Here is a 143,826-nt window from a genome sequence, read left to right as displayed (position 1 = left end):
TTGCATTTTCAGCATTGCAATTTCGCTTCGGGGATGAATGAAGTCTCCATCGATCACTCAAGTGCAATTCCTCAAGTTAAATACATCAAAATAAACGTTTTAAAGTGGGCGCACTGAACCCGAACGGATCAATAAATGAAAATCGATCGATTCCCGCGCTTGAGCCACGCACGCACAGGGGCTGTCAAACCAATAATCGCTATTAACAAACAGATCTTTACCTTTTTTTTTTCCAGAGGGTTCATTTCATGCCACTATAATAATAAATGTGACCGCTCTCACTGTGAATAAAACAAACAGGTTTCCCGCATCCAGATAACGCGGTGTTTTAAGAGAAGGCGCTTCACTTTTGCGAATATGAACGCTGCCCATACAGCTGTGTTGACGTGTGGGGAGCTAGCTTAGCGGTAGCCGGCTAGCTAGTCCTTTTCCCAGCATACAGCTTGTACACATGTTCAGTATGACCACCCACGCTGTGAAAAAGCAAACACAACGGACAACCTCGCACAAAAAAAAACCCAACCCCAAAGCAAAACAAACAACAACAACAATATAAAATAAATAAAAGCTTTTAAAAACTCACGTCTCTGTCGCCCGCCCCACCGCGTCAACACGTGTTTTCCGGGACCGGACCAGAGAGCCTTGGCGCGCCGAGAGAGAGAGCGGCGAGTCTCGGGAACTAGTGACGGGGGTCGCGCAAGGGATCACGGGAGAGGCGGCGGTGACGGAGCGGTCTCGTCGTTCACGGCTCCGCGTATCTCCCGGTTTGCTCACATTTCTGTACGTTGTCCTTCGCGAAATATACACGTCACGCGAATAAATATTACGCCCGAGCGCGTGGGAGTAACGTCACAAAAACACACAGACAAACCCCCCCCCCCTCCCCCCACACACAACAAAGTAATCCAACGTGCTCTTTTCTCATTGTTTTTGATCGCTCCGTACCTGACGCTGATGCGGATGCGGTCTCGTAGTTAATTATTTGGTTCCAACAAAATCGATTTCGGCAAAAGAATTTCACATTCACAAAAAAAAAACACAAAAAAAAAAAACAGGTGAAATTATTTTATTTTTATCAATGACATTAATTTTATACAAATGTATTACGTAATAAAATGATTGCGACTACCCATGGTTACTACTACATGCGTCTGGCATTCTGACATTGTTGTTTACTTTTTTTCTTTTTTTAATTAAAGATGAATCCTAATGCTATGAAATGTGTAGGTAAAGGAAGTAATATTAGTAATATTAAGTAATATTAAAGTAAAGTCATATAGTAATATATATAATAATAGTAAAGTAAAGTAATATTAATGGTTATTTATTTTAAATTCCGAAACGCATAGAATGAAGTAAAATACACAACTTGAGCTTGAAATGTATCCAAAATATTTATTGTGATCACAAGAAGATTTATTCGCACATTTTCCTAAAACTGTTACTGGGCAGCATTATGTTCAATATAATAACTCATTAGACATATGCTGGTTTCCTTTTCTTTATCATTTTCTTGTCTTGTTCCTTCCCACATTTGCAAACACACACACACACACACACACACACACACACACACACACACACACACACACACACACACGCACGCACGCACACACACACGCACGCACGCACGCACGCACGCACGCACACACACACACACACACACAGACCAAAAATAAAAAGCCGAAATTATTCACCAATTCCATTTACCAATGTGATTAAAGAAGAAATTTGTTTTTATTGTTTGATGTCTTTCTTTATGAAAACTATCAACATTTACATGCAGAAGACACTGGCACTACATCAATGCAGCGACCCATAGCAAGTGAGAAAAAATTTGAGTTTAAACATATGATAAAAAAAAATCTCAAGCTGGATAATTTGTTTTTAGAAATATCCGATTTTAACGTACTTGGCAAGTAACGGAATTTCAATGATTGTCAATGCAGATTTTGGCATACGTTTGATTTGGTCTGGAAAACGCATTCTTATCATTATAAGTTACTTAATTCAATTATTACTTCATCTTCATTTGTTTTATTCTTCGGCCCTGTCTCCACGGCACAGACCTGGCAGAACTTGATCGAGATAGCAGAATTTTAATTTAACCTACTATAGCTATTACCTCTTTGTGTCAAGTGCTTAGTGTGTCCAGACACGGGCTAAATTAAGCCGCAATTCTTAAGCCAGCTTCACACCGCAAACGACAAACGATTAATATTTTGCGAGGCGAAACTCGGACGCAGTGCACAGACGCAGGCCCGTCTGACCGTCTGACGGTCGGATACGATTACACATTCGACGTGAAGCAGGCTTTGGTGTTCTAATAGGTGCTGTAGGACGATGGCCCCCCGGTGCGCACTTCGCCGAGGTGTTGATTCCTCGGCCGTGTAATCGGTGATGTTCTCCAGTCTCGTTGATAGCGACCTATCTGCATTTCTTGACGGCCTTCGACTCTTTGAATAACTTCATCTCTTGAACGCAAGTGTTTCTCTTCTGTCACTAAAACGCTGAGAAATGTTCCGAGGTAGGACTAAGCACAAGCGTGCATCACTTTAAATGTTGTGTGCTGCAAATAAAAATATGCAGACCTGCCTGAATTAAAATACATGGAGGATATTTGATCCGACTAAATAATAGGCAAGAGGCCTGTGTAAATAAAGAGTATCGAAGGTAAATGTGCACTTCTGTAATGAAGATGTTTTATTTGTTCAGGCCATTGATGTTGTCAGGGATCAGGCCTTCCATGACGGCACGCTTTGACCCCAGGATCTGCAGGACAAAAAATAAAAGTTGATGAAATTATTATTTGTTTTGAGCTGAAAATGTGTATGCTACAGAATATTAGCTTAATTTTCAAACCAAATCCTTGAATAATAATAATAATAATAATAATAATAATAATAATTATTATTATTATTAATTATTATTATTGTGCAGCGTGAATTAAATGGTAACAACATTTATCGCACTGCATGACATTTCAATATTAAGTCAAGATGTTTGATGTTTGATGAATGATGTTTTATGTCGTCCGATGTTTCTGTCACTATTGCACAAACAAAACTGTGTTTCCTGACTCACCTGGAAGTTAGCGCTAAGTCCAACGATGCTTTGCGCGTTTGTGCTGAAGTAACCCAAAACATACTGTCCTCCCAGGAGAGGAATCTCATCCTTGTCTAAAGATATCTGCACGCACGCACGCACACACACACACACATACACACACACACACACACACACACACACACACACACACACACAAAAAACGTTATCATAATTTATTGAGACTCATTCACTCACTCAAATACTAAAAAAATAAATAAAATAAATAAATAAACGAATAAATAATAGTAATATATATGTAATAACACTGTACATACTGTAACAACTTAGAAAATACATTTATAATGATCATTTATACCCTATATACCCATACCAATAACGTATCCTGTGCATAGAATCACATTTATATATTCTGTATATTTTTATATATTTATATATTCCGCTATTTGTGTATATTTGGCAATTTCAAATGCTTTTTATTTTACTGATTATTATTATTATTATTTTTATTTTTTAATTTTTATTTATATTTTATTTTTTTCAGACTGTCAAGCTTTTTTAAAAATGCAAATCGTCTGTAGAAATGCACCAATCCTCTCCATGACAAATTCCTTGTACATGTAAATGTACAAAAATAAAAATTCCTTCAAAATGACACATCTTTCGTACCTGTATGACCTCATTGATTTCGGGAAGGTCGCCCTCTCGGACCCAGACGAAGGCCACGTAATCCGATGCGCGCTTAAATCCCACCTGCGACATGGAAAGAAACGCATATTAGGCGCTGTCGGCGGGAACGCTTGTTTATTTATTAAAGAAATAAATAAATTGGGACCGTCCTCACAACGTCACCTTGTAAAGGCCGATCCAGTCCCACGTGGAGGACATGAAGTCCTCCTGGACAGTGTAGCTGAGTGCTGCGTCCTGATCCGCGCTCCAAACACCTTCAGGAGAGACATGCACCAGTGGGGCGTCGAACACCTTCCTCAGCTGCAGGGCGGTGGGCAAGAGGTGAGCAGAAAGACCCCACAGTTACAGTGTGAGACGGATCGGTAAAACCCCAATTCACATCATGTATTAGGGCCGGGCGATAAGGCCAAAATCATCTCATCATCTCTCCATACTGATGTACAGTATATCACAATATAGCACGTTTTCTATACATTTCATTGATAAATTGTTAATATTAAAAAAAAAAAAAATGGTAATGCATATTTGTGGTGCGGCATGATACTCTCAAGTTCACAGGAGAGACAAACTGAGCGAAGAAATAGAGCGAAATACATATCAAAATCTGACTTTTGACATATTTACAAAATTGAAAATGGAAACTTTCATTCACTGAAACGTTGAACGAAAGGTGAGCGGTAAACATGTTAAAATGCTCATCAAGGAGGTACTCGGGGCTCGGTAGTCGCCGTCATGAATGGTGCCATCGTGCAATTTGAGATCTTATCCAACACAAGTTGATGTTCAGCGACAAAACGCGACTGTTTTTCATCAACACGCAATATATATTCGATAGTAAATTTTCTATCGTCTTACGATATATATACAGTATATATCCTCATATCAGTAGCCCTAGCTGTCCCGCCGCCTCCCCCTGTAGGTGTCTCCAGTGTGTTGGGGGGCCGCTTCCACGAACCATCCTGGTGTGTCGACTTCAACAGGCGCTCAGCAGAGCGGGTCGGCAAGGGGGTCTGGCGGCGGCTCACGCGCTCTCACCTCCAGACTGAAAGTGGCCACGACGGGCTTGTGGTCGCTAACTCCGTAGCTCATGTCGCAGCCGTAGCTGTCCTGGTTGACTTGGATCGGGTACTCCTCCCGGCCCCCGTCGTCCGTGAGGGTCGAGGCCCTGTCGCCGTCGCCGTCGCCGTCGCCGTCGTCGTCGTCGTCGTCCTCCTCCGCGGGCGGGCTTTTGGGTTTTACGCGCCACAGGATGCGATCGGTCCAGGCGGGTTTCCTCTTCTTCCCGCTGTGCAGGGGGGATACAAGGCGTAGGGATATTACCACAGTGGACACACTCATTCGATTTTGGTCTCCGTCATGCTCCCGTTCCTGGTTGAATGAAATGGACGTGAAGATGTTGTTATCTTTGGTTGCATGTATGGCAAGCCATTTTAAACATTTAATCCATGGGACAAACTAGTCACTTTTTAAAAGGTACTAGTACTTATATCTTAGTTACCAAATGCTACTGTATTCCAGTTGTTACCAGTAACTATTGCAATGTTACTAGTAACAATTTGCACAATTTTGTCATTGAATCCTATGGGGCTCCACGTTTGAGATATTTGCAGCCGACCGGTATTTATTGTGATTGTTATGAGTATCTATTCTGATTGTTATAAGTATCTTTTCTGAATGTTATTAGTATCTTTTCTGATTGTTATTAGTATCTATTCTGATTGTTATTAGTATCTTTTCTGAATGTGATTAGTATCTTTTCTGATTGTTATTAGTATCTATTCTGATTGTTACGAGTATCTAATCTGATTGTTATTAGTATCTTTTCTGATCGTTATCAGTATCTATTCTGAAAATGTTACTGCTAACAGCAAGAAAAGGACCCAGTCACTATTGAATAAGTACTAGTACTCAATTAATAGTGACTAGTAAAATTGGGAAAAGATAATAATAACAATCAGAATAGATACTAATAACAATTAGAATATATACTTATAACAATAAAAATATATACTAATAACAATTAGAATATATACTTATAACAATAAAAATATATACTAATAACAATTAGAATATATACTTATAACAATCCGAATAGATACTTATAACAATCAGAATATATTTACTGATAATAATCAGAATAGATACTAATAGCAATCAGAGTAGATACTAGTCGGAGGCAAATATTTGAAATCTCAAACACGGACCTCCATAGGATTCAATGACAAAATTGTCCAAATTGTTACTCGTAACATTGCAATAGTTAGTAGTAACTGTTGGAATAGCAACTAGTAACTGAAACACAAGTACTAGTGACTTTTAAAAAGTGACTAGTTTGTTTTATGGATTCAATGTTAAAGTGGCTTGCTATAAGTCTCTCCATGTATAAAGTACAGCCAAGACAGATAGCGCAGTCTGGATACACCCCTAGGGTCCTAACGGTGGTTTCTCGTGGGCATGCCCACCTCGGGGGGTCTAGCTCCCTGTACCAGGCCCCCCACCAGACAGAGAGTAAGCCCCAGGTAAGGGTGGTGAGCAGGAAGAGGAGGGCGGTGCTGCAGCGCTGCACCGGCCTGGGCCCGTACATGGTTAGGGGCAGTGCCGGAGCGCTCTTTCTAGTAGGGACACATGTACAGTATATGGAGCGTGCGTTACAGTCATAGTTCACAGTGTGAGCTGCTCCGCAACACGCCCTAAAAAAGGAACCAGATTCGAATAAGAAACAATCCCCGAATATGTAACGACAGGTCAAACTCTCCACTGGAGGAGGGGCCGTGGCTTGATCACACATGTGCAACCTCCCATACTTCGCGTGTAAATACACCGCATCACTTATGGAGTTACGGAGCATTTTTCACAAGATGCGAATAAACAACGTGGTTTAATGTGACACAGGAATATGTGATATGACAAAAGTCCATCTTACTTATAACGAGACCACGTCTTTGGAGAGCTATGGAAAAAGAGAGGCCGACACCGAAATACGTTTGGGAAAAGTGTACCCTATACGGCTGTACAGACGCTGGAGTACTGACCATATTGCGTTTTTCACCGATGCAATACTGTGCCTGTAACATCTAGAGAGGAGCAATCACAGCTGTCACCCCTTTCAGCAGTTAAATGGGCTCGATACTTAAGCTCTGACGGGTAAATTCCCTCATGAAAAATGATTTGCAGTGAGCCGTCTTCCCCAAACAAAAGCGCTGCAACATAAATCTGAAGTTTGAAGTGTCGCGGCTCCGCGACGACGTCGTATGTCTTGAAAAGCCGTTGTTCTTTTCGCCCGCTCACTACAGCCCATAACAACCTCAAAAAAGGAAGACGTCACTGATTTGTCTAAAGCCCCACTTCACACCGAATCCTTAATCGCATCCAACAGCCAGATCCTCCTCCTAGTGGCCCGTCAGATGAATCGCGTCTAAATTTCGGCGTCTTGAATCTGCAGGAATGGATGAACTTCCGGTTTGTCGTTGTCGTTTGTCGGATTCGGCGTGAAGCGGGCATTAGTGTGCGGCTGGTCTTGCTGTGGCGGTGGCCGCTACCTGGTGTCGTAGCTGTCCGAATTACGGTCAAACTTGTAGGTGGGCTTGAAGCTGAGCGGTCCCTCCTCAAACTCCTGGAGGAAAGCTTCCTTCTTCTTCATCATAGTCAGCTGAAGGAGCACACAGGGAATGAATGCGGGTCTGTCTGGGCGCGTGTGTGTGTGTGTGTGTGTGTGTGTGTGTGTGTGTACCTGATCTTTCTGCCACAGCAGATTGAAGCGGCCGCTGTTGATGGACGAGCGGAGGAAGTGCAGGCCGTGGTCGGCGATACGGAAGTTCAGATCACCCAACCAAAACACCACCCTGGGAGAAGGAGAGAAACACCCCTAATAATACAGCAATCTGTGTGTGTGTGTGTGTGTGTGTGTGTGTGTGTGTGTGCGTGTGCGGGTGTGTGTGTGTGCGTCGGCCTGCCCGTGAGCGTGGACTCACTTGTGGTCCAGAACGTGCGGCGTGTTGTCGAAGTCAAAGTCCTGGGCGTCCAGGATGTACTCGAACTCGTCGACGCGCTGCAGAGCGTAGTCCATGTGCGCTGCCAGGTGGCAGTTGAGGAAGCACACCATGTGGCCGTAGAAGGAGAAACGCACCGACACCGCTCCCTTGTTACCCTGATGCCCGTGATACATCTTTATTTAACTTTGCTGACGTTACTCACACACACACACACACACACTCACACACACACACACACACGCCTCCTCAGGACGTCTGTACAAAACAGCCTTGTGTTATGAAGGTATTTAACATTGTGGCTGTCATTTTACTCCAACGGTTGAAACAAAGTGTTTTTATGATTCAGAATTATTAATATTTTATTATATTATTATTTATATTCCCTTTTTGGTGGGTCACTTCTCTTTTTAATCATCTATTTCTCTGTTGTTGTTTTTTTTTGGTTATATTGTGTTGTTTATCATTCGGTTATTGTATATTGTCATACTTTATCGTGTACAGTTAACAGTTCATTGTAAGGTTGAGCTTTCATCACACTTTTCGATATACCGATATTTTCTTTTTAACCCCTAAATGACAATATTTCATTATTATTATTGCCTATCTATCTATCTATCTATTTATCTATCTATCTATCTATCTATCTATCTATCTATCTATCTATCTATCTATCTATCTATCTATCTATCTATCTATCTATCTATCTATCTATCTATCTATCTATCTATCTACAAAACCAACGGCATGCGGCATGTAGCTTCATGCATAACCCAAATGTTTGCAGTTGCGTTGAGAATTACAATTTGCTAAATCACGACAGAGCGGTTGCACACCTCCCTGAACAAACACAAAAGGCTTTTCATGGCGTGTTAATCCCCCTCGACGGGGAGATCTAATCCCGTCAGAGTTTCTCCGTGGGGTAAAAGCATTGTTTCTGGTCGCAACGACTGGCAGCGAGCGTCCCGTGCCGATCCCGCGTCGTTACCCAGTATCCGAAGACGCCCGTCCTGGTGTACGTGGTCTGGATGTCTCTGATGAACGGAACGTGGTGCTGCTTCGCAAACACCAACAGCAGCAAACCCTGCATCCTCACCGATGTGACCTGGGATAAAACAGAGGCCCCCTGTGACACATCTGTCGTTTGTGAAACACACACGCACACACGCACACACACACGCACACACACACGCACACGCACCCACACATGTGCTTAGAGCCCCAGTCCGAGGCCGCTCTTCTTCTTGGATGGTGTCTCACCTTGACGTAGCCTCTGGGTCCCAGGGTGTCCATGAGGAGGTGGCTCCAGGAATCCTCCATCAACAGGTCGGAGATGAATCTCAGAGGGGTGGCGTTGACCTCCTGCAGACTTACACACACATATAGAAAGAAGTAACAAATAACCTATTCTATCATGTTTCAAATAATGAATGTAATGAAAAAGAAAAATTGTTTTTTTTATTATTATAACAATACTACTACTACTACTACTACTACTACTAATAATAATAATAATAATGTAATAATAATAATAATGTAATAATGATTCTAGTGATCTCACCCAATCACATAGAGGTCGGTAGGGGGCTGAACATCCAGCTGCAGCAGAGAGTTGAGCGCTGATGGAGGCTCTGCTGTCGCTACGTTCCATGTCACCATGTGCAACCTGACAGAGTCATGTCTATGTAGGTGTGTGCGTGCGTGCGTGCGCGTGCGTGCGTGTGGTAGTAAATATGAAGAGATACAGAGAGAAAGGAAAATCATCAATATAAAATCGAACCCTATAATAATAATAATAATCAATGATGAAAGATGACATATCTTTGACATTTTCAGAACTATGTGCATAATATATGCATATACATATTTTTTGGAAAATAACGTGAAGAAATCGTTTACAGAACAAAAAACAAAAATTGACACCGGATAATCCTCTTGGGAATTACCTCACTTTTTATAAAGCTTACCCCTGTCAGACAAATCAAAAATGAAACCCTGATTAAGACAATGACCCCTTTTCAATTTTAAACACGTTTAATCACTCAATTTGAATTACATATTTGCACTCTATTTCCATTCTGGAGGCCAGAAATGTCACAGAAGGAACCAGTAAATTGATGGAAACATTCCCTGGTTTCCCTTTGAGGGGACCCAGCTTGTTTATGTGTGTGTGTGTGTGTGTGTGTGTGTGCGCGCGTGTGTGGTGGCGGTGGGGGTGGGCGCCCGCGCGAGCCCCTCGGTGCGTGTCAACCTGAACGCGTCTCCGGGAGCGAAGCGCCCGCAGAGCTGGAACGCCTCGTCCAGAGTGCGGGACACCTCCTCGCCGGCCTCGTCGTCCGAGCTCAGGTCCTCCACGCAGGTGAGCAGCTGGGTCAGCCGCTGCCGCAGGAGCAGCCTGGTCCGGGAGCCCTGGGACGCCGTGCTGGCCGTGCTGTCCGAGCGCACTCGACGATAGGCGCCCGCTAACGTATCCATCCCTGGGATTTGGAGTTAGGGGATAAACGGGAAAAAAAAAAAAAAAAACCTCGGAGGTCCCCAGTAGGTGCGGTTCGGTCTTTGCGTTCGTAACCCGCTTTGGCTTCCAGGCTGGTTTTCGTCCTGACCTCCACGGACCTTTTTTTTTTTACCCGGCGGTGCAGGGGTGTAGCGGTGTCTCCGGACCAGACGACGGACCCCCCTCGCTCTCGGGGTCGGGAGGAAATGAAATGAACCTATTCCTTATTAGACAAATGTCTCTCTCGGCGCGCTCCGGCCAGCCTGTGTGCCGTCGCTGGGGCGACCGCGGAGGCGACTGGGCGACGCGGGAGGGACAGGGTGGCAGGGTTGACTTGGGAATGCGGAAAAGACCGGACCAGATTTGGATTATAATCAGAGGAGGCAGGGGTCGGGGTTTAAAGGTGAGACGTGGAGAACCGCCTTGATCCACCACGGCATTGTTCGGGGAACTTCGGCAACTCTTTGGTGGCGTCACGCTCCTAAGAGGGTTACCACTGGCAGTACACCCTCGAAAAGCTAAGTATACTTAACAATACATGCCATCCAGCAACGGGATCCATACATTGGAGAGGGGAGCTCGCTGCACAGGAGAATGGGTGCATTCTCTCCTCATATGGGTGAAAGGTTATGCGTGGGGGTTCAGGGTGCTCCGGGTGAATTCATGTGTTTTCTCACGCACGAGGCCTCGTGTTTACACCGCATTCCTGATATTTTATTCTTCATTTCAAAAAACGATGATCCGGGGTCTTTGAATAACCGAGGGATATTGAAGAAGCCGCTGCTGTCGTGGGAATGACATCATCGATTTTGTAGCAAAAATGTCGACGGAGAATGTTTTAACCGAGATTGACGTTCAGACAAAAGGACCCTTTGACTTATAAAAGGGGTTTATTTTGAATGACAAAATATAACAATCATAATATTATTTTAAAAAAAAAGCATTTATCCGACATAAAACTAACACAATGTAAAAAAAAATAATAATAATAATTGTTTTTGCCGTGATTTTAAGAAAGTCGTGGAACAAACAGGAAAAAGGCGGAAAAAAGGTTGAGGAGACGAAAGGGAAAAAAGACACGTTGGGAAATGAAACCAGACTGACCCAATTCCATCGGCCCCCTTCATGCAACAGCATCACATGTGCGGACTATTATGGAACCCTCTTAAGCCAACCGTGGGTGTTAAGTGGATAAGCAAAAGGTTTTTGCGAGTCTGCTGATAAACTATGAGTTGAGTCGCGTTGAGTATGTCTCAGACACGCCGAAAAAGACCCTGGGAGTCTGGTCAGCCTTATTCAGGAGAGCTCGATTCACTCCCTAAGCTTCTTTTTAAAGAGGTTGGGCAATTCCGAGGCTCGACCAAGAAAATGCTCAGCTCGCTCAAGAGCCCTTTGAAACCCTTGAAGGACGGGTTCGCCATTTTTCCTCCGAAAACCTCGGCGCCCCGGAGCAACAACGCCGCCGATCGCCGTGCTGTTTGCGAAACCTACCGCTCTGCTGCGGCTCCTCACCGAGCTTGGATGCAGTGCGACGGGGGCAAACGTTCAAGCCTGTAAAAAGGGTTTTCGCCTCTTTTTTTGAAAACAGTTGGGGAACTCCCAATGGTGCCTTTGTGCCCAAAGAAACGCTCGCAAACCGTGCATTTCATCGGGTTTTCAAAGGTTCACTGACTCTTTGGCACTTCCGCGAAAATCGCCGCCCTTGCCTCCGTCCACGCTAATGTGAGAGGCTAGAAACAGGAAGTTGCGCCACTTCCCTGCTTTCCACCTCTCCGAGCCAACCTTACGCTCGGGATCTACGACTACAAAAAGTAGGAATTATAATATGATCTCACGGTTATTCAGTGGTGAACAGTTTTGGCGAGGTCGTGCTAATGAACAGTTTTAAATGATGGGACCCAACATTCTATTAATGTTGGGGTTGAAAAATAATGAACGTATCGCCGCAAATCCACTACCTTCCTTCCGCTTTTCGTTTCACCGTTTCTTACCCTCGAAGTGGTCATTCATCATTTCTTTGTCTCCCGTTTCTCCGGATTGCCGAAAAGATGAACCGCCTGACAGGAGGAATATGATGAAATCGTGTCCTTACCTGCGCTTGTCTCTCCCGCCACGGCTTGAACTTTCTGCAATCATGTTGTCCTCTGCTGCGGTCCACATGCACGCGCGCACACACAGGCACACGCACACGCACACGCACACACACACACACACACACACACACACACACACACACACACACACATGCAAGTCATGCATTAACATTAACAATATTTTATAATGATTATTCAACTCAAAGCTTGACCAAATGGTTACCTTTCCAGCCCAGTGAGAAGGCACCAGGGGTATAAATCAGAGCGCTGCCTCAATCTCATCCGTGGAATCGCTCCGTAGTCAAGCACCAATCACGGTTACCGGCGTTGGAGTTTTATCCTCATTAATGCTGCAGCGCCTCCAAGGTCACATGTGGTGACACAACGTGAAACCACGATCAAAACCAATAAACTATGAGTAGAATGGCAAAGCCGTCGGGTGCGACACGTTCATGGAAAGCTCACCTGTATAACAAGTGTCGTACGTCTCGTTATAACATTTGTTCCTGCTGCACGCTGTCCTTTGCTAAGACAGGACACGAATTGCGTTTGCAAATTTGAATTCAATGTAAAGCAATAGCAAAGGTTAGAAATGTTGGCGTTTGCAGTACTGTATATCCTGCGATATGATAACATCTCGGAAAGAACAGAAGTCGCAGTCATAATTTCCCTTCATGATTTTATTATCAACATTATTTTGATAGAAATCGCATTCGGATTAATTCTATATATTATTGTGGGATATTAGAATTTGTCTATTACTGCTCTATTACTTTCAATTTTAGGAGACATCCAAGAAACGGGAATTTTCCACAGAAATATTTTTTATATTTTTTTTATATTTTTATATTTTTTTATATTTTTTTCTGCCTGAAGGAACTAATTCCATTGAAATTGTGTCTTTATAAAATTCCTGCAGCAATCCGAATCCGGACATTTTGTTTTTAGAAGGACATTAACCAATGCATCTCTCCATAGAAGTCCTGACTCATTTGGGCAAAAGTGGTGAGGTTCCTTATACTTGACATCTGAGGTTTTTAAATTTTTTTTTTATGAAATTCGGTTTCGACCAGTTTGTTTGCGCCAATCTTATGTAGGCGTGTTTTGTACACATTCATCCTGACATGACACTTGCAGAGCAGCCTTTCAAAATGCAATTTCCTTTTGGCGTGGAACTGGCTTGTGCACCTGGTCGCCTTACAGAACGACACTTAAACCTCCGTTCCGACATGCACCAACGTTCTCCGTGGAGCGAGAGCTTGGGCAAAATGTGTACGTTTCTAAATATCTGTATCGAAAACGCGCGTTCCCACGTGTCATAAAACATGGGAACTGGAAGGAGTGCCCCACTCAACATCTGCTTCTGCTCCAACAGGCTTGAACGGAGGATTTCAGAGACCCGTGGGGCATTTTGAGTTTCTCTCGTCTTGCGCTTTTTATAGAAGCAACGGCAAAGAAAGCCCAAAAGAGGAAACGCGAGTTCACCGCGCAGTGAGTCCGTCACTCTGCCGACTCTACCTGTCGCTCCGGTGAGTCTCTCCCGAGGGGTCCCGAAGAAGCGGCACACTCCCTGCGCACAGATCACGGGAACCTCCAGCTGGGAGTCCCGGCAACGGAGCCGCTTTCCCGCAGTGAGTCCCGTCGCAGCCGAGCGCTCTCTTTTCCCGTTCCGTCCCCTCGTTCTCGGCCCTTTCCCCTCAGTGCCGAGGTCCTGGCTCCTGCTCGGAACTTAAAACGTGGCGTCGGATCAAGCTATTATCCCAGGTCGGTGGCGAGCGAGGGAGAAGGTATTATCTCATTCATGAATGGACGTGTGTTTGAAGGCTGTTTGTTTAATATCACCGTGACGCGTGACGTTTGGTGCATTAAAGCCCCCTTTGTATGCGCAGGAAATAATCCTTCGCTTTCCCAACGCTTTGGAATGCTCGGGGTCCGCTTGTGCTTCGAAGTTTGACATCCTGTAAAAATAGTAACAGCGCCAGTTCAAAGCAGCCACCGGCTCCATGGTGGGGGCACAATCATTTAATGCGAAACTCATGTGGTTCATGACAAGAGCAGTACAACAAAGAGCACCGCCAACATTTTGCCAAAATTTTGCCAACATTTTGCCAACATTTCCAAATCAGGGAATTAAGAAAGACGAAAGAAATGAACAAAGATTCATAAAATACACTTGAATCATCGAAACACTTTTTACGCAACTTGTGCTCTTTTTCAACATTTCGGACGGACGGCTCTTAAAATCACTTTAAAATTATCTTTATTTATTTTACATTGTTTGGGCGTCTGGTGTAGAGTAAACACAGACATACTTAGTGAGCTGGAAATATAGGAGCTCAATCCCCAATGTGGTAGAAGAGTAGACAGGTGGACAGGGGAGGTGGAGGGAGCGCTGCAACACAGCAAAGCAGGTAGAGCAGGAGGGATTGGCTGCTTAAATAGGCCGGCCAAATAAGGGTGTGGAAGCGTGTGGCGCTGTCAAGTTGTCTGACAGAACTAGCTCCGCTTCAGTTGTCCATTGTGTCACTTCTACAAACAAAATAAAAATGAACAGTTGGCAGGGAAAGGCTGACAATTGGGACATATGACAGCCAGAGTCTAATACAGTCTAATTAAATGATAATTCCCATGATTCCTAGATTCACAGATTGGTTGCTTCAATCTAGATCATCTACCAGCAGGGGTTTCAAGTTTAGTAGTTCTCTATTTCTCTACAATTTTCTGTGCAATGTAAGATGTGTTACTGGGATCTCTTCATTAATTCATTCTACTAAGTATTATTAACACAATATGAATGAAGTGTTTTAATGTTGCCCATGGAGAAAATAACCTTAAATATGTCCATCTGTCACATATTTGCGCCAGAACTCACACAATTTGATCCAATTCAACCAATATAAGCATACAGTAGTAACATAGTCTGTGAAAACAATTCAATTTACATGAATTCTGCTCTAAAGATACCTGGAGTTAAGATAAAAATGAAAATGCAACTGTTGCCTCAATTTTATTGAGATGAACCTTTTCCAGTCTACATCCACAATTCTCGCTAAATTTCTCTATATACAAACAGAGAATATGATCGATCTAGAGAATAGAATAATAAGAAGACTCAGGGACCCTCGGTGAGAGGAGCCTCGTAGCAGATTAGAATGTGGGAATAACTGCCGAAGCCGGTGCAATGTTGCTTTACTTATTTTTTATTCATTTCTTTACTTCTCCAATGTACAGTGGTGTTATCGGAAGATGACGAAAAGGCACAAATTCACAATAAAAGAAAGAAAAAACAGGAGACAAGTAATTGGGAGATAAAGGGGTGAGAGAGAGAGCGAGAGAGAGAGAGAGAGAGAGAGAGAGAGAGAGAGAGAGAGAGAGACTACTTAAAAGCAGGTTTGGGCTTCTGGAACCATTTGGTATTAAACTCTGATTATTATAATAAATTGAGTAATCTACCAATGAGATATCAACGTCATCGTCTCTTTTAAACTATGATCTCTCAGGAGTTCGTGAAGGTTTCAGGCTTTTCTTTTTTTTTTTTAAACTGACCTATTGGCTGTATCTTTTCAAGGAGCCATGTCACTGCCCTCATGTTTCCGTCTTCCTTAATACTTGAAAAAAAAACAGACGAAGCCCAAAGCACCAGGCGTGAGTCGCCCCCGAGAGCAGAGAAATATCCCCGACGGCGTCCGAGATGAAGGACCTTGCGCCGCGTGGGAGAAAATCCAACTTTCACTTCATCGTGGATCAATGGACTGATGCGAGCTGCCATTTTTGTCCCTTTTTACTGTTTCAGGAGAAGTTTGTAGTTCCGAGACTGACGACAACGAGAGGTACGACAACATTCAGCAACAAAAAAATATATCTATACACTGTCCTGCCAATGACACGTGGCCCCCGTGGACCAAGGGACAGAGGAAAGAGGGGAAAATGTGGAAATTCTTTTTTCTTTTTTTGTTGTTTTTGCTCATCCAAAAACTGTTTTCTCTAGAATCTCAGCTCGCTGTCACTGTTTTTTATTGTTTTTTTGTTGTTTTTTTTGGGGTTTTTTTTTTCTACCACTGCTTTGATGTCACACACCCAGAATTGGGTAACGGGGTAACGTAAACGAGGCATTAACCTCAGGGATAAAAATTCCCCTTCAAAGAGTTCATATTCAACCAAACGGCACTCAGTCCTTCACACTGGCAACCTTTCTCAATCCAGAAAACCCGTTGTGATGTCTAATTATGTTCTGAGCGGCGCGCAGGCTCGTACAGTGGCTTTTTGGCAGGACAGTCGGACATATGTGATCATCTACATTAATTTATATACTATTTACAATATCAATACATACAGTACATCCACAAAATTTCCATACTTCAATCGGTCAATCGCCCGTGTTCCAGTTCTTAGTCCGTTACGGACGCTAAGTGACATTTCCCAATGGCCTCAACTCGGATGAAGAGCAGAACAGAGTGGACGAGGGGTGAAGGGAAGCCAGCGGCGCTTTAAAGAGACAGCAGCATGAAACGCCTGGTACATATGGTGTCGACCTAATTCACCTAATTAGAGCTTGCACACTCAGCCTCGTGGTCCCTTGGCCCCTGACGAAGAGACTACTTGTTACCAGTTCACCAAAAAATAACATTGCCACCACATTAGTGATGGCATGCGGTAAAGAATACAACTCTACACAGTTTATCTTTTACCAGTATACCCATTACCAAATGGTTGGGCCCAAATCCTGTGCAATATGCACAAAATGCTGCCCGGGGACTCTTAGAGCAACCCCGACAACCAAGAATAAGTAAAAAAAAAAAAGAAACAAATGATTCCATCCATAGTACGCATACGTTTCCTTTACTTTTGATGGGTGGGTGAGATTTTCTCCGATAATCATTTCAGACTAGAAAAGCGACACAACCCCTGGCTATCGTCAGGAAGTGGCTTTTGTGTTCATTTTAAAGTCAAGAATGAGCTGTCGCTTTCTCTTTAAAGCAACCACTGTGATGGGTAAGGAAATAATAGAACATCAAATAATGGAAATTGTGGGGAAAAAAACAAACAAAAAAACCCCAAAAAAACAAAGGGAGAGCAAATGTACAAACAACGACTCAAATACAATTGTGAGCATCGTTGGACCATCGGATCGCTGGTCATACGGCGGAACCGCACAGCAATCACACTCCCCTTCTCTCTTCCATCCCATCCTCTCTGCCTTTTCCCAGACAGAATCAGATCACTTCACAGACACCCCACGACACACGGGTACATTCATGCATATATGGAACACACCACGCAAGTTACAAAACCCCAAATTTGAATCTCTTCACAAGAGAAAAAACAAACAAAAAAAAACCCAGTCCGACAAGTCCCATCCCAGAGCCAAAATAGATCAGCCAACGGTGACGGTGTCGATTATAAATTGAGTAATCCATCAACGTTCTCTACGCTTGACTCTCCGTTTTGAGTTTTTGCTGTTCATTTACATGATATCATTTACTATTCATATCAAACAGGGAAGTTGCAACACTAAAGAATAAAGTGTCATGGTAGTTATTGCTATCGCTGGATAAAGCTGTTTATCCATCAGAGGTGGGAGAACAAAGGGGGCAAAGACCGATGAGGACCATTTCAAAATAGAAAATTTGAGTGAGCGCGACACTAAATATATATTTATCACATGACGCTCGTCCTAAAGCCCGCTCCACACTGAATACGACAAGCGGACAAGGACAAACCCGGAGCCCGTTCCATTTCGCACGTGGAATTCCACGTCCGATCCAGGCTCCGGAACGAGTTCGGAATGTTCGACTCTTGCGGCAAGTTTGGGTCGGCCGCTACGACGGGAAGTGGCGTCGGCCAGGTTTGTTTATCGGAACTGGGCTTAAAACTAAGTGAATAACCTGCGCATATAAAATAATGACGTTACCAACGTTAACTGCAGAGCATTTTTTTTCCGCACTTTGCAAACGCTTTATGGAGGAAGTCTCCATAAAGCGTGATTACTGTGTTCATAGAACACAGTAAATGTCCAGTTGAGCAAACTTACTGTCGTACTGGGAGAAAAAACATCTTATTTTACGAGAACGGACATATTTTGGGATGCGAAACTCATCTGACGGCCGCTGCGGGGGGAGGGGATCTGACTGACCGATCTGACTCTGACCGGATGCGATGACGCATTCGGTGTGAAGTGGGCTCTAAGCTCCTGAAGAGCCTGGATTTAAGCCGCGTCCTTTTCCGGGTGGCATCGTTCAGGTCGCGGTTGTGAATGTGCTTAAACGGTCGGAAGCAAGGCTCACACGCGCTCTCGGCTGAAATGCTATTTCCACTCTCTACCCGATAAGCTCACATCTTTATTTTTGAACACTCTACGCACCGCGAGTGTGGAGTTTTCAAATTTCGGAAAAAAACGGTCTAATCGCATGCAAAAGCTGTCCTGGGGGGTGGGGGGTGGGATCTGTAGTACAGCTCAAAATAACACACCAATCGCACACACACACACACACACACTTGCAAACCACAGTCGAACAAAAACCGACGACAACAAAAGGGAGACTAGAAAACATGACTTTGTTTTTTACTTTTAATGTTTTCTTGGGGGTTACGACTGTTTAGTCCACTGTCTCACAGCCTTTCTGCGCCCGGTCACAATTGGCTCTGCATTTCAGGGCGCCCGGTCCTTAACGCTGTCTTCCTATCATGATCTGATGAGTTGGCACCGTTTGGTCACATTCCTCGCAGTTGTACTCGGGTCAAATTCGAACCATTCTAATTGCGATATTATCCACAGTCCGAGAGGATACTATGTGTGTTTGGTCGTCGGTGTGGGTACAACTGCAGTTTGGGGATCAATTTGAGCGGGGGAAAAAAACAACAACATTTAAATACAAAAAATGAAACAAAAAACAGAAATGAAAAGAAAATGCCACGTAAAGCATGTGGAGGAGGGGAGGCGCGAGATACGAATACATGGTCATCAAGCTGAATCCAATAAAGCAAACAAACGACAAAGAAAATCGAACGAGCCCCAAAACGGAACGGTCACAAAGATCCAAATGCAACACTGAGCCAATCCAGCTTGGTCTGGAACAAAAAAAAAAGAGAAAAGAAAAAAGAAAAGAAAAACATCCACAGACAAAACTTACAGACAAAATCCTTTTTTTTTAAAAACCCTGTTGTTTATATATCTCGATACAATTACTCAGCTCCCCCAATATATATATATATATACTATATATGTACACACCTGGGTGGGATATCCTAAATAGAAATAAGTCCTAACTTTCAGAGATAAAGTTCACCATTCTCTGTCGTTTAGAATGGTTTGGGAGAGAGAGGGAGAAGATAGAACGACGAGGGGAGGGAGATTGGGAGAGAGAGAGAGAGAGAGAGAGAGAGAGAGAGAGAGAGAGAGAGAGAGAGAGAGAGAGAGAGAGAGAGGGGAGGACTGACTGACATCTTACAGGATCTATTCTGTTGCTACTGGAGGCTTCAGAGCAGTCGATGATATGGCAGGTGTGTGTGTGTGTGTGTGTGTGTGTGTGTGTGTGTGTGTGTGTGTGTGTGTGTGTGTGTGTGTGTGTGTGGGAGGTGGGGTGTGTCTCGGGGGGGGACAGTGGGGAGCAGAAACACATCAGCCGAGCGCTGGGCCCTGCTCACTGAAATCCAGACTGTATCGGGGCGGGGGCAGGGGGTCGGGGGGTCAGTCAGGGCAGGAGGAAGGTGTGAACCCGCTGGTGTCTGGATAAACTGGTCTGATCTGGAAAGAGAGAGAGAGAGAGAGAGAGAGAGAGAGAACAGAGAGAGAGCGAGAGAGAGAGAACAGAGAAAGAGAGTTAGGACTTAAGATGACACTGAATCCCTGGAGGGACATTCATTCTATCCATCCATCTATCAATCCATCCATCTATCCATCCATCCATCCATCCATCCATCCATCCATCCATCCATCCATCCATCTATCTATCTGTCCATCTATCTATCTACACAAGGTTAACATTAGGTAGTGCTATATCAACTCGTAGCACTGTGGTAAGATAAGATGAGATAACATTTCATTAATCCCGGGAGGGAAATAAAGAGACACAGTACAAATGAACAAAGACACAAATCTGTGCATTTCATGCACAAGGGCAATTCAACGTGCTTCACATTCGACGTGAATGATTTATATTGCGAGGATTAACAGCATAAAAGCGGCGCGTGTCAACGGAGCCTTTTCTACCTGGCAAGATGTGAAGTCAACCTCGTCCTGTACGTAGAGCATGTACATTTTTGTCTGACAACGTCTTGTTATTTCCCTACGTTTACTCCGAGCACTGGATATGTAAACTTTGATTACTACCTCCCCCATTCCCAGCCCTACCTGGTGAACAGCAGCATTCACGCTCCAGCGCAAGCTCAGTCCTCTAGAGCCACCATCCCTTTCACCGGGTCCTTCACCCTCATCTGAGACACACGTGGCGCCGAAAAATGAATTGCATATACACGCAAACACACATGAAGTGAGAGACATTTGTTCAAATCATACATCTTTAATAGATCATCGGTTCTCACCGTGGGGCCTTCAAGAGGTTCCAGGCGGGTCCCCCAGCCATAACGACTAAGTTAAAATTCACCTTAATTTCATTTACAAGCACCGCTGTGACTGTGTTGATGATAGAGACAAGAACTTATCAAATGGGGTCCGTGGGGCCGAAATTGAGGGTTCTTCAAAGGGAAAATTCACCCTTGTTCATCACCGAGCTATACCACGTGAGCGTGCATCTCTCACCTCATCTAGCTCCTTGCGTGTCTCCTCCTCCATGCGGCGGATATCTTCCATGTTCAACTCAATCCACTTGTCGATCCAGCAGAACAGCTGGCGGTGGAAATTGGTGAACAGACGCTTCTCTTGCTGAAAATAAGAGGACGTGATAAAGAAAAATGTTTTCACCCTGTACTACCCAATAATACCACCAGGGGCGCATGGTCGGCCATATTGCAGCCTGCAAGTACTTGTGTGTAGAGTATAGTAGGATAATGGAAAATAAACCTTAATTGAAAAACACATTACTATTATTACAATACTATTATTATTATTACTGTTGTTATAATAATAATAATAATAATAATAATAATAATAATAATAATAATAATTTATTATTATTATTATTATTATTATTATTATTATTATTATTATTATTATTATTATTATTGTCTGGAAAACAACAATGGGGAACCCTGAATGACAGTGGTTCAAGTTTGATCCCTATCCACCTGCATTTGGAGCAGGAATTTGTGAAAAACGGATGAAAATGTATCGAAAGTAGCAGAATGTTTGCGCATCGCCGATACGGCAACGTTCTAAAACTTGTCGGGACCCGGGACATCATCCTCCAATTGGTTTTATTTGTGGCTCTGGGCGCACGTTCACATGTGCGAGGTGTGTGGTGTACACTCCATCGGTTCGTAGTGGTTGCAAACTGTGCGCGCGCACGCGCGCGCGTGTGTGTGTGTGTGTATGCATGCGTGTGTGTATGCGTGCGTGTGTGCGTGTGTGTGTGTGTGCATCTTACTACTTGACGTTGGTGGGGCTTTTCTTTTGATATTTTATCTCTTTTACCGTTTTTGTAAATATTTGTAAAACACATTCTGTTCACATCTACCCCGGTGCCGTGTCCCTCCATGTTGGGCTGCATTGGAGCGAGTCGTAACATACAAAGTGTAGGAGCGGAAAACAGTCCAAAACATATTCCGTGTTGTGTCCTCAGACCTGGGATTCACTCGCAGCTCCAGAGCAACGGGTCCGAATTGTGTCTATTTTAGTCCCAAAAGTTTAAAAAGTTGATGAAATGTCTTCGAGGGACATGCAGTTTTTAACCCATTTGAATGGAACAGTGTTTTTGGGAACTTCCACACGGAGTGACTTCCTTCCACAGAGACACCGTGAGGCAGGACTCTGTGGACTACAGGAAGTAGACAGCTACGTTTGGATTTTTAGGATGAAGTAATAACATGCAACAAGTGTATCAGCTTGTATTAGTAATTCTGGATGTCACCAGGACAGCACAAACTGTCTGACATTGATTATTGTCTGACAACTGTTTATGACATTTTACTTCATATATGTATGAACGTATGTATATGTATGTGAAAAATAAACCTCTTGAATCTCATGAATCTTGAATCTTGAAACTGATGTTATTTTCCATGGGAACTCAAAAATTTGTAATTTGTGTCGATACAAAGGGATGGTGCGTTTTATGGGAACTCGGAAAACTGTAATTTGTATCCAACACGACTAAACTGGACCCTGTGTATTGTTGCCTGCACCTATATTTATTATAATTATTATTATTATTATTATTATTATTAATTTAAGAAATCGGGTTGTGTTTTAACCTGGATGAAGATGGAGATACAATGACTCATAAAGTCCATAAAAAAGTTGTTTTTTTAAACCAAATACAAACTTTTTGGATGAAGTTCTCCACTTTATTCTGCAGGCCCCACCACTTGAATTTGACGGTGACCAGCTTGTAGGCACACATGTGTGGGCAGTCAGTCTTTTTCGGAAGCTCCTTCTGCAAAGGACAGAAACGCCATTCACCTCGAGGAATGGCCACGGTCAATCTACTATCCGACGATGGAAAAGGATGTGATGGGTTTTTTTTTTCCAATCACGTCAACAAAACAAACGTAAACGGCCTAAATTATATTATAATGATCGGACAGAAAGTGGAACGCGCACCTTCCAGTCGGGCCCCAGGGGGCCTCGGCTTGTCTTCGTCGACTTGTACTTGGAGGGGTCCTCCTCGGGCTTGTAGTCCTTCGGAGGAAAAACACAAGGCGACGAAAATATTTTACGATCGCGCCCGTGACGGGTCACATGACACAGAGATCGGAATTGGGACGGAAGGGCGTGAGCCGACGTGGGATCACCTTGGGCTCCACTTGGGTCCTGTCGGCGATGTCGATATAGACTACATCCACCTTTTTCCAGGTCTCCGCGTCGAGACCGTGTACCTGTAAGGATCCGACACACCCCGTCAGGAACGCTCACACACACGCACGCACACGCACACACACGCACACACACACACACACACACACACACACACACACACACACACACACACACAAACACACACACACACACACACACACCCGTGGTTTCATGATGCCGACTCACATTTTCTTGGTGTCCCATGTCAGGTTTGTGCCATGTCTCGATCTTGATCAGGAAGTTGTCCTTCATGTACTCGTTCTGCGAAGGGAATACGGCCGGTCCTCTTAAGCAGCGGTATTCAAATCATTTTGGGGATTTGAAGGACTTGATCCTTCCCCCCAAATAATGGTACACATATAAAATGTGTCACGTGCAAACTAACGTAGTTTATCGTAAACCAGGCCGAGTGGTCACGTTCATTTGTGGCTTTCATTGCCTACTCACACAGGCTGACGACGATGAAAACAATGAAAATAAATCACGTTAAAATATTAGCATATTAAATAAAAAATATTATTACCACTATTATCCTATCGTAGAAACTTTAAATAAATATATTTCATGAAATGTAAATAGTCATGTCAAATTAAACACACGATATAAAAAAAATATATTAAAGGCCGACTTTTCTTGCGCCCCCAACCCCTGCAATTCCTCCTCCTCCTGCAATGTTTTTTTTGTACTGTTTCATGATAATTGCGTTACGGTGAGTTACTTGGTGCCTCCCGCCGCTAATAAACATGCAAATGCTGTGTGAAACATTCTCCAATTGCAAGCGCACAGACACACACACACGCGTGCGCTCTGTCAGCAGCTGTCTGCCGCTCGCATTTCACTGGAGCAGATTGAGTTACTTTCTCAGCTTTCAGGTGCGGTGGAGAGAGGGATCCCTCGCATTCTGAAGCCCCGTAGGTACGAGACGTGAACGGGGGAACAGAAAAGGTACTTACAGTGATAACTGCGCCGCGGCAATGTAGGGGAATCACCAAGAGCGCGAGGGCAGAGAGGAGAAAAACAACATTTTGATATGACACACAGTAGTTTATGTTACAGACACATTTAAATGCAAGTATTGCATTTAAGCGGACCGGTGAGGACTGGTCTTCGAATTTACTATTTTGTGGTTTAGAAGGGCACCAGAAACATGGGTCCTCACTTACTAGGTGTATTTACTCTGACCTCACTTTGATACCAGTACAAGAATGTGTGTGTATGTGTGTGTGTGTGTGTGCGCGCGCGCGTGCGTGTGTGTGTGTGTGTGAGTTTGTTGAAAGATGATTGTCCTGCCTGTGTGTGTGTGTGTGCGCGTGTGTGTGTGCGTGCGTGCGCTGTGTGTGTGTGTGTGTAATCTCAGCTGGTGGGGCTCCAGTGACTGCACTCCTCCCTGGACACACAATCAATTATTCAACTACTTCTTCAAGGTGAGAGAGAGGGAGACAGAGAGATAATAAGAAGAAGTGAGGGATGCTGGGAAAAAGAAGAGAACCTGTGGTAGCGGCATCAAAGTCACCCTTCAATATGTCGTTGTATTTACGATATTTTTTAGAATTGTTGTATTGAAGTGACTCATTACTTTTTTTTATCCTGAACATTGGATTTATTATTTTAATAATAGTTATAATTATTATTATTATTATTATTATTATTATTATTATTATTAGGGGTCCAGCCTCTTGTTTTTATTATTCTTCTGCCATTATCACCGGTCAAAGAGCCTGGCGTTCAGAAACCGTGGAACCCGAATGACACAATGAATTAGATTTGTATTTGTATATGGTATATTGAGTCCACACGCGCTGTGGTCCGCGTTTGTTCCACATCGGACTACATCCGCAGGGGTAGTTAGTTTGAAAAACGTGTTTCCGTCACCTCCGTCGGCGATACCAAAAGGTCACGCGGAGACCGCCGACTGGTCACAGAGACAGACATCTTGAGCCGACTCGCAGTCAGTCATCAATCACGCCGCTCACACACTGGATGCGGAGAGAAAGCAAGTCAAGAACTCCCGAAAATACAAGCAGTTCACGAGCCGTCCGAGCGGCGGGGGAGCACGCGCGATCGCGGTCTGGATGAATACGCGGACGCCGTGCAACTCCGGCCAAGAGACATTGCTATGATGATTATTTTCGTTATCATACTGGGACAATGACTAGTGATTATGGGGGGAGGTTATCAGTCCTTAGATATTAAGCCAAATTCCAAATGAATGGTAAGTCTACAATAAACGTTATATTTCATATTCAAAGTCAGATTTGTTGCCATTATACCATAAGGGTGTATTCCATTACTAACAATGAATTTGTCTGTAATGGAATACATTACAGACAAATTAAAATGAACCTTAATCCATTCTTCAGTATTGCGAATATTATATATATAAACTGTATATTCCTCCTACAGATTTGCTCCAACATTCACCAAACTTAGACCACAGCATGTCTGGACTGCCCCGAAACACAGTATATTCAATGGACGTTTGTGACGCCCCATAGATTGGCCACAATTCATTTTCAAAGTTACTTTTTCAAGTAACTGATCCATGCGTTGTGCTATCATCATCCAATTTGGGAGACACGTGCAGAATATGACTCTTGGGCAGTGTGAAATTCGGCGTACTTTGGCCAACAGGTGGCGCTATGGCAATGGGATAACTTTCAATGGCGATATCTCATCCCATCTGCCTCATGATTTTTCTGCCTGTTTTGAATTTAGTACGGAGCGGTTTTTTTTTGTAACTCCTCCCAGAAATTTGGTCCAAATAAACAAAATGGCCGCTGTCAGCCAATCGAATTGAAAGACACCATTGAAAACTCGCTACGACGGACGCTTCCATTTAGTGAACCACTGAATGACTCAACTCACTCCTCAAACAAAGTCATTTGTTTGCACAGTGTTCAAGGACTCATGCCTCATGCAGAAGGCATTAAAAATGAGCCACGGCTTATGGAATCAGACATACTTTGTCACAGAAACATGGTTAACAGCTGAGCACTCCCCAAAACACATTCGTCACTGTCATTCCCATTCATCATCCGTGTGTGTGTGCGCACACCGGGGGGCCCCCCTTGGCCCCCCTGTGCGCTGCCATGCCTTTGTTTTTTTGCAACTTTGTTTTTTTGTCTGCAGCTCTCTGTAATAATTTCACTCTAAATGCACGTGGCAATTACCGCCGGTGTTTGTGAATTGGATGTTTTTTGCAACAAGGCTCATTTGCAAAGGCCAATTTTGCACCAAATGAACAAATAATACATAATTTTTGCAACGCGTGATTAATACCCCCTCTCTGCAGGCGGTAATAATTTCCCTCCAAATGCATGTGGCTATGAGCGCCGGTGTTTGTGATTCCGACATTTTTTGCAAAGAGGCTCATTTGCAAAGGCCAATTTTGCACCAAATGTACAAATAATGCATAATTAAATCAGGTACTGTATAAATAACACTGGCGCACTGAGACTCTGTTTGCATGGCAGCCTGGTTAGGGGTGCATTTCACCGTTTGCGGGTGCTTTGTGAATGAGACACTTGGGCTGCACGGTTATGGCTCAAATGAAACTCTTGATTATTTCGCTCAATATTGTGATCACGATTATTTATCACGATTATTCATCCATTTTGGGGAACACAATTGTTTTATGGCACCTTGTAAATAAACAGAAAACTGCTTTCAAAATAATATGTTTGCAATAATAATAATAAACTTTATGACCATGTTTGCGCTGTGATAAAATTTGCATTATTGAAAAACGAAAATCGTCCCCGTCCACGATCAATAATTGTGGAGGCCAATATCAACATCACGATTAATACACGATGAATTGTGCAGCCCGATTACACGCTTACTTTTTTTGTTTTTTTGCGGCGGGTTTAGTGGTCGCAAAAAGCCACGCAATGGTTTTGTGAGTTTCGCCCCTTCGTGTCTTTTTAATACCTTGACCTATTAACGGTGAATTAATCACAAACTCCATGTTGAAGTTTATAAGATCTGACTGTGTTTGAATATCTGACATCCATGTTTATGTTAACACGTTTATACAGAATGTTTAGAATCACTGGATTGTCTGTAATGGAGAGGAGTACGTGAATGTTGCGCATAAAATACCAAATGAAGTAATTCAACAAAGTTAGAAAAGCAGATTTCTATTACAAAAGGATACGCGGCGGAAGTTGGTTTAAAAGGACGTGCCCCTTAGATATCGCTAATAAAACAGAAGTCTTTGGCTTCTACGCTCTGCGGGACCCGTGAATACGCGCCACGGTTCCTCTTTGTTATTTTGTGGTTTTTCATGAGTTTAGTTATAAAAACTTTAGCAGAGTTGCTATGCGAGGTCCAGCTCTGACGGACACCTCCCAGGACACCGACCAACTGTTATCTGCAACCAAGAAGCAGTTATGGCCGCGGTGCCCTCCTGGAAAGAAAACACCGCTGTCGGAAGTCACACCTGCAAAACCTCACCCGAGGGCAACACGACAAGAGCAGGCAAAAGTAATTCCCCTGCTGATGAGGGTTAGGGCTTGATGTCAGATAGTGCTTTTAATTCTTAGATCGGTCCCCCGTTCATTCATTTATCCTATCACAGATCACATACTCCTTCTAAAATTGCCAAACCAGACGATTTGTTTATTTGTCAGTTAAGAAATGCATTTCTTTCATCTATTTGATTATGGTTTTCTGTTACCTGCAGTCTTTGTTTACCATTCCTTAGCTGACCCTTTTGTTGCCACACATTTGAGCTCAAAATATATGTCATTTATTGCCAAAGTTGCTGTCTGTGAGTATTTTACTTCAAGCAGAGAATAGAGCTCCATGTTTGGAGGAATTTCTGCCTAGGTTGCTGAACCTCTTAATTTGCATAATTGGATTTCATTCATTTCCTACTTCTGGGGAAGTGGTGCCCCCTTTTAATGAGTGCAATTTTTAATTTTCCAAAGTAGTTATTTAGGCTAAATGCCTAATGTTTAGTGTAGCATCTCCGAAAGCAGCTGTGGCGGCCTGTATAGAAACTATACAAACTAACTAACTATAGAAACTATAGGGCACTAACTATAGAAACCTTCATACAAACTTGATTACCTGGAAACATTTTCTGGAGGTAAAATAATCATGGGAGATTTAAATGGAAATCGATTTAATGCATGTTGTGCTCACAATGTTCTGCAGCAATGTGGATATTCTCAATTGGTAAAAAAATCAATGACAGAAAATGCCACATTAATCGATCACGTACGTGTCAAATATTTGACCAGGGCATGTTGTCCTTTGTGATGTTGCCCTTTGTGAGGAATATGCAAAGCCTGAAAATAAATTAATACGCGCCAGGACACTTGGAAACACGAGTCAGGCTAAATGGCTAGTCTGGCCAACAAATATTGCGAGGATGATACTGTTGGAGGCTTTTTGCACGGCGTCACTGGCATCAGAATTTCCAAGAGGGACCTTATTTAAATATTCGCCTGCAAAGTTCCCGTGAAGAATTCCACAACGGCGTCGTCTTTTCGCCTGAGAACTATGCAGCGTTTTTGCAAGCAGTCAGCAAGAAATCACTGTTGAAGCTGTGAAATGTTCACAAGAGTTTGAGTAAGTTAACATATTATTTGCGGTTATTGTGGGGGTTTCCAGTTTGCATTGTGTAGTAGTACGTAAGTGTGGTGTGGAGGGGGCGGTGTGGTTGAGGCAGTGTTCTTTGTTTGGTCTAGGTAATTGGGCCTGGGATCAGGGGTGGCTGTACGCCTGTTGCTCATCAGAGCAATCAACGAGCAACAGGTTAATCACCCATCCCCACACACATGAGGAGAGCATCTGTCATGACATGTGTCCATCTGCTCCCTCTGCTTGTGTGGCGTGTGGCCGGGAAACGGTAAGTTCTCGTTTAGCTCCGTTTTTTGGCTTGTTTTCACATTGGTGCAATTGCTGCGACTAACCTGGACCCTGTGCATTGCTGCCTGCAGCTATATTTATAATTAGTGGTCCAGCCCGGAAGGAGATCAGAGAGCGGAGATTTCTTTTTTTTTTTTAAGAAAGGTTAAAAATACGGCACATTTAAAATAGACGGGCGACGGGAGGAGAGGGTAGAATACGGGAGAATCCCGTGGAAAATGAGAGGATTGACAGGTATGTGATCGACATTGATTAGGTGCTGGTCCCAATCTGGGAAGTCCTGCTCCAGCAGGATCCGGCGCAAATTAAGCCCTGGTTATATGTCATCTTGAATTGTAGCTGGTTGTAACATTAACCATAATAAATTCTCCAGTATCGCGAATAGGGCTTGTACATTGTTTTGTCACACATGTCACACCGACCAACCTGGACCCCATGCATTGCTGCCTGCAGCTATATTTGTTATTATTATTTTCATTCATATCATCATTATTATATATTCTATAGATATATTCTATAATTGAATTGTTAATAATATATTATATCAACATCATAATTTTATATTATAAAATTATAACTGCTAGAAGAAAATTTGCTAGTTTCTCCTATACACCTGTGAAACGCAATAAGATACCATCAGAATACTTTTTATTAAATATAGTGGAAATTCCAGATGCTGTGTGTGAGCAGAGTGCTGCTGTGTGTGTGTGTGTGTGTGTGTGTGTGTGTGTGTGTGTGTGTGTGTGTGTGTGTGTGTGTGTGTGTGTGCACTGGGTGGTGCACTACCTGTGCGACAGTAGGGGTATGCGTTCCAGGCCTTCTCGTGGATGTTGAGAGCCGATGCCGGGGCCAGCATTTTGACAAATGACGGTACTTTACTGCAGGCAAAGAGGATGAAAAAAATAAAACATCTCTGGATTTATTTGCCCTCTTTGACAAAGAGTGATATAACGCGGCTCGAGAGCAGCAGAATTTGTACGTGCATTCGGGGAAGCCGGTTACCTCTGCAAATGGTAGATTTTGTGTGTGTACTGTCCCTTTTCGCCGTCTTTCTCGTAGGGCTCGTTCTTTAGCACCTCCACCCCCTCGCCTCCACCCGTCTCATTCTTACTGGCCTCCGCCACGGAATACAACTGGCCCACTTGGTACTGAAGGAGAAAGAAGGTAGGAAATAGAAAAAGAGGTGAGGTAAATAGGTAGACAGGGAAGTGGTATAAAAAGTATTAAAACCCCGGCAACACCAGCCGGGGTGTTCAACACCAGCTACACTTAGACACATCTTTACTGGGTGTTAAGTGAGCCTCTCCCACAGGAGAAACACCTGGAGACACAATCAAGTGCTCAAGTGCCTGGCAGCGACTCTGGAAAGCAGGAGAACAACAACAATGCCTCGCCGCCCAGAACAACCAACCCGCTCTGCCAATCGCCTTTGTTTGGGAAGGGGGAACAAAGACGACGGGAAGATTCCGCCAAGGACCAGGCTTGGACAGCTGCAGGCAGCCCGGGACTGGCAGATGTTACAGATCTTACAGTTCCATCAGAGAGAGCCATCGCCAACATGAGGCCTAATCTTGCCCCGTGGTCCAACTCTCAGCGCGTGGTGTACTTCGCGGGGCTCACTGTGCCCTAGGAGGGTGCTGTGCGGGAAGCCTCCGGAAGAAAGAAACTGCGATAAACAGAGCTTGCAGCGGAGGCAGAACAGCGGGGGGGTGGAGAGCAAAGATCTGCCCAATGGAAGTTGGATGTCGGGGCTTCGTGGCAACATCGACTGTAAGACTGTTGAGGGACCTGGGGATCAGCGGACAAGCGCTACGCCAGGACATCGAGGAATATCAGGGGCGGCAGAGCCGAGTAGCCAGTGGCTCCGGCTGAAGAGGAAAGACCCCAGCTGGTCTCCCAAATAAGCCGGCTCGGCTGATGCAGACGGGGGTGGTTCTGGGACCACTGAGCCTTCTGGAGACGCCGTGGGCCCAATCACGAAACCTTGGTGAAAGTCGGAGCCCACTTGACAACCTCAATGACGTGTCTGCCCAGCCTTCCTTAACATGGGGGTAGCATAGGTCAGTGTTTAAGCCTTCCATCACCACCTGGAGCGCTGGAGAATAAGAGGTGGCACTTTGTATTTTTTCCACACCCTGTGTATTTGAAAACAAAGCACTGTATACAACTCAACTAACTACTCAGTAACGGTTCTGATAGATTGATAAGTCTATCAAAACTGATGGACTTCTCCCTTATTTCTTAGATTTAGTTTTAAGTGAGTTTCGGTGTCTCTACTGCTCATCACTCCTGGTGAGGTGTACAGCAAACATGGTCATACTTAGTGAGCTAGAAATAAATCAGTGACGAGCTTGAATCCCTCCATTGGATAGAAGAGTAGAACCCAACAGGTAGATGCAGGGGTGGTGGAGGGAGCGCAGCAAAGCAAGCAGCAAAGCAAGCAGCAAAGCAGGCAGCAAAGCAGACAGCAAAGCAGGTAGGACAGGGTGCTTAAATTGGACGGCCAAATAAGGCCATGGAAGCAAGTGGCGCCGTCAAGTTGTCTGACAGAACTAGCTCTGCAAGCTACACATCAAGTTCAAGTTCAAGAGATTATTTGTCACATACATACACATACGTACATATATGCAGTGAAATGTCATGACACCCGGTGATTATGCACAAGCTCTATAAGCTCGAAAAATACTCAAATGTGTGTAATCGACACGCGGTGCTCCACAATCGCGATTCTGGGTTCTATAATTATATAATAGGATTAATTGTCTGTGTTGTATTAAATATACATCTAAATCCTCCTAAATGAAACTTTACCATAACTTACCTCCAGTACTCACCTCACAGAGTAGAAATCCTAACAACACAGGGAAATTAAAATTTTCAGACAAGTGAAACCGGATCCTCGTCTTAATATTATATACAAACTAGAAATTGGCGCTCACTAGAGCGCAGACCTCCACCAAATAAGCAATCATTCGTCTGCATTGTCATTTTTTTATTATTAGTTTGATTCATTCCATATTTTTACGACCCGACTGTGACCGCTGCTGAACAAGTCACGGTCAACGGTTGGATTGCTACTCTTCTCTCAACCGTACAAATCACCATCGATATTTCCCTTTTACGATTTTGCATGCATATCCCCTCATCACGTTCTAATCTCGTATCAATCAGCGTGCCACCCGTGGATTACAGATCTCCTCCTTCTCCATCTCCTGATCCCTGAGCCGATCACCATCTTTCCTTCTTTTGACCTCCTGGTAATCTTTCTTTTTCCTCCTCCCAGCCCCGCAAACCGAGATCCGGCTCTGTGTCACAATTAAAGAATTATATTAAAGAATTATTCTACCATAATATGTTTCCAACAAAATTCAAGGGGGGGTGGGGTTGATGTCAATTTGAATGTTTTGTTTTTTTTAAACGCTAAATCAAATGGGAAGGGTTTCCCGGTGATGAACAAGACTGAAGATATCGACTGAAGATATCGTCCGACCACCGGATGGCACTGTTCCTACCATAGCAGCCCTGCTGGAGTGCAGCAGCCTGTTAGTAATAGCACTAGTAGTTGAAATTTGTTTTTTAATTTGGTTAAATGTGAAATTGTCATGTAACTTTTGCGAGGGATGTCACTGTCCACTGTCCTTCGGTGGGATTCGTCTCGTAATCATTTTCCTGTGAGAGTACAATATTTCTATTTCAAACGAGAACATTGATTATCCAATATAACATTCTCATTTGGAATGGTCCCAAATTGCCTAATTCAGTGGACTTGATAAAGCCGCCACCTTATTGATTCCTCTCGTCAATGTCGATCAATAAGATCATTAAGGTCAAATTGCTACGGCACACACAAAATAAAACACCATCAGATTATGTAGGCTGGTTAAAAAAAAAAGTATATAACACTGTCCAATGAAACCTAACTACGCAGAGTCACAAGCACGCAAAACAGGACAAGAGGAGGTAAACCGCAGAGGACAACAGGTTTATGTTTAAACTGACTAGAGGCATTAATGGCAATATATGGGGAATTCTAAATTTCAAGGATGAGCTTTGGTTGTCTCGAAGGTCTGAATTGGCGGATTAATACTAATTGGAAATCACATTTCTCATTTAATTTCATGTTTGGTTACAGAGGGGGTCCATGTGACTCACACATGAACTGAAAATAAGGGACAGTGACATTTAAGACGTCAGAATTTGAAATTTCGCCTCAGACAGTGGCGGTGATGATGTCCGTTAAACTAACGACCACGGCACTTATTTGAATGTCACTTTAGACGGAAGTGTGAAAGCAGGTAAATGGTTGTTCCAGCACATTTCATTAAATTTCAAAAATGACCAGAGAAATTTACACGAAAGAATGGTGTCACTTGTGGTACGCGCCATTCATGGAAGCGCTCGCTGTTTCTAATCCCAGACGCACGCGTTTCATCTTTCATTCATGGGGCATTTCAGTGGGGCTGTTTTCCCTCCATATACAAACAGGAAAAAAAAAATGACAACGGCGTAGTGTTGAAGCTCAAATAATACATGATGTTTGTTACTCCCATGCACACATCGGTTCATTAAAACGCTCCCCAATGGCAGCTAAAGACTCAGTTACTGGGAGATTGCCCAGGGAGAGACAGCGAGAGCAAGTGCAAAACGGAGACGTGGCAGGTCAAAGTTACACCTGAGTCGATTGCAGTACCTATAAATTCCATATATATATCTCATATCCCAAAAGTGACTACACACGGTGATGTCGACCGGAACAAAAGGCCTTCAAAAGAGTCGAAAATTCATTACATAAAAAACAGCATAATGAATGGCAAACGGCAAAAATCCCAATAAGGTGGCGACTGTTTGTTATACTGCACTGAACTTGATGACACAACTTACCACCAGAGATCGAACCCTACGTGCGTCGGTGAGTCAACCGTCTGTCTCTTTAACTCTTACCGGTGATTTTGACCGCAATCTTTCGCACCCTAGACGGAGGGAACAACATTCCTCTGCAGGCTATCTGGCCCTCAATTCTTCCTCAAAACCAGCACACCAGAGAGCTGGCGAAAAGCCGACGCAGCAAACCAGGCGCTCAAACCAAAGGCGATCGCTCTAGTCACGAAATAAGAAACCGTCTAATTAGAGACCTAAGGGGTGAGAGAAGTGGGGAAAACTCAAAACAACACGGAAGGAATCGGAAAATAAAGAAAGTGCGACAAAGCGTGATCGACCTTTCAAAGAACTGCGTCTGTTTCCTGTCGCGGAGAAAGGCTGCAAAACAATGTTCTCGCGAGTGGACAGTGCGTAAGCCAGGATCCTAAGATTTTATGACACTCCCACTACGGGGGCTTAGGACCATATAATGTGCCAACATCTATTTATTCCAGGAGGGCTTTGACGCAGACTCCCATTTTTTTAGGCCACGGGGAACATTCTGAAGGGGTCGAGACACAATGTTAGAGATTTTTCAAGGACAATTGCTCATTTTGAACTGCAGCTGACTGTGTTAGTGACAATGGTTGAGGATGACTCAAACGCACAGAGAACAGAGCTCCTGTGAAATGAGGGAAATACACCTCCCAGCATCTGAAAAGCTGAGTTAACTTTGAGATTAATCTTGCGTCATTATGACGGGTAAAAAAAAAACGTTTTAATCAGACGACAAAAATGGGAATGCCTGTAGTCAGCGACTGGCTTGTTGTCATATCTGTCAGCATCACTTCCTTTAGACAGTCTGTAAAATGTCACGTGTGAAATAAAAATGTGTCCCCATCCCCACACACACACAGGAGAGAAGCCCTTGTCATGACATGCTGTCCATCTGCTCCGGGCTTGTTCCATCTAGCCCACCAGCTACAATAAACTGGAGTCTTGTCTACTCTTTTGTCTGTGTCTCTGTGTCGGAGGGTCCTGAAAACGCCACTCGGGTGGCGTGTTGCAGGCAAAACTGCCACAATACCATATATAGTTTTAGGCGACAAATTGAGAATACGGAATGGCACAGCAGGATGAAATGGGTGTGTGCAATGACAAAGGGAGAGAGTCAAAGAGTTTATTTATCAAATGCACAGTATAACTCATCAAGAGCAGTGAAATTCTTATGACAAGGCAAGCGACAACTACATAGAAGGCACTGAAAGAAGATATTTATCAGTTAAAAAGAGTCAGCAAATGAGGGCAAAACTAGCAGAAATATGGAAAGAATAGCAAAAAAATATACGTAGTAAAAAAATGTATAATAATAATAATAAAACACTAGCAGCAGTTCCAGGGAATGTAAAAATGGGGAATATAGCATATGGATAGTTGTAGACAGAGGGAGAGTATGACTGGCCAATAGGAATACAAATATTAAATATTATAATATAAAGTAGAGGAGTGCCGATGAATATGTGCATTAAACTGGACAATTTACTGTGCATGTACAAGTGACCAGATCATATGTAAGATTGTTCATTTGTCATCAATACGATCAGCAGCCGATGGTGCTCTCCACTGTCTTCACCACCCTCTGGAGGGCCTTGGCCGTACCAGGGAGTAATGCAGCCAGAGGAGGCTCTCAATGGTGCATCTGTAGAAGCTGGTGAGAGTTTTGGCAAACTTCTTGAGTCTTCTCAGGAAGTATAGGCGCGTTTGCGCAGTTTTTACCACAGGTCACCTTGCCTGCACCAGATGACCCAGGATGGTGGTGTCGTCTGCAAACTTGAGGACGACTTTGGAGCTGGGTGTGGCCGCACAGCAATACCTGAACAGGTCCTACAAGAGGGGACTGATTACGCAGCCCTGAGGGGCTCCGGTGTTCACGGATCATGCAGAGAAGGTAAGGTTACCCGTTCCCACCCCAATGGGTCTGCCTGCCAGGAAGCCCAGGATCCAGCCACAAAAGGAGATCCTGAGCTTGGGAACGAGCTTAGCGGGCACAATAACGTTGAACGCTGAGTGGTTATCTACAAACAGCATCCTCACATATGTGTTTCCCTTATCCAGGTGGGAGAGGGCGGTGTGCACCGTCAGGGTGACGGCGCCGTCTGTAGATCTGTTGGGGCGGTATGCAAATTTAAGGTTTCTTTGGTACAGGGACAATGGTGGCCTGTTTGAAGCAGGTGGGGACTGCAGACTGGTTCAGGGAGAGTTGTGAATATAGAGGTGAATACCTCCGCTAGCTTGTCGGTGCATCCTTTGAGGACTCTCTTTTGAAAGCTCTCCTCACGTCAGCCGTAGATGGGGACAGAGTGCACTCGTTCTGGCCCTCGGCTAGCCTCCAAGTAGGAATGGTGTTGCTTGCCTCAAACCGTGCATAGAAGGTGTTGGATTCATCGGGGAGGGCCGCAGTCCGCACCACATGCGTCTGGGGTCAAACTGTGGTAGTTTGACTCCCAATTTGTCCCTGACGTCTCTTTTGGTATCTCTGATGGCTTTCCGTAGGTCATATCTGAACTTCCTCGGGGCCTCCATGTCCCCAGAGCTATAGGCAGAGGACCGTGCTCTGAGCTTGGCATGGACATCCCCATTCACCCAGGGCTTTTGGTTGGGGAAAGTCCGAACATTAACTTTCGGGACGACATCATCGATGCACTTGGAGATGCCCCCAATGTCCCCATCAGCTGCAACACAGAACATCTGCCAGTCTGTGCTTTCAAAACAGTTCTGGAGAGTGGCAATGGATTTCTCACTCCAGCGTTGAACTGCCCGAAGAACCGATTTTTCCTGCTGTAGGCGTTGTCTTTGGGATGGGGGGAGCAGAATGGAGGTGTGATCCACCATTACCAAAGGCAGGGTGGTGGAGAGGTTTGTAGCTGTTCCTCAGTAAAGGTCCTCCAACGCACATGTTAGGTGCGGGGGTATGTAGACTGCTGTGAATATAGCAGCGCTGGATTCCCGAGGGAGGTAGAAGGGATGGACTTTTACAGTTAAAAGCTCCAGGTCTGGTGAGCAGTGTGTTGAAAGTACCACCACATCCGAACCCCAATTAACCATAATGAGGAAATAGTAATCCATGCGCGTAGTTCGTTCATTTTATTGTCCAGGGATTGAACATTTGCGAGTAAATTTCTCGCTGAAGGCAGATTACAGTAGCTCGGCATAGGAAAGAGGCAAACATGCCGGTAGCCTGTTTGCCTCTTTCCTTTCTTCGGCGGGTTGGTAAACACAGCGGCGGCAGGACAAAGGAATCACAGCACGTACTCCGGGAATTTGAGAAAAGTGTATTCAGCGATGAGCGAATATCCAAAAGTGCTTGTCCATCATACTGTACGAGCAACAGTGCAGTAAAAATACAAACAATATAAACAATAATAAACAAAAAACTATGAGTTGTGCGCGGAGCCATTTGTCAGTGCAACCTTTCTACAGCCCATCGGAAGCGGAGGAGGGCAAGGACTTTTCAATGACTGGTCAGCCCTAATGGCACACTGTTTCTAATGCTTATTCATTAGAAACGCTTTTATCTCAGGGGCATATTTTTCCCTCTGCACACATATGACACGTTCACAGATTTACATATACACATGCACATGCACATCCAAAGGAAAACCCCTAAAAGGCACGCACACTAAAGCTTGCTTCACACTGAATCCGACAAACGACAAGAACAAACCTGAAGTCAATTCCTTGACAGATTTTGTATTTTGTGGTGCGAAACTCATACTCAGTTGAGTTTCGCACCACGGCCGTCGTTCCGACGGCCACTAGGGGGAGGATGCGATTACGGATTCAGTGTGAAACTAGCTTTACACCCTGCAATGTGGCAGACTGAAACTTACCTCTTCCACAGAGATGGGAAGGATGACTCGACTGCGGAAAGAAATAGAAATACAGGAGTTACGGGACGATAAAATGTCAAATAAAATTGAAATCCCTGCATTTTGGAGTGCTGTCATTTCTTTTGATTTAAATTACTTTTCAGTCTTTAAATACTCAGTTCTTCCAATGATCTGCCAAACTGTGTAAAAATCTTATCACACAGTAAAATGAAGTGGTAACATTGTCTCCTGCTTTCATAAATTTGCATACAGGATGTGTAAGCACTCGAACCAAAATCCCAACATCATGTGGTGCAAGGAACCAAAATAAGCTCAACCTCACATTTCTCATTATATGAGATTTGAAATATTTGATAAATATTAAAAATATTAAAATATTTTATTTAAAAGCTATTGTTAAAACACACCACCAAAATGTTACATACCATACCATCCCATTGGGGAAAAAAAAACATTAAATAAATAAATAAATAAATAAAACAAACAAATATATATACATACATACATACATACATACATACATACATACATACATATTGCCCAGGCCCGAGAGAGAGGTTTCTTTTCCTACACCAGTTGCTTCTTTTGAGAAGTGAATGTTAAAAAAACGAGTTACAGCGTATTTAATTCGCTCGCATTTCGTGTGCACATGTCCACCAAGTGGCACCGGCTCGATAAAGAGTATTCTTCTGGGCACGGTGAGTCACTGGGGGACGAGGAGCTATGGAGGATAAGTTGATGCGTCATTTCTACGCTTGTGCCCAGGCTGACGTAGGAGAAACGGAATGGTGAAATATACCAAGGGGAAAGATAAATAGGAAAAATATAGAAACGAGGAAGGTGGAGAACTTTTTCTTCAACACCTCCGTTTCTGCAGGAATAACTGACTTATTGAAATATAGTTATTTTGTAGTGCTGTGTTGTTTTTTTTATATTATTTTACTTCCCTTTTCACACAGCACTGTACGCACTGTTACACATTTGAAAAGAAAAATTCACCGATCAGCAGCAACATTAAAACCACCTGCCTAATACTATGTAGATCCCCCAAAGCAGCCCTGACCCGTGGAGGCATGGACTCCACAAGACCTCTGGAGGTGTCCTGTGGTATCTGGCACCAAGACGTCAGCAGCAGATCCTTTAAGTCCTGGAAGTTGTGAGGTGGGGCCCCCATGGATCGAGCTTGTTGTTCCAGCACATCCCACAGACGCTCCTTTGGATTGAAATCTGAAGAATTTGGAGGCCAAGTCAACACCTTGAACTCTTTGTCATGTTCCTCTAACCATTCCTGAACAATTTATTCAGTGTGGCAGGATGCATTATCCTGCTGAAAGAGGACACTGCCATCAGGGAATACTGTTGCCATGAAGGGTGCAGTTGGTCTGCAACAATATTTAGGCAGGCGGTACGTGTCAAAGTAACATCCACATGAATGCCAGGACCCAAGGTTTCAGAGCAGAACATTGTCCAGACCATCATACTGCCTCCACCGGCTTGCCTTCTTCCTATAGTGCATCCTGGTGCCATCTCTTCCCCAAAGAAACAACGCACACGCACCTGACGGGCCACATGATGTAAAAGAAAACGTGATTCATCAGACCAGGCCACCTTCTTCCATTGCTCCATGGTCCAGTTCTGATGCTCACGTGTCCATTGTAGGAGCTTTCAGTGGTGGACAGGGGTCAGCATGGACACTCTGACTGGTCTGCAGCTACTCAGCCCCATACGCAGCAAGCTGTGATGCACTGTGTGTTCTGACACCTTTCTATCATAGCAGCATTAACGTTTTCACCAATTTGTGCTACAGTAGCTCTTCTGTGGGATCGGACCAGACGGACCAGACTTCACTCCCCACGTGCGTCAATGAGCCCATGGGCACCCGTGAACCTGTCGCCGGTTCACCGGTTGTCCTTCCTCGGACCACCTTTGGTAGGTACTAACCATTGCATACCAGGAACACCCCACAAGACCTGCTGTTTTGGAGATCACAATTTGGTCAAAGTGGCTCAGATCCTTACGCTTGACCATTTTTCCTGCTTCCAACACATCAGCTTCAACAACTGACTGTTCACCTGCTGCCTAATATATCCCACCCCTTGACTGGTGCCATTGGACGAGATCATCAATGTTATTCACTTCACCTGTCAGTGGTTTTGATGTTGTGGCTGATCGGTGTATGTTCTCCAATAATAATCAGTCAATTTTATACTTCATAAGTCATTTCATACTTGTGGCCCAGAGGTTACATAGCGGTGAAATCTAGAATCGTATTCCATTTTCATTCTTTGAACACAAATTTGATTGTTGAGTTCAGATTTGACTTCGATTTGTGTACGATATTTGTAAAAACAAATAACCTAAACCTAACCATAACCCTGTATACCCTGTGTAAGATACTGTATATAAATCCAACTTAAAAACTAGTGTGTTCTTATGTGACATGCGTAATTACCCCATGGCTTTCATACTTCTTTATTTATTTATTATTATTAATTTGGTATTTGCACATGTGTACATGTTTACTTTTTGTGTTGTCGTTGCATGTGAAGCATTTATGAAACGTGTTGCACAAATAAAATCCACATTCATAGTATGAAATGATTTTGAGTTGTTTAATCGCTATAATATCCCATACATTTAGCCACTGAATAATACCAATACATTGATAGTTAAGCTATTCTATAATGGAAAATATATTCTCATTATTTTGGAGCTCGCTCTGGTGTATTTTAACTTGACATCGGCTTCGAATAATACGCATATAAGCAACTTTGTGGTCGCATAGGAATTAATGTCACCTTCCTACTCTTTCCTTCGTTCTCGCTATCGCTCTCCCCCTGTACCACAAATCTCCTTGGTCTAGAGGTCTGGATGGGAAGATCGGATGTCTTATTGCTCTTCCTGAGACTGTTCCCTTGTCTTGTGTTTCTTTGCTCTCGACAGTCTGCATCATATTAGAACCGGGCGATGTAACGCTATAATGTTGATATATATCATGATACGGGACTAGATATCTTCTGGGATGTTGGTTATCGTAATATAATAACAGTAAGGTCATGCAAAAAATGTTGAACTTCATGGACATTAGTAATGACGAAAATGATTCTCGAGTATTTCTTGTGCGCGAATATCTGATGAAATTATCCACGTCGAGGTTTTTATCATTGGGATATGAGATTTTGTCAATTTTCGGCCAGACCTACCCTAAATACAAGGTCTAACTGTTTAGCCAGTTTCTATCGGACTCGTACCTTTTATAGCTACAATAACCCATTTTCTTTTTAGTTTCTCACTGTGGTTTAAGAAGAAAGAGGTCATTCCTTTCATGATTCAAAGAAATTGCTGCTTTGCCTTGATCTCCGCTATCAAGAACGTCAGTTGAGCGTTGCAGGAGGATAATTATGGGAAGATTTGCTACCCGGATACAATGTACACAGTATATGACCAAGATGTTATCGATATCACAATATTTTTTTCAAAATAATCATAGGTTAAATGCCCCTTATTTGGCCTGTCGTAGAGTAATGTAATGTCCAGCAGACAATGTGTCAGGGACACATTGTCTGCTGGACATGCGGGATGGGTCAGGGGTCCAGGACGGTGGACCCCCTAACGTTGGTTCACACTGCAGCTGCAGAACTAAGGGACTGGTGTAAACATCTGTTCTTGTACCAGGACATAGATCAATATTAACGGTCCCAGCGTGACCACAACTATAGTAGGCGTGTGCGTGTGTGCGTGTGTGCGTGCGCGCACGCGTCGGCGCGCGCGCACACGGCCGCGCGTGCCGACGGCAAGTGCGCGGAGCTCAGCGTTTTAATCGTGACCGATGTAATTAATTTGCAGACTGTCCCTCATCACCGCGCCCGCCGCTCGGATCCCGACGGTCCAGCGCGGACTGGGCAGCCTTCAGGCGCAACACCGGCGTCGAAGCCGAAGCCGAAGCCGAAGCCGAAGCCGAGGCCCATCGGGCAGCAATTGTTAAAGAAAAAAATAATAACAACAACAAAAAAAATAAATAAAGTATAAAACCGGTGATTGTTGCGTGGAAAAAAAAAAAAGCTCCACATCGTGCGCCTCCTTCCTTTTATTTATCCCCCCCCCCCGACAAAAACCTGTGTGAGCCCCCGGCATGCAGTTCGGTGCGTGTGACACCACCTCTCCATCCCTCCATCTCCGTCCCTCCACACCGGAGCCGGGTGCGTACCGGAGCGCTCCATCGGCCGTTTCACCTTCACGTCGCATCAATAACACCCGCGGCGGCTCAGGGACGGGTGGATGCACGCGCGCACGGGGCCCCGCGGCGCGGGTCTCTCTCCACGTCGCGCTACGCCCGCGGGTCTGTCGTTTCTAACGGCGGAGGATGTATTTTATTTTTGATTATCAGGGGGGGGGGGGGAAACAAAGGCCCCCGTCGCCCCGTTTCAACACTTGGCGAAGACCAAAACGTGAAGGGCACAACCGCACCAACTCAAATGAAACCTCACCCCATAACAAGAAGGAGAACGAGAATAAGAATAAGCGGCGTTCATCTCGAATGGGACGCCATCGTTCCACAACGAGCGCAAGCGCGTCCCTCGGAGAATGGATCAATAAAAAAAAAAAAGAGTGTGCAGATTATGTCATTCCAGTCCCACAATGTCAGTGTGGAGGCGAAACCCGGGAGACAAACGCGCGCACGCACACGCACATCGACTTACAATTCCTTGATGAGCATGTCTGCGGTGCGGCGGGGCGGCGAGGATCCGGGCTGCGGGTACAAATCCCTCCGTGCGTCTTCTTTTTCCTTCTCTCTTGTTCCCACCTCCCCGCTCTCTCTATGTCATCCTCTGCTCTGTTTTCGCCTCGCGTCCACTTCCTGCTCGGAGCCGCGGTGGCGCGCCGCGCCCCCTGCGTCACCGCACCGGCCGTGACGTCACGCCGGGGGGTCCGGCGCCGAATCGCGACCGCCCGAAGGAGGGCCGCGTCACGGTGACGTGGCGACGGCGCGCGGGGCGAGGGGGGTCCGCCGCGACTCTAATCCACGGATCCACGGAGAACAGGCCGTGCGTGTGTGTGTGCGTGTTTGTGTGTGTGTGTGTGTGTGCGTGCGTGCGTGCGTGTCCCTCCACTGGTCCCGCATCACCGAGATCTCAGTCCGTGTGTGTGTGTGTGTGTGTGTGTGCGTGTGTATTTGTGTGTGTGTGTCCACTGGTCCCGCATCACCGAGATCTCAGTCCATGTGTGTGTGTGTGTGTGTGTGTGTGTGTGTATGTCCACTGGTCCCGCATCACGGAGATCACCAGGTCTGTGTTGCGCGCGTGCGTGAAAATTATGTAACGTCGCACTGTTGCCGTATTTATAGCGACATCCGCTTATCATTCTTCTGTCTCCTCTTCCCAAAGCTCCTTCCACATGTGGAGGCTGTGACATCTACTGTGTCGTACACGTTAATATCCAAGCGAGACAGTGTCTTATTATAGGCATATAATAATTCGACAAACCTTACTGGTCATTTGGACATGAGAGTTGTAAATCCATGAGATTTGTCCCCTCCAGGTTCACCATTTTTTTTAATTTTTATTTTATTTTATTTTTTTAACCGACGCACAACTGGCGACGCTTCTTTATCTTCTGATTTTGGCGTTCGTGCCGTAGAAAGGTGGAGCCCGCCGCCGACAATGCCGGCAAGCCTAACGAGGAGCACCCGCCGAACACAAATATACCCATCGAATGGGTGTCCTCGAGTGCCAGCGATATGGGATCATCATCAAATATGGGATTTTGTAAACAAAATAACCATGTTAACTGCAACATAAAGACGAGACGCCCAATTAATGTATTTAGGAACTACTAGTACAAGCTCCAAAGTAGGGTTGGGAGGCTTGTCGTTTGGGAATCCAAATCCTATCACATACCATCTAAAATACAGTTGAATAAAGGCAACCATTTCATCAAATCAGTGAAACTTTATTTAATCTTGTGTGAATTCATTTGACTTAACGACAACAACAACAACAACAACAACAACAACAAAATCTCTACACTCCCCGCCGTGACATAGGGAGAAACATGCAGACAGGATAGAATGTGGAGTTACCGGCGGGAGAGCGAGCTAAAAGCCTGAAACACCGTGGCGGGATTTGGAATGGGAAAGGACTTAACAAAAAATAAACAGCAAGACCCTTTTATAAAAAGAAATGGCGGCCGGGCGTCACATTTACAGCACAACTGTAATCCAAACAGGAACTCAGGAGTAAAGTGCCGAAAGTACGTAGCTGAATCATGAAGAGATTTCAAGGGATGGGCAGAATTAAAGTGCTGAGCTTCTCTTAACAGGTGGTTTTAGAGGCGGACCCCCGCATTCGAGTCAACGCGTACAAATTAAACTCGTTCATATTTAAAAAGGTTCCTCTTGGCATATAGAAACGGGACGTTACTCCGCAAGCAGCACAGGCGGCAATCTTCATTTATATACAATATTAGACACAAGCTAGTTGACGGGATAGTGACGTTATGGTCGTAAGGCACATCAGGCTTCGCATATGCGTGGTAAAAAAAAAATAGATTTAGACGAATGAGGCGAACAAAAATAAATATCGGATTTTGTCAATTTGGAAAAACTGGATTTTGTCAATTTTCCCGTCTCCTGCAGTAGCGGCCGGTCGAGGTTCTGCAAAAACCCTTCGGGCGAATACAAAAGTGAACTGGGTGCGACGTGTCAGATTCGTGACGCAAACGTGAATTAAATACCATGGAAAAAAAAACATAACCCCAACCCCGTCCCGTAGTTGTGATTCTGAATGCTACCCCGACGTATCGCCTAAAACAAAGAAACAATCTACACTCGGCTACAGTCGGTCATTGGGAGCGACTCTCATCCCGTTTGAGATCGGTTCAATAGCACCGTGTCAAAGGTTAAAACCCGCTACACACCGAATCCAAAAAAACGACAAGAACAAACCGGAAGCCCATTCATTCCTATGGAGAATCGGCCATATTCGCTATCAATACATCTCCGTTTATCGCATTTTTTTTTTTTCATTCTTGTTTGCGCCTTTCAAACACTATATAACGGACGTCTGAAACTCTCATTCATGGAACGTGGCACAAATAAATGTTCGGCTGAGCAAACTACTCTTATACTGCTACTGCTTTTCCTCAAAATAGTCTGTGACGCAGCTCACCCGACGGCCACCGGGGGGGGGGGGAATCTCACTGTTGGTGCGATTACGCATTCGATGTGAAGCGGGCTTAAGATTCTTTACAATCGCGTCTCGCAACTAACTTCAAACAAAACGCGTAGGGGCTCGAGACGCGGCAGTCGGGCGTGGATCGAGGGGTGGTACACAAACTTGTGCTTCTTTCCTCTCTCAGTCTTTCCTCTCATTCTCCTTTTTGTCTTTGTCCCCCATCCTGTCCTGCATCCTTAGCTTACCGGTTTCCCCCGGCGACGGAAACGGCAACTCCCCCCCCCCCAGCACCTCAGACTTCTTTTGATAAGTCCAGATATATATATATATTTTTTCCCGATTGTTTTCTTTTGCTCACGGAGGAGGCGGGGGCGGTGTCTGAAAGCGTTTCTAGACGAAGGCCTCGGGCATCTCGGAGCCGTTGATCTTCAGGTAGATCTTGGAGTTGTTCTCCTTCTCCCGCCGCTGCCTGCGGAGCATGTTCCTGAAGCAGATCAGGTAGAGCGGCAGCAGGAAGCCCAGCATGCTGACGCCCAGCAGACCTATGTTGACCTGGACATAGACCAAGGGTTAAGTGTTTGCTGGGGGGTTTCATTTAACATAAGGTAAAGTAAGATAGCAGCTTATTAGATAGGGTGAGGGTTAGATAGATAGATTTTGCTATCATAGCAACTCACATCAAAAATAGGCAATAATAATAATAATAATAACAACAATAATAATAATAATGATAATAATAATAATAATAATAATAATAATAACAACAATAATAATAATAATAATAATAATAATAATAATAATAATAATAATAATAACAATAATGATAATAAATGACTTTAAAAAATATAAAAATGATATCAATAAATAAAACAAAATAGAATAAAAATAGAAGAAATGGTAAGACACAATAAACTTGTCGATAAACATTAAATATCAACCTAAAAGTAGCAAAAACAGTAATAAATGACCTACAATATTAATGAATTGGAATTGGCAGTGTACTTAAACAGCCCGAAGGGGCAGGGGCCATTTTGTTTTTGTTAATGAAAAATTGACGTCGGTGGTGTGTGGATGTGATGGATCCGACACACTCACAGACAAGATGAATAAAATGTGTATTTGGGGCAGTTCTGACGTGCTGCCATCCAGGTTTGATCCAGATTGGTCCATTATTGTGGAATAATTTAGTAAAAAACGATTTGTATCGTCGCCGCACGTGATAGCATTGCAGTCTAGTGATTAGTCAACAATCGAAACCGCACTGTGGTGTGGGGGTGGTATGGTTAAAGCAGCCACACCTGTCCTGGGTCTAGGTAATTGGGCCCCATCACAATGTTCCATCTGCTCCCAGCTTCTCCATCTTGCCGACTCCATACAATAAACTGGTGTGTGTGTGTGCAACATCTCTGCCTGTGTCTCTGTGCTGGAGGGCCCTGAAAACGCCACTCGGCTGGCATGTGGCAGGCGGCACTGCCACGTACCTTATTTTATTTATTTCTAGGTTTATAAAATACATAATTATTGCGAAGGCAGTTTTCTGTTGATTTACAAAGTGCCCCAAAATAATTCTGTTCCCCAAAATGGATATAATAATCGTGCTAAATAATCGTGATCACAATATTGACAAAAATAAGCGTGATTATAATTTTAGCCGTTATCATGCAGCCCTACTTCAGAGTGATAACCGCTGTTAGTTACGGCGTGGGAAACCCACCCAGAGCCAAAAACACCGCCAGATCATCGAATTCCACTGTAACCAGGCCAGAACAAATAAACTCCTGCGGTCACAAAACACACCGGAACAGAGAGCCTGAGCACAGCCGTCCACTGAGCTTTAACGAAGGGCAGACTACCCTGGACCCCGCGTATTGCTGCCTGCAGCTGTATTTATTATTATTGTTGTATATGTGGGTGTCCATCAAGGGCGCCAGTGTCCGCCCTCAGGAACAGCTTTTAACTCTAAGTGAGTGAATGTCCATTTCATATACAGTCGATGGTTTCCATGTTTATGGTTCTGTGTTTTGGTTTTTTTTGTCCCGGTTTCTATGAGTATATGTGGAAGGTGTGGACTGGTGTGGATTCATACCCAGAGCGGGTCTCCTTGCAGAGGTCCCATCATGGCCATGAACAGTGGCTGCTGCAGCAGAGCGAACAGTGCGCTGACCAGAGACTGCATTCCTGTCAGACTGCCAAACTGAGCCGAGGGGTACCTGCAGAGAGTGGGGAATTCAACTTCCTGCTATGAAAAGACAATGTGATTCATCGTTGATGCGATTTAGTGTCTGCGCTATAATTAGGGTGGTCAGAGTGAAGCTAGGGTCAAAACAGTCGCTAGTGTGCGCTCTCTAATGGTGCTTACGTCGGGTAAATAATATTTATGGTGAAGTTTAACTATTAATCACTTTGCCGGGGACCCCATGGAACCTCTTGGAGGAGCCCCGAAGGGGCCCCCGACGCCACATTGATGACCTTCACTCTAGGGTGCATGCAGGTAGTTGCGGTCTATATTGACAATAACCATACTTACACTGCGGCGTAGAGGCCACCGACAGCAGAGTGAATGAACCCTCTGACCACGGTGTGCAGCACAAATGACACAATCTGGGGAAAAACAGAAGGAGGGAAAAATCCATATAAACAAAGTAAATATTTGATCATTATGTCAGGCATGGCCCCATTGAAAAATAGCCCTAAATCTATTTCACTTACAGTGACTAGTTTTAGTTAAACATTGATCCAAAATGTACTGACGATATGGAAATAATGATAATAATGATAGTAATAATAATAATAATAATCACATGCAAAATGTTACGTGTATTCTATATTTCTGAATGATAATGTTTACTATTTATATATTTCATGTACTGTATGAATGCTCCCTGCATTTCTGTTGCTGGTGGTGGGGAGGAACCACTTACCTGCAGTTGAAGATTTGGCACGAGACAGGTGACGCCGAATCCCACCAATAGGAGGTTGGTGAGGATGAACGCGCGCAGGGCATTGGTCACCTTCTGGATCTTTCTGTCTCTCCGCTTTTTCTTTGGGTCCCCCCTAGGGTAGAATTAAACAGAACAAAACAAAACGGAACAAAAAAACAACACAGGGAGGGTGTTAAAATTGCCGCAACGTTCTATTTACGAGTGCATCCAAAATATCAAACGGTTTCTTGCTCCCGGGCCCCTTTCACAGCAGACAGGCCCACAACTATGACTTCAGCTGCGTTCCCCCTTCCATGGCACACGTTCAATTCACCAACTCAAAGTTCGAGAGGAAAAAAAAAAGGTGTGCCGCCGAAACAGGCAAACGAGCGGAGGTCGCTTTCGGATCGGGTTCCCCCCCCCCCCCGACGTCCGAAGGACTGGAGTCACTCACTTGCTGCAGGACTCGTCTTCCTCGTCGCAGTCCTTCAGCTTCCAGTCCATGATCTGACCGATGACCGGGGTGGTCATGAGGCACAGCAGCTGCAGCATGCCGAAGATGGAGGAGTACAGACTCACTGAGGGGGGGTAAAGAATGGGATGATTAGGGGATGATGGAAACATTGGGTGGGATTATTTTTGCAGCACAGAACATACTCAATACAACACTGGTTGTATAGACTTCTTTCGGTGAGACTCAAGAAGCCCAGTCTATTACTAGTCCTCGTGAATAGCACAACACAAACATAGGTCATAGGAACTACAGGGTTACAGGAACGAAACCTTCAAACTGAAAATTTGAAAGTTTTGAATAAAATGTCAGTTGAAAGTCAATGATGACATTCATGGAATGAGTTCATAGTGGCAATGACAATGAGTGACGTCATGGTTAGTGTTAGGATTAGGTTTTTATGTTTTGTTTCAGTTATTGATAGTCACGTGACTCTGGGTGCACTGGCACACTATATATTACTACTCTCTTACATTTTTTATTTTCTCTTATTTTTCAGGTTTTTGATTGATTTACTGTGTCAAATACAGGGGGTTCCCAAGGACCTCGAACAGGGAATCTGCGAGAGAGCTCCACGCGACGACAAGGTAAGTAGAACACGCATTCGATTCCGCAGGTATGAAAACACACACGCGCACACACACCCCGTATATATGTATAGAGAGGCTATGAGATCACGAGGGGACATTGGGGGAAATTCCACGCAGCACACAACGAATAAATAAATGTAAAAGTGCTCAAAAAAATTGGGGTATTAAAATCATAATTCAAATAATTTATGTGCATGCAAATGTAAATCATGCAAGGGGCGGGGAGAGACGATTAAAACCAAAATAATAAATAAGAAAAAGGGCTATAAATCATGTGCGGATTTTGACCCTCCCTACATAATTCCATGTCCCGTCCATATATTATACTGTACATTCTTCCATCTCTCACAGCCAGCATGGAAAACACACCGGCCCCGCCAGCAGGGAGCGCCCGGCGTCAAAATATAAACAAGTCAATGAATAAATAATTAAATATATCCCTAGAAATAAAACAAATAACATGCAAAAAAGTTCCAAGAGGGAGTCTGAATTAAAAAAAACAAAAAAAAAACACGTCAAATTAGATTAAAATAAGTGCAAGAATTTAAAATATACAATTTCACACACGGGCGGAGAAATTCCCCAAAGCCATGCATCCGACAAAACATAAGTGCTCGGTTGAAAAATAATTAAAACAAACCATGCATTAAAGGTATGATTTCAAATGAATGTAATCATGCAAATATTAACAGTAATACAATTATTCGTAATAAAAAGAAAAACAGTCATGTATACTAAGTCGCTTATGTCCCGGTTTTTGGCGTGGAGTCTCTCCCAGATGCCGACTCCGGGGGGAGGTCTCAGTCCCTGATGTTTAGGCCCAGGGGGTAAGAGTTTTACATTTTTTTGATCCATCTGGATTCTCATGCTCTCCTCTGTCTCTACGACCGGCCTGTCCCCATCTACGGCCCTGTGATGCTGAATGAGGTGACCGGCTGGACTTGGAAGTGTTTGACCAGCAGGGTGTCCAGGGTTCCCTTCCGGGTGGAATATAGTTGTTTGAGTCTAGTGAGGATGGAATGTTTGGTCTCCCCGACATAAATGTTGTGACATTCAGTGCGGTGATTGCGTAAGTCATTTATCTGTCAGGGTCAGGGTTAGGGTGAGGGTTAGGGTTAGGGATGTACGTGTTCAACACATTGGGTTTGAATGCTGAATTTGCTTCCTACGTTAGTGTGAACTTGTTTTCTATTTGTTAAACTAATCTACTGAGATATTCTTAAAGCCATGTCCTCTTACCAAGTTCCATTCTCTCCACTGAAAAGGCAATTACAGGAACCAATCAAGTGAGTCAATTTGTTCTGTTAAGTCACCAGCCTCATCGAACGCATGTTGATACACTCCACTGCATTTTAAATCCATAATATCGAATAGTGATATTGCATGTACAATAAAAAATGCAAAATATAAGAAAATAATCTAAATGTGGTTAGTAGGTAATGAGAAAAATAAAATGTGTATAGTATATCTATTTATTTAGGCCACCAAATATTATGAAAAATATATATTTTAGTTAAACGCCGACATAGTGATGGGTGCATACGCCCACTCACACATATACTGTACATACACATAGGCACTCACAAAATACATAAACATAGTGTAGTGTAATGCAATGCAATGTAATGCAATATAATGTAATGCAATGCCGTGTAATGCAATGTGATGTAATGTAGTGTAGTGTAATGTTATGCTGTGCAATGTAATCTGGTGTAATGTAATGTAATGTAATGCAATGCAGTGTAATGTAATGCAATGCAATGTAATGTGGTGTAATTTAATGCACTGTAGCGCAATGCAGTGTAATGCAATGTAATGCAATGTAATGTAATGCAATTGTATGTAATGTAGTGTAATGAAATGTTATGCTGTGCAATGTAATCTGGTGTAATGTAATGTAATGTAATGCAATGCAGTGTAATGCAATATAATGTAAAGCAATGTAATGTGGTGTAATTTAATGCACTGTAGTGCAATGCAAAGTAATGTAATGTGATGCAATGTGAAGTAATGTAGTGTAATGTAATGTAGTGTGATGTATTTAATGTAGTGTAATGTAATATAATGCACACCTGTGTTGAGGTCTCCATCGCTGAGGGACTCCACGATGTTGTTCATGGCTCCCATGTAGAAGATGAGACGCAGCTGTGTGATAGACATGGTCACCAGACTCAGCAGGAAGATTGGGCTGATGATGCTCTTCAGGAACGACTGAGCTGAAAAAAAAGACCAAAAAATATGTCATTTTGTGTGTGTGAGAATGTATTAATAATAATAATCATAATAATCATCATAAAATACGACACATGTTAAAGGACCACACCACTGTAAAACTGAATTTTACCTGTTTTCTTTTTGTTGCTTATTTTCCTGATCATAGCTCACATTTTTAGATTTTATCACAATCATTTTTTCTCAATTTTGGGCTTTTGGAAAATCTGAATGATATGGGGAGAAACATTAGATTTATCTCATGGTACTGCTGCCAACTACATTTTTGCGTCCTAATTTTGCAGTGTTTAATTTTCAAAATTTTCCACCAATTGCATGTTAAAACACATAGAAATACAGCAAAATTAAGTAAGTAAAAAACTGAAAATTCGAACAAGTGTGAGCCATCACGAGGAAAATCGTCAGGCGCCATAGAAACCTTGCGTGTTGACGGGCGTAGAACTCAGGCAAATTTGACACCTGAATGTTCCTTTAAGGGTTTTTTTCGCCCCAATCTTTCATTCATGCTTCATAACACTACTCATAATGTGTTTTCACCAAATTATCATTATGGCCCTGCAAACCTCCCTCAATCCTCGAGCATCGAGCATTGAGCATCGAGCAAACGTCCTTACATTCTTCCTTGGGCTTGCACTCCACCTCCAGGTCCATGGTGGACAGGCAGAGCTTGTGGCCCTCCTTGGTGGCCAGCTCCTTCTGCCTCAGACTGTTGCCCACGCTGAGGCGTCGACCCACCGTGGTCACCTGGTTGTAGAACTGCTTTCCCGTTATCTTGTGGTCGAAGCCCAGCCAGCTGAATTTGATCTTCACACTAAGAGAGAGAGAGAGAGAGAGAGAGAGAGAGAGGAGGGAAAGCGAGGCCAGAAAGAAAATGGGAGAGGATGTAGATAATATGGTGTGAATAAGTATATAATAAGTGAATATGGAAACCGAAAGTCCATTTTTTTGATCAAGAAAAAGTTTGATGTTCGATGGAATCCCTGTGAGCCGTCAGTAGCCGTCTCTAGTACTCCAGTATCTAGAATCTTATAGAAACCACCTTTAAAGGGGACCTACTATGTTCCATTTTTACACAAGTAAATATAGGTCTCTGAGGTCCCCGAAAACCTCTGACAAAAGATTAGAATTTTTTTTTGCTGATAAGACCACTCAGATGATGCATTCTAGCCATTCTAACATGCCTCTAAACCGTCCTGTTCCAAAACGCACTGTTTCTGTGCGTATAGCTTATAGGGTTTGAGCTTTACTCCGGATTCCGTTGTATTTCTCTGTAGAGTTTCAGTGATTTCACCTCATCAGTCCACAAAAATCTGTTTCTGAACAAATTTAAGGGGAGAAAAATGCGATCCAGTTGCTGAATCTTCACTCATATTAGATCTACAAGGCCTCATTAAAAAGTTTGTTTGTTCAAAGTTTTTTCCGTTTGTTCCGCACCGGGTATTTTTTGTTTCATGTAAACATCGGAAAATAAAATAAAATAAAATAAAATAAATACATCTACAATAAAAACACACTGTTTTATCGGTTTTGTTTGGAGAAACACACTTGTGTGCTGCAGCCTGTAGTCTATCTCCTGCATACTTTTTTTTTTTTTTTTTGTTTTTTAAGAAAAGAAACACACAGCAGAATTATTTTTGAAATACTTAATACGATATCCATCGTCTGCAGTTTTTTCGCGGACAGTTAATTCTTCTTTCTTTTAAAAGACTTGTGCTAGTCTTCCCAGTGGCGCTTGTTTTTCTCCACGTTATTTCTCCAGCGGTGGGTGGAGTTGCTCTGAGATGGAGGGCGGTTCAGGTTCTACTGTGGGCCCCCGTGACGTACGAAGGGTACAAAAATGGCTGAAACGGCTCGTTTCAGGACATGTCTTCTGAAACAGGCAGCTCACAACAAACTGACTGGGTTGTCTTATTTCACAGTTTGTGCGTTAGCAGTTCCATCAGAGACCCAAATGTACGTGCACAAGCGCTGAAAAGGTGATTTTTTATTTTATTTTTTTTCATAATTGGTCTCCTTTAAAGCTAGTTAAAAACACATTCCTCAAAGGACAAGTATCTCCTCCGGGTAATGCGTGAATAAGAACTTATGGCCAAAGCCAGGACCAGAGCGGTCGATGGGAACAGCGACAGCCAAACAGCGGTTCACGAGTGTCCACATATGCGACCCTTACGTGTAGTCCATGTCCTCGGGTCCTGGGAAAGGTTCCAGGGGCCAGTTGAAGAAGCAGTTGAAGAAGACCAGGCCGGCGCACGCTGCCCACACCACCAGGATGGTGATGAAGGGTATGCCACAGTCATAGATGACCTGAGCGCGACGGAGAGAAAAAATTAACGAAAGGGAAAGAAATCTGACATTCCACAAGCGACCACTGCCAAGCACTTGTGTGAATGGACGAGCGGTCCATTAGAGGTGGCATGCAGGCGTGTGTGTGTGTGTGTGTGTGTGTGTGTGTGTGTGTGTGTGTGTGTGTCTGTGTGTGTCTGTGTGGGTGAGTGTGGGGGAGAGATTTGTGTTTTCTACCTTAACACCGGGGAAGGTGACGGCTGAAGAAGCGTAGGAACCGATCATCAGGGCAATGAAAGTTGAGCGGAGGTTTCCAAACATGTTTGGTAGCTAGAGAGAGTAATAATCATATCAATGTTATTTATTAACATTAAAATTATTATCAAAATACTAATATTAATAAAACGTTATTTAATAATGAATAATTGCATTATTATAGTCAATAATAATAATAATAACATTAATAGTATTTATTTGTAAAGCACCAGCAGAACTTCATACACGGCATGCAACTCGAAGTGCTTTACATTAATAGTAAATTGTAAAAAAAGCAATAAAAACGCAAACATGCAAAATGCGACAGATTTGGGTTTCATCAATTTAGACCTTGAATAATGACGATCATTCCCCTGAAAATTATTCCACTTGAATAATTGGCCATGAAAAGTATTATCAGTGCATTATCTAATAGTAGAATAGTCTAGAATGAAAGTCATTTACTTTTCTGCTGTTTCTACCATTGAATCAAGACGTGTTTTTCTTTCTATGCATGTGAATGGTAAAAGTATGCCCAGCGCACTTTTATTTTAGCCAGACCATGTTGGAATTGAAGCAACACTATTTAACTCCACACCTTAAAATAACAGCTTCAGAATCATTTTGATGGGACACTGACTTGCAATATGGAGGATGGCACCTCTTTCGTTCTCTTTCATAGTGCAAGAACAGCCTGGGGGGGCCCAGCCTGTTGTTGCACTCTGTAACTTTGGTGTTCGGGTACGAAACCGTGGGGAAAGTGCGTTACGCTTTATGGCACTACGTCACTTCATTGGTATTTCGCTGCAGTAATTACCGTTTTTTGCCTGGAAAAATGTATAAAAAAAAACCAAAACATAGCCCCTTCACCTCCCCTCCCCACCTTCACCCTCTGACTCTCGCGTGTGCGAGCCGATCTGCCGGGCCGAGCACATCTGGTACCCACACCGGTAGCAGGGGGCCCCCCGTCCCTCCCCGTGCCCACGGCTCCGGGAAGCGGCGAGGTCCGCGTGAGGGGCGCTGTAACCTAGGTGCACATTTTATCTGCTTTTGCAACATAGACTGCTATCGAAACGTGACCGATAAGGTTCAAATTTGTCCGGTTAAATAAATTCTTTTCGGACGCCCGACAGTGGCGTAAAAGAGCAGTTCCGCTCAGAAACTGTAGGGGCGCCAAATCCCAAATACCAAAAGTTACATAGTGCTGCTTTAACAGCGTTTGTGTGGGGTTTCAGTGCCAGTCTCAGAACGGTACCGAGTGACACCGAGGTGCAAAAGGAGTGTGGAAAGGGTTGCGCTAACAGCACACGAGACACAAGGGATAGCACGGAAGTCCAAACGTGATGACGGATTACCTTTCCGCCGTTTTAGAAAAGAGGCGTGCAGAGGGACATTGGGCGAGAGGGACGGGGAGAGCAGAAGAAAAGGGGGCGTCTCAGATCTGCCAATTAGGGGACTTATCACAAGCTGCTCTGTTTTCAAGCGGGTTAAACAACAACCAAATTACATAACAGAGAGAGAGAGAGAGAGAGAGAGAGAGAGAGAGAGAGAGAGCGAGAGAGAGAAAGAGAGAAAGATATGTGCACACGTCGAGCATCCTGAATTTGCAGAGCACAACGATCCGTCCATCACGACTTGATAGCAATGCAAATGCCTGCGACCCCCGGGTCCATTTGGGGAAATGAGCTGGAAGCCATTTCCCCCCCCACACCGGGGTGTGTTCAGCGTGGGAAGGTGACCCGTTCCTACACCGGCAGCAATTTGTGACCACTGATCATTAACTAAGAAATACCTTCCTGATAAAGGTCGTACGTAGTAGCCCTGAAGCAGAATGCTGATAAATATGAGTGTTTCCGGGGAAAAGTGGTGTAAAGTTCAACCTAAGAGTGGGGTTTGGAGAAAGCTGGGCACGTCGTCGAGAAGAGTAGAACAGGCGAAGAGGGAAATGTGAGGGAATGACCTCGGAGGGAATGACATGTCGGCGCTCACGCCTGAGGAACGGCGTTTCCCGCTCCGACCGTCACGCCTCACAGCTTGGTGACATTCGGCCGCGCTGCGGGATTTTCCGTGTCCGGTCGGGGCTCGGGGCGTGGCGTCGCGATGTGCGTTCGGTGTGACGTGGACTTAAGCGATTTTGTTTTCTGGGTCGGTCGGTTTTGTTACATGACTACCGCAGCGTATCCCATAGCGTGACTGCCTGTGTTACGGCAGCGTCACAATGGGACAGTTTACGAGGAGATTTACTGGTGGCGTCGCCCCTCTCCAGTGAAGAGCATCTCCATGGCACAGCCCTGGACCGCGGCGCGGGTCATGACTCGGTAGGGAAGGGAGGAGCCAGGAGAATGAAGGAAAGAGTAAAGCATGCACGGGAAACGCAATGGTGTGTGTGTGTGTGTGTGTGTGTGTGCGTGTATGTGTGTGTGTTTTTTTTCTATCCTCAGAGTGTCCGTTTATCTACTCTGGTTCGAGATCAGTGATGTTATATTCATTTAACTTTTTAATATTTGACTTTTTCAAACCGTCATTTTTTTTTGGTATTTCTAGTCTCACGGGGTGCAGGGCTTCGCTTCGCAGTATTCACTATTTAGGCCTTGCTTTTTACCAAACCGAAGAAATTCTCAACGGAATGTGAGCCTATTGATTATTGGTCCCACTGAGCAATTACTGAGAATAATCAATGAGTGGGAAATTGTTAACAGTGCAACTGGGGTTCTACTTTTACGCGTTCGTCACAAAAACAACAGTGTTTGTGAAGCATTAAGGAGTGACGTGTGTGTGTACGTGTGCGCACGTGTGTGTGTGTGTGTGTGTGTGTGTGTGCGCGCGCGTGCACGTGTGTGTGCGTTAAACAAAGAAACAAACATAAAAAACATCCGAGGGAGACAGATTTATCCTATCTTTCTCAAACCATGCTGGAGGTGCAGAGAGAGAGAGAGAGAGAGAGAGAGAAAGAGAGAGAGAGAGTGAGCGAGAGAAGAAGAAGAAGAAACACAGGGGTGTGTGAAAGACAGCAGGCGCGCTAATGGACCGTCTCATCACCAGCCTCTTCCCCGTTTTCAGCGGGAGCCGAAAACACATCACGTTGTGCACGGGAACACGGAGTCCGGCACAGCCAAACAAAAACCGAAACCAGAACAGAAGACCGGGCGGATGGCAGGAAACAGGGGGGGGCAGAGAGGTGCTAAAAGCAACTAGAAGGGGAAATGCAGGCCTGTTCCAGATTTGCTTTATTTTCGAGATTTATTGCAAGGGAGAAGAAAAACATAGTCACGCAATCCACCTGAAAAAAAACCCCACCAAAAATCAATATAGACATTATAGACATAGACACGAGTACCATAGGCACGCACTTACCGTGAGAGAGGTGAAGGTCATGCACATGCCCCCAAAGCCGTTGAACGTCAGTGCAATAAAGATAAGGACGGAGAGTTCTGCAAAACGACAGATAACCGGAACTCATGAGGAAATACTTTCGAGAAACAACCTCCGGGTCAACGACGGAACCCTGGGTTAACTCTGTGAACCTCCCCCGCCCCATCGACTTCCACTCACCGTCAGGTCTGTAGGCTCCGTAGGCGATGAGTAAACAGGAGAACCCGAAACAGGTGCTGAGCAAAGACAGAAACATTGATAAGTCACCTTCCCAAGCGATCCCATCCCTCGGTTCAACACCAGCTCTCTGGCGCCCCCCCGACCCCGCCCACGCCCCGCCAACCTGCCGAGCAGTCGTAGCTTGCGCGGCCCGTATTTGTCCATGACGATCCCCAGCGGCAGTGTGATGGCCGACAGCAGGAAGGAGCCCACGGTGAAGGCCAGGTTCAGGATCTCGTCCTGCTCCTTGCAGATCAGCCAGCCGTTCATCCGCAGCTGCCCGTCCTGAGGCACCATGGGCCGGGCCTCCACCCCGTCGCCCAGCCCTGTCGCCTCGCCCTCCGCCTCCGAGGCGTAGTAGTCGGCGTAGTCGTCGACCTCGGCCGCGGGGGTCGCCGGCGGCAGCGACGTGTTGAAGGCCGAGCTATTCCCTGGGGGGGCGAGACGAAGGAGGGAAGGGCAGAAAAAAATGTTTCTGGTTTTCCTCAGCTGTTCGATTCCCAAGTTTGTCCTCTATGGCAGCGATTCTCCACCTTTTTCTTTTTTTATATCAAAGAACTTCCGCATTGATGCGGATTAGGCCACTAACTTGCCGGGGGACCCCTTGGTACCTCTGGGGGACCCCTGGCAGTGCCCCAGACCCCACATTGAGATCCACTGAGGGAGCATAACCCGGGAGATGATGTTCGGACGGCGCCACCTGTCGCTCAGGAAGCCCCCCGGAGTTTGCCGCAACGAGACAACTGCACCCGACGACTCCTTAACCCCAACCGCCCGCCCGGTAAACGTTTTACGGGCCGTCGCGATTCGCGAGGGGCGCGGCCCACGGCTGACGCCTTTGAGCACGAGGCCGAGTTTGACCTTGAACAACCCGAGGACCCGAGAACGACCCTTGGAACGAAGGGTGACGACGGCGCTGACCCCGAACGACACCGCACGGAGCGGCGGCCGCCAGCCACACGCGCCCTGAACACCCGCACAGCCCGTGGGAAGGCACCCCACCCTCCCCAAGACCTAACCGGTCATGCGAAATTCCAAACGCCACGTCAGAGGTCCGTGGATGACTGCTAAAGCTGATGTAGCACAAAAACCGTATCACACCCTAACCTTGTACCCAAGAACAAGTGGCGGGGGGAGTCATGGAAGTAATCTCGTCGGAAACTGCTGCCTTGGCATTGTTCATCGCAAACACAGCACAATAAGCAAGGGGCAAAGTCAGTCTAACTTCCACTCAGATACGGGGGCCGTGGAATCAGATAACAATTGAGCGGCGGAGGCGCTGCTGCCAAATATACACGTGCGCGCGGGGCTGAGAGTGTGACACACAAACGCCACAGAACCCGACAGTGTCGCGTTAAAAACAGCACATTGGCATTGCCGTAGAACTCCGTCACGCCGAGCCGGCGGGAGAGGCACGCAGGGGGGGGGGGGGGGGGGCGCGCGCGGGAACGCAGATACATTGTAATGGCTGTTTCTTCTTCTCATAAGTCAAATCAAATATGGGCTTTTTTGGGGGGGGGGTTTTCTCGCAAAAGAATCACACGGATTACCACTCTAAAGTTCGTACTTCAATTATACGCAAATGTTATCGACTCCCTGTTTGAAGCTGGGTGACACAAGTCATCCCCACAAGAAATGTGTCCCGTCTATGGCCCCCTGCCAGGACACCTGATTTAAAAAGAAAAACAGCAGCTTAGCATCAAAGTGACACTATCAGCAACTCTCTGACCAGATTGCAGACGTGGGGTGTGTGTGTTTTACATGTGGTTTTTTTTTAGTTGTTTTTTTTATAATAACTTCTCTGATAGCGTGTCCCTTACCAACATTCTTTGAATGCGCTCAAACATATCCCCCCTCTAATTTTGATGGGAACACGTGATTGTGGAATCCACAAAAAGATTGTGGCCATCATACAATAATTGTCGCTTAACTAAATCAAGGTTTATCACTTTATTATCTGTCCGCTACTTCTTTATACGCGTCCGTCTCTTGTGCACTCTGTATTGCATTCCCCCTCTCTCTCTTTCTCTCTCTCTCTCTCTCTGCACCTCCAGCATGGTTTGAGAAAGATAGGATAAATCTGTCTCTCTCCGGATGTTTTTTATGTTTGTTTCTTTGTTTAACGCACACATACACACACAAGCACGCACACACACACACGCACACGTACACACACACACACACACACACACACGTCACTCCTTAATGCTTCACAAACACTGTTGTTTTTGTGACGAAAGCGTAAAAGTAGAACCACAGTTGCATTCCCCCTCTCTCTCTTTCTCTCTCTCTCTCTCTCTCTCCCAGGTAGCAATGGGCTATCGGCGGACTTTCAACCTCCATATCACCCGCTATAAAATCCTCCCTGGAACCCTCCAGTCTCTAAAACTCATCCCGAAGGAGGTGAGACGTGTCATGAATTGTCATGTAGACGACCGGTAATTCAATTCCGGTGAGACCGAACGCCCACCGCAGGGGGCCTCGTGAAAAGGGAAGGGGGTTCGCCGGCCCCGCGAGGATATGTAGATTGGGATGGGGATTGAGAAAAAAGACAAAAAACGAAAGCGAAAAAAAACCCCCAAAAAAACCCTGCTCATCCGACTAGCGGCCGGTTAGATAAACCGGGGGGCGAAATGGGACAAAAAGTTCGAACGGCAACTGATGACCCATCGCCGTCAGCCGGAGGGGCCGTCTCACGGGTCGAGTATGCAGTCGGTCCGATCGTTTCCCATTCCTCTCGACCAACTAAGTTTTTCTAGTACAAGTTACTATAATGTAACGACAAATCGCCTAAAGGAGGGAACAGTGGGGTGGGGCGGGGGTTGGGGGTGGTATACAATGCAGTCCGGTCCCTTGATACAATAGGCTCTTGCTAATATACAATGGGTTTCCCCGCTCCTACTTTGATTTAAGCGCACTCGCTTACCCTCCTGGAGGGGCTCCCTCCTTTTTTTTTTTGTTGTTTGTTCCCGGGACAGGAACAGGCGTGAAGAAAGGCGGCGGCCTCGAGTTACGTCGAGCTCAATGGGTTCCCGCCAATTGAATGACAATGCTTTTTTAGACGACTCTGGAAGGCGGCATTCTTGGCGCCCCGTGGACTCTAAAGACTATGCTAAAACACAGCCCCAAACCCCCACCCCCAAACCCCACCAGCCCGAAACCCCCAGCCCGACTGTACTGTCTGAGAGGATGACTTTCGCATTGAATTACAACGGAATGACCGCGGACTTTTGCAATCGATCGCAGAACATGAACATGGAAGCGGCGACCTCCTCAGAGCCCAGTTAAACGATGATGTCATCGGCGGCCCCGGGGGGTCACAGGCCCTCCGCCCCATCCACTCACCTTCCCCGTTGCACAGGTAGGAGTAGAAGCCCTCCGACTTGAGCATGATGAGCAGCGACCCCCATCCCAGCAGCACGGCGGAGAAAAGCAGGTTCTCGATGACGGCGGTCACCGCCATCCACCAGCGCCGGGCGAACGCCGTGGCCAGGTTCGGAGCCATAATCGTGGTGGTCGTCGTCGTCGTCTCCCCACACACACACGCACACACACGCGCACACACCCCTCCTTCGTACCCCCCTTCCTTTTCACCGGCCCCGCGCAGAGAAGCCGCAACCGAGAGGGTGAGGAAGGGTGAAGGAACCGGAGGGCAAAGGTGGAGACGGGGCTGCCAAGGGAGACGAGGCTGCGGGAGCAGGAGCAGGAGGGAGGAGGGCGGCGGCGGCGGCGGCGCAGGGGAGAGCGGCGACCGGGAGGAAGTGATTTGTTGTTCCCTCCAAGGGAGCCCAGGGAGAAGGATCACTGGATTCCAATCTGCGGAGAGAAAGGCAAAGGCAGCGGGGGAAAGGGGGAGGACTTTAGGTCAGCCTACTGCGAAAAAACTCACGCAGGCCGGCGGCCGGGGCGTTTTCCCAACGCTGCTGAGATCACAAGATTACACCACTGACCTTTGATCTCCGCCCCTGGCTCCGAGCGGGGAGCAAATAAAGCCGGTGCCTATAATCGTGACCGACGCAACGTCAAACAGGATGTTTTTGCCTTTCGGTGTCAATAGTTGGTCGGGTTCACAGATTTAACGTGACAATAAGAGCCCAACGTCCAGTGAGATTAAAAAAACAAAACACCCCAAAAAAACAACAACTGCTGAGCCGTCTCAGGATCGCATAATGAAGGAGAAGCCGCAACCGGGAGTAAAACATTAACAAAGAATAATTGCCGCCGGGATGATAAGACGGAGATCATTACACCACATTAGCCACGTGCGGCGTAAGTACAGGAGCTGTGGCACAGTGAGAGTTTTGTCGAAAAAAACGAAACTGGTCAAAACTGGACTCCGCATGACAAATGGGACTCCCCACCCACCCCGCGGCGCCTCCACCCCCCTCCCCTCCCCCCTTCTTACCTCCACCACCCCCACCCACTGCTAAATGTCCTCACAGGCCCGCCGGACGCAACTATTCTCTGCAATTACTGTGCCGCATCGAAATCATGAAAGAACTGGCAGAGGGACAAGCAATAAACAAACTAGCACACACACACATGTTCTCCCTTGTTCTAGCCCTCCGGCGCACGCAGGCACGCACACCCACACACACACACACACACACACACACACACACACACACAGGGACACGTGTGTGTGTGTGTGTGTGAACAAACCAATTTGCTTTGCACTAAATTGGGTCGCACTCATTTACAAGAATAATCCAAAGTGTGTGAGTGTGTGTGTGTGTGTGTGTGTGTGTGTGGGTGTGTGTGTGTGCGTGTGTGTGTGTGTGTGTGTGTGTGTTGGTTTGTTTTGCACCAACCAGCTCTACACCCCTTTCAAAGAATAATTCAAGGTTAAACAGATAAAAATCGTTTTTTTTTTCTTTAATTTGCACTGTACTAAATTTACATTGTAATTAAATAATAAGTGAGTTAATCTTTATTTGCATGGCACTTAAAAATATACTGTTGCAAAGTGCTTTATAAAATAGTAAATAAAATAGTGAAAATAAAATAAATAAAACTAAACAAAACAAAACAAAACAAAAAGGGTTTTCAGGCGCTGCTTAACACAATCAACAGACTGGGCCGACCTTTCAAGACAAAAATAGCAGCACGTACCTTTCCGATTTCAGCACGCTTCATGCTTCTCCTCTCTGCAGTGAGACGCTCAGTGGAACTTGGCAGAGACAAGCAGGTCAACTTTATGCCGCCCTGTGACGCACGGAGCTCATCTCACCGTGTCCCCTGGCCTCTCCAGGGGCCCCGGAGGGCCCTGGAGAGGCCTTGTCGGCCAATCAGCAGCCGCTGACCGAGCCATCCATCTAACCATCACAACCCTTTAAATAAGACAAAAGAGGCGATTGATTCTACTCTGTGAATCTGTCTCTCCGTAGGACTTTGCCTTGAACTTTTTGTGGGTAATGGTGAATAAGAGCAAATTTGTGACACATCATGTTGTTCTAGCGTCTGTGTTTTGATACGTTACGAGTCGAGTAAAGAATCTACGCAAGGAAAGCCCTCGTGCTGCTGTTTCTCAACTTGAAATACACTTTGAGGGGGGGGTTCACCCACCACATTTAACGCCGGGTGGGGTTCCATAACCCACCTCGTCACCCATTCATCATTCATCATTTGCGTCTCTCTTAACGTTCCTCCGAACCAAACATTTATCCTTTAAAATTCTTCTTTTTTTTTTACCCCCTCTCTAATTTTTTTTTTTTTTACTAATTTATTAGATTCTTTTCTTTTCTTTTCGTCCTAATCTGTTTAATATATCTACGTTTTCCAACTCTCTTAATGCCTTCATTGTGTTATATGTGGACCCGATGTGGTGTGGGAAGTGGGAGGAAAAAAATAGTAAAAAAAAAAAAAAAGTGCTGTTATCAGTTATTGTATTTGGAGGATTCCTCCTGCTGAATAATTGACAAAAAAAAGAAGAATTTATTCCCTTGATCCTATCACAGCTAACTGAATCGACACTGCCTTTATTGAGTGATAAGATACTGAACTGAGGAATGCATTGATCAGTTTTCCGAGGATGATTGGTGACGATCAGCCCTGCCTGTCGCTGCCTTTCAGACACTAATCAATAGGTGAGATTAGTGATGGGGAGGAAGAGAACACTCAGTGCCCCATGATTGGTCTGGATGTTTCAGAAACATTCGATGTTTCTTCGTGTTGATAAGGTTGAACTGAAAAACTCATTAAATGTGGACCCGCCGATAACTGGAAAATATTAATCAATAAAGTTAAATCAAAATTAAAGTAATATGTATATATATATATATATTTTTTTTTTTTACGAATCAAACAGACCGGAATGGATTTACTCAAATGCATTCATTCATTTGAGGGACACGGCGAATCAGGAGTAAGGGACCGTCTCAAAGAAGACGTTGAGGGTTTTTTTTTTTAACAAAACAAAGAAACAAAAACACTAATTACCTTTTCAAAGACAAAGGAAAGAAAGCTGAATTAAATACAAATATGTGTGTGACATGATCACTCATAATAAATAGATAAAAACACACAAAAAATACACAAATAAACAAACAGATAAATAAATAGATAAATAAATAGATGAATATACCGAGCCTATATATTTTTCTTTTTGCTCCTCTCTCAACATCTCTAAATGAGATCATATTGCAACTTAATTACAAGTAAAATAATGTTCATCATTATCACTGTGCACACAAATTAAAAAATGAATAGCTACCACTACTTTTTTTCCGCCCACACTCATGGCCTAAAATACACGCACACAACTCACATTATTGTAAAGTGTAGAGCGTAATGTGCTCGACTAATTTAAATTGGGTAATCTTAAATAGTCTTTGTCCTCCACCTATCTTGCAAACTCGCCCATCCCTTTGATACGTCCTCAAACGGTGCCAAACCCCGTGGTGATAACCACTGAGGCACTAATTGTTACTGATGACTAAGCAAACACACGCACAATGCCAAGGCGCCGCGGTTTATCACATCTGACATTTGCACTTTCCACCCCCCCTTTCTTAGCTGACCCCTATCACGAAAGACAGTAATCACCACGTATACAATCCAAATCCTAAAGTCATTTCCTCTCTGGTAGATCTGATGTATTACATTTCACTGCATATATGTATGGAAGTATGTATATGTATGTGACAAATAAAAATCTTGAATCTTGTTTTAAGTCGGTGTAGTGAACTGTCGTTCCTCCGGTCAGACGTCAACAACGCTGAATACACTGTATACTCCGAGCGAGTATCTCATGTTAAAAAAGTAGAGTAAGGCGCGGACACGTCACGTTTCTCTGCGCCCGACCCCTTCAGCGGCGCTCAACTAGCACCACTAAGTGGCAGGATGAGGTGACAAATGCAAGCAGGCGAGAAATCATGATCACTCCACATCATCACGTTGTGATCGATTCGTTTGGCGTAAATGACTTTATTGCACATTCAAACAACGAAACGCATACATTTGGTAATAGTAGTTCTTTGCCGTTACAGCGAAAACAAAAGCCTAAAGACACAAAGGTGCAGACGACAGGGGTATGCTAGAGCCGACCCGCATCTAGAACGCGGCTCAAACGGCGACAAGACGCGGCAGCAAAGAGAGCGGGTTCATCCGTTCCATTCCACATATTGAAATCATAAAAAAAATGTCCCCCAAACAAAGTGATTACAGACCCATTGTTTTTTCTTTTTCTTTTTTTTTTAGTGCAGTCATCGTAAAAAAAACAATTTTTTTTAAATAAAACGTTCCAGTGACAGAGTCCATTCCCCGGTGCGGGTCACGCACAAGTGGAAAGCCCCAGTGCGAGAGAAAGCAGCAGCGCGGGCACGGAGCCCTCCGTCCCTGGGGGTGGGTGGGAAAAAAAAACGTGAACGCAGGAGGGATGTGGAAGGACACGGTAAAAATTTGGAACAATAAATCAAATAATATATATGCCTATTTGAAAAAAAATGAAGACTATGCAACTTACCGCGTGAGGAACCTTCTGGAGGGTCTTGACGTTCTAAAGAAAGTTAACACACAACATGGGGAATTATTTCGCGGCCCATCATACATCACGTTTACCGCATACAAATGATGAACATACAGAGGTGGATGTTTACTGTTAATTGAGGTTCATTGACAACTTTTTCTGGTTCATTTTCTGGTTATTTTATAGTTCTTTTGTCAATGTATAGGTTTATATTTAAGTGTACATCGCCGCATTTCAACTGTTCATTATTTCCCTTTAGTACATTTCTTTCTTTCTTCCATTGCCTTATTATTCTTATTGCCTTTTCGTTTTGATGCGAGCTGCTATGACACTATCGATCTATCTATCCGTCCGCCTGTCCGTCCGTCCGTCTATCTGTCTGTCTTATTGTCTGTCTGTCTGTCTAACTATCCAATTGCCCGTCTGTCTTACGATCTAACTATGCCCGCCTGTCCGTCTGCCTCTCTCTCTACCTGAGATTCAGAGAGCCTCATCGTTCCCCAGGAGCGCAATTCATTTGCGGCTGACCCCGTCCATACGCACAAACCCCCAAAACCTCCCAGGCGAAGGTGCATCGGAGGCAACAGATCAACACCCACGGCTGGATAAACGAGCGGCCGTCAATAAAATAAAAAAACATTCGTCATAGTTCACCTCGTAACCGAGCTAGACGCGGCGGAGGGAACGAAAGGAACCGGAGCGGCGGTTTGCCCCCCCCGCCGGGGGAGCGTCACCAGGCCGCCCTGGGGGCGGCACAGAACGCGTTCGGGCACGGCCGACGATTCTCTTTTGCTTTCTGGGCCTCGTGTTCCCCCCAGAGGGGGCAGCGCAAGGCCCTGCGCCGGTTCTCCCATTATCTCGGGACGTTTGGGCTATCTTTGTCCTTCGCGGACAACCAGTTAAACCATTGCACTGGTGCCTCACAGCAAGAAGGTCCTGGGTTCGATTCCCGCCTGGGGCGCTGTTGGCACCGTGCTCCGGGCGGGTTATCTCCCAAATAGGAGCCTTTCTGTGTGGAGTTTGCATGTTTTCCCCGTGCTCACATGGGGTTTCCTCCACCTCACGTCAGTAAGGACCCCCCCCCAAAAAAAACATGCACACATCATCGTCTGACCAGCGATGGACACTCGTCACCAGGTCCCCGGGCGCGTCCACGAATGCTGCCCACTGCTCCTGGCTGCGGCCCCCAGGAGGAAGGACAAGCCAGGATGGGTTAAACGCAGAGGCCTCATTTCACCGTCCACCATCCAAAGCGTGTGCGTGTGTGCATATGTTGTAGTGTGATAAGATTCTTGTTCTTAAAAAAAAACATCAAATCGTACCGCAGCCACGAAAAGAGTTAAGCTTCCGCATGAAGTGAGTTCTCGCCCTTTGTAATAATAGCTTTGGGTTTGTCATTGTTCCGCCTGAAATCAGCGATTAATTCCCTCGTCTCCGATCCGTTAAGGTCAAGGAGGCGATTGGAACTCCGGTTCACAAAACCGTCACCCGACGACGGGGCGGGGTCATCGGAGAATTTCCCGAGGTATCCGCCCCCCTCGAGAGGGGTTCCTGCAGCTGTCTGTTGACGTCATTTTAAGAAGGGGGGACATGTCTGTCCCTTTAAAAAAAATAAATTAAAAATTGGAAAAATAACATCAAAAAGTGGAGCGGGTCATTTCAAATAGCATTGTAGCTTGAATGTTATTCTCCCTTGTAAGTCGCTTTGGATAAAAGCGTCTGCTAAATGACTAAATGTAAATGTAAATGTAAATGTAAATAAGGAGCGAGTCGCTCAGACCAAATATGAGGCTGCATCTCGAAAATCAGAAAGAAAAAAAAATCTCCCAGGGTGCACTCTGTCGAGGATGACGATCTTTGCGTCCTCCACCCCTTCTTCATGAGCAGAACCGCAAGCGCTCTGATTTGCCATCCATGAGGGAGACAGCCCTATCTTTTAAAAATCTTCTCAAGAGTTTGAGGGCACCGGGTCTGAAGTCATTATGCTCTATCTATCTATCTATCTATCTATCTATCTATCTATCTATCTATCTATCTATCTATCTATCCATCTATCTGTCTGTCTGACTATCGATCTATCTATCTATCTATCTATCTATCTATCTATCTATCTATCTATCTATCTATCTATCTATCTATCTATCTATCTATCTGTCTGTCTGTCTGTCTGTCTGTCTGTCTGTCTGTCTATCTGTCTGTCATCTATCTATCTTTCGATCTATCTATCTATCTATCTGTCTGTCTGTCTGTCTGTCTGTCTGTCTGTTTCTCTGTCTCTCTGTCTGTCTCTCTGTCTCTCTGTCTGTCATCTATCTATCTATCTATCTGTCTATCTGTCTGTCTGTCTGTCATCTATCTATCTATCTATCTATCTATCTGTCTGTCTATCTATCTATCTGTTTATCCGTCTAGCCGTCAATCTGTCTGTCTGTCTGTCTGTCTATCTGTCTGACATCTATCTATCTATCTATCTATCTATCTATCTATCTATCTATCTATCTATCTATCTATCTATCTATCTATCTATCTATCCATCTATCTGACTATCGATCTAACTATCTATCTCTTATCTATCTATCTGTCTGTCTGTCTGTCTGTCTATCTGTCTGTCATCTATCTATCTATCTATCTATCTATCTATCTATCTATCTATCTATCTATTTATCTATCTGTCTGTCTGTCATATATCTATCCATCTATCCATCTATCCATCTATCCATCTATCTATCTATCTATCTATCTATCTATCTATCTATGTCTGTCTGTCTGTCTGTCTGTCTGTCTATCTATGCTCACCCCCCACCCACACACACACACACACACCTTTGATGGTGAAGGTTGTCTCCATGCCGGCGTGAATGTGGTCGGTGACATGACAGTGCAGCAACCAGGTCCCCGGGTTGCCGACGACCATCTCCACCGTTTGGAACGTCCCCGGGAAGAGGTCGAACACGTCGGCCCGGTGCACGCGGTCCGTCTGATGGCGCCGCAGGGGTCAGATACCGTGCGCGGGGTGTGACAGCGGACCGGGAGCGGGGGGAACCCCAAAGAGGAAGCAGAGATCGGATGTTAGAGGAACCGCGAGTGAGTCTTGCTGACATGTACAGTCTTTGTCAACTTGGGGAAGTATGTTCTCTGAAAGGAAGACTCGATGGAAGGTGCACATTAGCATTAAGTATATTCTGTGTATTTTTATATATCCGAATATTTAGTGTGTTGTATTTTTTGCTATTTGTATATGTTTGGCAATTTGGCATGTTTTATTTTTTACTTCACTTTTTATTCAATTTGATCTTATTATTATTATTATTATTTTTATTATTATTATTTTATAATAATATAATATAAAGTATTTGATCTAATTGTGTTTTATTTATTATACATTTATTTCCTTAATTTTTTTTTTGTTCGTTATGTTTATCGTCTGCATGGTGAAACGCACCAAAGTTGACAAGTACAAATTTCCAGCGTCTGTAAATGTACCCGGCGGAATAAACTAAAGTAAAATTATAGATTCTGATGCCAATCTATTCTTCCAAAGTCAAAAAACCGAAACATTCATTGGTCTCACGAGAGTCATCGTGCAAATGTTTTTTCATCGAGAATAGTGACGTCGGGGGCGGGTGACCATTTGCGCCGCGGGGATGAGAAGTTCACGGCGATATCTCGATTAAGGATGACCGCAGAATATCGCGGAAAATGCCCGGCCGGTCCGGCAAATATGAGGGGCCATGGCGGTGACGATGAAGATGGTGACGATGGTGTAAGTACCCTGTAGGTGAAGGTCTCGGCGTGGAAGTGGACGGTGTGCATGTCCACCTCGTTGCCCATTCCCAGTAGATACCAGTCCACCCTTTGGCCCTGCGTCATCACCAGCCCGTGGAGGTTACCGTACAACTTGCCGTTGATCCCTTTAGTGTATACACACCCACACACACACACACACACACACAAAACAAATACACACAAATACAACTCACGAAGGCTGCGCAGGAGGGGGCGATGAGGCGGATTTCAACGACATCTCGCTCTAGCTCTCCCTCTCCCTCTCTTCTTCCTCTCTCACTCACCGTGCATCATGTTGCTCTCCTGGAAGTCCTCGTCCGCCGCCAGGGCCTCCGGGTCAGCGTCGAGGTACGTTCGGATGTTGTCGTCCAAGTACCAGGACTGGTTCTCGTCAAACACCATGAAGAGCAGCGCAAACTCCTTCTCCACATCCACCCTCTTTCTGTCCGGGCCCAAAGTGCCACGCCTGCAGACGACCAGGGGCCCGAGGAGGCCGCTGTACAGGTCCTGTGCGGGGGGGGGGAGCGGGGGACAACAGCGACAACGCGCCGTGTAAAAGACTGGTGGTTTCGGTGAAGCCGAAAATTTGCATCAAAATTGGAACTTTCGGTCGGTACCCGGATGAAGTCCACGCCGGAGTGGTAGGCGTAGGTGATGCAGTTGGGGTCGGAGTCCCCCGGACCGGAGCTGTCGGTGATGTCCCACCTGTACTCCGTTACGAACCCTGACACCCAGATGAAGCCAAGGTAAACAGCTGAGGCATGCTTTCTTCTAGGGTTCATTCTGCCATAACAAACTGAAATTCAAGGACTTTCAAGTCCTTTTTTTTTCTCAGGGCTATTTCTTTTTCATTTTCAAGGACTTTTTACTGCGTAAAACAAATACAATACTCTGTAAATGTGATCGTTATTAATTAAACTTGAATATAATCGATAATTGATAATTATTGATTTTATATTCTTTATATTAGTATACCTATTATATATATATATATATAATTAATCTCATTGTCATCTACCAAGTCACTGTTTTTTTTCAATGACTTTTTCAAGCACTTAAGCACAAAAGGGGCTTTTTCCAAGGTATTCCTAAATTTCTGAGGATGAAATCGAAGCACTTCAAGCCCCTCAATACTTTCTAGTTTGTTCTCTTCGTCGAGAAATCGACGCTCCCGTCCAGCTCACCGGGCTGGACGGGAGCGTGCGCGTTGCTCGCCACGACTCCGTGCGCGTGAATGGAGTAGTTGCGGCTGGCCTTGTTTTTGAAGGTGATCAGGATCTGTTCGCCCACCTCCGCCTGGACCATGGGACCTGCGGAGGAGAAGGACCAAGAGGGAGAGGAGTCGCGTCTCACGAATGCCACGGCTAAGCTGCGCCGCGCTAGGCTACGCCACGGGGGAGTGATTACGCGCCGGACCCAGGATTCCGAAGTGCTGCTGGTCCGCCTGTCGTTCCGCGGGCGTCCTGAAGGTCTCGTCGGTGTACTCCCGGTACACCGCCTTCTTGTAGCGCGAGCCGATCCGGTTGTTTCCCCGTTCCACAAACACGCTGCCAGGGCTGGGAGACACGCACAAATTTGTCCGCGTTACCACCCTAAGGCCATAAGTAATGGCTTGACCAACGTGCAATTACACTTAAAAGCAAGGTGCGATGGAAGAGGAGTCGTGTGTTATTACACACACACACACACACACACACACACACACACCTGTCCTCCCCCATGGGTTGATGATTCTCCCGCTCCCATTCTCTGCTGGGTGAGTAGTCCCACTCTGTTTCTTCGGCGCTGATGAAGTACTTCAGCACTCTGGACGGCTGGCGGTGTGTGAGGGCGACGGTGTGCCCCGAACAGTCCTTCACTTTGTAGAGCTGCCTCATCCCGGCCGAGTAATGGTCCGTTACCCGGCAGCTCACCTCATGCACACCTGAGAGGTTGTTTTGTTTTTTTTTTGGACAAGGAAATAAGGTCAATGTTTCCGAACGCTTTCAAATCACGGCGAAAGGTTATTTTTTTTTGTTGTTTTTTTTTGCTCTTGCGCTGCAAGACCAAAACTGCAAGGCTGCGTTCATTCGTTGGTTCCGGTCGGGATACCGGTTCTGATCACACTGAAAGATTCATTCAAGATTCACACTGAAAATGAAAGGTATTCATAGGGATGAAGGTTTGACTCTTTTTTGGAGATTCGGTTCTCTGGGATCGGGTTCGATTTTCCGACTCTGTTATATGGCTCTGTTATTGTGTGCACGGTGGCACAGTGCGTTGCACTGCTGGGTTAGGGTTCTTAAATGTAGTGAACTGTAACAAAACTGTTTCATATCATCACTAATGTCGCAGGACGACATTTCCGGAACCTTGAGAACCCTCGAGCTCCTTCACGAGCGTTACGTCGGAGATGTTAATGAAAACCTGGGAATCGCAGTGTTTATGGGATGACGGGGGTCATGGGAGAAAGCACAGCGGAAACGAGGAGATTGGCCGCCCTGCGGGTACGGGGAGGAGGGGGAGGGAGGGAGGCGGGGTGGAGGAGGCTGCTGACCCGGCGCGCGCGGCCGCATGGTGAGCGTGGCGGTGGTGTGCGGGAACAGGTTCACCGTGTCCCGGGTGGTGCTCTGCCTCTGGAAGGTGTTGCCCGCGAAGTAAACGCCGTGGATGTCCATCTCCGAGCCCAGGCCCAGGGTGTACCACACGATCTCCTCGCCGGCGCACAGCTCCAGACCCGGGAGGTTGCCGTACATGAGCCCGTTCACCGCTGAAACGAGAGGGGAAGACGGTCAACGTTCGCTGGGGGGGGAAGGCGATCATACCGGACGAGACGAGTGGCGGCCTTCTGATCACCGTGCATCTTGTTGCTCTCCAGGAAGTCCTCGTCGTCGCGGTCTACTGCGGCGCTGCCGTACATGTTGATATTGTCCTCCAAATACCAGCTGTTGTTCTCATCGATGACGGCAAATAGCAGGAACAACTCCCTGTCCACGTTCTTCTGTTAGATAGCACACGTACTATTAGGACCGATGTGAGGCAGGGATGTCGGTTATCAAGGGTTACCAATCAACCAACCAATCATGCCAAATTGGAAAGAGTTGCGTTGGGTGCCCGGGGCAGGCAAGCGAGGCGCTTGCGCCGGACGTCACCGCAACAACCCCTGACTCTCAAAGATAAGTCGAGGATCCGAGTGGCATTTTTAAGAAGAAAAAGAACACAATTTGAGAACACCTGTCACCGAGACCAGACGTCTCTCAGTTTCGAGTCTTTTTCTAGTCTCTGCAGCCGGGCGCCACGGTTCGGACTTGCCCCTTCCCACCCCAATGTTTGTTTTTTCTTCCCGAAATTTTTTTTTTTATAAAAACCCACTTTGTGCTTTGCCGATTTTCGGATTCGGCTCCAACGCTGCTTTACGTGTTTGTCCCGGCAATGTTACTGCTTCCGTTCGCACGCACGTCTATTCGCAGCCGTACCGGCCTTTTTCCCGGAAATGATACTCGGTCGATCGGAGGAGATTTACGGAAGAACTTTTATGGGACATCGAAACCGGCTCCTTTTCGGCAGGGGATTTAGGGCTTTCATCCCATGTGGGAAAGGGGGCTTAAGAGTCATGAATCTAACCCAGGTCTGTGGTGGTGCCGTTGGGTAGTGCTATCCTCCTCTCCCAACGAGGAGATTTTCAAATAATCCTTCAGTCGCAGACACTTTGCAAAAGATGAAGCTCGTCGAAGAAAAACGGGAAAACTAATAATATCATCATCGGTAATCCACCTGCATGAAGTAAATTGTCTGTCTGTTAAAATACGATGAAAAACGTGGCATTTCGGACATGCGCCGGGAAATCGAGAGGGTTCACGAGAAGGGTCACGACGGATCGCCAAAGGGGAGAAACAAAGAAGAGAGGGAGCAGAACACGCTACCTGGATTCCGTCCTCCCCCAGTGATCCTTTCTTGCACACCAGCAGGGGTCCCACTAACCCAGAGTTGGAGTCCTGGACGGGCGCGCTGCCCGAATAGTACAGATAAGGAATGCAGGCCGGGTCTGACGGGGAGGGACCCTCCAGCACCAGCCACTCGTAGACGAAGGTGTGTCCTGGAGCGACGTGGGAACCAGGCTTATACACACCTGCCGCACACACACACACACACACACACACACACACACACACACACACACACACACACACACACACAAACACACACACACACACAGCACAAGTAGAGGACACCATTTCCATAAATCCAGCCATTTATTTATAAAAATAGATAGATATACTGACAGTAGATTCAGAGAGATAGATAGACAGATAGATAGATAGATAGATAGATAGATAGACAGACAGACAGACAGACAGACAGACAGACAGACAGATAGACAGAGAGACAGATAGATAGATAGATAGATAGATAGATAGATAGATAGATAGATAGATAGATAGATAGATAGATAGATAGATAGATAGATAGATGTCAGACAGACAGGTAGGTAGGCAGACAGACAGACAGATAGACAGACAGACACACAGACAGACAGAGAGATAGATAGATAGATAGATAGATAGATAGATAGATAGATAGATAGATAGATAGATAGATAGATAGATGTCAGACAGACAGGTAGGTAGGCAGACAGACAGACAGACAGACAGACAGACAGACAGACAGACAGACAGACAGACAGACAGACAGATAGATAGGTGGGTAGGTAAGTTTGATGCAAGTGTGATTTAAGATCTTAATCCAACATACAATGTAAAAAAAAAAAAAAGAAAAATTTTGAACAACTACCAGAATGTTGAATGATTTGGGGAAATAATCACAATTCAATCCAAATCAATCACAGCAGAATATCGAATCATGGATTTAACTTCAAGCCCTGTCATTTTTTGAATCTGAAAATGAACGTTCGATAAAAACATGCAGTGTTTCAGCAGCAATGGATTCTTTTTTATAACAATGCTGCGCGCGCACGTCCACGTACACGGAGCGCCGCTCCGTGTGCTCGGGGGCAGCTCTGAGCTCATTCAATTGAAAAACAAACAGACGCATTATGTCTAGGAGGCCGCCTGTCTGGCCTATGGGAGGAGCCCACCCTGGACAGCCCGACTGGTTAGAATAAAACATTTAAAATAAAATACTATTTGAAATCGCATGTTATGCTACGTTGGTTTGAATTCTATTAATCGTTCAGCACTACTATCATATGTCTGTCTGACTATCTATCTATCTGTCTATCTATCTGTCTATCTATCTGTCTGTCTGTCTGTCTGTCTGTCTGTCTGTCTGTCTGTCTGTCATCGATCTATCTATCTATCTATCTATCTATCTATCTATCGATCTATCTATCTATCTATCTATCTATCTGTCTGTCTGTCTTTCTGTCTGTCTATGTGTCTGACATCCATCTATCTATCTATTTATCTATCTATCTATCTAGATATCTAGATATCTATCTATCGATCTATCTGTCTGTCTTTCTGTCTGTCTATGTGTCTGACATCCATCTATCTATCTATTTATCTATCTATCTATCTATCTAGATATCTATCTATCTATCTATCTGTCTGTCTTTCTGTCTGTCTATGTGTCTGACATCCATCTATCTATCCATCTGTCTGTCTGTCTGTCTGTCTGTCTGTCTGTCTATGTGTCTGACATCCATCTATCTATCTATCTATCTATCTATCTATCTGATTGTTTGACATCTATCTATCTATCTATCTATCTATCTATCTATCTATCTGTCTGTCTGTCTGTCTGTCATCGATCTATCTATCTATCTATCTATCTATCTCTCTATCTATCTCTCTATCTCTCTATATATCTATCTATCTATCTGTCTGTCTGTCTGTCTGTCTGATTGTTTGACATCTATCTATCTATCTATCCATCTGTCTGTCTGTCTGTCTGTCATCGATCTATCTATCTATCTATCTATATTTCTATCTATCTATCTATCTCTCTATCTCTCTATATATCTATCTATCTATCTATCTGTCTGTCTGTCTGTCTGTCTGTCTGTCTATGTGTCTGACATCCATCTATCTATCTATCTATCTATCTATCTATCTATCTATCTATCTATCTATCTATCTATCTATCTATCTATCTATCTATCTATCTATCTATCTATCTATCTATCTATCTATCTGTCTGTCTATCTGTCTGTCTGTCTGTCTGTCTGTCTGTCTGTCTGTCTGCCTGCCTGTCTGTCTGTCTCTCTGTGTCTGTCCGTCTATCTATCTCGACCATCACACCTCCAGGGACGTAACATTAGTGTGCAAGGCTTTTCCTCCTTTCCTACACATAGATACAGGAGGCTCACCGTCCTCGTAGGCGGTTCCCTGGAAGCGCTTGTCGTAGTGCAGGCCATGAGGCTGCACGCTGTACTTCCTGCTCGCATTGTTCATGAACATCACCCTGAGCGTGTCTCCTTCCTCCGCTCGGAGGACCGGACCTGGACACAAAGGCACAAAAGAGTATTACATGACTCTTTTATGTTCCAAATGCGAGAGAATAAAAGGGGGCGACGTAGAAAAAATAAAAATAAAAGCGGGCCCTTACCAAGGATTCCTAGGTGCTGTGATTCGGGAGACTGCGTTTTGGTGGTGAAGGTATGATCTGTGTAGGCCGTGTACACCGCCTTCAAGTAGCGGCCCCCGATCCTGCCCGAACCTCTGCCAAAAAACACGTCCGACGAACTGTGCGAGTGTGTGTGTGTGTGTGTGTGTGTGTGTGTGTGTGTGTGTGTGAATACAGTAAGCATTTGTTTGCATATGTTTTTTGCGAAATGTGGGAGGGTGGGAGGTAGAGGGTACGGTATGTGAGGAGGGATCAGGAGGCCATGGGGGGAAAAAAACAACACATAAACACAGTTGAGTAGGGAGGACGAAATAAGTGAAGTATGTGTATGTGAGTCATTCCAGGAAAGGAGCGTCACTTGGGTCCACAACATTTACCTATTTATCATCTGCCCGACATGTTTGCCAGGCTAAAAAGCATTCATTTCAAGTTAATTATAAAGCATAAAGCAAATAAAATGATTTGTTAAAGAACTTTTTCAAAAGGTGCCAGGTTTTTTTCCCATGTCCGTAATATAGTCATGGAAGTTGCATTACAAATATTACAAAACATGTATTACATTACAATTTTGTTATTTTCAGAAGTAAATCGGTTTCCCCATCCATACAGCACATAGCGATGAAATATAAAAATATTATTTTTAATTTATTGATCGTTTATTTGTGTCCCTCAGTTTTGCTTCCGCCCCCCGCCACGCCAACTCATTTTCCCTCCAAAACGAACGAACGGATGCTTCAAGTGACATCGTAGCGAGGAAGTGACATCATTAAAGACTTCACAGGGCATTTCATTCAAAACCTGGTAAATGATGATATTATTTATGACCGACAATTTGATGTTCTTTAATGTTTGACGGTCTGTCGAGTATAACCGATCCACCCTGTTACTGATAGTAGATAGAGAAATGAATGTTAAATAAAATCTTTGCGATATTTATGAAACAATAAAGTCATTCACTGTTGTTTCTTCGCTAATGAATTGAACACTGAGTATATTTTTCGGATGAAACGTTCCACCCCGTCACATTCCCCCTCACGTCACAGGTAATGCATGTGTAACGGATGACAAAAACAAGGCTTTTGTGCCGGCGGTGGGAAAATGTGTTTTCTGGGAAGTTTAACATCTATATTAAACGATGAAATGTCCGGAAAATGTATTCTTTGTTTTTGACAAATTCAGAAAATGGCACCCATCGAACGGAATGAAGTTTGTTTGGCCTTGGGAATTCAGCGCGTGTGTGAGTGTGTGTGAGCGTCTGTGTGTGTGTGTAATAATTAATCCTGCGCACAGTATCGCATCAAGTGTATTTTGATATATCTAACTACTTCTGTTTTGTATTTTGTTTGTTTTTTGGCTATTTATGTATCATTGAAAATGCTTACTTCTATTTTCTATTTTATTTTCACTTCACTCTTCATTCTGCTGCATCACTTGTTTTACAGTATACTCAGTTTTTTTCCAGCATTTTTGCATTTGGAGTCTGTTTATGAACGCAGCGGGATTAGCTTGTGAGGTGAGCGTTCATTGTTTATATTTGAACCATTGCGGATATTCATACAGTACGGGCACTAGGACCCCAGAGACGTATCTGAGCTGCCCGAACCAGGTGCCTGAGGAAAACAACGCCAACGCAACTGGAAGACAAAGGGGGGAATCCAGAACAACCTCCCGGGTATGAAGTCAAATCTAAAGTCTATTCCTGGGCGTGATATTTGTTTTTCCTGCAGGAATGATAATATTCTATTTACAAAAGTGAGGTTTGTTCATTTGTTGTGGTGAAAAAGTAATCCACGTTACGACGGCACATCATTCACTAAATACATCTTTCGCTTTCACGACGCTGGCGCTTCTGCTTGGTGTGACCCTCCGTATTGATTAACACGACGGATCGCGCGTATCTGAAGCGACTTCTGCCGCCGCCCAGGGGTTAGGGTGGCGGTTTATGTTTTCCCCGCTGGTTTGAAATCCACATGTCAGCCCACCTGCCGCTGTCGGTGAGGGATATGTTATTGATCAGATCCATCCCTGACGGGGCGTAGCTCCACTGGATCTCCTCCGCCGCCAGGTAGTAATTCCTCACCACGCCCCTCGGCGTGGGAGAGCTGGCCGGGCCATCGCACGTCTTCACCTCGTAGAAGGCCTGCATCCCAGCTGCAACGCAACACACGCACGGATTAAGCTGACTTTAAGACCAAGTTAAAAAAACAAAAACGGTCTGATTTTATTCCATTGAGAATGTAAATGGTCTTGGAATCCACACTTGGCACCCCACTGCCATGGCAGGGTTGGACCTTTTTTTTTTTTTTTAACTTTGTCGTAGAGCAAAACCAAACACATTTTTGGAAAGGTCTCTCATCTTTTAGGTTAACATACGTCAGTTTGAGAGATTTCAGTGGACCCTAAACTGAGATAGTGACCTTTGAACCCTGACCAGAGATCACCTTTGAAGCCATATACAGTATCTCATTAATTAAACGAGCTACCAAAATACTGTTTTGGACAGCTCTGGACATGTGTGTTTGGAGGGGTGGTAGTATCATTAGGGGGCGCCACTTAACATATAATTCAGGGCTTTGCAAATTACATATATCAATTCTGACAATACAGGTATATTCCCCTAGTACTTTACCCATGAGACAATCGCATCAAGATGCATAACAAAATGGCACGGAATTGTAGTTTTTATAGGTCTTTAGGGTTGAAGGCTTGAAATGTTTATCAATAACTGGGTGCGGTGTGGGGATGGTGGGGTTTGAACAGCCACACCCGTCCTGGGTCTAGGTTATTTGGGGCCCAGGATCAGTGTGGCTGTACGCCTGTTGCTCGTTGATTGGTCTTTCAAGCAACAGGTAAAACCCCCATCCCCACACTCACTCAAGAGAGTAGCCCTTGTCATGACATGCTGTCCATCTGCTCTGGGGCTTGTTCTGTCAAGCCCCCTCTCGACAATAAACGGGTGTTTTCTCAACCCCGACATCTGTGTCTCTGTGCCGGAGGGCCCTGAATATGCAGCTCGGGCAGTGTGTGGCAGGCTAAACTGCCAGATCGTGCTTTGCAAATTACATATGTGAATTCTGACAATGCAGGTATATTCCCTGACCAAATGAACCCCCTCGTAACACATGCATCTCGTTTTTCACCCACACCTGTGGCGGTTTATAATAATATTCCTTCTTAACCCGGGGAGGGAATCGCGTCAAGATGCATTACAAAATAGTTTTTAGAGTTAAGTTTTAGCATTAGGGTTTGACATGTTTATATAACAATTTGTTTTTGCTCCTGTCGAAGCCACAAGTTCAGATAATATCAACCATGTTTTAAGAACACATGTTTTATTTGCGATGGCATGGCGACCACACTCCCCATTATCTGAAGTTTAACAGCAACGTTTTTGATTGGTGGAGCTCGCTGTTACCATGGAGATGTTTACTGCACTGGCTGATGGGTACACAGGTGGGCAATAGCTGATATTTATATCCAGTTAAGTTGTATCTATGAATGAAATTCATACTGAGGGTATGACCCTATATCCATATTCTCGCTCAAACCTTGAATTTAATAAACCATTCAATAGAAAAAGAGCAAAACCAGTGTCCCGCATTTATTTAGTGATACATCCATGCTCCCCCACCCGCGATGGCGTTCTTTCATCAGGTTAGTTTTGGTTTTGTTGTACTTATCTGCGCCCCCCTCCTTCCCCATGCCCCCCCGCTTCTAAAGTCGAAGAAAACCTCCCCATTCAAATGAACTGATTTAAATATTGTTAGATGTAGCATGAAAAAAGTCAGAAAATCGTGCTCCGGGACACAACTCAATAGATCAGCTATTCCTAAACTGGGGTACGGGTAGTGACGTAGGGGACGTTGAATAGTCAGATATACAGAATTGTTTATTTTTCTATTTTAAACTTCCCCCTTTTACGGATATCAGTTAAAGAAACTGATTAAAAAGTTCAAATGAGTTTTGCGGGGCGGAACAACAAAAACCAACCAAATAAAAAAAAAAGCACAAGAATTCTGCCTCATCCTGTGGTACGCAGCTGAACAAAGTTATCAAACTCTTGAGTGAAAGAGAAAAACAGGAAATTCCTGTGTGATGCAAGGAGCGGGGTGCATTACACATCAGTTGGAGTCATAATCTGCATGAATTGCTCTTCGTATGAAGCAATAGATAGACTTTGGACGAGGGTTGTTTATATAGCACTCCTGGAAATAGAAAAATGCTAAAAATGGCCAGGGCGTCTTCCACCACAAGGAGAGCCACTTATTGTCGCTATTGTTGTGTTTTTTCAGGGACACAAAACAAAATGACAGAGTCCACTATCCAGGCACTGCTGTAAAAAGGTGGCGAACTTTAACCCCTTTACCTCGGCCTGAAACAGTCCCTGGTGGTATTTAGCAACAATGCATACCTCCCCTGTCAGCAACTCTCCTTATCCGGTCAGAGCAATGAGGTCAAAGATGACCCAGAAGTGAAAAGTCAGGTGCCCTACCCTGTAAGTGGTCATTAACCTGGCAGCTCAACATCCACTTTCCCGTCGACATGGGAACCATCTTGGCTGTGGCGAACGTCGCCGGGAAGAGGCTGAGGACGTCGGTGCGGTGGCCGCGGTCGAGCAGCGTGTTGCCATGGAAAAAGGCGGAGTGAATGTCCACCTCGTTGCCCATGCCGAACAAATGCCAGGCTACCGGCCGGTGCTGGCAGAGTTCGATCACGGGCAAGTTGCCAAACACAAACCCGTTGATAGCTGTGGAACAGAGAAACAAATGTGAAGGTTCAAGAAACGGACCAAGGGAAGAGTCTTTTTAACTTTAAACAAACTGATTCCTCATTGCATTGCTCATCGAGCAGCATGCTTATGGTCTACCAACACAAACAACAGAGCCTAATTCTATCTAGCAGATGTAAAAGACTCTTTCTTTCCCACCGTGCATCAGGTTTGACTCCTCAAAGTCGGGGTCATTTTGATCGACTCCGTCTGGATCGGAGCAGAAGTTCTGGATGTTCTCCTCCAGGTACCAGCTCTGGCCTTCATTCACCACATTAAACATCAGGAAGACATCCTGGTCCACGTCCTCGCGTCGGGACTCCGGCCTGGGCTCCGGCGTGTTCCGGATCTGGTCTGGACCGGCCCGTCCATGGGCTGGCACAGCAGTCTCCTTCAGGACACCTACGTTATTTACCAAGCACCACAAGGTTGGAGGAGGACAGCGATTGTAAAGGCTTTAAGTCTTGTCGAGGCATTGGGGTTCACGGTCACGCATCTCGTCACCTCTTTTGCAGGTCAGCAGGGCCCCTATGAGTCCAGAGGCAATGTCCCGAGGTGCTTGAACGTGGGAATGGTAGACCCAGGTCAGACAACTAGCGTCCGCTTCTGTGGGGGCGTATTCTGGCCGGACCTCCCAGCGGTAGGTGTAGCTGCCCTCCGGAGGAACGACGTCGTCCTGTTTCTGCCTGCCCGCGGTCTTGTCCGGATAGAGGGCCCCTGGGCAATAAGGAACATTCTAAATTGCTAAAGGCACTTGGGTTTGTTTGTTTTGGGGGCAAATTCATCCAGAATTTATAAAATGCCTCTCTGAGATGTTGCTTGATTTCAGGTGAATGAGTTCGAGACTAGGAAGTCCTAGACTAAGGTGATGAAGGAGAAGTAAGCTCCCCCTGTCTGGTCGAATCCATTTCCTCTATTGTCAAGGTGGACCTGGAGGCCCCACGCCCATTAATCCAAAAATAAACCTGCCTCTGGTCGGGTTTCATTTAAACCTTCAGACCTACAGTAGATAAGCTCTAATCTTCTTTTTTTTTAAACCGAGACTAGCTCTAAGTCAGAGACTATTTCAAACCAACCGTGACTGAGAAAGGCCGTTTCAGTTAGTCCGGATTAAAAATGTGATTTAGTCCAAAATTAGGCCCAAATCTGTGTCCGCGAGACCGGCCCTCTGTGTCAAGTTGGCTGAGCATTGAGACATTTTTTAATGTCAAGCATAAGTTACTGCAGCTGGCAAATGAGGCGTCCATTTAAAAGCATGCTTCCTCAACTGTACATACTGTACATCTTTCCTCAGGGGGTTTTTGTTTTTTTTTAAATGGAAGGAAGCAATCCGTCACGCTTTATCTGCGTTGAGCTTTAACCGACACGCGAGCACAGGGGTACGTGCCATTAACGCATAAATAACGGCACAAAGCACGGACACATCCCGACATACAAATGAACTTTGAGTTCTCTCCCACTGATCTGGCTTAAGCGGTGTTTGGCCCAAAAAGGATGTTTATACTTCACAAACAGTACAACGACGGAGGACATCCTCTGTCCATGACACTTGTTGCTTATGCCTCCTGAAACACTGCTTTTAGTTTTTCTGGGATGCATTATCTACGATGATGTAACTGGCTTTTTTTACTCGTGTGAATCGGACACTTGGGCGGCAGAGTAAAAGCAAAGGATTATCCAAGAAACCAAATCCTCTCACTCCCTTTTCCCAATTGACTCCTAAATTAAGAAACATCGCTGGCAAGTATAACGCAAGATAATTTGAGTCCAAAGGTGTGTATGAATAATTACGAACATGCAAAGTAACCGGTCAAAAGTGAAAAATAGTTTATAAAGCAAAGGAGTATTCAAAATTCAGATAGTATTATGGAAGTACTGTGGAGAATTATGTAATAAAAATAAACAAGCCACTTGAAACCTGCATGCATTAAATTATTTCATAGTTGCATAAAGCCCGGCATAGTTTATATTATTATAATATAATATATATTATTATATTTTATATAAAAAAAAGAATAATAAAAGCAATGTTCATTTCATCAGGTTTACATTTGTTGAGAAAGACATTTTTAAACCTCTCGCCATGTAATGTATGTGCATGTTACGTGACTGTGAATGTAAAAGAATCACAATTTGATTCTGATCCTTTCATAAATTGTTCCCATTTTATGTAACTTTTGAAAAATAACATTTTCAAAGAACTATGAATAAATAATAATAAAAAAAAAAAATAATAATAAATAAATAATATTAATAATAATAACCTTCATTTGTATAGTACCTTTCATACACGACATGCAATTCAAAGTGCTTTGCATTAATAGACTATATACTTCTACTGCTTTTGAAACTGTGTGCAATGTGTGTGTGTGTGTGTGTGTGTGTGTGTGTGTGTGTGTGTGTCTGTGTGTCTGTGTGTATTCAGGCACAAGCATCGGCGTGTATACCCTCAGCATCCTTCTCGTAGAAGACGCCGTGGGGGTGCATGGAGTAATTCCTGGAGGCAAGGTTCTTCAGGTGGACCACTATGACGTCATCCACTTCGGCCCTGATCACGGGGCCCAGGAAGCCCAGCCAGATGGGCCGCGGGGCCTGGACTCTGTATGTGGCGTCCGTGTACCGCCGGAACATCGCCTTCTTGTAGCGACGGCCGATACGGTGGGGCCCGTTTTCCAGGAACACCGACGCATGTCTAAGGCAAGACAAGGCAGAAAGAGATGAAGAGAGAGAGAGAGAGAAAGAGAGAGAGAGCGGTAGAGAGCCCAGTCTGGCCGTGGAAAAGGGCCGCCACTGTCAGACCTGGCAACCCAGAGAGGCCAGGCTGTGCTCCCGCTGCAGCCGAGGAGACAGAGTTGCACTTCCTAACAAGCTGCCACAAAAATCAGGACATCAGAGATGATAACAACACTAAATCTAATACGGTTAAGAAAATACACTCAATTTAAACATGAGCCAAGCAAACTTTTTAGGAGAAAAGGCAGAACGTGAGGGGACACTGAGTGACAACTCACCTACACACCTTTATGTGCACTGTTCTTCACCTTTTATTTTTTTGTCTCGTCAATGTTTGTCGATTTTAATTATTGTCTATTTCACTTATTATTGCTATTTCTATTGTTATTTTTTATTCGTTAATTTAATTTATTAATGTCATTATTGTCTTCATGTCTTTTCCCATAAGTTGGGTAACGTAATAATTGTTATGTCGTGAGAGAGAGAGAGAGAGAGAGAGAAAGAGAGAAAGTTAAGGTGACAGGAGTAATTACGAACATGGAATAAATAGAGCGCATAATACGAGAGCTCCAGGGAGAGGAGGTAGACACTCAAAGAGAAACTAAGGATTTACTCCCATTCTTTTGGGAATTTAAATGGTCCCGCTCCTCCCTCTAGGTGCGTTTTTCTTTTATTTGAGCGGCGCACAAATATAAAGGTTTTGTTTTTTTTCCATCAATGACTGTTATTTTTCTCTCTTAAGGGATTATGCCTTTCAGTAGTTGGACGTCTCAGGTTTTCGTCTTGGAAACCACCAAACCTGGGTTGATGATAACTGAACGGCTGTTCTAATCGCATTTGAACCAAATCGTGTGGGATGGCGCCTGATTCCACGTTGCATAATAGTCGGTCGGTAACTCTTTCAGCTGGTGCAAACCTTTACCGGCTGAGGAAAATTCCAAAGCACAGGGGGATCAAAAAGCAGGACAACAGAAGTGGATTGCTTTAAGGGTGGCTGATAAAATTAACAAAAAACAAAACAAAACCCCGATGAATTCTAAACTTGTCGGCCAAAATGTCCGGTAACAATGCTCATACAAAACGTAGCCGCGCCACCTCCCCGATGGCCCGGGCAAGACAGCGAGTGGCGCACCCGGCACCCCCGGCCCGGCCGGGGCGTGCCAACCCTCACTTTCATTGCGCAACAGGGTTTGTTCCACCCTCCGGGGCTCGTGCGCGAGACGATCTGCCGGGCCGAGCACGTCTGGTACCCAACGCCGGTAGCAGGGGCCCCCACGGCTCCAGGAAAGCGGCGAGGTCCGTGCGAGGGGCGCTGTAAGCTAGGTTGTACATTATATCCGCTTTTGAAACATAGATTGTTATTGAAACGTGACCGAAAAGGCTCAAACCTGTCCGGCAACATGGAATATTTTCCGACACCGGACCGAGTTTTACGACAGCGGTGTGAAAGTGCAACTGCGCTCAGAAACTGTAGGGGCGCCAAATACCAAAAGGTTACATAGTTCTGCTTTAAGTGCGTCTGGCACATCTGTGACGCTGGCTGCGGCACCACAGCCTCGTTCAACCATTCACTGTTTGTTTGCAGCCAATTGCATTAAAGGGGACTTTTTAATGTCAAGTTTTGGATTTACATCTGGAAATCTCTAAATCTCTAACTTTTACCACACCCCATTTCAAAGCAAAGCCAAAGCCATTTCAACCCCACTTACTTAATATATCGGCCTTGTAGATTGTAAACAGGATATGGACGAGCAGCGGTATATAAGGTCCACCATGACACTGGATATGACAAGCTCTTTTGCTGTTTTGTTTTACTTTTGAGGTCTTTAAGTGGATTTCAGGGGAGTTCTGCCGATGTGGAAACGTCTTCACTTCAGCAAAAAGTGCTTCTTCTTTTAAGAGATTTCCCAAGGACATATTGTGTGTAATCACCTGGTGCGTTGCGTCACATTTCGCTGCATATATGTATGAAAGTATGTATATGTATGTGACGAATTAACCCCTTGAATCTTGACTCTTGAATCTTTCGCCGCCACTGATGAGTGACAACTGAGGGGAGGCCGGAAAGTATCCCGGGTGTCGTGCCAAAAAGTGATCGTCCGCCAAAAAGTGATTGAGAAAAGTGATCGCAAAGTGACCTCGTCGCCGAAACCTTATTTATGCTTCAAAAATGACTTTATTTCATTCATGAGGGTTATATTATCCGTTATACTCACCTTATTATATAAGATTATGGCCCACTCAGTCCTTTTTTTACTTTGAAATACATTTAAAGGACCAATACAACTCATAAAATGCAGTTTTGCCCATGCCAAAGAGTGGGAGCGGCTCCAGCCTTGCGACTGGAAGGTTGTTTACCACTCAAAATGACGCGGCTTCATTCACGAGTTTTGGTATTTTTAAAGATCGTAATCAACCCAGCGGACGGCCATCGCTTTTCCTTTTTATTTATTTTTTTTTTGTTGGCGGAGGATCGCTTTTCAGCCACAAATCCCGTCCCGTTACATCTCCTCCTCCCTCCCCGCGGAAGAGAGCGACGGCAACGAAAACAAAAGCAAAAAGTTGGGAGTCGCACGCACTTACTCGTCGTCGGAGATGTCCTGGCGGGTGACTCGGTTCGTGCCGCTCGGCGCGTAGTCCCAGACCTCCTCCACGATCCCCACGTAGTACACCCGTTCGCGGCTCGCCTGACAGCAGACACACATAAACAGACCGACGAGCAGCTTCCCCAGCCCAGCCATTTTGGTCAGGCTGCGCTTCAGCCAGAGACGAGCGGTGGTGGTGGTGGTTGGTGGTGGCGTGGAACCGCCAAATCCAGCATCGGAGCGTGATTGGTGAGGTGTGATTTGTCCGCGGTGGAAGCAAACAGGAACCGTCGCTCCACTCAGGGTGACCGCCCACTGAGAGGCTGCAGGGACCTCTCCTCATCCCTGGAATATACTGGATACTCACTTAGTAACACACACACACACACACACACACACACACACACACACACACACACACATTGCACACAGTTTCAAAAGCAGTAGAAGTAGTAGCAGTGAAAGGATAATCAGTATATCAATATAGTCTATTAATGCAAAGCACTTTGAATTGCATGTCGTGTATGAAAGGTACTATACAAATGAAGGTTATTATTATTAATATTATTTATTTATTATTATTTATTTTTTTTATTATTATTTATTGATAGTTCTTTGAAAATGTTATTTTTCAAAAGTTACATAAAATGGGAACAATTTATGAAAGGATCAGAATCAAATTGTGATTCTTTTACATTCACAGTCACGTAACATGCACATACATTACATGGCGAGAGGTTTAAAAATGTCTTTCTCAACAAATGTAAACCTGATGAAATGAACATTGCTTTTATTATTCTTTTTTTTATATAAAATATATAATAATATATATTATATTATAATAATATAAACTATGCCGGGCTTTATGCAACTATGAAATAATTTAATGCATGCAGGTTTCAAGTGGCTTGTTTATTTTTATTACATAATTCTCCACAGTACTTCCATAATACTATCTGAATTTTGAATACTCCTTTGCTTTATAAACTATTTTTCACTTTTGACCGGTTACTTTGCATGTTCGTAATTATTCATACACACCTTTGGACTCAAATTATCTTGCGTTATACTTGCCAGCGATGTTTCTTAATTTAGGAGTCAATTGGGAAAAGGGAGTGAGAGGATTTGGTTTCTTGGATAATCCTTTGCTTTTACTCTGCCGCCCAAGTGTCCGATTCACACGAGTAAAAAAAGCCAGTTACATCATCGTAGATAATGCATCCCAGAAAAACTAAAAGCAGTGTTTCAGGAGGCATAAGCAACAAGTGTCATGGACAGAGGATGTCCTCCGTCGTTGTACTGTTTGTGAAGTATAAACATCCTTTTTGGGCCAAACACCGCTTAAGCCAGATCAGTGGGAGAGAACTCAAAGTTCATTTGTATGTCGGGATGTGTCCGTGCTTTGTGCCGTTATTTATGCGTTAATGGCACGTACCCCTGTGCACGCGTGTCGGTTAAAGCTCAACGCAGATAAAGCGTGACACACACACACACACACACACACACCATATATATATATATATATATATATATATATATATATATATATATATATATATATATATATATATATATATATATATATATAACAACACATACATATTTACTTTTATAAATATATTTATTTTTTAAGTTTAGGTCAATTTTCCCCAGGGAAGAATAAAGCGTTGATCTATCTATCTATCTATCTATCTATCTATCTATCTATCTATCTATCTATCTATCTATCTATCTGTCTGTCTGTCTGTCTGTCCGTCCCCGTCCGTCCATCCGTCTGTCCGTCTTTCTGTCTGTCTGTCTATCTAACTAAGTATCTAGGTCATTAAGTAAAGCTTTATGTTGCACTTTCTAACGTGGTAATCTGAGAGATTGTTTTGTTTAAAGATCCCGTATTTTGAATGCTTTAAAAAGATATATATTCAATGTATTGACGTTTGGTGTGTGCTCCTCTATATGCTGTCTCCATTGTTGGTGGCGGGGTCCGCCTTTCCCGGCAAGAATGCAAGAATCGGGGCACGTGCAGGAAGTGAAAGGCAGCCGCAGTGAATTTGTCGTTGTCTCACATTATGTACGAACATTCACAAAAAAAATGGACAACGCCCTGTAATGATAAAAAAAAAAAAAACCCGACCGCCTCAACATAGAGCAATGATCAGAGGAAGGCAAGCGCTTGAGAAGAGAAAGCGAGCAAAGACGAGAGTAACAGATGTTGAAAGAAGGACATTTGCAGTTTCGAATGGAATCCACCCAACACAGACAATATTATGGATTTCCACTTGAGAAACGATCATGGGCGGATGGACTGACGCTTGGGCTACAAAGACAAGTGGCAAATTAGTATAGCCTTGCAATTTTGATCTTGCGACACAAGAGCCAATTTCCACAAATTATTATTATTTTTTTTAATGTGGAATTTGAAACGATTTCACGGCGGACCTAGAGATCTCTCGTGGTTGCGGGACACTTCAAATGCGAGACATTCCGTCCGGTTTTCGGGATAGTTGGATGAAGATGCAGGGCCGTCCCGCAGAAATCGGGGCGTTTGGTCACCCGAAAACACAAACGTAGAATGAACAAGACAATTTTTGAGTGATACGGACGATGATGGGTGGAATGCACATGAAATATAATGTTAAATATATTAAAGCCCATAGCGGAAAAATGATAATCCTTACGGCACAAATTGGCACAAACGCAGCACGAAAGGCTATCTTTTTATTCAAATTCTAATCACATGCGGTGCCAGTGCTGCGGAGGATTGTACTTGTACCGGTTGCACCGGGCCCCGGGAGCCCCCAGGGGCCCATCCCATCGGCGCGCAAGAGCTGTGGCACACTCGATCGAGACTCGAGGAGCAAATGCCGGAGGCCAGAATAATAAATGGCCACCAAAACAAATGAAACAATGCGGCCCTCTAGTGGTATGCTATTTTCTCCTCACCCCAAATGTATTTCAATATGTAAAACAATAAAATAGAAAGTAGATAATACTACTGCTGCTGCTACTACTACTACCACCACCACCACCACCACCAAAAAATAAACAAACAAACAAACAAACAAATAAATTAAGAAGAAGAAGAAGAACTACTAGCAATGCACGCGGCCCAGTTTAGTCGCAGCAATTCCTTCTCCTGACAGTATAACCAAATGAATTGTCATTAATGGAATACACAATTATGTTATAACGGCAACCTATCTGGCTTTGATGTGCCATGTCGGGCAGTGACGACTCTCTTTGACCAATGACAGTTTTCCGGGTTCTGTGAAACGCAGCATTACTCCTAACAGGGGTTACAATTCTCGCAAATCCTGCACAAAGCAGAAAAATGGAAAAATATTGATACATCTGGAAATTTACAACCAACCGTAAATTGGTGTGAATCAGAATTGATCACTATTTATTTTTTCCACATTCGTCTTTTTTATTCATGTTTTTATTTATTATCGCATATATTTGGTCATTTATTTCCAAATATATTTGATAAAGTGTCGCTCGTTACTCACGGTTACGCACGGTATTTTTTTTTGGTTTCATTCAATTACAATAAATACAGTACATCTACAATAAAACACACTGTTATTATTGGTGTAGTTTGTCTTTGTCGGGCACAATTGTTCATTAAAATATTTGAATTCGATATTTCTTTTTTTCTTAGTTTATATTTAAATGGTGCGTGTATGCGTTTATATAATCATTATTATTATCATTATTATTACTACAGGTACTCCTCACTTAACAACCTACCTGTTTAACGACCGTTCGGACCTACGACCAGCTCTCTGACCAGTCTGTATTGTACGCTGCGTACAATACTGCGCCGTGTCAATGTCAATCATCTCATCGCACATCACCCTTTATATACTATTTACACTATATATACACTATATATATTATATAAACTAGATACAATACACACTATATATACTATGTACACTATATATACTATATACAATATACTGTACACTATATATACTATATACACTATTTAAACTACTATATACACTATATATACTATATACACTGCATACATCTCATCACCGTTCTCAGTCTCAGTCTCGTTCCTGCAGTCTGTCAGTATTCACTACACTAGCAATCACAATTTTTAGTGAACTAGATCAAAAGATTTGTGTCCCTGAAAGGAATGGTAACGCCCACCACTAACAACCATCCACGGAGAGCGCGGTGTCCTGGCTATCTCCTCTGGTATATTATATGAGAGCAGATTTGTAACGGCCTGGTAGACTGCAGTGCTATCCCGTGATCAGTGTACTCTTTCAACATTGCCATCTTGGTGAGGTGGCAATTGTTGATCGCAAACTTCTGCCGCGATACTGAACCGATCCGGATCAGACGTGCCTGACGCCATGTTGGAACTGACCCGAAAACACATCTTACTCATTTCGTCGGTGGGTTCGTTGGATCCATGACGTCCGCAAAGTTCTGACGTCAATTACATCGGCACGTGCCGCCATCCTGACCAAGGTCATCCTTAACCAATCGCATGCGAGCACAATGCGGCAATAATAAAAACACATTTTTATTTTACTAAAGTGTTCCACAATTATGAACCGGTCTGGATCAAACTTGGACGACGGCATGTCGAAACGGCCCCAAATACACATTTTACTCAACTTGTCTGTGAGGGCGGTAGATTGAGGACACCCATAGATTACTGATCCGTTTTTCATTAAAAAAACAAAACAAAACAATAGTAATAACAGTAATAATACTACTACTACTACTACTACTAATAATAATAATAATAATAACTTGAACTTGAATCGCGGACCCCTGCGGGCAGGCGGGCGAGGTGCGCGCTCCCGTGCTCGGGAACGCGCGGCGGTCGTGCGCCCAGTCGGTCCCCGCGGCAGGCGCTAGACATGGCCGCCCTCAGCAAGATCCCGCACAGCTGCTACGAGATAGGACACACCTGGAACCCGTCGTGTGCCTTGTCCGCGCTGGAGGTGACGCGCGGTGCCATGGAGGTGTCCTTCAAGATTTACGCGCCCCTTTATTTGGTAGGTCTGCGGGCGGCGGAAGAGAAGTCGACGCGGGCGCCCGTCCCACGGCAGTTGGACGCCAAAGCTAAAGCTAGCTAACGGGGTCCGGGTCGCGGTTACTCGTTGGCGCCGTGGTCAACGGGCTTCAAACAAAGAAAGGCTTTTTGCTTCCCCTCACCTTTTTGGTTAACCTTTCGTTAACCTTTGGTTGACCAATTCCCCAGCCCGCCGGTGTGGCGGCGGGCTGGGGAATTGCCTTGTGACCGCTTCGAGTTCATGTCGAGGGCGAGTAATTGAGCGGAGCTCTAACCGACGTTTTCTGCGTTGCCCGCTCTCCGCTTCGGTTTGCGTTGACGTCGGAAAGTCGGAAATGTGTAGATTCAGTGATATGTTGGTGACCGAGGTCAGAGTCGGATGTGGCGCTGACACCACATACATTACATTGGCACACACGAGGGGGGACAGAATATTAGAAGCACCGCTGATTATGATGCAGCTCAGTACACCACCACCACCACCACCAACTATGGCCTCGATGCTAGAATACATCATTGAACACCTCTGCTATGACAGCGTTTAAAACAGTGCACATTATCGGCAACAGAACGCAAAACGTATGGCTGAGCTGGTGTACGTGTAAAGTGCACACTGTATGTATCTCAATCTGCAGCATGGTGTGTGTTGGACCTTGCGTCATTGCACATTACTTGTCGTCTGTGAATAACAACTGTGCACAGTAGGGTTGCCGCGGTTACCGCTGTTACACGGTGTTTGGGCGTGCGCCAATTACGTTACTTGCCCACCGCCCCCACCGCTGTTTTCCTTTTCTTTAATAGAAATAAACGCATTTTGTTAATCTTTGTGTATCAGCGCCAACGCTTATCACCCCCCCCCCCCACACCAAAAAATAAATAAAAAAACAACTAATTTTCCAGGCCTAATCTGTTGTCATGAGTTTATTAACCGGTAGGAAAGACCCCTCACCGTGGCATCCCTCGTACATAGTGTTCCCTGTCGGACACTGTACATACATATGTGCGGATTTTCTTCCGACTTTTCATTTCATTGCATCCTGCTTGTATGATCCATGGCACAACTACAAATATCTTGAATCTCGACAGGTGTAGGAGGTTGGCCTTGTAGTGCAGCTGTTTAAAAATGGGTAGGAAAAAAAAAAAAAGCCCCTTTAATTGACTGACGTGGTGCGGTGGCGTCCTACTTCATCTTTAAGTCTGATGTCTCTGTATTTTCCGGCTGTAACACGCTGTGACACATTGCAGATTGCGGCAATCCTCCGAAGAAGGAAGAAGGAGTACTATAAGAAAAGGCTGCTTCCAGAAATCTTGCTGTCCATGTCTTTCCTCGCAGCTAATGGAGGACTTTACATTGTTTTCTTCTGCATCCTCAGGTTGGTCCCTTCAGCGTGTATCTATCATTTACATACATAATACCCTGATTAAGACCAATAGTCAGCTTAAGGTATTACTGTAATCTGTTTACATGCGCATACAAACAGAGAATAAATGCCATAGAACCTTCTTTTATTATCTAGTTTGACAGTCAGTCATAACTGAAAATTAAGAAATAAATCTGGGTAACAAATAACAATTCCTTTAAAAACTGTTGAAGTGCAGCCACAATTTAGTAAAATGAGACATTTAAATAGTACAGTGACAGTATGAAACAGTAGTGCAACATCAATGTTAACCCTAACCTGTGAAATCATCATATGACAAATGATGTGATATTGGATCGGTGCATAGACTCACATACTCCCAATACCTGGTCCAGCATTTTAAGCTGTATTGGAACAACTCTACCCACAAATATTTGTGTAACAAATGGCTAGTGTTGGCTGAGACTTTAACTAGCAATTACTCTCCTCAGGAAACTATTCGGAGGCTTCTACTCTTGGTCGGCCGGTTTTGGAGCGGCGCTGCCGGCCTCCTACATCGCCATTCTAATAGAGCGCAAGAGCAGGTTGGACCTCTTCATTACACTCTCTATTCGTTGCATCGTTTAAAAAGACATGGGTCGACAGCACTAGGTGGAATCAACATTTCCCTCCTTCGACTATGATCGTGTTGTGTATGTTACTGTATCTGCAGCATCACCGTGTTTGGTTTTAAAACTTTGTTTATCAGACTAATCATGGTTGACTCCCACACTCTGTCCCCCCCCAGGAGAGGACTGCTTACAATTTACATGACAAACCTGGTGAGTAGTGTTTTTATTTAGAGAAATGTGTAAACGTGGGGGTGTGTGGGTTTGGGGGGGATAGCCCCCTTTTGTGCTGAAGTGCCTGAAAAGTCCATAAAAAAAAAACATGAATCGTTGAAAACCTGTGACATTTTTTACGACAACCTTACAACTTTTATGACATAGATGGTGCCAGGAAAATGTACATTAAATCCAGCATGGCCAAGGGCTGATGTTAACATTGTTTTATAAATGTAATATATATATAATATTCCCCCGTCCGTCGCATTTCGGGCTCAGGGTGACCACCAGCTTTACAGCGCCCCCAGCAAGTTTTTTCACAAGCGATAAGCTAGGCGATGGAGCAGCAGCGGCAAACAGGACTAAATTAAATACATCTACAATAAATCAATCAATATCTACAGCCCTACCGGTCACCATATTTTCATTATTATTAATTTATATTAAATGAAATACACACACGCTACAGTTAAATGGGAAAAGCCCCATGAAACATAAAAACAAAACAAAACAAAAGAATTTAGCGGTCGCGGATGGCTTCACAATATTGCCATAGTGTAACATTGCGGTAACTATGGCAGCCCTAGTCAGGGAGCTCTGCGTTGGAGAGTGTAATGTAACAGACTTCATGCAAAAATGCTGTATTGGGATAGGCCTTGCATATCCAAACACTGCATGTGTACAGAGGCTCCTGAAATATCAATTTGACGGTAGATCGGCAAGAGAGAAAATAATACCGTCTCACTACATTTGTACACCGAAGCAGTCTTAAAGCACTATTATCCACACAATTGACTGGTGTTTTAGTTTCTTTACTGAAAACCAAACGTAATGTTTGTCATCAGTTGATGCAACCGAGAGAGAAATTAGGGCTTTTGGCGAAAATTATGTCCTCAATGCACGCGCGGCAGAATAGTCACGTAAGACTGAGGCCTCATCCACCTTTTTATGGGTATTTAATAAATAAATAAATAAAAAATTGCCCTTGCAAGCCAGGCCAGTGGGGGAGGCAATAAAACAACACCACAGTTATTTTCTGTCAAACATCACAGAAGAATGTCGGGAGCACGCGCATTGATGGACTTCTTCTTGAGTGGGATATACAACAACAACACAAACCTGCCAAACTTAAAAATACAGGATATTTACGGGAAAATAATCCACATAAAACGTAGCAGTACTAGCCACATGTAAACACACTGGTAATCCGCCATTGTTTGTTGGTTTCTGGCGCATTCTCAATGTGTGAAAGAACAATTGCGCATGTGTGGGCGGGGTCTGAGTTTGCATACAGGCATAAATCAAGATTGTGATTATGATACGGTAACATAAATACCAGATTACCATATATAATACCAGGGCTGAATGATTCATCCAATTCAAACAGACATCGCAATGTAAGCAAAGGCAATTTTCAAATCACAAAGGCTGTGATTATTAAAATAACTAAATAATTAAATTGTTACACAATCTAACCAAGAGGGCTGTCAACATTGGCCAAAAGTTACATTCTAATATTCCTTCTGAAAAAACCCCCACAAAAGTTTAAATGTATTATATCTATTACAATCTCAACAATTTCCAGGCTGTGTCCTCCAGAGGGGGAGGAGGACACAGCTTGGAAACACTGCCTCTTTTCCAAATACCTTTTTTGTTTTATTTAATAGCATGAAGCTGTCACTGCACTTGCAGGGACAAAAAAATATAGTGCAGGGAGCGGCGCTCGGATAAAGCTCATTAATCTGTGCAGACAAAGAGGATCTATGTGGACGTATGCGCGCAACATTTTTATAAAAAATAATACATTTCTGCTGGAACACCGCATCATTTTTAGAATGTTAATTTTCAAATTCTTAACAATTACAAGGCTTGAAGTTAAATCAATCAATATTCCGGGGGATGGTGGCTCAGGCGGTAGAGCTGGTGTTCTAGGGATCTAAAGGTTGCTGGTTCGATCCCAGGCTCCTCCTGCTAGCATGCTGTAGTGTCCTTGAGCAAGACACTTAACCCCTAATTGCTCCTGATGGCTGCGTCCGTCGGTGTTTGAACAATTGTAAGTCGCTTTGGATAAAAGTGTCTGCTAAATGACTAAATGAAATGTAATGTAATGTATTCCGCTGTGATTGAAGGTTTTTCTATTTATAATTCAGTAGTTGAATAAAGATGTTATTCATATCAATTCATGCATCAATTCATCTCATTTCATTATAACACGTAGGCCTGGTCTACAGGAAAGAGCAGTTTATCTGTTGACTGTATCCATTTTAGTGTTGGTCATGATTTGCTGCTTGTGTTAAGTGAATAAAACAGAAGATAAGGAACTTAAAAATAAATTGCATAGCAAATCGCAATATCCAAAAATCACAATTAGGTTATTCTCAAATCGTTCGGCCCTATACCAGATCTGTGTCTCTGTGATCATGTTTTTTTTCCCCTGCCATTTTTGCAATTGTGTCGTCAGGCCACAGAGACGCTGTTCCGCATGGCGGTGACGCGAGGCATCATCAGCCCCCTCAAACATGGAGAGGTAGTGTGTGTGTGTGTGTGTGTGTGTGTGTGTGTGTGTGTGTGTGTGTGTGTGTGTGTGTGTGTGTGTGTGTGTGTGTGTGTGTGTGTGTGTGTGTGTGTGTGTGTGTGTGTGTGTGTGTGTGTGTCAGAATCAAATATCAATATTTGTTTTGATGGATCTTGATTTGTAGGGATGACTGTTGGTGCTTTCATAACATTTACACACACAAAATTTTCACAAGTCATAAGTAATGTAGACAGGGTTCTTACCAGGTCCTTGAAGTGCTTGAATTTTGTACCTGTTAGGTACTAGAATACCTTGAAAAGAGCCCCTTTTGTGCCGAAGTGCTTGAAAAGTCCTTGGAAAAAAACGTCATAATTGAACACCTGTGATATTCCCCCCTGGCTTTGTTATTCAAATCGTAATGTAATAGAACATTTTCCAGAATCACTTTTACGACATATTATTCCAGGTGTATGTAAATTGAATCCAGCATGGTTGGAAATACACTTATATTAGTAGATGACAATGAGATTAATGATATATAGAATAGATATACCAATATAAATAGACAATGGGACCAACATTATATTATAGTTAAATTAATAAAGATCCCATTGAAAATGTATTATATTTGTTTTGCGTGAAGTCTGTGAAAATGAAAAAAGTGTTTCAAAAAAGTACTTGAAAGTCCTTGGATTTAATTTTGTAACGCCAGAATGAATCCTGGTTAGAGCAGTCATTATATTACTTTAGTAACTGTAATATAATGACGACGATATAATGACAGCATTTAGTTATATCACAGAGACCAAAATCCCAGACCATATCTAGTCTCATACCACAACATTGATCTATCGCCTCGCCCCAAGTGTCTATGTTGCTGTACATCTAATGTCAGAGAAGTATTAGAAAAGTCATAGCACAAGAGTAAGTTGGTGTGGAGGTGTGTTCCGGCTCAGGGCCAGGGAATGAGGAAGACGAGGCAGGCGGAGGCAAAACAGCGCCAGTCGGCATGTATTTATTTATTTATAGTTCAACCAAAAAGGTGGCTCCTGGGCCAAAAGGACAACGTATATGCCCGCAGGCAAATAATAAAATCATCAAGTCGAGCACTCCTCGTTGCCCGGTCAGCACCATGTCCCGCAAGCGTGCCGTCCCGCAAGTGTGGCGACAACAAACTCTGTATTACTTGCTGGTCTGGGATCGGACGAATCCGGAGCCCCTCCGTCGATTCTCCCGATCCGCATCAGCCGAGCGGCCCCGGCATGGGAGCCCGCACCGCCTTGTCTGCAGTGGCGGCTTGACCACGCCCCCTTGGCTCGCCGCAGTTGGGTATAACGCAGAGTACCTTGCACGCCTTAATTGTCTCATTCTGCTCCTCATCAGGTTCTCTTGTTCTGCATAACCGCGTCTCTCTACATGTTCTTCTTCAGGTCAGTATGCGTCGGAGTGCCCTTCGCTTCCGTCGTTCTGATTCCAGCTGTTTTTTTGATTTGTGGTTTGTGCTAAACATGCTGTTTCCCCGGTTATAGGTCGAAAGATGGTCTCAACGGCTTTGCATTCTCCGCACTGAAGTGAGTTTGCTCACGTTACCGATGGCGGCCGGCAAGGCGCTCTACCGGTGCTGCTGTGGTAGAGATTAGAGTGCCATCGTGTTTTCTTTTTCAAGGTTCATCGTGGGAAAGGAAGAGATTCCCACTCACGCGGCAGCAGAGCTGGGCCCCCACAGGCCCCAAGAAAGGGCTGAGGAGGCCCCGGCGCAGCCTGGCCGCAGTAGGAATACGCTGCTCGCCTTTACCAGAAGGCTGCTGGACTTGGTGTAAGTAAATGGAAACGTATTTTCTCATGCAGTGCCACTCACACATGCATACAATGTGCTAAGTAATGGCTTTTTTTTTTATATCCTCTAGGTGCAAGCATGGTCCCAGGCATAAATGTTGTAAACATTACCAAGACAACTGTATTTCTTACTGCGTCAAAGTAAGTATTTGAGTAAGTTAAGTGTGTGTGAAGTGCTCTTGAGCAAAGAGACAAACATGGATGGATTGCCCAGGGACCCGAGGGCTCGGGCGGCCCCTCCGCCAGAGCCTGATGCATGATGATGCACTAATGTGATGTCACCAACTTTATTTATTGCCCCTAAAGTGCTGTGTTATAGTCTAAGGCGTCTAATGTGAAGTCATTTTCAGCCTAAACGGTTGTTTTCCACTCCTGATCTGTCTGAATAGGGCCCCCTGAGTCATATAGCACGGGCCTCCCTCCAGATCAGCAGCTGTGTGGCCATACAGCTGATTTTGACAGTGTAGGCCATTACAGTTCGCGAGAATGCCGGCTCTAGAAGCATTTAGCACTTTAAAATATATGTTTATGTAGGGCAAATGAACCTTGCTTACGAAGCAAAATGGGCCCTGTAGAGGAAAGATTGTTTGGATTTGAGATTATCACTGGTATTACCTACCTACCTACCTACCTACCTACCTACCTACCTACCTACCTACCTACCTACCTACCTACCTACCTACCTACCTACCTACCTACCTACCTACCTACCTACCTACCTACCTACCTACCTTCCTTCCTTCCTTCCTTCCTTCCTTCTCCCTAAAGGGAGAGCTTGGCTGTGATGTCTCAATAGTGCAAGAGCTGGGATAAAACTTGGCAAATTGCCATGCCCTATGACAGTGCCAGTAATATGTCTGTAAAATACAAGGAATTTCAAGCTCATCTAAAGAAAAGGAAGTTATATCGAGCTTAATGCTGTGGTTAGGGCACTCAAATCCCCATGTGATTTTTGTGGCTGCGCAGAGAGACCTTTTTGACAGCTTTGACACGGAAGCGTTCACTATATGTGGCACGGTGGCGCAGTGCTTGCACTGCTGCCTCACAGCAAGAGGGTCCTGGGTTGGATTCAAGCCTGGGCCGCTGTTGGCACCGTGCGCAGATGGGTTAGGTGGGCCTTTCTGTGTGGAGTTTGCCCACATGTTCTCCCTGTGCTCACATGAGTCTCGTCCAACACAAAAAAATGGAGCCCAATTAATAACATGCAGCATACTTTACTGTCCTGTCCACGATATGGATCCACACCTGGAATTGTTCCCCGGGCGCCAAACAAAGTGAGGGCTGCTCCTGGAGGAAGGACAGCTAGAATGGGAGAAATGCAGAGGGCAAACTTTGTGTGTGTGTGCGCATCGCACCTGTGAGATCAATAAATTATGATTCTTCTATACCTAGGGTTAGCCAGATTTACAGACATGTCAACCGTCCGAAAAAGAATGCAAAACATTTTTCTGATGAGAATGGAGAGCAGGATGTTGAGCTTGACGGAAGATGAAAGTTTTAAGTAGAGACATTTAATGTTGTTGTCGAAAAGACGTCTGTGCCTGGGGGCCAACTGTGTTTATAATCCGCCTATAATGACACAGAATGCCTAAGGGCTGATTAAATGGCTGCCCGCAAAGTTCGTTATTTATTTATTTATTGGTTATTTTCACACAAATCTCTTAATTAGTTAAGAAGCGTAGCACCGTCTTATTTTGCACATCCTGCTAAACAGCACTATCTCTATAATAACAACCACAGTGTTATTTGCAATATTACTGGATTTGTTAATTATTACCACATATAACCATGCTGCAATCCAATGTTCATGATGTTAAATATAATATGACATTCGAATGTATTGCCTGTAATATAATGCCATGCACCTTTTACCGTACTGTTTATACAGGATCTGTATATGAGGTACAGGAATTGTAATACAGTGGTGGTCTTGCTCCGTCTAGGGCTTTGTCAGGATGTTCAGCGTGGGCTACCTGATTCAGTGTTGCCTCAAAGTGCCTTCGGCCTTCAGGCAGATGTTCTCCAAACCCTCCTGCCTCCCCTCTCTGTTCTACAACAAGGAGAACTTCCAGCTCGGCGCCTTCCTGGGTTCCTTCGTCAGCATCTACAAGGTACCTATCTTTTCTCAGAAGGTGCTCGGTGATGTCTCATTGGGATTAGGATTACCTTCGTCTTTCAGGCCTACGCATATACACTTGGATTGATGTTCTTGACGCTCTGTTTTTATATTCTTTTTTTTTTTTTTTTTAAGAAAGTGTACGGATATAATATATTTGTGCGGTTGTGGAAAAACCCAATCCGGATTCAGGAGCATTTCAGGAAGGTGCAATCTGCTTGCAAATGAGTGGGTGATTTCCATAAATTCCAATTGATTGGAAATGAAGTACATGTGTATATCCAAGGGATTTGCATATATTAACGTCAATATGTGTCACCTTGCCGATGACATTCATTCAGAAATTAAAATGCTGTTGAACACAAAGCAGTAAGGAGACGCACATAGGATACCCGGGGGAAAAGATGCTCAAGCATTCTGTTACTGAAGTGCTGTTGAATGGGGGGAAAAAGTGGTTTAAAAAGAAATATTACTTAACGTGTTAACAGTGGTGTGCTAGGGTATTCCAAACCATGTGTCCACTATCTGGACAAAAAACAAAACATAATTAACTTATATTACCCTAAACCCCCCCCCCCCCCCCCCATTGTCTTATCTTAGAAAGGGGAAGTGGTTTTGGGTGGATCTATAGATTGTACACACGACACGCTGCACACACAGTATTGACAAGGTTTAAATTCCATTCAGACACGAGAAAACAATTACAACAATCAGATTATTGGCGCATTTCCAAATTTGCCTAAACCGAAGAGTACCTCACTTGCGGGGGGGCTTTTTTTGGGACTGGGAACTAGCCAGCGGAATCCGGTTCCACAGGGTTACGGACACATTCCACCAGGTTTTTATTTTTGCGGGCTGATCTCACTCCATAATATGAATATTTCTTTAAAAAAAACAAAACAAAAATGTTTTTATTTCAACACAGGGAACAAGCTGCCTCCTGCGTTGGCTGCGTAACATCGACGACGAGCTTCATGCCCTCATTGCTGGTAAGATGGCGTCTGGTCACTGGACCAATAGAACCTGCCGACTCTGGCTTGTTCCCAAGGAATACAACTTTTTCCTCGCTTCCGTGATCTCCAGGTTTTCTGGCTGGAATGTCGATGTTCTTCTACAAAAGCACGTCGATATCCATGTACCTCTTCTCCAAGCTGGTGGAGGTGAGAAACCCTGTTTAGAAATCGTATCCACTTCGCTGGTTCAAACGCAATTTGCGATCTGATGAGCCGATGAGCTGAGCCGCTGTGATTCGCTTCTCCTTCCAGACCTTGTACTTTAAGGGGATCGAGGCCGGGCGCTTTCCCTACTTCCCTCACGCCGACACGGTCCTGTACGCCATCTCCACGGCGATCTGCTTCCAGGCCGTAAGTACCGCTCCGCCTCTTTCGAGCGACGGCAAAACCCCCTACGACGTGGTCCCAACGCGCGGCTGTGCTCTTCTCTCCGACCTCTCAGGCTGTGATGGAAATGCAGAATCTTCGGCCTTCGTACTGGAAGTTCCTCCTGCGGCTAACCCAGGGCAGGTAGGTTTTTACGCCCGTCACATTTGTGTGGGATCAGTCTCTACTCCGTTTGGCTGAAACACGCCTCCCCCCCCCCCCCCATTCTCTCGACGCCCAGGTTCGCTCTGATGAACCGACAGCTGCTGGACGTGTTTGGCACCCAGGCCTCAAGGGACTTCAAAGGCTTCGTGCCCAAACTAGATCCCCGGTACACGTCCATGCTTCCGCCGGGAGCCGACATCACACTGGGGTGAGGCGGGATCCGGTCGCGGGGCCCGAAGGGCCCGAGGGGGGTTGGGATCACGGAGCCTGAACCCGGAATCGCCAAAGTCTCCCTGTGGCTTTGGTGTTACCTCAACGTGGAGCTGCTTTTATGGAAAGCTGGGCCCGTCTTACAGACCACGAAACCACCGCCTAAAAGGGTTTTTTTTTTTTTTTCTTCTTCTTCCATTTAATTTTATGATTTAATTATTTTTATTTTTCACTTTCTTAAGAAATGGGGCTGTCCGAAGAGATGGGAGGCTGTGATTGCCCGACACGTGTCTCCAGCACGGTGGCTGTCTGCACGCGCTGTGTGCGCTCCTCAGATGAGCTGCGCATGCTGGCACCAGCCAAATTAACAACAGCCAATCCAGACGGTTGACTGAAAGTGGGTGGGATGAATTATGACGTCGCAGTCGTTTCCTTCGATCGGGAACGTAAGGGAAGTTGGGGGAATATATGCTCTTGTGCTTATTTTGCAGTCTTATCCGTAAGGTTCTAAAAACGGTGGCAACAAAAGATGACAACTACAATTGGAGACGACAGTTCTTCATCATGATCAAATAGGCAAATTCTGTTTTTGTTTTTTTCTTTTTTTAATGCTCTTTTTTTTAAGGGGCCGTGCGAACATGGTCTTACCATCAGAGAATGGACTCACAACTTGAAAATGGCATATCCTTATTATTTCTGTTATTTTTCTTTGAGCAAGAAAATCGGTGCCTCCATGTGTGCATGGCTGGGAGGAGGAGCGGCACCGGGTGCAGGCCATGTGAGCGGAGCCCGGTGTGAGATGTTAAATGTTGACATGCTGAGTTATTTCAATAAGTGCATCAATTTGCTCCCTGTAAGTGTGCGAGGCTAATCCCAGAACCCAACTCCAAAACAATTTAAAGTTGAGTAAAGCACTACTCCGTCTCACAGTTCTCCTTTTAACGAATTGAGGTTTTGAAACCTCAAAACCATATATGATTTTTGCCCGAAACTAATATAGTAATTTTCATTTAAATACTGTTCCAAGTACCGTCTTTAACCATCCATCCAAACAATGAACATGACTACGCCAAGCCAAGTCTTGTATGACATCATGAACAGACAGGTTCCATTTGATATATGAAGCCCGGAGAAGAGTAAATATTGAAACCCATTTTAAAGTTATCCGACTTTGATGAATACTTTTATTTCCCCAGACCTGCCGACCTTAGGAAAATATTTAAAGTAGCACGACAGTGTAACAGAGTCTCTGTGGTGTTTGAGTTACTGCAGCAAAATGACTCTAGTTATTAACACCGTACCCCTTGAAATGCATCATCTCATAAAGTTACCAAACATGTTTACCAACTACAGACGCACCGGTTGCTATTTTCTTGGCCGATTCTTATTTCTGATGTTTTTAAAGTCTGACCTGCAGATTCCTATTTCTGATCTGCTGTACGTCCATGACAAATACATCCTGTGATCTGATCACACTCACGTGACAGGACAGCTGCACAGACGCACAAAATCTGACAATATAACTGACACTGATCGGCCGGTGAAAAACCGACCGATCACCGGTCGATCGATGGGCTCATCTCACGTTTTGTATGTTCACATGACGGTCACATGATTGTGCTTCATTATAACTCTCCCACTTCCCATTTGAGCTCACAATGCAGCGTGACACCTTGGCGGATAAAGTACAGCTCACTGAGAGGAGAGGGAGGGCTTACACAACCACAGGTTGTCGCATGCATATATATATATATATATATATATATATAAATAAATAAACTTTTTTTTGCGTAGTTTCAGCTGGCATGCGTGCAGGTTGGCAGGTCTGTTTCTTTGTGGAGATCTGTAGGTGTCGGGAACCACCTTTTCCAGCAGACACTAGAGTGTTGTCACCGAATCCAGTTGGAGAGATGGTAGACGTTGCAGCATGTAGGAAACCCCTGGAAGTGTTGTCTTCAGGGGCACCTGCAGAGTATTAGATAGTAGATTCTTGGGCACTGTGAAAAAGCATTGAATTTGATTTGAGTCACTTCCAGGTCCGGATAGGTATGGAAAAAAAAAAATTAAAATAAATGTTTTTCCAGACACCCCTATTCCGTTTTCCAAAATGTAAAATTCAGAATTTGTAATAATAAATTGATCATGCAGGCAAAGTGCTTTTCATGGCGTTCGGAGCAGGCAGCCAAAATGTTGACCACGGTGTGTGTGTGTGTGTGTGTGTGTGTGTGTGTGTGTGTGTGTGTGTGTGTGTGTGTGTGTGTGTGTGTGTGTGTGTGTGTGTGTGTGTGTGTGTGTGTGTGTGTGTGTGTGTGTGTGTGTGTGTGTGTGTGTGAGTGAGAGAGCTGGACGTCGCTGAAAGCAAGGCAAGAAGTATGGCGTGCGGCTCAACGCACACTCCTACGTACAGCTGCAAATCAGCGCCGCCTCAGTATGAGCTACGGTACTCAGCTACAACCTTCTGGCAATTGTTTGGAAACGTAACAGCGTACATATTCAGAATGTAACCCGCATGTTAACAGTTGGATTTCATACCGTTTATTTACATCATAAACATCTAGCACCTATTTGTACTCTGGTGTCAAATATGGTCTGAAAGATCTACCGAGAAGTCTGGAAATGTCAGTCTGGAATTTTGAAATGGGAACTGTGTAGTGACTGTTCATGGAGCGACAATAGTATTGATTAGCAGTGTGTGCCGAATGAGCGTTAACAGTCAATGGGTAAATGGCTTAGGTCATCTCAAATTCAGTAAGTGATTTCATTTAGGTGTTTTTGAATTCTGGAGTTCTGGAATATAAGACTGTCTGTACACAACTTTACATTAAATGAACAGCCATTTCTTGATTCAGGAAAAAAATATATATATTAGGGGAAAATTATTATTGGGGAAAATGTGCTATGGAGCGGAAATGATTCAAGTCACTCAATATTTAAGTATAGCAATATTTACATAAATGTAATAAGTACTCAGAATCAGTCACTAGGATTAATTATATGTAAATGTTTGTAAATTATGAAAATGTTTATTGAATTTATATTAAAATATTTTGCTGAATATTAGCCTTATGTCTCCCTTGTTTGGTCTTTATTTTATTTATCAACTGTATCATCTCGTGGAGTATTACCCAAAAGGTGAGATTTGATCATAGAATTATATTTATTAAAAAAATATTTTTAAGTAAATCATTCTATGACCTTTATTGACCATTAACTTGCATTTTGTGCATAAATGAAACATATGCAAATGGCTACGTGTACTGTCCCATAGTTTCAGAACTATGAAAATAGACTTTTGCTCATTTCATTGAACAAAAGTAATTGCCTCAAATAATATCACAATCGAATTTTCTATCAATAAAGACCAGATATTTTGTCAAATCCTTTTTCCAGTCATTTACAATCTCTTACATTCCCGCCATCGAAAATGCACAATGAAATTATTTCGAACGTCGAACAAAAATTAAAAATAGTAAAAGATCTGACACAATGTGGACATGTCCACCTGCACTGCCGCCTGGTGGCGCAAGAGGCGCATCCACACCCAACCGAAGAAGACGAGAAAAAACACACAACCCCCCCCCCCCCCCCCCGGGCTCCGGCGCTGACGTCAGCGTCGCACAGTTTGACGCACACAACCGATGCAAACGGGGACTGTTTATTTCCCACCAATGATTTGATTCATTTTTTTGTTTAAATCAAATTCAAAATAGTCTAAATATAGTCATGTCTTCATTCCATTTTATTTTTATTGTATTTTATTTGATTCTATATATTTTTTATTTTATTCTATAAGTATTCGACTGACTGTATTACGTTTTAGGAGTCAGTAGTTGGTCTTTTAGAAAGACATTTATTTTTTTCCAAGGACATATTGTGTGTTATCACCGGGTGCGTTGCATCACATTTCACTGCATATAGGTGTGAAAGTACGTATATGTATGTGACGAATAAACCTCTTGAATCTTGAATCTTGAAATCTTGAATGTCCGCTGTGGGTTAAGGTTGCACCGGTTACAATAAAACAAAAAAACAAAATTAGACGGCGAAATAAAACGACACGGATCCCTCCGGAGAACGCCCCGAGGGAACCTCGCAGGGAAACGGTGGAGACCTCGCCACAAATCCCTGGAGCACGTTTCTCATCGTGCGGGTCTTCGGGTCTTTTACCTTGAAGCGCGGCAGCGGAAGCCAGGGACCCGGTGACGGTGACGTCACCGCGCGGCGCCGGGGCCTGCCTGCGCAAACCTGCCGCGTCCGTCGAGCCGCCCGGTCGCTCGCGGTCCCGCGGGGGGAAAGACGCCGGCGATGGGAGGCAAAAACAAACAGCGAACGAAGGGGAACGTCCGGGTGAGTACGACTTTATCCCGGGTGCCCTCGAGGCAACCGCCGTTATCGCGCCGGCTCACCTTTCCGCCGTTGTCCCCCCTCCCCAGCCGTCCAGCAGCGGCCGGGCCGCCGAGCTGCTGGCGCGGGAGAGCGGCGTGGTGCCGGGCTTCGTCGGCTTCGGCCCCTCGGCCACCCCGGAGCCGGGCTACGTCCCCGCCGTGCACGGCGCCGAGGAGATCGACAACCTGGTGGACGCCGACTTCCGCCTGGTGCTCCGGAAGCTGTCCAAGAGGGACGCCGTCACCCGGCTGAAGGCGAGTTCGCCGCCGCTCTTCGTGGGAGGGGAGAGGGGGGGGGGGTCGCCCCGTGTGGCCGGGCGCCTCTCTCTCTCTCTCTCCCTCGACCCACGCGTCGCGTCACGTCTTGTCACAAGTGCTGCTCCACAGGGCGTCCGCGGGTCCTTTTTAAAGCCGGGTCGAGCCGATTTGGCCCTGAATCGCAATACAGTCTCAAAAGGCGCTTCACACGCCGAGGGAGGACCTCCCCCCCCCATCAGAAACAACAAGAGGAGGAGGAGGAGGAGGAGGAGCGGGCGACGGTGATAACGTAATATGACATATCACAGCTTAATACACGAGACGGTACGCGGGTCTGTTCTGCTGATTTCCACAGGTAGGGTTTTCCAGAGTACTGGGGCCGGATGTGGGAACGCTCTGGAGACTGCGGGCTTCTTTTTTTCTTTTTAAACTTTTGGCGTCTACTGCAGCAGCTCCCCAGCTCGCCGAGTCTGTGGGTTCCCGATGAACAACCTCGGGCCTTACGCTCACAGCACGCTGGCCGCCAGCGTGCTGTGAGCGTAAGGCCCGAGGTTGTTCATCGGGTACCCACAAAGTCGGGGAGCTGCCGCGTAGTATTATCTTGCTCAGTTGCAGAACCTTAAAGGCACACCCGGGGGTGAACCGGGAGGCCGGTGCGAGGTGGCCCGTGGAGGGGAGGGAACGTCGTCGAAACCTTCTGGTCTCAGCGCCATTCAACACCCTTGTTCCCCTAGTGTGCGGAGAGCCCCGGTTTGGCCAGACAGCGCGCCGGCCGCCAGCGTGCTGTGAGCGTAAGGCCCGAGGTTGTACATCGGGTACCCACAAAGTCGGCGAGCTGGGGAGCTGCCGCGTAGTATTATCTTGCTCAGTTGCAGAACCTTAAAGTCACACCCGGGGGCGAACCGGGAGGCCGGTGCGAGGTGGCCCGTGGAGGGGAGGGAACGTCGTCGAAACCTTCTGGTCTCAGCGCCATTCAACACCCTTGTTCCCCTGGTGTGCGGAGAGCCCCGGTTTGGCCAGACAGCGCGCCGCACACGAGCAGAGTCCATTCCTAGACGAGCTACGCAAGAGTCCGGGGGCTCTCAAGGAAAACGGCGATGTCGTGCGATCGAACGTGCCTTTCGGAGTGAACAAACACTGCGGACGACAGGCTAGAACAAGCGATGCTGCTTATTTTGCGCTATTTTACAAATACAAAATACAAAAGGAAAAAAATCACAGCGGAAATACGGACTGTACATGGTAACTTTATGCTTCGCGGCGTTTGCATTTGCCGCCACGGCCGCTGTTGTGTTTATGACTTGTTCTGTTTCAGTCAACCTGGCTTCGACCCGGCTATTGGTCTTTTCCACGTGACAATCCACAGCCCCTATCCTGCAGTGGTTCCCCCCGCACTGCAGGATATTGGATCGTAAATGTTGAACACGTTTAACGCTTGCTGTAGCGGCAATCGCGCAGCAAGAAAGGCCACTTGAGGGAATTTGAAGGCATTTCCAGCACGTGTTGCTGCCAAAAATGAGGTCTGCCATGGACTATGCGTTTGACACTGTATTCATATATAGATTAAATACGGCTGCAAAAGCTGGGTGCACTGCCTAAATTATATAAAATCAAAAAACAAGCTCGTAAAAATGAAACGAAACAAAAAATACTAGCGCTACGACATGACCGAAAAACAGCCCAGAGGCGCACACGCGGCTGTTCACCTGTGACTCCCCTATGTAGGCTACACGACTATGGCGATTACCTTCCTATGCCCTCTGGTGCTCGTGTAAAGTAGCAACAGCCAAATTTACACAACTTATAGCACTTATCAAATTGGCTACAACACTTGCAAATTGCAAAAAACCCATCGTAACATACCTCACACCACAGAATAATCCGGCACCATAATCTTTGCGACCTTAAGAAAATCAGGACTGTGCTCACCGTTTTCGCCAAAATCGGCTTCATTATCTTGTCGTGTGTACCCCGCTCTACCCAAAATTCTTGCCGCACCGTTGTGTACTAAGTGGAGGATTTTACTGCTAGTCATGGGGAAGACCAGAGAGCAACACACTACAAGAATCATGGCGGAATGTTAGTAAAATGCTCCAAATCACTCATTGATAGGATGGGCCATATCTTGGCACTATTGCGAAGATGGGAAAAAAATGCAGTTCTGGTAATGTTCTTAATATGCAGTGTAAAATCAATCCCAAAATATCTTTAATTCAGTTTGCCAAATGTAAGGCATTAAATAACTAGTTGCATGCGATGTGAACGTGCAACTATTCAAACTATACATTCAATCAGAATCAAGTCACATATACTAGGAGTTTGTTCTGGTGACTTTGAAAGCGTTACACTGCAGACCATATCATTAAAGTAAAATTTAAAAAAGCCTAACTATTTAAGCTTAATGACTATTTAATGGCCAACAAGTAACCTGCCATGGAGCCGGGTGGGGCGTAAAGCAAGATTATATGACCGCAGATGGACCAGAAAAATCACAAAATGCTGTAAACAAATTGCATAAGATCAACAAAAAAATGTAAAAGACAAGCAAGGGATTCTCTCAGCCGTGGGAGGCAAATACCTGAAAAGAAGAAGGTACTTGGCACATGGACGGCAGTACAAGTGCAACTTCCTGTTAACTTTTGTTGATTTATGTGCACAAGGGGTATTTTTTTTTAAAATCTAATTTTATTGTTGATATAGTTTATAACCTACTCCGTTTCTACCTGACACTTACCTCTGCCCTGCACCAAATGTATAGTACCTACCTGAAATACCTTGTTGAATCCTTGTTGAATAAGAGAGAGAGATGTTCTGTTTGAACGTCGCTCTTAAATTGGGTTGCAATTTTATCCCAAAAAGGTCTTCAGTTTTGAAAAAACCTCTGATGCCTGACGCACCGTATTTCCATTTCTTAGGCCGTTCAGGAGTTTGGTGCCATGTGTCAGGAACGAGACGCTGAAGTGGTGAAAGGCGTGCTGCCTTACTGGCCGAGGATTTATTGCAAAATCTCCGTGGTAAGCCGACCTTCTACGATCCGGAACCTCACGGTTGCGTGTTTTTATTTTTTATTTTTTTTATTTTTTATTTTTTTGTACGCTCCGGTGCCATGCGGCGCTGAAATTTCGTGTGTCCGCCAGGACCACGACCGGCGCGTGAGGGAGGCCACGCAGCAGGCGTTTGAACAGCTGGTGCTCAAAGTGCGTCGCAGTCTGGCCCCCTTTCTGAAGAGCCTGATGGGCCACTGGCTGATGGCCCAGTGCGACACCTACACGCCCGCAGCTTCGGCCGCCTGCCGGGTGTTCCACGCCGCCTTCCCCCCGGGCAAACAGTCGGACGCCCTCAGCTTCTGCCGGGACGAAGCCCTCAACGTGAGTTTGAGCGTTCAACGGATGCGTTGCGTCGCAAAGCCGTAGCCGCTTAAAGTATACTCATTTCTGGTCCCGCTGTTGTGTCCCAGGTACTTCAAGATACTTTGCTGAAAGATACGGCAAACACACTCAGCGATCCGCAGTAAGTTTGCTCTTGTGTCCCTCCCCCCGCCGTGTTTATCCGCTCAAAGTAATAACCTTGGTGATTTGGGCCGGAGGGGCTTGTTTTTTTCTCTTAATGTGGCCATATACAGTAAGTAAAAAGATTTTGGCCAAGATTTTGGTCTTTTTGGCCAAAAGACGTGTTTAGAACTAGGTTAAAAAAAAATAATAATAAAATAATTTGACGCGGCGATTTTGGGACGCTTCGGTGCAAGCCCCCGAGGCAAACTTTGCCCTTTGTCTGTTTCTCGCTCGGAGAGCTCCCCATGTCAACCCCCTTTTCCGGAGCAGCACATTTCGACGCAAATGACTAGCAGCAATTTAGCAAGGCTTTATCCGATAGAAATTAATAATATAATTATATTATTTTATGTATGCGTATATTAAGATCATGCGATTAAAATATTTAATCGCATGATTTAATCGCATGATTGTTCATAATTGTAAATTAACTTAAAAGAATCGCAAATTAATGGCACTTTTTTTTTTTTTTTTTTATCTGTTCAAAATGAACCTTAATGGGATATTTTTCAAATGTTTAACACAGGTACTGCTCACTTAACGACCTACCCTTTTAACCACCGTTGGGACTTACGACCAGCTCTCCAAGCAGTTGCTATTGTACGCTGCGTACAATACGCCGCAGTATTGTACGCAGCGGCGTCTCGGCGTCAAGCATCTACGGACTGCTCGGCCTTTTAGAAGCATTTCAACATTCTAAATATGTTAAACGTCGGATTTTGATACGAATTGCATTTTTCCGCTTATTTAGAGTATTCTCTGCAGACTTTGTGTGTGTGTGTGTGTGTGTGTGTGTGTGTGTGTGTGTGTGTGTGTGTGTGTGTGTGTGTGTGGGGTATTTTCATGGATATATCACTCAAGACATGTCCGTGTCGATGCAGCATACATAGTAGTATTTTTTTGCTGACGCCCCCTCACATATGTCACTTTGCTGCGGCAACTACAGACTTTGTGCTTGTAAAGAACACTCGCCCTCAAACAGTGATGATTTTGTGCCAAGGACCCTTCCCCCTTAAAGAAATCCTACGACCCGCAACTCACTATGGAAATAGGAGTCAGGGAATCACTCTGAGCACCCCCTGGTGGCATGGAACGACATATAAAAAAAGTGAATAGTTGTTATTGAGTATACTTCGTCTTCTTGACTATGCTCGCCCGCTTTAGGAGTGTCCCAGAGGAGGAGAGAGAGTCCAAGTTCATCCGCATGGTGACGAGCTCTCTGCTGGGGGTCAAGAGGCTGTTGAGCCTGCTCCGGGAGACGGACAGAAATGCCCTGGAGGAAAGACTGGCACATCTGATCAGTGCAGGAAAGTTCTGGAAATATGGCAAACACAAGACGCCACAGGTAATAGCATGAAATTGTGGTCAAAATGTTATCTTTATTTTAAAGGATGTTGAATTAGGGTCTGAGCAGGAATTCCTGCCCAGGAAAGGCAGACCCCACCGCAAATAGAGGAGCGTATGCATAATGCAAATACAATGAATGGCTCCTTCAAAAAAGTACCAAAAAAATAAATAAAAAGGATTATTATGTATTATTAAATTTAAGTACTGTAATACCTTGAAAATAGCCCCCTTTGTTCTGAAGTGTTTGAAAAGCCCTTGAAAAAAAACGCCACGTCATTGAAAACCTGTGATTTTGATTTTTGTTATTCAAATCGTAACGTAATAAAAATGTTCCAGAGTCGGTTATACGGCACATTATTCCAGGGAAATTTAATCCAGCATGGTTGGAAATTGACACAAAAAAAAAAAGAGAGAGAAAAGTGCTTTGAATCAAAGTACTTGAATTTAATTTTGCAACGCCAGAATTAACACTGTGCATTGCGCCTAGGGTGTGCAAAGATGTGTAACCAAACATTTCCGGAAACTCTTTGTGCTGGGCGATTTTTATCACTTTGCATCCCACGGTGTCTCCAGGTGCGAGGGGCCTTTTTCGAGGTGGTGTCTGCCCTGTGCCAGTACACCCCTGCCCTGGTCCAGGCGGAGGCGGCGCGGACCTGCTCCACGGTGCTCCTCAGCGTAGACGAGACCGATCCCGTGGTGCTGCCCCAGCTGTGGGAAGCCGTTCTCCACGTCCTCACGGCCGTTCCCGTGAGTGCACGTCGGCGTTATTTTGCGCACGTCTGTTTGTGAACGGCCGCCTGTGCCACATTCATGCTTATCTCAACCACACTCACCGAGTGCAGCATGCGATCCCTCGCATTTCCCATCAAGGCACTAAATACGAATACTATTTTTCTTTGTTTTCGGGTGGACGTAAATGGAATGGCAGCGGTGCTTCTTGCATAATCTTGTGCATGTGTGTGGAGGGGGGGGGGAGGCATTGCATTTTAGGACTTAGAGTTCCAATAAATCGGCTTAAAAATTATTTAATTTATGTATTAAATAAATGAACGTATTTAATTCATTTATTATTTTATTGTGTGTTCTTGTCGTATTCAAAGGACATAGTGGGATGTAATGGTAAGAAATTTCACAGTAAGGTAAATTTCAAATCTCAAATTCACAAGAGAGGCAAAATAAGTGAGCAGAACTGCTTTACTCCAATATATTACGACACGGTGCTTAGGGCTGTGACGATATGACGTTTTTCTTACCGTGGTGAAAAGCAATGTATAACTGCGGAATTACAGAACAGCCAGAGAAATATTTAAAAATAATCAAACACACAAAATAAATCCCCAATCCCCCAATATTTTTCACCAGCAATTGAGCGTATTCAAAGTGATACATTCCTCCTTGGTAGCCACCCGCTCAATGCTTCCTCGGACCAAATTAATGATTTTGGTACCCGCTTGTGGATTAGCCGTTCATGACTCCTCCCCAAAACACACACCTGCGTTAGTGTACTGTAGCTTGCGCAGCGTCTGTAACAGGCCCAAGATTGTCTTCAAATAATGAAAAAGAACAAGGACTGGAAGAAATTCATCCGACTTCCCCCCACATTTGGTTTGGGAAAAGACACACTTTAAAGGGGACCTCGCAAGGGGCACCACTGGGATGATGTATTCTAGCCATTCTAACATGCCTCTAAACCCACCCTGCTCCGGACGGTCTGTTTCAGTGGCTGGCGCCTCCCTCCTGAGGCCCCTAGTTCTGTTAGCCAATGGGGGTTGAGCACGACTTCCAGGTTCTCTGAGCCAATGGGGTTGGAGCATGGCGTCCGGGTTCCGTTGTATTTAGTCTGTAAACTTTCACCTATTTCACCTTATCAGTCCGCAAAAACCTGTTTCTGAACACATTTAAGGCGAGAAATAAGCAGTCCAGTTGCTGAATCTTCGCTCCTATTAGATCCGCAAGACGTAGTTGAAAAGTTTGTTCCGACTTTCGTTGCCGCGCTTCAAGCTTGTGGGGGACACGCGCGCAGGGATTTTTTTTTTTTCCTTCCATTTCCTTTCTTGTAGAAGAGTTTTGCTGCTCCGTGAAACCAACAGAGCAGTTTGCCCACTTTCATAGTTGTTATTCTCCAGCCGTGGGTGGGGTTACTCAGATGGGGGGGGGGGCTTCTAATTCTGCCGAGGCCCCATGTGACGTAGGAAGGGGTCGCAAATCTGAACGGCTTGTTTCATCCCGAGATTAATTACCGAGGCAGGAAAAACGGAGAGAACAAAAAAAACTGACTGGGTTTTCTTATTTCACAGTTTGTGTGTAAGTAGGCCCATTCAGAGACCCAAATGTGTACAAGCACTGAAAAAGTGAGTTTTTTTCCAGAATTGAAAGAACTTTAAAGAACTGTAAAAATAAACTGTCAGTTTATTATTATTATTATTATTATTATTATTATTATTTTCTTGACTGCAAATGGTTGCTGTGTAAATCCTGATGCTCCTTGAAGGACCCACCCAACATTTTCCGCGTTCTTTTGGATCTTCCCGCCGTGACTGCAGGACAGCTGGACGCACGTGAATGCCCGTAAAGGCTTTCTACCCAAACTGTGGGGGCTTCTGAAAGACGGTGGCAAGGGCATGGCTACGGCGCTCCACCCCAACATGATGCCCCTCATCAGCAAGCTGCCACAGGAGGTCATCCGCCCAGCCTTGGACTTCCACACCACCTTCTTCACTTCACTCATACAGGGGTAAACTTTGCCTCCCCGCCCGGGTGCTGTACGTTTCTTTGCAACCGAGGTGACCGTGTGACTTTGAAAGGGTTCTTACCGGGTCCTTGAGGTGCTTGAAGCTCTTGAATTTTGCCCTCAGAAATGTAAATACCGGAATACCTTGAAAATTGCCCCCTATTTGTGCTGAAGTGCTTGAACAGTCCTTGGAAAAAGGGGGTGAAAAAAAACACCACCATTGAAAACCTGTGATATTGCCTCTGGTTTTGTTATCGAAATTGTGACGCAATAACATTTTCCAGGATCACTTTTACGACATAGATGATGCCAGAGAAATGTACATTTAATCCAGCATGGTGGGAAATAGAGATTTAAAATAGTAGATGACAATGATATAAATAATATATATATATATATATATATAAACTCATATAAATAATAGACAATGAGACTTGACAATATTATATTTTAATTAATTGTGTGTGTGCGTGTGCGCCTTGAAAATGGTGGGGGGACAGTACCTGAGAGTCCTTGAGTTCCATTTTGGAATGCCAGAATGAACCCTGCATTAAGGCACTGCATGTGTTCTGATGTTTTTTGTCTTTATCCCTGTGTCGTCCTCAGTTTGTCCAGTGACCGCGCGGTGTCGAGTTCCTCCGAAAGCGCGGCTATAGTGACTGCTGTGGTGGAGTGCTTGAGGTTCAGCATTCTGCAAAACGCGGGAGAGGAGGAGGAGGAGGAGGAGGAGGAGGAGGAAGAGGAGGAGAGCAAGATACGAAGGATGCTGATTTCCCAGCAGGTACAAATGTGTGCTTTGCGGGAATTGGTTTCAAAAAGGCGTCGTCCATCCATCTCATCTGACGAGTTTTGACTGTTTTTAGTTTGTTTTACGCTGCTGTCACGGTATAAATCCATAATACCGTCGTGACACACATCCACCTTTTGAAGAAGAGACATTTATTGACATTGAACATCGGAGCAAGACGATTCGGGTGGACGGTTAATTTCAACCCGCCTGCGGCAAATTCTCCTTTTAATCGTTGCCGCACTTCTAATAGCGGTTTCAACATGACCCTTAAATGCGGACGGAAATGTGATTGTGGAAATGGAGCAACTTTGGAAAATGTGTGAGCCTCAGTTTGGACTTTTTATTTTATTTTTTTTCTCGATTCATCTTTTTGATATCTTTTCCTCCTCCCTGCCAGCTTTTACCGCTACTGGACAGGGCGGTGGGAAACCCCTCCCTGCAGAACGGTCCCCTCTTCCTGTTGGTCACCGAAATGCTTATTTCCTGGGAGAAGAGAGCGGGTCTGCACGGCGGCGACGGGCACAACGGCAGTCTGGACGTCTTCAGTAGCCTCGTGGGAGACTTTTGGGAGGGCCTGGGTCTGCTGCTCGTTCACACCACCGACGCGGAAGAGGCAGATCCCAAAGCTTTGGAAGGCGTGGCCACCTTGCTCCAGGTGAGTGCCGTACACAGGCGGGAAAGATTTGGGGAAGTGTGTGTAGGTCCCGCGAGATTCTCGTGGCGGCGGCGTGGTCACAAGGGCATAATTCGGCGACGGCGGCACTAATTATGAAGTACAGGTTTGCTATTTTTCTTAAAATGTTGGTTCCCAACAATGTGTCGTCGTTGAGTAAAACTTACCACTCCGCTGCAGCTTCTCACTTTGCTTAAATGCGGTTCGGCCGGGCAGAGCGTTCGAATGTCAACTCTCCTTTCGAGAAGATGGGAAATGATGGGAACCGGGATTAAAAAAAAAATATATATATAAATAAATAAATTGCTTGAAAATTGCCGAACATTCCTGCGAGAAATGTCGAAATAGTCATTTGAAAGGGGGGCCAGGTTGACAAATCGTACCGCTGGTTGCTTTCAGGTGATGCACTACCCCGACAGAGTCTCCAGGAAACAAGGGCACAGGAAGAAATCCGTCAAGCTCTGCTTCTCGGAGCCGGTGGAGGAGGACGGCGTCAGGAAGTCCTCCCCGGACGGTTTGAACCCGGCGCCCGAGAAGGCGATGGGTTCGCTCAGGACCCGGCATTTGGAGGACGTGGTGTGCCAACAGGCACAGCTCTGTCTGGTGTACGTGAACGAGAAGAAGTCCGAGAGACACCTCGTCTTCCTCTCCCTCCTCCTGCGTTCCTTCCACACGGCCAGGGTTTTCGCCGTAAGTACTGGTGATTTCGGGTGGGAGCCTGGGGATCAGAATCAGAAATACTTTAATAATCCCAGTGGGAAATTACTTGAATATGGATATGGATACTTGGATATGAACATATATCCTTCAGGAAGTGCTGTCCCCGATCCAGGAAGCCAGGGATCAGCCAATAGTGTTGTGTCGTCCTTTCCAGCAGGTCTTTGAGGTGGTGCCACACTAGTCCTCATTTGAAACCACAGATAATGAAGTACTATTTACAGGGTTCTTACGTACGTCCTTGTGGTGCTTGAAGTGCTTGAATTTCATCCCCAGAAACCTAAATACTGGAATATCTTGAAAAAAGACCAGTTTTGTGCTGAAGTGCTTGAATACTCTTCCTCCTAGTTTTCTTATTTAAATAATAACGTAATAAAGATTTTCCTGAATTGCTTTTACGACAGATTACTCCAGGGAAATTTAATCCAGCGTTGCTGGAAATAGACACTTATAATGCCAGATGACAATGAGATTAATAATAGATCCTTACAATAGATAAGGCTGTAACTAATATAAATAATAGACAATGAGACGAAAATGACATTGTATTTCATAAAGATCACATTAAAAATGTATTATTTGTTTTGCGTGAAGTCATTGAAAATGGGGAACAAAATAGTGCTATAAAAACCTTTCAGGTCCTTGAGTTTAATTTTGATGTAGCTGTTGATAGATGCCAGGAACTGTATTGTTAGTTCAGTAGTTACTGAGCCATCCGACTTGCAAAGCGAGCTGTTCGGTCGGTACCGGACTCTGGAAAATTGTCGGGGGTCCAGTTTTCGTCTCCCCCCCCCCAGTGAAACCTGCTTCTCCCTCGGCAGATGTTGGAGGAGCTGAGCGACGGAGAAGCCGTGGACGCCGCGCCGACGGCCACCGCCGGAGACCTGACCAATCCAGCCGTGCGTTTCCTGCTGGGGCGGGTGGTGGTGTGGCTGGCGGAGGAAGGGCGGAGCGACACCAGACACCTGGTGGAGATCCTCTTCAGCTCCCTCTGCTGCTGCAACCACCAGGAGACCGTCCGCATCCTCGACCATATCACCATGGTAACGCTACACTGTTTAAGCGTGTGCGTGTGCGTGTGCGTGTGTGCGTGTGCGTGTGCGTGTGCGCGTGTGTGCGTGTGTGCGTGTGTGTGCGTGTGTGTGCGTGTGTGTGTGTGTGTGTGTGTGTGTGTGTAAGTAAGAATTTTTTGTAAACTAATCAGGATATGCATGAGCTTTGTCCTTTGTATTTTATATAAAGCATTATAGGCTCTGTTATATCCAGACAGCCGATATGACACAGCCTTTTATTTGTAATACTGAACTTGCATTTAAAAGCGAGTACTTGTATACTTCTACAGTAGAAAGGCCAGTGCAGTACTTGCATGACATTCATTTTGTGTCATCGTGTTTGTACTTTTGCTTAAGTAAAATGTACTATTTCGGCTGATCTACTGTAGTACTTTTTCCACCACTGGTAATAGGTTCAAGATACTCATTGCCAAAGGTGGTAATTTTAGGTCAATTTATGACATTTTTGCAAGTTATAACACAATACGTTGATGGATACATTTATTTCTCTGTTTTTGGTTCTCAAGATTCAAGATTTCAAGATTCAAGATTTTTATTTGTCACTTACATATACATACTTTCATACATATATGCAGTGAAATGTAAAAAAAAAAAGAATGCTTTTTTGGCGTACATTATGATAAAAAGCCAGAGGGCATGGGGATGGTAGCTCAGGCGGTGGAGCTGGTGGTCTAGTGATCTAAAGGTTGCTGGTTAGATCCCAGGCTCCTCCTGCTAGCATGCTGTAGTGTCCTTGAGCAAGACACTTAACCCCTAATTGCTCCTGATGGCTGCGTCCGTCGGTGTTTGAACAATTGTAAGTCGCTTTGGATAAAAGCGTCTGCTAAATGAAATGTAATGTAATGGAAAAAATGGAAAAAAATACTAAAAAGTGCAAGAGTCAACCGGAGCGCCGGCGCAGGCGACCGCTAGGGGCGGCGCCACTATCGCCGATTGAGCTAGGTCTGTTCTTTGAGTCACTTATCGACTGTTAACCTCCTCCCCTCCCTCCCTAGATGAAGCTCCCCTGGGTAATCATCCTGCAAATCATACAAAGGGTAGGTGGCTTTTCGCTTACGATGATGCTAACTGTTGATTTCAGCCTTTTTGGTCTCCCTGTTTCCAGGTTGAATGTGGGTTTCCATCCAAAAATGTCTCGGGCTTTTAAGGTGGATCGCAGGCAAATATGTTTGCGTTTCAGTGTTTTCGCTGCTGTTTACCTTGCGTTTTCATGAGGCCTGCGTTTGCACTTCATGGCGGTCTAGATACAACAGTATTCGGGAAGCTCTGGAAATTAGTTGCTTTTGTTTCAGTCGCTTTTGATTTAATTGGGTTTAGTCGTTATTGCCGTTTTTAATTGTATCGGGGTTTTTAACACAACAAAGCGCTATTCTTTTTGTGAAATAAATAACAATGCCTCGGATCTTTGTTCATTTCTGACCCGGGCTCGACCCGCCGAGAGCCAATGTGGAAGAAATAACCGGTTTTTCGGGCACAAAATAGGGCGAGCGACTGCATCATTTCTAGATGTTACAGATGAAAGAAGCTGGTTTCCCTATCAGGTTTCATGAAACTCTCCTTTATCCGGGAAAAGGGAGACGTTTATCCCGCACACCGTTTGTACTTGATACCCGGTCTCTGGCTCCTCAGGCGTGTGCAGATCCCGAGACGCTGGGGAGCTGTGGCGACTGGCTGAGGGGTTCGGTGTTGGGGGAACAGCTGCTTGGCCTGGCGGAGGAGCTGTGCGGCGCCGGGCGTGGCTGTTCTACCTCGGGTCCGTGTGACAACGCCCACAGCTGGACGCTGATCAGCCTGGTTCTGTCGCAGCAGCACAACAATGGTAAGATCTCTCTCGCTCTCGCTCGCATTCGGTTGATTTCCAGTTTTGCCGGGGCGCCGTTTAATTTTTATGCAAACCCACTGAACCGGCCGTTGTCATTATGAGACGTTCTGGCAAATTACCGTATTGACCCGAATACAAGACAGGTTTTGTTTTTTTCCTGGAAATACAACTGAAAAAGCTGTGTCATATTATATTCGGGGTCCAGACTTAAAATGTTAACATACAGTAGAATAATAAAATATAAAACGTGTGCATTAGGAGGAGGAGTGTTTCAATCTGTTCCACTATCCTCCAACTGATGTCAACGTTCATACCAGGTCCTTGAGGTGCTTTTGAAGTCCTTGAATTTCCTCCTCAGAAATTGAAGTACCTTGAAAGTACCTGGAAAAGTGCTTGAAATAACTGCATTCAAATAAGTAGATCCTTGAAAAAGGATCTACTTGTGGGTAAAGCGGACCTTGATATTCCCCCTGGTTTTGTTATTCAGATCGTAACGTTACAACGGATTACGCCAGGGAAATGTGTCATTTATAATCGTAGATGACAATGAGATTAATAAGGGTCCTTGAAAATGGAAACAATAGTGCCTAAAAAGTACTTAAAATCCCTTGAATTTCATTTTGTAATGCCAGAATGAACCCTGTGATATCATCGTTCTAATGCCCATAAGTGCCCGTCAAAAGTGTCTGACATTACAGAAAGGGATCTTGACTTTCTGATTCATGACCACGTGCAGTAAATGTTCCACGTCTCTTAAAAAAGTATGTTCCAGTGACTTAGATGGGAGGGATCTGTCCGTATGAGAAGTTCAGGACGAAGAATTGGTCCGTTCAGTGGTTTCCGCGACTTACTGAGGGGACGTTTTCATTTTTATTTCTCGAATCTGTGATTAAAATCCCTGCGACCGCCCCACCCCCCCCCAGCACCCCTGATCGGGGAGGTGTACCTGGAGAAGATTCTGGAGAAGCTCCACGCCACGCTGTCGGCGACAAAGGGCCTGCTGGACCGGGGCGACGCCGAGCCGCTGGTCTCCTTCATCTGCGACGTGGCGTCCACCTTCTTCTCCTCCGTGCAGGACTGCCTCCTGCTGGCCTCGGCCGAGGAGCTCTTGCTCACCGTGTTCCAGCTCACCGCCCAGGACCAGACGAGCACGCACCTGACCGGTCAGCATGCTCACGCAGACACGTGTTGCACCCCCTCCCCCGTGGTCGGAAACGTTGGGCGGCTAATTTGTCTGTGTCTGTGTCTGTGTGTGTGTGTGTGTGTGTGTGTGTGTGTGTGTGTGTGTGTGTGTGTGTGTGTGTGTGTGTGTGTGTGTGTGTGTGTGTGTGTGTGTGTGTGTGTGTGTGTGTGTGGTCGGTCGTCCCCATTGCTCTTGAAGACTCTCTTCTAGGTCAGCTGAGGAAAGTGTGCGGAGCTGGCGTCCGGTCCTTGGTCCAGCAGTCCGGGTGCGAGGTCGGGGAAGACGGGTTCCTGCACAGCACGGCCGTCTGGGTGAAGAACCGGCTGCTCGCCGCCTCTCTGGACGTCAATAGGTAACGCCCCTCCCTCCTCCGCTCACCTCTATTGTCTCGACAATAATGAAAAAGAGAAAGGAAGGGTAGTTCCCGCTTGCGTTAACATGGTATATGCAATAAGATAAAAGACGCGTGATGTGCTTTTTTGTCATTATGCACTGCAAAAGTCTACAAAGCGAATAGAAGAACTAAATCAAATCAAACGAGGCAACGGACCAATCCTAGAGTTGAGGGTTCTCTCCAGGCTGACATCTGACGTTGTTAAGGACTGGTCTGCCATTGCGTTCAGTGGCACGACTCTTTCTTTTTTGCTTCAGTTCTGAATCGGAGACGATGCCGTTGCGTCTGCGACGTCTTTTATGTCCAAAAGCATGTGGGGGGGATAAAACACAACTTTACACGACCAACTCCTGTGTTTTTATTGAAGGCTTTCCACGGGTCTTTTCTGCTTCTCTGGTTGTTCATTTGAGAGTTGGGTCACATGTTTAAAGGACTTAAAAAGAGAAAGCTATGTCCAGGTCAGACTTTAAAAACATCAGAAATAGGAATCGGCCAAGAAAATAGCAACCAGTGCATCTCTAGTTGGTGAACATGTTTGGAAACTTTATGAGATGATGCATTTCAAGGGGTATATCCTAATGATATGAATAAGTATGCTGTATATAGTTGTATACTGTATATAGTTAGCTCTAGTAGCTCGTATACGAAGTGATGAGGTGACAACGGTGTAAATAACTGATGGAGTCATCAACGCCAAGGAGAGTCTGTTACACATTTGTGGTACTCAAAATATTTTCCCACGGTTGGCAGGTCTGTTGATTGTTTAGCCTGAAGTCCTTGAAAATGGTGCTGGGGAGCTTAATTTTCGTCTTGTAATGCCATGAACCCTGATAATATGTATGCATAATTGTATGTAACTGACTCTAGAATCTATAACACATTGTTATTACTGATGTTTTCTTGTTGCCAGGCAAATAGCAGTACATATTGCACTGTACATAAGATAGCAAAGTAGGTCTTTTTTTTTTTTTTAGTCTGCGTATGTATACAAGCAAAGCACTCTAATGGCCCGCTGTCTCTTCAAACACGGAGGATTAAAAACACATTCCCATGTGACGCTCTCCCGTCTCTCAGCTTGCAGGCTTTAGCTGCGGCCGTCCAGGGCCTGATGGAGACGCTCAGCTCCCCCCTCCTCGTACAGTTCCTCTCCCTCCTGACTCCAAGCCCGACCGAGTGGACCCGGATGAGGCAGGCGCTTCCTCCGCAGGTGAGTCGCAAAGATGGATGCTGACCCTTGGCCCGGTGCCCTATAAATGTTTCGATAGACAATCGGACAACTAATATCGGCATGAATTAAAAATTGTCGGCTCCCAATCGATTGAGTGATTTACGCGAATATTTGTCCATCGGTTTGAAATGATCCTTTTCATGCGTAGTCCCCTTTTTTACGGGTAAAAGCCGTTTCACTGTCGTATTCAAATGACGCAGTATTTCTGGTCTCACCCCATGTGCTCTTCCAAAATCTCGAAAACAACCTCTTTTGAATTTCCATAGAGGATAGACGCTCGCTCCCCGGCTGGACGGAGCGGATGTTTATGTTTTGGTTTTTTTTGTGTCAAACAAGCAGGAAGTCAATCAAAATATAAAATAAAAACGCACCCTGAGCGCCTCTCCGCCTCTTCCTTTACTCGCCCAGTCGCCCTTCACTGTAGCGCTGGCTCTGTCCCGTCTCCCCCCTGTGACCGTCACGTTCATGTCGGTGGGCATTGTCTGATCTTTAGTCGGTCCTAGCTAACTGCGTTACAAAAATGAGTCTGGCTGTTAATCTAAGAAAATATATATATATATTTTTTTATAATTTCACGTTTTATATTAAATGTAATTGCTACATCATTTCCCAGTGTGTTAATTCACCGTGTATTCCAACCTGCAAGTTGCCCTTTAACTTATTTTTGACTTTTAGCCGAACCATGTGTTCCATGGTGTTTTTGAGTAGTTTACGGCTCCCTTGGGTATTCGGGCGCTGAGATATAAAGCGTCTTCCCTCTGCCTCCCCAGTGGGTGAAGAGGCCCTTGCTGTCTGGCCGCCTCCAGGTGGTTTGGGGCGCGCCCTCCTCCTCCTCCAGAGACGTGTGGAAGTCCGCGGCCTCCGCCCGGCTGCCGGCCCACCTGTGTGCCTGCGCCCTGCTGGGGCGAGCGGTCCAGGCTGCTGCAGCGCTGCCTCCCGACCCCAAGAGGGCAGACTCCTCCTCTTATTTCACAAGCCTGAGATGTACAGGTCAGACACAGTGTTTTATGAATGCGTTCAGCGGTTTCATAGCCATTGCTGTAAATATGGATGTTTTTCGTTTTGTTATTTTTGAGGTTTTGACCTCAGGCATAAAATGTTATGAAATGCACCTATATATATATATGTGCATTTTTGACATACCTACACACACACATGACTTCATGACCGTATGTGTGTGGTCTTTGTATGTGTGAGAATCTTGAAGGTCAGTGTGAGTATTCACCAGTTTAGGTGTGTGTGTGTGTGTGTGTGTGTGTGTGTGTGTGTGTGTGTGTGTGTGTGTGTGTGTGTGTGTGTGTGTGTGTGTGTGTGTGTGTGTGTGTGTGTGTGTGTGTGTGTGTGTGTGTGTGTGTGTGTGAGCCAATCAGAATTGGTTATTCGCACAGGCCATGGTATTAACGATTGGAACATCTAGAACAGCCTATGAAGTTACATTTAACTATATCGCGCCTAATCACGACCCCAGATGATATCTGGTTTCATATATATATATCTGGTATAATATTATATCAGCCTTATTTGCTATTCTTTGAAATTGGATGCACCGAGCCTCAATAAAAGAAGCAGTTGTGTGAGTGGTTGCAGACACTAGCTCTAGTGCAGCTGCTCTGCAAATTCACTTTAAAGTTTGCAAGAAAATTCAAAGGGAATATTAACTTTCAAACACACTGGTTACCACTGCGGCCTGTGACATCCTTCCAAACACCGATACATACTTTAATAAGGGTGCTCCGATCAGGCTTTTTTTTTTTTTTTGTTTGTTTTTTTTTTTTTGGCCGGGGGGGGGGTGGTCGCCGGAAGCGCTGTCGGCAAATGCCGGTCACAGGTTCTATTTGAAGCCCTTCTATTTATCAGATTCAAGAGGTTTATTCATCACATACATATACATACTTTCATACATATATGCAGTGAAATGTAATGCAACGCACCCGGTGATAACACACAATATGTCCTAGGAAAAAATTTATTTCTAAAAGACCAACTAACTGACTCCTAAAACGTAATACAGTAAGTCAAATACTTATAGAATAAAAATATATAGAATAAAATAAAATGAAATAAAATGGAATAGAGGAGGGAATATGAGGGAATAGAGGGAATATGCTTATGTATATGGAATAGGCAATTATGTATATACAGATATGTGCAGGTAGTGTTGTTTAACCGTTCTTAACAACATTGTACATTGATTATTAAAATGAAGAGATGAGGAAGTGTCATGAATTGACAACAGTTTATTTATCGACAGGAAACATGTGCAACATGTTCCACTCGCTTTCTTCAGCATGAGACGCAAAGCTTTGGATTGAGACGCAAGGCGACAGCTCTGAGCACCGGCGTAAACGCGCCCAACTTGTCCTCGATGCGGTTTGAGACCCGGTCGCTCAGGCCACATTCGGAGGTTGTCCGGGCCACACGTGGCCGCATCCTTTTAGCATTTTAAACGCAAACGAGAGGGAGGCCGACTGACTACCCGCCCCCCGTGTAGATTTTGTATCGCCCTCACCATCGCGAGAGACCAATTTGGCGCCGTTGTGTGTCTGTTCCGTCCAGTGTCTGAGCTGCTGTACGCGGTGCAGTGGTGTCGGGAGATGGAGGGCACCCCCGCCGCGGCGTCGGCCCACCACGGCCTGCTGGCCGACTGGGGCCTGAGCGGCCTCCACAGCCTGGTTCCAATCACAGACCTGTTGGAGACTCTCTACGCGAGGTGAGCTTTAATCCAACCCGTTTGGCCCCAGGAGAATTTCATCCCGGCTAGATAATACGTCTGCGGCTGTAAAAATGAAGCCGAGACCGACTCGGCGCTGGCGACAGTGGATTAACACACTCTCCGGTGTGTATGAATCGATCAATACATCAATTCACTTTTTTTTTTTTTTTCGCGAAGAAACGCAGCGGTACTGTACAATCTTGAGGTGATCTTTTTCTGGGTATTAGACCCTCACTGTTTCTATTATCTGATTTGTATCGTTACTGTATGTCTCTCCTCTCTTAGGTCAGTGGAAGATGGGGGCTTATGGTCTTTAACTCTGGAGAGCTACATCCAGACAAACAACCTGGCGGCCACGGGTGGCGCCGCCGTCAGGAAGCTTTATGGCAGCGCGGACCGGTCAGTGGCGAAATTTTTTTTCCAGAGAGAAATGCTACCAGGTTGCGTTCTTAACGATGAATTAACACGCCGCTCTGTTGAGCACTCTATTCCGATTTGTCGAAAGTGAGCGTCAGTGGTCAGTTATTTCTGCCTAGTGATGCAGATCTATGATGATGTTCACAGTAAAGTACTTAGTATTTTTTGAGCTTATTGTGTGTAATCACCGGGTGCCATGACATTTCACTGTATATATGTATGACCGTATGTATATGTATGTGACAAATAACCTCTTGAATCTTGAACATGAGAATCTTGAACATAGTTGCTCTTGCTCACACTTGCGTGTGGCGCCGTCTGTGGCACTACATATGAACTACAAGGGAAGACTCCAGGAGATGAACGTTTCAAGATTCAAGATTTTTTATTTGTCACATACATATAAAAAAAATCTTGAATCGTCGATATTGATATCGATTGATATCGATATCAATCGATATTGACGTCGACGTCAATATCAAAACAACCAACCGGGGGCCATTTAATGAGCGGGATCGTTTGGCGATAACGACAGGATGGCTGTACATTAGCGTTTCCATATCGACCAAGAGTCCTTTCTCAGTGGTTTACGTGAAACATCACTTCTCCGCCCGTCTCGCCAGCCTGTTCCCGGTGTCGCAGAGCCGACTGAGCACGCTCCAGGTGCTCTGCCCCGTCATGGCCGGCGACGAAAGAGAGACCCTCGCCGCCCTCGCCACCGCCGGTATCGTCAACTGGTCGGAGAATGACGGTGAGAACGCGGGAGCACACAGGACGGACCTACAGGTGCACGTTGTTCACATAAAGGAGCAATTCATCATCCCGGCCTGTGTGTCCCAGATGTGTGCGGGTGTCTGGCCGTGCTGCGGTGCTGTCTGAGGGCGGACACGCCGGTGCAGGAGGAGGTCCTCCGGGCTGTGCTGTGCACCATGATGGAGTGGAGGAGCAGCAAGGAGGACTGGTTCCTCTTCAGCAGGTTGTGTGTGTGTGTGTGTGTGTGTGCGCGTGTGTGTGTGCGTGTGCGTGCGTGTCCGTGTGTGTGCGTGCGTGCGTGCATGCGCGTGCGTGCGTGCGCGTGCGTGCGCAACACTAGTTCATTGTGGTGAACCGTTGTTGAGTTTAAAGTTTGTTGATCGGGACCGCACCGGTGACAAATTGAGTTTTAGCCCCGTTTACTAGTCAGCGCGCACACATTGTACATTACCCCTGAAGCTTTTTGGTTTGACTTCCAATACGGTGAGAAACCTACTTTAAAATGATCTCCCGGCCCTGCTTCCGAATATGGTAAAATTTTCTGGTCAAGGTCACTGAATTTAGCCAGATTTTGTAGTTGTTAAAAGCACCGGAGATTCCGCCTTTTCAAATGCAATTCCCAAATACAAAATGCACAACAGTGTGAAGTAACTGACTCAAAATAGGCGTCACCGTAGTTGTTGGCCGACCAGGAGATCATTTTAAGGACGGTTTCTCATCGTATTGCTTGAATTTTCCAAAACCGAGACAGAAAAGAGACAGAGAGACAGAGAGAGAGAGAGAAAAATCTCAAAATGTGAGCTCTCTGGGCTAAAACTCAATTTGACACCTGAGCGCTCCTTGCAGGCAACGCACGTCTTCCCAGCGACACACATGTATTGAGTGAAGTAATGTCCCTTCCAGTGACCTGTCCAAAGCCTCTGCCGCCCAGCTACTGCTTCCTGTGGAGATGATGCGTTTCCTGTCCTGGCTTGTCACCAATCATCCCACAGTCCCCGGAGGCGGTCAGTGGGACTTCCTGCTCTGCTCGATGCTGGCCTGGCTTGAAGTAAGACACACGTTGAGAATATTTATTGGGTAATAAGTCGGGCCCGGGTGATGAAATCAAAGATCCTAACATTTTTCGGTGATATTTTCGAGACGACTTTTGGTGTTTTCATGACATATTTATTCACAAGGCATGTTGGAGGAGCAATGATTGGTAATGTAGATATGATCACCAAGCGGGTGGAGACGTGGATTTGAACAGTCCGTGAAGTTCCAAAAATGTCATTAAAGACAAAATTTAACAATATCACCGATGTTCATCTCACATATCCATCAAAATATCCACATTATAACCATATACTGTATATTACCCACCCCTAGTCGATAAGAAAATTGTTGTTTGAAAACAAAATAGAACACACAGACACACACACAGACACACACACAGACCCATGTGAGTAGGGGGAGAACATGCAAATTCCACACAGATAGAACCCGGAACCTTCTTGCTGTCAGGCAGCATTGCCTAAAATAGTCCTTAATAGGTCTTAAGAGGGGGAGATTTCTGTGACGTGTTACCTTTTTGCCTTCCTGTCCCTTTTAGGTACGCCCGTGGATGTGAGAAACCCGTAACACAAATATATATGCTGTGACGTTAGCGCGCTACGCTGACGTTTGACACATTCTTTTCTGCGGCTCTCCCTCCCCGCGCAGGCTGCCAGCGAGAACGTGAGCGGACTGTGGAACCCCTGGGTGCAGCTGTTTGTCTGCGAGAACGCCACGCTGATCCTGAAACTCAACCACTTCTTCGCCTCACCCCCCCCGGGCGTACCTGACAAGCTGCCCACCGAGTTGATTGGCGAATGGACAGACTTCTTTGTAGAGGGGATCTATGGCCTGCTGCTGCCCCTGCCTGTCAAAATCACAGGTGTGTGTGTGTGTGTGTGTGTGTGTGTGTGTGTGTGTGTGTGTGCGTGTGCGTGTGCGTGCGTGTGCGTGCGCGTGCGTGTGCGCGCCCGCGCGCTGGACATACACTGAAGTTATCAAGTTGATATGCTTTAGGCCATGGACCCCATTTCATAAGGTTTTGTCCCTGGGACCCCAAATCTGAGAAGGTTTTTATTGTTACATAACGTCGTAGTGGTTTATTGAATAATCGAAAGTAGATTAGTCCAAACGTCCACACCCATCTTTTACTGGGAGATGACAATGAAACTAGGATCAAAACAGTCAGCACCGTACTTCGCTTTAATGGTGCGGAACGGCCAGCAATTATTTTGCTGGGAACCCCTTGGAACCTCTTGAAGGACCCCTGGGGGTCCCTCCCCGGGATCCCACTTTTACCCCTTTTCCACCAAGGCATTCTGAGGGCCGGTTCAAAGCCGGTGCCCAATCTGGAATCAGTTCTTCGCGTTTTGACAGCAAAGGAGCCAGATCCGGAACCGGTAAACTGGTTTCAGAGCGGCACCTCTTCCAAGCTGGAAAAGAACCAAGAGCCGCTGACGTCAGGGGCCGGGGGGGGGGGGCAAGCAAGCCCGACCAAAACTTTGTGACCCCCATTTCTTTTATTTTTTATTTTTAGTTTATTTTATTTTTTTTTTTTTATTAATATTTTTTTTAACCACATCAGCGGTACAGCATTCATGGACATAAAATCTAGTCTGTGGAGTAATCAAGTGGGCAGATCAGGTGGACATTGTAAAATATCATATTTTATTGAGTTGGGGCGCACTTTTTCCTTTTAAGTATGCGAACGCCCAAGCTGCGAGCCCGCAGGGGAGGGAGATACGGGCTCTGCGGACCGCCGTAGTTCAAGCCCGCTCCGCCCCCGGATTTCAACATACCCTACCAAATGATGTGGCTCTCGGAGCCGCTTTTCCCGTGGAACACCAAGTTGCTTCTTAGAAGGTCGGCAAGCCCAGCCCAGAACTAGCACAAGGTTAGCGTTGGTGGAAAAGGGGTTCCGGAAAACCTCTGGTCTAGAGCAGTGATTCCCAACCTAGGGTGCCTGACCTGCACAGGGGGCCACCCAAGATCACAAGGGGCATTTCCTAATTGTTAAAAAAATTCAAACAAAAATCTAATCGAAAGTGTAACAGAATCCATGACCAAATGCTATAATGTATTGTCTGTGCATGTTATTGTTGTGGTTGTGGAATGCTGGCTGTATAGTGTATAGTGCGCTTATAGTGTTGTTCCCCAAAATAAAGAGTGAAGGAAATGCAAGTTGCAACATTACATACAGGCGTGTTCAACCGACAACTTGAAGGGCAAAAACCCAAATTAATGAGTGGAGAAACATAATGAATGAAGGTGCATCACCATGGTGGACCGACCACCATTACCAAAACATCAAATAAGGGAATATCTTTTGGGAGAATGGTCACCAAGACACTTTGTTGTTTTTTCCTTTAATTTGTCATCCTTGTGACAAAGTGACCTCATTGGGATCACTTTGTGGCAGTCGTGTTGGGTCGACTTGTGTCATCGGCCCGGGGTCATGTGACTTCCTGTCGTCATCCCTCATTTCCTCTGATGCAGACGCCTTCGCCGAACCGGAGGACCCCCTCTTCCCCACGGCCGTGCTTCGGGCCGTCGGCGCGGCGCTGACGCACGTGCCCGTGCAGCAGCTCAGCCAGAACTCCCTGCCGGCCCGGTTCGTCGCCGACGAGAAGTCCGACCTCCCCGAGGCCCTGCAGACGCTCCTCAACACGCTCTGCCCACTCCTGCTGTTCAAGTCCAGGCCGCCGCAGATCACCGTCTACCACCTCCTGGATAAGTATGTACGACCGTGCGGTCATGAAAGTGAGGCTTTTCACAAATCCAGAATCCCACAGTAAAGCGCTCTCTCGGTATATGTTCTGAGTCGTTTAACTTCTCCCGCCTTCGCATTTAAAAATTAAAGTCCACCGGGATATTTGTTTTTTCCCCCCTCCACTTTTTTTTTTTTTTTTTTTATTCCTTACTGCAATTTCTGCGGCAAATTGTTTTCCTTTCTTTGAGGCTGTGCAAATAATTTGAGAATAAAACCATTCAGGTCAGTCAACAGTGTCAGTCAGCTTGCGATATCGCACTCTAACCCATATAAAGATAAGACAAAAGTATTGCTCGAATTTGGGAAGTTGTGGTGTTGCCTGCCTTGGGGAGCTCTCCATGGGGCCCTTTCCATCCGGGTTTATATGACTAGTTTCCTAATGAGTCAATTGCATCCCACAGGGTGATGCCCCAGCTGCCGGAGTTTTACGGAGAAGAGGAAAACGGCAAGTCTGAAGACGACTCGGAGGAGCCCAGCCTGTACGTTTCACGCATGTTTTTTTTGTCCCGGAAATGTCCCGTCTGACCAGTTTTGGGCTTAGAAAGGCGATGAATTTAGGTTTCCAGTCTATAAATTTCTATATGTGTACCGGCGTGTCCAGGTCGCCGCCGGCGCCCCTGATGTCCGCCCTGTCGGCCGGCGAGGCGCTGTGCGAGAGCATCCTGACCGGGGTCCAGGTGGGAGAGTTTGCCGTGGTGCAGCCGCTCAGCGCCGAGTACTCATGCATCATGGGATACCTGCTGGCCTGGAAGCTGCTGCTGACCTTCTTCAAATCCTCACCCTCGCACGTGAGTCTGCCCGGCTCCCACCCCCGGGCTCCCGAGTGGCCCTTCCGGGGTCTGTCGCACCGTTTTTACGTCCCAGACGTCCTGCTTGACGAATGTTCCTCTTTTTGTGCTGTTGTGATCAAATTGGGGCCAGTACAGCTTATTTTATACTTCACAGATAAATAAGAATATCTCTTCAATGCACGATCAAAACTAGTGTTAAAACACTCGGAGTCAAAGTGCAGATAAACACTTTTATTTAAAAATATATATATATTTATTTAATCGCAGGCTTTGTGATTTGGAAATTGGTTTCTGTTAAATTGCGATGTCTGTTTGAATTTGATTAATGGTTCAGCCCTACCCATTACCCTGTGTGCGTGTCAAGTGACCCCAAGGTAGAGAATGTGCAGCTTAGGCACTTAATTTACAGTATGTATTTTTTTTTGTTTTTGTTTTTTTGTTTTTTTTAACCAGGTTACCGTTAAAATAGATTGGAAAATCTCTTTAAGAAGAGACCAGGCCAAGCGAGCAGCGGGACAATGTTATCGAATGCGTAATAACGCACAAAAGGAAGGGCAGTACCATATAAAACAACATTTACACCTTGAAATAAGCGGGAAATCTAGGAGGTGAAACAATTGCAAACATCCGCTTCGTTACCCAGAGTTTGAACCCTCTCTTTGAACCCGTCCCGAGAGACAAACCGCGGAAGTTTCAGGTTGTTTTGAAGCTCGTTCCAAGCCGACGGGCCAGAGAGCCGAAAATATTTTATTTATTTATTTTTCCAAACTCAGTTCTTACCTTCTGAAAAAAATGCAGCTCTTTGACCGTAGGCCGTAGATGTGTGATGTTGTGTTACCTTCGGACAAAGCGGCTACGTCGGTAGTTTTGGGAGTCGACCTAATTCGGCCCTGTAAATACAAGCGTCAGTGGTTTGGCCTCGTCACCGCTGATCAGTACGCCGCGCCGCCTCCAGAGACGCATGTGCGCGCGCCGGCGTTCCTGGCTCCCACGGATATGGGAACAGAAGTCACCGCCTCTCCTGTGTTCGTCTCCAGCTGCGTGTCCAGTACTCCCAGTATCTGAAAAGAAGCCACAGCCTCCACAAGCTGCTGCTGCACCTCTTTCGGATGATGCCCGAGAACCCCGTCCACCCGGAGAGCAAGGAGGCCAGGACGTTCTTCTCGGAGAGCCTCTCCCTGGCCGTGGACAGTAAGTGCCGATGAACCCACGGGCGCACCCGACGGACCCACGGGCACCTTTCGAAAGCGCGCACATAAACCGAAGCCGTGTTGTCCCCGTCCCCCCCCCCCCCCCCCCCCCCCATCCACAGAGACAGAGGGTGTGCAGTGGGAGCTCCCCCACCTGGCCTGCAGTGTGTACTACAGCGCGGTGCAGGACCTGCCCGCCATGGTGCGGCTGTGGTGGAACAGCCAGGAGAAGAGGGTGTGCACGACCGTGGAGAAGTTCACCACCAAGTATGTCAGCCCGGTGCTCTCGGCCCAAGAGATCGCTCTGGTCCATTCCAGCACTCAGACCTTCGACAGCATGACAGTAAGTTGGACTATATATACTGTATACTGTATATGTAAGGCTGTGCCCGACTCAGAATTTGGTCAGTCGAATCGGATTTGGCTGTTCAATGCCAATGTTGGACTATTTGCCGGTGGGCGGGGATGGTGGTGGACAACTGATCGCTCGTGCCTTGGGTTGGGTGCCGGACAACCGGGTATCAGACACGCCCCGGGGCTGAATTATTAAAGACTGTAATATCGATAATCTCCGCAGTTACCGGTAATATAAAAGGTACTGGAGAAATTAAGAAAATTGATTTTCTATTTATTTAGGCTACATAGCCTGTTTCTAACTTGCAGTAAGATTAAGATCTAAGTCTCAGAAGCATTTTCGCTATTATCAGAAGAGACATCTCTCCTCTCTCCTGCTCCATCGCCCGAATGGAAGCATGCCTGAGAGGGGCGGGGCCGGCTCCCTGTCGTGACGATGGCGGGGCGAGTGCAGACTGCCGTTAAAATGTTAACGACACCCATCCCTACGCCTGCCCCGTCCCTCCAAATAAAACGACTAAAACAATGTTTTCACTTGTTTCATTTGGAGGAACGGGGCGGCGGCGACCAGGCGGCACGCGGAGCTGTGCTTGCGTCCGTGTCCGACGCGGAACATTCCCACACACAAAATATATATTTCTGATTCCCTCTTATTTATAATTCCTCAGTAAATGTCATCCCTGTGCATTTTGTAAACTTCTATCTGTTTCATCCTGCTATTGTAATGCGCACTGACTAAACAAAAAAAGAAAAGAAAGAAAACGACTCGAACTGAAGAATCTCAGTCGACTGAGTTTCCGAATGATGATTCCACTCGTTGACTTTCAGAGGTCATACATATGTGTATATTTATCTATGTATTTATCTATATATTTATTTATATATTGTTATAAGACTAGGTATCTCCTGGGATTTTGGTAATCATAAACATTCCAGTGAAGTCATGCAGTTTTCTAAACTTCATAGACCGTTCTAGCTGCGCCGATCTACGGTCATAATATCCATATCACTAATTCTCATATAGTTTGTCATGTACTTCTATCTCCTGAAAGCACCAATGGTCATCCCCAAAATATTCGTCCAATTATCGTAATGGATGTATCTGGTCAGAAATATTGCGGTATTTGATTTTAGTCGGTATCGCCAGCCCTACTTGCAATTCTAAGTCATTTTGCCATAGTCGGTGTGAATAATTGTGATTGACCCCCAACATATCCTCAAATATCTATATCGAGGTATTCGCCCAAAAGATATTGCTGATGTTTGATTTTTGATCAGTGTGGCCCTGCGTGGGTTTGTGTGTTGGCGTGTGCACTTCCGCTCTTCTCCTCCTTGGAACGCAGGCTTTACGATACTTGTGCTCCACTAAAACGGCCACACTTCACACTTTACAGCGTTTTCCTCCTTTGTCTGTGAGCATTTCCCAGACTTGTCATCCAGGTCTTAAAACCTCATTTCCCCACATAAAGTAAAGCCATAATGTCTGAAAAGGCCGTTCAACACCTCCATGCAACGTTTATGAGGCCTTGAAAACGCTGGGTAGATGGGTCGTGCGTCTGGATTTGTATAGGATGAAACAAAAGCCGTCTGTTCACTTTGTGCTGCTTCTGTCTACAGTCTCCTACGTTGACATTTGGCGCTTCTGCTTTTTATTTATTTAGATATTTTTGTCCAAAATGAGATTAACACATTTATGTTCAAGTTGTTTTCTATCTCCTAACGGATTTTCAAAACGGAGTTTGATTTTATTAGTTGCGCTGACGCCGCCTCAAATACACGAAGAAGAAGAGCTGACGCCACTTCTGTCAGCAATTTTTTCAAGCAACGACAACAACAAAGAAATAAACACCTGACGCAACAAATTTCACTTCTCTGTGAAATCGTCATCGTGTTGTTGTTATTATTATTTATTATTATTATTACTATACATTATTATTATTATTATTATTATTATTATTATTATTATTTTGGGAAGAGGTCGGCAGACGCTCTCAATTATATCGCCGAATACCGCTGCTCCCAGGAAACGGCAACTCCCAGAATGCAAATGGCTGGGAGGTCCTCACCAATTGCATTCTGGGAGTAGTTGTCCCCCGGTGACTCATTGTTTCTAAATGTGTATTTTGTGCAGAAGTCTGGAAATGTTCCTCAAACTGTAAACGCCTGATTTCTCAGAACTTTATTTTTCCAAAAACCTTAATCTGTAATAAGTCGTAGTTTACATTTTAATTTGCTTGTTGCAGGTTGTCAGCACGTTGCACTTTCCCGTTTTTTTTATTTTTTATTATTTATCTATTTATTTATTTATTTTTCTCACAGCAGACCTGGTCTAATTTCTTCCCGCAGCAAAAAATAAATGTCTTAGTAACCACTGCATCTTTTTTTTAGACAGATAGCTGTTGATTTGGTAGCAGTTAGCTACGTGGTGCTTTGTTTTCACTATTTGTGTTTTCTAAAAAAAATTAAAAATAAACCCAAAAGGTGAAGGCCCGTTTGGCGGCGCGGGAGGTGATCGCCACCTATTCCGTGGACGACATCTTCATCGAGCTGATGATTCAGCTGCCGCAGAACCACCCGCTGGGCTCCATCACGGTGGAGAGCGGGAAGAGGGTGGGCGTGGCCGTGCAGCAGTGGAGGAACTGGATGCTGCAGCTCAGCACCTACCTGACGCACCAGGTACCGCCCCGCGCTCCGGGGTCCTCACTCCAACACGAACGCTTGTTCCAGTTTTATTTATCCGTGTACTTCTCCTCGCCAAAATGGATGGCGACGTTCCTGGTCCGTCGCATTTCCAACACGGCCGCGATGATCGCGCTTCATCTCAGCTATTTGCCAAAAGTTAAAAAGAAAATTGGCGGACCCCCTGCAGTGCCTTGGGTTCAAGACCACTGCTTTAAACTACGTATAAGTCATCCAAACCTAGTAATGATAGTCCTAGCTTTACTAGGTTAAAGTAGATGTTTAACACAAGTTTTTTTAATTTTATTTTCTTTAAATAAATGTCCCTGTGTTTTATTAATTCTGGCAATTGAGCACCTCATGCTACACCACGTTTTCTCCACCTCGATGAAATGTAAAACATCCCTAAGCCACGGAGTGTGGGAGGCGGAGCGGGGGGATCTCCACCTCAGAGTGGTGAAGGCTCTACGTCGGCTTTACGTTTTGGTAAAGGTGTGTGTGTGTGTGTGTGTGTGTGTGTGTGTGTGTGTGTGTGTGTGTGTGTGTGTGTGTGTGTGTGTGTGTGTGTGTGTGTGTGTGTGTGTGTGTGTGTGTGTGTGTGTGTGTGTGTCGCCCGCAGAACGGCAGCATCATGGAGGGTCTGGCTCTGTGGAAGAACAACGTGGACAAGCGCTTTGAGGGCGTGGAGGACTGCATGATCTGCTTCTCCGTCATCCACGGCTCCAACTACTCCCTGCCCAAAAAGGCGTGTCGCACCTGCAAGAAGAAGTTCCACGCCGCGTGTCTGGTGAGGCTGATGACACACACTCTTCACAACTACATCATATAACAATAGCCATGTTTTGTAACAACCTATTCCATAATGTACTAAAGTTTGCCGCCTGATATAAAATGAAAAGCACTTTTGCTTGTTGTGTTCTTACACAATGCCTCAAATTATGACATTCGTAATGAAACTTTTTTTTTATCTTCTCAATTTAATATTTTGCATATATATATATCTCAACAGCTCACATCAAATCAGCAGCAAAATAATAATTAAGCATTACGATAAAATGTAAAAAAAGAAAATTGCAATATATGGAAAGAATTGCAGCACATACAATAAAGTTTTACTGCCACAATAAAAAAAATAAAATAAAATTCCACGGTAAACAAACTCACATTCAGGTGGTTGTGCAAATGTTTTTATTTTTTTTTATTTTGAGTTAATTCTCCTCTTGTGTCCCTGTCCTCCCAACAGTACAAGTGGTTCACTTCCAGCCACAAGTCGACCTGTCCACTGTGCAGAGAAACCTTCTTCTAACCCCCCACCACCCACAATGCATTGCCTTTTTTTCTTAAACGACATCCGCGAAGGATCCAGAGCCCGGGATCGGCCGCCAGGAGGGATTCCCTGTGGAAAGTTTGGATTGATTACGAGTCTCAGTTCAGGTTGAACTCCACCCCTGTCGCACCTGTTAGAACTGCCTCCAGATATCGTTTGTTTTATGCACCGACCTTAAGGCATTAAAAGAACAACACAACGAAGACGAGGGTTGATTTTAAGTCTCGCTTCGTCGTCCGTGTGAACGATTTGGAATTGTTTTTTAATCTTTTATTCATACGTCACACATTTTGAACCCGCGTACAGTAGCCGCGTCGGGGTTGCGTTCCAGAATGATTCGCTGGGAAACGGGGGGGCTTCCAGTATTGCTTTGCGACGTGCCGCATCCGGTTTCTCAAATACCTCCTAATATTTAGGAGTGTTGTGACGTGAACCTCGTGCCACGCCATCGTATGCGTAATACCTAAGCGTTTGATGCTGTTGAAACGAAACGCGCGCCGTCTATTTCAACAGCGTTCCAATGTTCGGAAAATGAGAATGCTCATAACAGCCTTTCTGTTTGTCGTTGCTCTGTATGTGCCCGAAAATGATATTAAAATCAGGATGTTTACAAACTTTTTGTCAAAATGCCCATCTAGGCTGAAGGAAACTTTTTTTTTGTTTCTCTCTTTTGTCAGCATCACAATTGTCGACGATAAAAATCCAAAATGTTGAGCATTTGAGGGGTCATTGAAATGTCACTCCTGCCGCTCTCCTTCTTCGTCTCCTCAATATCTCATTGCGGAGCTTTGAGGCTTAACCTTCAGCCCCAAAGGACTGACTCCCACTGTGGCTCTCTGTGCTTGGATTAGATGAACTCACCATTAATGTCATATCTCATTAATATGAGATGAAGCCGCAAAAAAAAAAAAAGAAACCTTACTCAAAAGTGATGGGTTTATATGAACCGACCGTGGTTTGGCGCAGAGCTTTAGATTTTCCCCATTAACCAGGGCCTCCGTTCAGTTTTATAGTCTCTCCGTGGAAACTTTTACTGTACTAGGTTCTAAGAAACGACTGTAATTACTGTAGCCTCAGCCGGCGACGCCTGGCACCCGTGCCCCGCACTCATTCATCTCGGGTCCTGCTCAGTTTGAATAATTTATCTACGTAATGGAGCCTTTGCTCTCATCCCGGTTTGCTCCTGTGGAATTAATCATGACAGATTAAACACGATCAATGATTTGATCCCCATTAATGCGGTTCACCGGTGTGTCCGTGTGCGCCTTATGTCTATTCACCGCCGTTCAAAGGTAATCAATATGCATGTAGGTTATATCCATCATCTATCCTTGACCCTTTTTAATATAGATTTGTTCCCCCGGCATAAACATGTACAGAATCCTTCAGAAAAGGTTTCACGTTTGTGTTATTTGCAGACACTTAGTGCAGTTCCGGTGGAGTTTAATTGCTCATGTCTGCAAAAGAAATAGTCGTTTTTGAAGAAGAAAAATACTGTAGAGCCCTCAGCGCCACCATACCTAATGCTCAGCCATATCAAAGTCACCACAGGGGGGCAGCATTGTCCAGAGATGCAAGCACCCTAGGACCGAGACTTAAAACTTTAAATTGATCTATTTTTTTGTCAAATTGTCAAATGGCATATTTTGACATTTACTCGCTCGAATAAAATCATGTGAAATCTTTTTTTATTACATTTTTTTTTCCAGAACATGATACTCTGGTTGGAGACGGACTGAAATGCAAGTCCTCATTTAACGGCAGATTCCTTTTATTTGCAGAGCGTCTCGCTTTTAAGTGCTGTCTTAATTAAACGGGCGCGGCGTGAAAAGACAATGTCGGGCGATTGTGTCGCCGATGGGAAGACATTTTAACTTCCTTTGACGAGAGAGGGACGGAGATGAAGAGAGCGCGGGTCGCCGGGGTGGACTCGCCGTTCCCTCTCCTTCCCTTTTAAAACCGGAAGAAGAAGAAGTAGTAAAAAAAAAAAACACCCGAGGTGCAGTTCATCCCATTAGCCGCCAACCCCCCCCCCCACCACCACCACCACCACTCCCTCCCTGACCCACTCGGGGTGAGACCAACGCGTACCGGGTTCGTTAGCGATCAGCCCGTCCGCAGTGCCGCGTTGCGCCCCGTGGCCTCCCGGCCCCATCGGCCAGGCCTAGTTAGCTGCCGATCGGCTCCCCCTGACCCATTTGTCAGCCTCTTAGCATTCAGAGCCGTGCTGCGGCGCTGGAAATAACTTCCGTGTGTGTGTGTGTGCGTGCGTGCGTGCGTGCGCGCGACGAGATCTCTCGCCGTGCGGAGTCGATTCTATTGAAATGAATCCCGTTCTGCGGTATTATCAGTTTCTCTTCTGTGGCCATTTTCAGCCGCCCTCCTCCTCCCCCCACGTTGCCCCGATCGTAGCGCATACCAAATTGCAATCGGCGCGCGATCGATGCGAGAATCTCAGTGTAATCTCTGGAATTCATCGGGTTCATCTATCAAAAGCCGCGGAGGAGAACGGGACGGGTCCATCGCGGGGTGTCCCACCAACCCCACCACCACTCCGACATCATTCCACTCAGAACTGCGATGATCAATTTTATTAGGGGCCGCTGTTTTTTTTTCCCCCATTGAGAATGTAATCAAGAGTCGACACGATTATTGATCTGGCTTCGCCGTACGGGGGGCTGGACGTATCGGCTTTCAGGGCTCCGAGATATGAATTTGTATTGGAAATTATGATGAAGGGAGCCTGCATCACCTACCACAGTTTAAATCTTCTGTTCCCGATCTGCCTGCCTGCCTGCCTGCCTGCGTCTCTGAGTCCGTCTCAGTATCTAAGTCCACCTGTCTTAAGTCTGCCAGCCCGTCTTAAGTATCTAATGGGGATGCAAACAACTTGCTTTTCGGCGGCCGTCGCTTTTTGCACGTCAGTTGGGGTGTCTTGTGTGAATCGTCCAGATCTGAAGATTGTTGTTTTTTTTTTGGTTTGTTTTTTTTGTGGGCGCATGACTTTTGCGTTTTTATATTTTATTTTCCGTCCGAGAGAACGGCGTCATCCGCGATCGAGCATCTAGAGGAGTCGTTCTCTGCTACGACGTTATGAGACGCGGACGCGGCCCGGATCGGGTTCGGACGGACGAGAAAACGCTCCAAAGCAGGAAGCCACGCTGCGCTCACGGAAACTCAGGAAAAAAATCCCAGTCCGTGCCGGACGTGAGGCTGTGTTCACGGGAACTCGGAAAACTGTAGGAAGTTATGTCCCCCCCAAGTCTGTCTGTCTGTTTAAGTACCTAAGCCTCTACCTCGGCGTTCTATATCCTGCACCAGCAAACTGTGAATTGCCAGCAATAAAATAAAATTGGACCAGTGGAAGGCCGTTCATCCCCAAATCCCCTTTAAAGCCTGCATCTATATCTGTACTCCACGTGTATGAGCTCATGTGTGACCTAAAACAAAGTGACGAGAAAGGGAGCCGATTTTGACGTTTGGAGCACAGTTTATGATAAACTCACCGTGAAAGTACCTTGACTTAGAATAAAGGGGTTGATCTATTTTCCGAGCGATGGCACTACAGCGGCCATGATGAGAATTCATGTAAGAGCCCGACTCTCTATCACGCTGCACCTCCCATATCATTCAGCCAAACCCACGGGCGTATTGTGGAAAGGCTCTATATACTGCGGTAGAGACTAAGAAAATGGTCTTTTATTCCCTTTAGCAATACTTGATTTAGTGCTCACTTAAAATGGCCACACTGTGTGCCAAATGGTGTTTTCATAGCAAAGCCTAGGGGCCTTTTTATAGATATCACACTGTAGAGTAATAAGACATTTAGCATAGTGCATATGAGAGGTTCACCAAGGCTTTCCGTCACAATGTCATGGTTTTAATTCAGACAAAGCAACTGAGGGTCTTAGGTCAAAGTTATGCATTTGAGAAGAGCATAGCTGAGCCCCCCCCCCCTAAGTGGAATAGTCGTCGGGATGCATTTTTTACCTCTTTATACTATCAAAAGCTGGAACCGCGAAACCTAATAAGTCTCAACTGCCTCAATCGATTAAATGGCTCAAATGATGAACACACATACACTGCAATACACAGCTTTTATTAAGAGAGAATTCCATCCGTGAAGTTTGGCACAATTAAATTAATCCTAATTGCCAATTACACCGACATTTAATTCGTAAATCATTTCACGGGTTCATTTAACAGGACCGCGAACCGTGATGGGGCACGGTATTTGTCTGGTTATTTAAAAAATATATATATATATTTCCAACTTTTTAAAATCAAGGTGTGGTCTTGGAGCCAGGAGTTTGACTTTGCATTGAGTCTTTTGAATGATATGTCTAAGAAGTCCCAAAGAAGAACTCTGGTATTCCTAACTAAACTGAACCTAAACTATTCTCTAAATACTGGATCAATTCCTGATGCAACCTTACTTCACACCGACGCCGTAGTCGCATCCCGCTGTCGGGTCCTCCCCGAGTGGCAGCCGGGTGAACTGCGTCTTGAGTTTCGCGCCACAGATTTGTAGGGGAAACGGAAGAGCGCGTTCTTTTCCAGTACAACAGCGAGTAGTTTGCTCAGCTGGACGTTTACGGTGTTCCATGAATGGGAGTTTCAAACGTCCTTTATGTAGTGTTTTTCAAAGACAGGCATAATTCACATAAAAATTGGATTTATTGATAGTGAATATGATGACATCCATTGCGTTTATATTGTCATTATTTTATATATGTTAATACTTAGTTTTAAGCCCAATATTAAAAAAAAAAGAATAAATACTTGCTCGACCTAACAGGATGCGTTCAAATTTGAAACGCATCCTGTAGCCTCGATCGCACATGGAAATTCTGCACCGCGGCGCGTCACAGCTCTACGCGTGTGGAATCACTCTCCATAGGAATGAACGGTTCTCTGTTATTTTTTATTTTTTTCTTGTCGTTTGTCCGATTCAGTGCGAAGCGGGCTTTAGGCGAGGAACATTTGAACCCCAAGGACATTGCTGGGGTTCGGAGGTGGAGTTCCTCTCGACGCTTAACGTTCCTCCTCGCCTGTTGACACTCTTTGAATACAGCCATCCTCAAGTTCCAAACCCCCGAGGAGGAGATCCACGGAGTCGCTCTCGCGGGGGCTTTTGCAGCGGCGGGAGCGAACATCTCGCTCTCGCAGGACTAACAAGGTCACAGCTGTCAGGAAAAAGAGCGAGGCCGGGGAAGTGATATACTCCGGAAAGGAGAGGCCCTCATCCCTCATCCCGCCTGCACACGGGGTATAGACAGGGTGCCGGACAAGATGAGGAAGAGGAAGGGGCAGCAGGCGGCGGCGGAGGAGGAGGAGGAGGAGGCGGCGGCGAGGCAGGACGGACGGTGCGTGGCCAAGGAGAGAAAGCGGCAGAGGGGGAGAGAGGCGGAGATTAGGGCGAGTTAGGCAGAAGACAGAGAGAGGAGATGGACAGATAATGACGAAGTGGAGCAGCCGGATGGGGTGGGTTGGGGGTGAAAGGCAGCGGGAGAGCGAGGAGCTGGCTGCCCTCGCCCCAAGCCGTGTGGATATGACGGTCGTCTGAGGCCGAGCCATTCCAGTGATGAATGCCTCCAGCTTAGCCGGCCTCGTCGGGGAGGGGGGTCTGCGCGCGGCTCTCCCCACCGCCCTGTTTTCTCCTCGCCCCGACTTAAATCCTCCATCTCGGCTCTTTTGAGAACCAGCGGAACTGTAATGGAGAAACAAGGCGCGTTACACCCCCGTCCCGTTTCATTGCGAAAAAGGAACTGTTTTGGATATCGCGACTCCGTATTCCTAACATCCTATCACAATAAAAGCCTGGAGCACATTCCGATTGGCGGACCTGGATTATTCAATCATATTGCATCATACTTAACGGTGGCATGTAGGAGGGCTTTGGAACTCCTGACTTTTAGTATGTGTACGTTTCCCTTGGTTTAAAGTTTGCCGCACGTGTGAGCGGCTCAATTTTTATTTAATTTTTAATTTTTTTTTTTTAAGGAGGAGCTCCCCCCATTTCGCCGGCCGCTCTTCACCTCTTACAGTGTTTTCAACCCCGCATTTGTGTTCATCCCAGTGCCCAAGGCCCCGGACCGGTTTACTCCTAAAAACTCCCAAGGTGGCGCCGTCGTCAGTCACGCACTCGAGCTGCGATTCGCCTCGATCGCCTATCGCTTCTCCCGCGAAGATAGTTTGTTTTTGTTTTTTTTAAATCCTGACCTCACGGGGGATCCAGCCGTCGCGATCCCAATCGGCAGCACTCCGGTAACGCACGAGATCGTCGCTTTCGCTTTTCAGCTTGACGTTATTCGGCTAATGGATAATAAATAAAACTAATTAAGCTTATGATAATTTTCGAACGCAATAATTAGACACCAATTAGTCACTTGCTGCGCAACCAACATTTCATTGAGCCTCGTGCCGAGAGAGAGCGGTCGCGGGAACGCTACCTCCTAATTTCTGTAAGCCTATAGGCTACCGCCCGCATTTTTATTTATTTTTTTCCCCACAGCTATCTCACCGTGTAATGGACCTGTATCTGGGACGGGGGGGAAAAAAAATAAAAATAACGAGGTAATAAATTACGTTAGTCGTGCAATTAAGCAAATTAATTGGTTGTAAGCCCAGGGATTTCCCAGGGGTCGAGTTGTGGTCCGCACTACGGCACCGGTCAGTGATTAGATCAGAAAGTAAGTAACGCCAATTGAGGCTGAATTGCGAAAGCGGCAAATTGGAGTCCCGCTGATTCCTATTAGGTTCCTATCACACAGCGACCGGTTAATGCTTCTGACTATGCGAGCAGCGCCGCACGACTGCGGCCCGGGCGCTATAAATAGACGAGGCTGTTTCCCTTAACATCGCCGTCACAACAGGACACAGGCTGTAACCGACGTCATTTAGATCGGTCATTCTCAAAGGGTGACCGAGAGTCGTCTCCTTCTAAAAACCAAGTCCAAAGTCCAAACGCTTTTCATTGGGTAAAGAATTCAGCGGTTTCCTTTGTCACACGAGAGGCCTCAGAAATGCTGCAAATGTTCAAACGTGGGACTTCACGTCGGCGTATGAGTCAGACAGCGTTGCGGGATCGCTCTTAAAGTGCTCTGGCTCCGAGCTTTGCGACTCGAGAACATTGATTGGTTCGACCGAAGCACACAGGGCATATTAAACAGTTCCTCCGGCCGGTAAGCGAGGGCGAATCGCCGGCTTACCTGTCGGGCCAGGCCCGTTTTTCCACTCTGCCTGCGACGGGCAATAAAGTCTTATTAAAATGCATTGCGCGGTAAAACCCTTTTCGGACGCTGAATGCCGCCGGGTCACGCAGTCCCGACCTTTTGCCGCGTGGATGATTCTTGGCTGGCTCGGCCTCCTCCCCGGGTCTCGCTTCCAGTTCGGCGGGAGCGGCGGCCGTTATGCGGCGGCAGGCCGAGCCGAGCTGCGGCGGGAAAAAAAATCGCAGAGAACTAATTGAAGAGATTGAGAAAGAACCCCGGGAAGCCGATGCAGAGGGGCGGTGGCGGCGGTGGTGGCGGTGGTGGTGGTGGTGGTGGTAAAGGCTGTTCTGACAAGTGATGCGTGGTAACAAAAAAACAAAAAAAACAAAACACACAGATGGTGGCAAATTTGATGTTGAGCAAAAATGACCCGTTTTAGACAAACAGTGAGGCAAGCAGATGGGTACGACAAGCTGTACCCCTGAAACGACAGCCCCCTCACACGTCAACGTGCTGATATGCGATACAATACCAGTATTATGTGTGCTTTACATGTAGGCCGTGCAGAAGGTGGGGAAACCTATTTTTATTTTTTCCAAGTAAAATTGTGGATCAACTCAGTTTAACCGGCTCCATCCCTCACCACCGTCCCGGGCGACGACCAGTCAGTAGAATGCGAGACTCAGCGAGGAATGCCAAATTCCTTCGCCCGGAGCGCAGTTCGCCGCGTAGACTTCTGACGGACAAACTGTTCGATTTCCTTTAAAATGATCTTCATTCATTTTGCATCACTGGAGCCTGGCGGAGGTTGGCCGCGCCCCGGTGAGGTGTCCAAACGTAGACGTCGACATACTTACAGTATATAATGCAGGAGTGATGAGCTCCCGTCCCCCTCATGGGATAGACGAGCAGAGCCCAACAGGCGGATGCAGGGGAGGTGGAGGGGGCAAAGCAGGCGGATCAGGGGGGACCGGCTGTCTGGGACCGGCCGGGCCCGCGAGGGGCGCGGAAGCGTGTGGCCGCCGCCGAGTCGTCCGACGGTACCAGCCCCACAAGCCACGTGTAGAAAGATAAAGTTTACGCTCCGAAGAGCTCGGTGGGATGA

The 143,826-nt window shown here is 45.2% G+C and overlaps 7 protein-coding genes across 10 annotated transcripts in view; 2 read left to right on the top strand and 5 right to left on the bottom strand.

The window, feature by feature from the left end:
* Positions 1-618, bottom strand: part of nle1 (notchless homolog 1) — a 7,908-nt gene extending 7,290 nt beyond the window's left edge. Inside the window, exon 1 of the mRNA XM_080013936.1 lies at positions 584-618. The gene's annotated coding sequence lies outside the window, so the exon portion shown is untranslated. The remainder of the gene's footprint in view (positions 1-583) is intronic.
* Positions 619-2,680: 2,062 nt separating this feature from the next.
* inpp5kb (inositol polyphosphate-5-phosphatase Kb) lies at positions 2,681-10,220 on the bottom strand (the record flags this gene model as incomplete). The annotated part of the gene is made up of 13 exons (XM_080014252.1): positions 2,681-2,772; positions 3,085-3,189; positions 3,736-3,819; positions 3,919-4,056; positions 4,792-5,041; positions 6,680-6,706; positions 7,296-7,405; positions 7,487-7,598; positions 7,728-7,903; positions 8,734-8,850; positions 9,006-9,114; positions 9,307-9,411; positions 9,997-10,220. 13 exons carry the CDS (start codon positions 10,218-10,220, stop codon positions 2,704-2,706), a joined length of 1,626 nt encoding a protein of 541 aa, XP_079870378.1. The 3' UTR covers positions 2,681-2,703.
* A 9,763-nt stretch (positions 10,221-19,983) lies between these two features.
* On the bottom strand, positions 19,984-42,742 carry pitpnab (phosphatidylinositol transfer protein, alpha b). The gene is made up of 12 exons (XM_080014397.1): positions 42,629-42,742; positions 37,929-37,959; positions 30,184-30,329; positions 29,968-30,059; positions 24,258-24,265; positions 23,491-23,565; positions 23,241-23,324; positions 23,050-23,127; positions 22,772-22,882; positions 21,091-21,213; positions 20,683-20,765; positions 19,984-20,076 (listed from the first exon to the last, which is right to left on the bottom strand). The coding sequence occupies exons 1-11, from the start codon at positions 42,643-42,645 to the stop codon at positions 20,718-20,720; spliced, it is 813 nt and encodes a 270-aa protein (XP_079870523.1). The 5' UTR covers positions 42,646-42,742; the 3' UTR covers positions 19,984-20,076; positions 20,683-20,717.
* Positions 42,743-45,490: 2,748 nt separating this feature from the next.
* slc43a2b (solute carrier family 43 member 2b) lies at positions 45,491-60,988 on the bottom strand (the record flags this gene model as incomplete). Its single annotated transcript, XM_080014269.1, has 13 exons — positions 45,491-45,652; positions 47,187-47,310; positions 47,628-47,701; positions 48,022-48,154; positions 48,476-48,599; positions 51,195-51,333; positions 51,961-52,165; positions 53,525-53,658; positions 53,875-53,967; positions 57,247-57,323; positions 57,445-57,500; positions 57,608-57,809; positions 60,829-60,988. The coding sequence occupies 13 exons, from the start codon at positions 60,986-60,988 to the stop codon at positions 45,491-45,493; spliced, it is 1,683 nt and encodes a 560-aa protein (XP_079870395.1).
* Positions 60,989-64,894: 3,906 nt separating this feature from the next.
* On the bottom strand, positions 64,895-86,171 carry hephl1b (hephaestin-like 1b). 3 transcript variants are annotated; one of them, XM_080014319.1, is made up of 20 exons: positions 85,884-86,171; positions 83,015-83,259; positions 81,072-81,284; positions 80,727-80,969; positions 80,292-80,546; positions 77,782-77,950; positions 75,782-75,918; positions 75,543-75,674; positions 73,138-73,343; positions 72,071-72,215; positions 71,772-71,984; positions 70,943-71,159; positions 70,652-70,791; positions 70,420-70,545; positions 69,853-69,959; positions 69,520-69,742; positions 69,221-69,360; positions 68,273-68,426; positions 65,447-65,479; positions 64,895-65,168 (listed from the first exon to the last, which is right to left on the bottom strand). In XM_080014319.1, the coding sequence occupies exons 1-20, from the start codon at positions 86,039-86,041 to the stop codon at positions 65,143-65,145; spliced, it is 3,282 nt and encodes a 1,093-aa protein (XP_079870445.1). In that variant the 5' UTR covers positions 86,042-86,171; the 3' UTR covers positions 64,895-65,142. The 3 variants fall into 3 exon arrangements, with proteins under 3 accessions (XP_079870445.1, XP_079870444.1, XP_079870443.1); XM_080014318.1 differs by having other exon boundaries at positions 64,895-65,319; positions 72,071-72,212; XM_080014317.1 differs by having other exon boundaries at positions 64,895-65,319; positions 85,884-86,170.
* Positions 86,172-90,765: 4,594 nt separating this feature from the next.
* tmem135 (transmembrane protein 135) lies at positions 90,766-104,389 on the top strand. Its single transcript, XM_080013173.1, has 15 exons — positions 90,766-90,906; positions 92,169-92,296; positions 92,776-92,868; positions 93,072-93,105; positions 95,570-95,635; positions 97,007-97,053; positions 97,153-97,194; positions 97,290-97,439; positions 97,531-97,600; positions 99,403-99,570; positions 100,501-100,564; positions 100,659-100,735; positions 100,841-100,939; positions 101,031-101,098; positions 101,196-104,389. The coding sequence occupies exons 1-15, from the start codon at positions 90,769-90,771 to the stop codon at positions 101,329-101,331; spliced, it is 1,380 nt and encodes a 459-aa protein (XP_079869299.1). The 5' UTR covers positions 90,766-90,768; the 3' UTR covers positions 101,332-104,389.
* A 1,196-nt stretch (positions 104,390-105,585) lies between these two features.
* ltn1 (listerin E3 ubiquitin protein ligase 1) lies at positions 105,586-136,105 on the top strand. 2 transcript variants are annotated; one of them, XM_080013357.1, is made up of 32 exons: positions 105,586-105,676; positions 105,763-105,969; positions 108,888-108,986; positions 109,110-109,340; positions 109,430-109,482; positions 110,688-110,868; positions 111,444-111,617; positions 113,414-113,604; positions 114,208-114,382; positions 114,789-115,046; positions 115,464-115,754; positions 116,603-116,824; positions 117,850-117,891; positions 118,484-118,673; positions 119,600-119,839; positions 120,058-120,211; positions 121,328-121,460; positions 122,252-122,471; positions 124,038-124,191; positions 124,480-124,593; positions 125,235-125,362; positions 125,452-125,587; positions 126,268-126,412; positions 127,066-127,279; positions 128,893-129,130; positions 129,568-129,645; positions 129,768-129,954; positions 130,995-131,148; positions 131,270-131,490; positions 133,983-134,177; positions 134,800-134,967; positions 135,424-136,105. In XM_080013357.1, the coding sequence occupies exons 1-32, from the start codon at positions 105,635-105,637 to the stop codon at positions 135,484-135,486; spliced, it is 5,298 nt and encodes a 1,765-aa protein (XP_079869483.1). In that variant the 5' UTR covers positions 105,586-105,634; the 3' UTR covers positions 135,487-136,105. The 2 variants fall into 2 exon arrangements, with proteins under 2 accessions (XP_079869483.1, XP_079869484.1); XM_080013358.1 differs by lacking the exon at positions 133,983-134,177.
* The last annotated feature ends 7,721 nt before the right edge of the window (positions 136,106-143,826 follow it).

Source organism: Zeus faber (genome assembly GCF_960531495.2).
Source record: "Zeus faber genome assembly, chromosome: 14".
NCBI lineage: Eukaryota > Metazoa > Chordata > Actinopteri > Zeiformes > Zeidae > Zeus > Zeus faber.
Note: the sequence above shows the minus strand (reverse complement) of the source record. Positions and strands in the feature narration are given on the sequence as shown.

Excerpts from the sequence above, each read along its gene's own strand:
- tmem135 (XM_080013173.1), top strand. The coding sequence starts at position 90,769 with ATGGCCGCCCTCAGCAAGATCCCGCACAGCTGCTACGAGATAGGACAC. Across the intron at positions 99,571-100,500 it reads CCTTCGTCAGCATCTACAAG|GGAACAAGCTGCCTCCTGCG; the intron begins GTACCTATCTTT and ends ATTTCAACACAG. Across the intron at positions 101,099-101,195 it reads CTGCGGCTAACCCAGGGCAG|GTTCGCTCTGATGAACCGAC; the intron begins GTAGGTTTTTAC and ends CTCGACGCCCAG.
- hephl1b (XM_080014317.1), bottom strand. The coding sequence starts at position 86,041 with ATGGCTGGGCTGGGGAAGCTGCTCGTCGGTCTGTTTATGTGTGTCTGC. Across the intron at positions 68,427-69,220 it reads CCGAGACCTTCACCTACAGG|ACGGACCGCGTGCACCGGGC; the intron begins GTACTTACACCA and ends CGGCGCCATCAG. Across the intron at positions 65,320-65,446 it reads TCCAGAAGGTTCCTCACGCG|GGACGGAGGGCTCCGTGCCC; the intron begins GTAAGTTGCATA and ends ACCCACCCCCAG.
- pitpnab (XM_080014397.1), bottom strand. Across the intron at positions 30,330-37,928 it reads TTCCCATCTCTGTGGAAGAG|TACCAAGTGGGCCAGTTGTA; the intron begins GTAAGTTTCAGT and ends TTTCTCCTTCAG. Across the intron at positions 21,214-22,771 it reads TGGAGAACTTCATCCAAAAA|CAAGAGAAGCGTCTGTTCAC; the intron begins GTTTGTATTTGG and ends TCTTATTTTCAG.
- ltn1 (XM_080013357.1), top strand. The coding sequence starts at position 105,635 with ATGGGAGGCAAAAACAAACAGCGAACGAAGGGGAACGTCCGG. Across the intron at positions 127,280-128,892 it reads CCTGCCTGTCAAAATCACAG|ACGCCTTCGCCGAACCGGAG; the intron begins GTGTGTGTGTGT and ends CCTCTGATGCAG. Across the intron at positions 129,131-129,567 it reads GTCTACCACCTCCTGGATAA|GGTGATGCCCCAGCTGCCGG; the intron begins GTATGTACGACC and ends TGCATCCCACAG.